Here is a 136363-nt window from a genome sequence, read left to right as displayed (position 1 = left end):
TTAGGAAATGAATGTGATCATATGACTCCAGTGAGGGTAATGTTAGACTATGTGTTTCACCAAGTTTCAGTTTGTATCACTCCCTAAATTAGGCATTCATCTTGTGTTTTATATGGTTTTTCAGATTTAAATTTACATATTTGCTTATATATTTGTATGCTAGAACTATTTTTCAATTTTTTGTCTATGATTATTACTATTAAATTGTAATTTCATCTGTGTGTACAGATTTAACACTAGCAATATTAAAATATATGTGTACAATGTAGAAAGTCTAATAAATCTGAAAGTGTTTTGCAATTCCAACTACATATTTATACACAAGATTTACAATGTACAAAAAAAGACATGTGTTATAGCCAGTCCACAGGTAATGGCACCTAACTACAAGACCAGCACTATAGGTATTAATAAGGTACATAAGTAAATATAACACTCTTTTTAACGAAAAACATCGTCTCACACCCAGAAAAGCTATACAGCACATCCTCTAGAAATCATTCTTAAGGCACTGGAGAAAGGTGAACATATGAATGGAAATTTTCTCGATGTATCAAAGGCATTGGACACATTTGACTACAGAATTCGATTGCATAATCTAGAGTTACTAGAAATAAGATATATGGCTCTGAACTGGTTTAAGTGATTCCTGGAAAACCAGGTGCAATGAGCGGAGATCTCATATACTTTAAAAAGATTTCTTGTTGCACACTTGTCAGATCCGAAATATATTAACATGGCTGTCCCACTGGGAAGTATTGTAGGCGAAAACATTTTTCTTATTTATATTATTGACTTTCCACAGAGTGTCAGACGCAGAGAGAAAATAATGTTTGCTCATGAAACCAAAACATAGTGATCACAGGGCAAACTCCAAAACAGTTGAATGAAAAGTCTAACACACCTATAAAATGGTCTATAAAAAACGAAATCGCTTAAAACGTGTATGTACTTATGATTAAATTAAAAACACCATGATACTAGATGACAAAGTAACAATGATGTGTTGGAATGTGTTATGATACCATATTCGTGGAGTTGAATCAAGACTACCATTTGAAATGGTTATAACATGTAAAGACTTTGGCAAAGAGACTATCAATCATATATTACACTCGACAAATTGTTGCATTAGTGTGTAATATTTCATGCCTCAAAATCATCTATTTTGCATAGATAAAATCAGTGCTCAGTTATTCAACGACGTTTTGGGAAACAAGTGCTGGAAGATACAGATTGTTTTCTAAAAAAGGCTGTATTGATAATACTAAACAGTAGCAGTAGGGCCCATTGTACTAATTTATTCAAGAAGCTAGGAATGGAGTGACCTTCCCATGTGAATACATCATCTAGACTGTATTTTACATAAAAAGTCATCTGTGTACTACATCAGTACATGATCATGAAACTAGATCCATGGTCTACTTATATCTAAACAGGAAAAACGAGTCAAAACAGAGAATAGTGTCTATAGAACAGCCTAAAAGTGTACAGCAACCTGTCATAGAAAATTAAAGGTATAAGTGAACTCCTAAATAAAAGTTGCCAGACTGTAAATGAATATTTAAAATAACTATAGCTAAACACTTAATATTCGTAAATACAATAACATGTTTATTATATTAAAGTTAATGTACTGTAAATGAATATTTAAAATAACTTTACATAGCCACTTAATACTCATAAATATAATATGACACAATTATAAATGTTGTAAAACAAATTATAAGATCTGTAAAAACTGTAATAATCTTTGTATATTTATTTAATAGCAAACAGTGTGTAAACAATTGACAAAATCTATATAATTTGTATTGTTTCATGGATGAATAAGTATCAACCGTCTTCAAAACGACTGTTGCAGGTTGATATATCTTTCTATGACATCTGCCAGTTTACATGATCATAGTTCATGAGCCTGTACCCAGACGTCTACTCAAAAATCTAGTATGTACCTTTCATTTGTATTTTGTTGAGGAGTTCCTTCATAACATAAATAAATGTATAAGGGTCATGAGGTTTCGTTTTGTTTTCCTTTGTTTTTATTTTGTAGTTCGTGCAACTTTGTGCCACCTGCTGTGCCACAGTCCCATAGTTAGAACATTCCAGAATAACAGTCATCACTTATATTTGAATTTGATGGGGATAGGCTACACTCTGACTTTCCGATATCAATGATTTCTGCAAATGCTACTTTTTGGTAACTGCAATACTTATTTGCGATTTGTCACAGTTTAAAATCAAATGTGACAGTTCACTTCACGCTCCAGCAACGTTAAATGCGTTTTATATGCTAAACGGCATATCTGGTCAGGTGAACAGTAAAAAAAAAAAAGAAAAAAAAGTACAACTGAAGTGATAGCTTCTCGTCTGTAAACTGTGCAAACTATTGTAACAGTGTGTCATTGAAGTTACTATAATTTAGGGGCTATAATTAAATGTGAGAGATACTGTGAACAAATAATGAAAATTCCATTCTCCTCTTGTTAAAGTCAACCCACACATTAAAATTTTCATCCATGTAGTTATTGATAAAGCCTTGGTTATGTATTTTTTAGACTGAAGATATCCAAGTGAAAAAGAGGCAAGTACAGGTCTTCCAGTTTAATGTCTATTCTGGAAATAGTTTAAATGCAATACTTGAAGATTCACTCAAAAGTTTAACTTGTATTGTGTTGAAAAAAAAGAGAAAAATCAGCCATATTGCAAATATGCTACTGTTAAACGTTTCACAAAAGTTATGAAGTGGATCCTTTCCCCTTATGTTTTTCATTGTTTAAGCACAATACACAAGTAGGTCAATCTATTACAACAACTTTTACTTAGCATTCACCATTCACATTCGTTGGCTCCACTACTCTCAATCGAATTATCTCCCTTCAACCCAAGCCAGACTTCAGTCTCCACTTCCCAACCTTGCACACTTCAGCCAAAGATATTAATGGTGCTACCAGGTAAAACACAAGCTTTGTACTGTTCATGAGCTTTGCTGCCATACCACCTTCCAGTGTACTGAATATGACTGCAATATGCTCATTCCGGTTAAGTGGATGGTTGTGGATGGTTCACATTGCTAAAAACAGAATGTGAGTGTGGAGACCTCTTCCATTTGCCTTACAAACGAACATGTGATTGCTTTAAAGCCATATCCATGTGGATACATGAGTAGGGGGGGGGGGGACTTAGTTATTGGGAGTTCCAATAAATGTGTTGTGGAGCCCCTTGGAATCTTGAGGTGGAAGTAAAATCTGTATATACTCAGGATTTTTGACAAAGAGCATCATCTGAGGTGAGGAACAGGCTCTATGAGTGATATCGAAGACGTATAGTGCAGGCATCTGCAGGTTGCTGCTCATGTGAGAACCACTGACTTAGGGTCTGAGACTCTTCTCAGTTGTAATTTGCTGTAGGAAGAAAGGGTGAAAACAGCTGACATCGCTTGTTGGGTATAAACGGAGCTTACCATTTTAATTATTGTACACAGTATTGGTCAATGCAGTGCAATGTGGAATCAGGTGGAGTGTCTCAAACAGGGATTATCGTTTCCATGGTGGTCATGCCAGTGGATATTTGGACCTGTACTATGAGGACTGTAGGACTTCATTGATATGTCGCATCAATATACAGTTAAATAAGTTACACAGGTAGCAGAGTACATGTGGAGTGTGCATTTTTTATACTGTAAAAATTTCTGGATCGCTTAATGAATGGTTGACAGTTCATATACAGATAGTGAAACTGGATCGACAACAAAATATAGAGACTTAGAACATCAAGATTCTAGCACTTAGTTGCCAAAGCATTGGTAGAAATGTCATTGAATTCATCACTCATCAGGAAAGCGAATTATAGTCGAAACTGAGGATTCCATGAAGCTTCAAGTAGAAAGTTCTTATACTATTAACGATGCAGGGAGCATATATCTCAAAAATAGGTTAGGTTATTCGAGAAGGGCGTATTCATTTCACTAAACAAAAATTTTATGTCTAGCGAAATTTAAAATTCAGTCTGACTGCTGAATTGTCTTGGTGCAACTAAACAGCGTAAGTCCACTTAAATTACTTCTCAGATGCTTTTACCAGCCACCTGATTCTGCTACGATGACTGCACAATCATTTGAAGAAAGTCTACAGGCTATTGTATACAATTATTATGCAATAGTAGTATGAAGAGATTTTAATCTACTAGGCGATTTGTTATGTAGTACTGAATGTTTTCTTTGCAAAATTGTCTAGAACAATTAGTTTGACACACCATATCAAGCAAGTATTTCAGACCTAGTGGCAACTAACAGATAGGACCTTGTTGATACTGACAGTGACAGTAAGGAAGTAGGGATTAGCCACAACAACATCATTATAGTCACAATGACTGCTGTAGTATGATTTAAAGTACTTGACATTTGACAGCTATATAGTGAGAAGGAGTCCTCCCACCGCCACCCTGCCAGTGGGAGATTAGCACTGTCAGCACCGACTGTATTGCTTCTCCAGCTGTGTAAACCAACTGTGTCTGCCAGTTCTCAAGTAAAAGACTTATCTCTGTGCAAAAGTTGCACCTACTTCAAAGAAAAGCGCAACTCTGGAACTATTAAACTGAAGAGTAGATTTTTAATATGCTTAAAGACAATATAGAGAGATATAAATATACAAATTTCAGAATTTTTACATCGATTTTCTAGGAAATACTGACTTAAAATGTAATGTCCATAACAAATCAAACACTGACGAGACTGCAAAAAAATGCCATTTTCATAAGTTTACAATTAGCAAGTGCAATGTGATACATAACTTTTGATAGTTCCATTGTCAATCAATGTACTTTGAAAATGAATAAAAAAATTATTTCCACTGAGTTCAATAGTTTTCGATAATAAGCACATAAGGCTTGAGACGAAAATTATACCTGGAAAAAAAAATAAAAAAACAAACAGGAATTAAATTAATGATAAATATTTGACATATTAAGAGAGACTATAGAGATCTATACAGTATACGAATTTCTGCATTTTGTGTGATTTTTGTAAGAGATTGAATCTTTAAGGAGATTTTCTGTGACTGAAGAGAGTGGCAGTGCTGTGATGATAGCCATCAGATAACATCACAGCTCATCAGTTGAGGAACAACACATAGACCACAGCACCGTGTCAGGAGCTCACTGGTTGCTACCAGCTACTCTGTTGTCCCAGCCACCTGCAGCCTGCAGCGACACCAGACTAGACACAGATCCAGCGTGCAGTTCTTGGAAGGTATGGATTGGGGGGGGGGGGGAAGATTACAGTTTTTTAATGTTACTCCGTCTCTATCCCAGTTTTAAAATGCCACAGGTAACTACGATTTTAATGCTAATAATGACAACAATAATAACAATAAAATACATGAAATGTTTTGGTGTAATACTAACAATTTTCTTACAGCTGTGTTTAGTGGGATCATTACAATGTAATTTCTAATAAATTGCAATGGAATGGGAAATAGCATTTAAAAAGCGCACAATCGAAAATTTGAGAAGTACATCTGTCATGCAGCTAACTTAAGAACTAAAACAGCAACAGCAGGATAATACTGTAATAGATTATATCATCACAGACTAAGAAAGCAGAAGAAGATTTACAGTTGTTAGAGTAGTAGCCCGTGAGAGCCTTGACAGTGATCATTGTCTGTGGACAGCAGACTTGAAAAATATCTACATACCAAAATCACAGAATAGGAAACCGCCAAAGTCAAGGTATGGGAACTCCAAAAAGTGGATAAGCAAGTTGGTTATCAGAACTGTATAGTAGCTCATACACCTAAAGATTAAGTGAACACTGGGTGGGCTGAATGGACTAGACTATGGGACACTTTGTGAAGGAAATGGTATGTATGAAAACGAAGGAAAAGGAAATATCTTGGTGGAACTAAAGAGTGAGAATAACAATAAGAGAAAGAAATCTTTCACGACAACAAAATGAAAAACTGAAATCTGACATTATTAGAAATGAAGCAAAGATCGCAGATCTGGAACAAATACACTGAAATACGAAATTATAAGTAATAAGAACAGTCGCAGAAGAGAAGACCAAGATTTATCCGCTATTCAACCAGAAACTCTAGGAGAACAGTAGAGGCATTAAGAAACTTCTATATAGCATTATAAGGGATAAAAGGAAACCATGGAATGTCATAAAGGCACTTAAGATGAAAATCTGGTTAAAAAGGAAAATATCATGCGAGAAGTGGTGGAGGACCATTTCAACAAAATACTAAACAGATCAGCGGAAGAACGTGACATAGAACCAGATACTCAAAATTACAGCAAAGAGCCCCGCATCACCTAGACAGAAACAGAGACAGCCTGAAAATCGGTGTCTAAAGGAAAATCTCCATGTGTGGATGAAGTGCATATGAACATGATGAAGTCAGGAGGCGTACAGAGTTTACAATGGCCACACAGATAACTCAGAGCACGTGGAATGATAACTAGGTGCTCGCAGACGGGTGTAAAGGTGTTATAATTCCTCTATTTAAAAAAGGCAGTAGACAGAAACTTATTAATATAGGTTGAAAATTCCACATCATAGAGCGAATATTGAGAACAATAATGGAACCACAGGTGGAAGAGAAGCAGGATGGCCTCAGAAATAACAGATCAACGGTGGATCTAATTTTCAGTATCTGCATGCTGTCGGAACAATACTGGAAGGAACGCAAGAACTTGTTAATTGTGTTCCTAGATTAAGAAAGGCATATGGCAGTTTCAAATAATGCACTGCAAACCATTAGCTGCATCAACACAACTTCATTCCTCTACTGAAAACTTACAGTTGTAAGACACCAATATATATGTCAGTACAATGGTACTTCCCTATAAACTTGCCTCTGTCTTTGTATTTTTCTGTATTTGCCTGTGTATGCTCCATTCTGTTTATTGCATTGTTACAGACCCCCAGTGCTGATGGTTCTGTGAACCAAAACCGGTAAAGAAATAAAGTTGTGTTGGTACAGCTGGTGATCTGCAATGCGTTATTTTAAGTACCTGACAGATTGTTACTTAAAGAAAATTGTGTACTGAGGTGACAAAGGTCATGGGATACCGATATGCACATATAAAGATGGCTGTAATACCACGTACACAAGATATGAAAGGGAAGTGCATTGGCAGAGTGATTCGTGTGAAAAGGTGTCAGGCTTGATTATGGCTGCATGACGGAAATTAATAGACTAGGAATGCAGAATGGTAGTTGGAGATGCATGGGACATTTCATTTCGAAAATCGTTAGGGAATTCAGTATTACGCGATCCACAGTGTTAAGAGTGCGTCGAGAATAACAGGATTACTTGTCACCAGGGACAGTGCAATGTCTGACAGACTCCGTTTAGCTACTGAGAGCACTGGTGTTTGCATTGAGTTGACAGTGCTGAAAGACAAGGAACACTGCGTCAAATAACCACAGAAAGCAACGTGAGACGAACTATGAACATGTCCATTAGACCACTTTGCCGAAATTTGGCATTAACAGGCTACGGCAGCAGACGAGCAACGCAAGTGTCTTTGTTAATAGCACGACATCACTTGCATCACCTTTCCCAGGCTCGTGACCACATCGATTGGACCCTAAGCTACTGGAAGACCGTGGCCTAGTCAGTTGAGTCCCGATTTCTCTTGGTAAGAGCTAATGGTAAGGTTCGAATGTGGCATAGATCCCATGAAGCCATGGATCCAAGTTGTCAACAAGGCACTGTGTGCAAGCTGGTCGTTGCCCCATAATGGTGTTGGCTGTGTTTACATGGAATGGACCAGGTCCTCTGGTCCAACTGAACCAATGATTGACTGGAGATGGTTATGTTCGCATATTTGGAGACCATTTGTAACCAAATGTAGACTTTATGTTGCCAAATAAGGATGGAATTTTTACAGGTGACAATGCCCCAGCTCACTGGGCCACAATTTTTGGCAATTGTTTTGAAGAGCATTCTCAATCATTCGAGTGAATGATTTGGCTACCCAGATTGCCCAACATGAATCCCACTGAACATTTGTGGGACACAATCGAGAGACCAGTTCCTGCGCAAAATCCTGCACCGTCAACACTTTCGAAATTGACTTCTATAGAAGCAGCATGGCTCAAGATTTCTGCAGGGAACTCGCAACAACGTTTTGACTCCATGCAACATCGAGTTGCTGCTCTACGCCAGACAAAAGGAGGTCTGACATGACATTATGAGGTATCCCATGACATTTCTCATTTCAGTGCAATCATATATGTTACAAGGGAAAAGATATGAGAGTACCTAAGAAAACAAAAACTACTTGAAGGACTGATAAGGGGTAAATACAGATGACGTATGATGACTGTATTAGCTGTGCACAAGTTGGAGAGGGACGATCCTTCATGACTTCAGACAAAGAGTGTAATTCAGCAAGGTAATGCGATGTCCACACTATTGTTAATAATCGTTATGCCTGATCTAATAAAGAACATCAAGAAAAGTTCTGGTAAAATTAATGCACTTGTCTTTGCTGATGATATCAGGACCTGGGGTGAATCAGAAGAGGTAGTTCAGACCAGAGTCAACGAGTGGAAACCCCAGGTCCTGGAATACAGTCTCCACACTGACAAAAACAAGGCAGTTGTGATGGCAGTCAACAGAGATTGGCATCCCAGAAGTGTGAAATTAAACCACCTGCCAGAGCGTGTGCACAGTTTTCTTCGGAAGTATATTCTTCAGTGCTAATTTGACTAGGCAAGAGATTAGCAGCAAAAAGGGTTCTGAATACTACCAGCACAGAAGAATCTTTTTATGGGACGATATGAAGACGGGAATAAGGAAAATGAGTGCGATTCAACAGCTATTTTATACCAGTATTTCCCTACAGTATAAAAGCATGCAGTCTCACACAGAGACAGCCATCAAGACTCCAAATATCAGGAATGAAACTCCTTAGATCCACTAACCAGAAGACCACGATGGATATGTTAAGAGATGAGGAGGTGAGGGAGAAAACTACTATCATCACGTCCCTTTTAGACCAAATTAACACATCCAGACTATGGCGATAAGTGGATATACGAGTATGTTCGCGGTTACAATAACAGCAACAATAAATCTGGAAAAAGAAGTGGAAGGAAAACGTCCTATAGGAAGACCCAGAACCTGTTGGATGGATATGATCAATGATGACGGCTGCCAGGAGGTTAGTGGTTGACGTGCTGTGACAGGTTATACATGGTGTCCATAATCAAAGTTTCACTTTCAATAGACTGTAGAAATAGAACCACTGCTCAGAATGACGTCAACTTTGAACAGCATATTACTGACACATGGGGAACCGTTATGAAACAAAACAAAAATTTAACGAACATTTGACAAACAGATGGCACTGTTAGCATCAGAATATGCATACTAACAGATGTGCTGCACATGGCTGTTCTTCAGCTTCTGTTTCAGACACCCAACATGGCTGCCAGTCTGAAGGATCGTAAGCTGCTGTAAAGTTCTTTTACAAGAATTGTGACTGCGCCAGTATTCCTGAAAAAGTTCCAGACACAAATGGTTATGAAAAAGACGCATTTGTCCGTTTCTGCGAAAAGTGTGTACAAAACGATTACAAAATTCGAAAATACAGGTTATTTTGAAGTGCAATGTGGCAAGTGAGAAAAGGAGTTGATTCGACGTTTGTCAAAGACGTTTGGTTTGTGAGGAGCTCAACTGTACTGTCACAGCACCCATACGAATACCCAACTTTTACACAGTTCAATTTTTACAAAATCCTATCCAGCCACTGTCACGAATGTTGATGATGGTGATGAAATCATGACAACACAAACACCGAGTCCCCAGGCAGAGAAAATCCCCAACCCGGTCTGGAATCGAAACCGGGACCCCAGGATCCAGAGGCAGGTCAAAGATGTGCTCACAGCACTGCAGGAGGAGTCGAGCGCTGGTGTGGAAACATGCAGTGCATCGGGAATTGCCCAAACGCAGACATCCCTGCAGGCATGGTACATAAGATCCTACGAAACATCCTGCATTGCTATCCATCCACATTCAGAAGTTGTTTCCTACTGACAGGCCAGAAAGGCAAACGTTCGTTCTGGAATTTATTTCTCGAATGGAATTGGACAATGAGTGCCTATGGAACATTCTGAGGTCAAATGAAACTTGTTTCCAAGGGCACGTCAATATGCAGAATTACAAGATACAGACACATGAAAATCTGCATACATTTCAGTCGATAGCACTTCATCCTGTGAAGGTTACTGTGTGGTGCAGGTTGATGGCATTGTTTATATTAGGGCTGTATTTTTTCGAGTAGCTGAGCCCTGCGGTTCGTGTTACTTGTACCGTCACTGGTAGACGCTATGATAGTGTTTTGCACACCAATGTCATTTGACCCTTTCAACAGTGTGGATGTGTGGGCAGGGTAATTTCGATGTTAGATGGCGCTCCTCCACACATAGCACAACCACTGAAGTGGCTGCTGCACAGGCATTTCGGAAATATTCTTAATCCATGAGACTTCTGATTGTGAGGTTATCTGAAACATTTTGAACATGGTTGTGCTTCAGTAACTGTGCATGCAAAAGCTTCAATGGATTAGAAATAACAGCCGACCATTCGCAAAATCTAGGTTTATTAAACCTTGACCATTATTTCAATGGTTTTAAAACCGTCTCTTTCAGTATGTATCACACCTGTTAGCAAGATTACGACATTGTGAGTAGAACAAAGTTAGTAACTTTACAATAAGCAAAATTACAGGAAATTTTTACAAAAAAGTTTAATCTAGTGTATTCAAGCAGAATCACATTATCTGCAGCCAATGTGGGAGTCGTTGACTCTGTCTAGTGCATGTCACCCACTTAATCATCTTTTAAAATACATTATATAAAATCAGTAGCCATCTGCTGTAGGGCTGTGTCTTACAACTTTTTAAAATATCAAATATTCGATGCTGGATACTTTTTTAGGCAGTGTTCTATAGGGCTGAACGCCTTTTAGTGAATAAATATGAATTTTAAAATAACTTGTTCTACTAATAATAATCTAAAGAAAAGTCTTGTAAATACTATCAAAAATACTGGGGATCACTTGCCAAATTCTGGAATTAGCAAAATTATCTGCAATAACTGTCCCAGTTACTATACTGGACAGACTGTTAGAACAACGAAAGTGAGATATAAAGAATATCCATTGGGAGCCATGTACCAATGAACTCAACTCCACCTTTGAAGAACATTGTTCATTGATGGTCATACTCCGAAGGATTTAGAAGATAAAGCAATCTTACACAAAGAAGTAAAAGGGTGTAAATTTGATTTGTGTTAAGAGTTCGAAATTAAAAATACTTAGAGGAAAACAATAGCTACACTTTAAACAATCAGCTTCAGCTTGCACTTAGCGTTTCCTGGAGGCCTTAAGCCTCTTCTTATGGCCGAGTAGCCTAGTTAAGACTTGGTGCTGGTCTCTATGTAATGTTTGTTTTCCTCAGAATTCTATGTTCATTACGAAGACATCTCCTGATATTTTGCCATCTACAGTTATGTTGTTGTTCAACATTTTAGTAATGAACCATCTTAGACCTATTGCCCTTCCCCCTTTTTTTCATTTTAGTGTGTTTTTATTCTACCAATAACATTGTGAATTCTAGGCATATACACTGTTTAGTGAGGATTCGTTTATTATTTTACTGGCTATCTTATAACACCCTCCTCCCTCTTCTAATATACTTGTTCAAATAGCATGATTTATCAGCATAATGACTCTCCTTAGCTTTACAAACGAGGCTGTACCACCTCTACTAGCCCCCTCTCTTTTCCCAATTTGCATTTGTCTTTTAATATTTGCAATTTCTCTGTTATACTGTGTCCTTTTACAGTAGTCCAGCATGACTGGGGTCAACTGGATATGTCTGGTGTTGGACTTCTTATACGACGATAGTGGTCTTTGAAGCGGTTTTGCTTTGATACTTGTGCTTGTTATGGTTGTCTATTCATGCACAAGTGCATCTGATGCGGTTTGCACTTTTTGAAAAGAGACTTCTCTGTTTACTAGAGACTACAGACTGTTTACAAGTCATATGACTTTAATGACACACATTTACCCCATTTCCTCTCACTCTTTCCAACTATTTATTAATACGCTAATTCTGCTAATAATATGTACCAGTGAAGACACACATGTTGCTCATTGCAGCTACATGCATTAGGGCGCACAAGAGCGCCACCTACCAGATGTCGCTTAAGGCTAGTGCCTCTACTCTTCAGCCAGTCGGAGCATGCCACTAGCTCTGAACGTGACATGTTTACGTTCCATAGGATCTAATACCAGGTTTTTAATTTAAATGTCAGTTTTATACAAATCTTTCCAGTGGCGTACTACATGATGCTTTATCCAACATCAAATATGTGACATTTTAAAAAGTCTTAAGACAAAGCCCTTCAATAGGTGGCTACTAATTTCATATAAATGGTGACCATGTGGATGACATGCACTACTTCCCATATCCTTACAATCCAACACAAAGCCCACAACAGACTCTGCCTCCTGAAACTCCTGTTTGGCCAGGCATGGGGCTGCATCCCTCTACCATCCTTCACACCTACAAATCCTTGATCCAACCCAATCCTTTGTTAGAGCAGCGTTGCTTGTATTTCCGCCCCTCCTAGGTTCTATAAAGCCCTCCAAATCCTAGAACGCCATACACTCCGCCTTGCCTTCCATATCCGCCTTCCATACCCCACCCACATCCTCTACGACCTCATCCCTTTACCTCACCTTCTCCTTCCCCTTTAACACGTCTGCACCCTGTATATTGTCCACCAACTCGATCCCCCCACCGCCTGGTGTCCCCCTTCCTCTCCACCCCTAAACTGTTGCTACGCCATTACCATTGTGTCCCACCCTCTCTCTGTCTCCACACCCTCCACTTCCTTTCCCAACACAACTTCCAGCACCTACCCCTCCCCGATGATGAGCTTCACCCTCACATCTACCCCTCCTACCAACTCTGACCCCACCTTCTCCCTCCCTGCACCTCAGGGCTCCCTCTCCTCCCTCTCCTTTCCGCTGAGTGGCTTTCCCCCACCTACACCCCATCCCTCTCCTGTTCTCCCCTTCAGTGCAGTCCCTCCTGTCATGTCTTCCCTCTTCATCTCCCACCATGCCCATCTCCTGCCCTTTGGTGCACCTCTTGCCCCCTTCTTTTCCTCTTCCTCCCATTCCCCCAGCCCTCCCCCACTGCACCTTCCTCCCCTCTTTCTCCCTCCTCTCCAGCCTCCAGTCCCTCGTCAGGTCCCTGCCAGTAGTTTTTTATTCTTCATGAGTGCTTCGTCATTTCCAGTGGGTTTTTTTTTTAAGTGCCATGCTCTGTGTGATTTTTATCCTATGGCGGACTTTTAACTTGTGTTTGCCTCCAGTGTTTTTTTTAAGTGCTCTTTGATTTGCCAGTTGTGTTCTTTAACTTTATATCAACTTTTTAACTGTCCCCCAGCTCATGTCTCCATCTTAGTGTATGTTTTAACACCCATCATCTCCATTTACTGTGTTTTTTATGTTGGCCTTTTTATCCCCCCTTTTTATGTTAAAAAAAATGGTTCAAATGGCTCTGAGCACTATGAGACTCAACATCTTAGGTCATAAGTCCCCTAGAACATAGAACTACTTAAACCTAACTAACCTAAGGACATCACACACACCCATGCCCGAGACAGGATTCGAACCTGCGACCATAGCAGTCCCGCAGTTCCGGACTGCAGCGCCAGAACCGCACGGTTACCACGGCCGGCCTTTTTTATGTAGTCACCCTTCTGTGAACTGTGACGCTGCCAGTCCTCCCCTGCCCAAATGGAGCAGTGGAATGAAACTACAATAAAGAAAAAAAGGAATGCACTAGACAGAGTCAACGACACCCACGTTGGCTATAGATAGTGTGATTCTACATGATTTTGCTTCACTAAAAATATTTTTGTAAACATTTCCTATAATATTTTTGCTTATTGTATCTTTGTTCCACACATAATGTCGTATTCTCGCTAACAGGCATAATATCTTCTGGAGAAGACGGTTTTACAACCATTGAAACTGCGGTGAAGATTTAATTAACATGGATTCTGCAAGTAGTTGGCTGTTATTTTCAATCCATTGAAATTATCTGAAAGATGTTGTGTTCAGCACTCCCGTCGTGAACATGGTGAATTGAAGGCATGCACTGTGCAACACATTCTGAACGTGATCCCTGAGACACTCTGATCTGTTGTGAAACATGCTGTTCCTAGATTTCAATTTGTGGCAGAAAAAGGTGGACAGCGTGCTGCTATTGTGCTATTCTAGTAACGATTAGAAACCGATGTCGTTTTGCTTTTTATGAGGTTTTTGGCACCAGGACAATTAAAAACCGGTGTCAGTTTGCTTTTTGTGAGGTTTCTGGGCTCAGGGCAATTAAAGAACGATTTTTTCCATCCGATGTAGTACGACCTCACCGTGGTGGAGTGGCTTACCCAACTAACACCACCACAACTGTCGACTTCCGAACTTGTACAATCGTGCACTTTGAGCAGTACAGACAGTGTGATGTGCAACACAAACCATAGCCGACGTATTGCGATTCATCTATCATTTGTAGCTGACCTCATTAACGTTAAAACGTTTACCCGTGTGTGAATAATCTGTTGTTCAAATTTGACGTCATTCTAAGGAGTGGTTCTCTGTCTACAGCGTCTGTAACTGTAACTTTAATTATGGACACACTGAAGGAAGAGGCAAATTAACAGTACATGGGAAACTGGTATGGTACACTGATGATGGCGATGACGATGAATATCAGCAAACTCTCACAGCTTTGACAACGTCATAATTTACAAAATACAAAATCACTAAACAGTATAATTGTGAAGGCAGGTCTGTAGGCTATGACTACATAAGCATATAAATAATGAGAGACTAATTTCTTTCAGCTGTTGAATTTTGGAAATCATTCGTTTAGTCTTTGGAAATCTTCCTACCCCCATGAACCATGGACCTTGCCGTTGGTGAGGAGGCTTGCGTGCTTCAGCGATACAGATGGCCGTACCGTAGGTGCAACCACAACGGAGGGGTATCTGTTGAGAGGCCAGACAGACGTGTGGTTCCTGAAGAGGGGCAGCAGCCTTTTCAGTAGTTGCAGGGGCAACAGTCTGGATGATTGACTGATCTGACCTTGTAACATTAACCAAAACGGCCTTGCTGTGCTGGTACTGTGAACGGCTGAAAGCAAGGGGAAACTATGGCCGTAATTTTTCCCGAGGGAATGCAGGTTACTATATGGTTAAATGATGATGGCGTCCCCCATTCAGATCTCCAGGTGGGGACTACTCAAGAGGACGTCGTTATCAGGAGAAAGAAAACTGGTGTTCTACAGATCGGGCAGGTAGGTTAGAAAATTTAAAAAGGGAAATGGGGAGGTCAAAGTTAGATATAGTGGGAATTAGTGAAGTTCAGTGGCAGGAGGAACAAGACTTTTGGTTTGTGAATACAGGGTTATAAACACAAAATCAAATAGGAGTAATGCAGGAGTAGGTTAAACAATGAATAAAAAATAGGAGTGCGGGAAAGCTACTAACAACAGCGTAGTGAACGCATTATTGTGGCCAAGATAGACACGAAGCCTGTGCCTACTACAGTAGTACAAGTTTATATGACAACTAGCTCCGCAGATGATGAAGACATTGATGAAATGTATGATGAGATAAAAGAAATTATTCAGGTAGTGAAGGGAGACGAAAATTTAATAGTCATAGGTGTTTGGAATTCGAGAGTAGGAAAATGGAGAGAAGGAAACATAGTGGGTGAGTATGGATTGGAAGAGAGAAATGAAAGAGGAAGCCGTCTAGTAGAATTTTGCACAGAGCATAACTTAATCATAGCTAACACTTGGTTCAATAAACATAAAGGAAGAATCCTGGAGATACTAGAAGGTATCAATTAGATTATATAATGGTAAGACAGAGAGTTAGGAACCAGGTTTTAAATTGTAAGACGTTTCCAGGGGCAGATGTGGACTCTGACCACAAGCTATTGGTTATAACCTGTAGATTAAAACTGAAAAAAACTGCAAAAAGGTAGGAATTTAAGGAGATGGGACCTGGATAAACTGACTAAACCAGAGGTTGTACGGAGGTTCTGGGAGAGCATAAGGGAACAATTGACAGGAATGGGGGAAAGAAATACAGTAGAAGAAGAATGGGTAGCTCTGAGGGATGAAGTAGTGAAGGCAGCAGAGGATCAAGTAGGTAAAAATACAAGGGCTACTAGAAATCCTTGGATAACAGAAGAAATATTGAATTTAATTGATGAAAGGAGAAAATATAAAAACGCAGTAAATGAAGCAAGCAAAAAGGAATACAAATGTCTCAAAAATGAGATTGACAGGAAGTGCAAAATGGCTAAGCAAATATAAGGATGTAGAGGCTTATCTCACTAGGGGTAAGATAGATACTGCCTACAAGGAAAAATTAAAGAGACCTTTGGAGAAAAGAGAACCACTTGTATGAATATCAAGAGCTCAGGTGGAAACTCAGTTCTAAGCAAAGAAGGGAAAGCAGAAAGGTGGAAGGAGTATATAAAGGGTCTGTAAAAGAGCGATGGACTTGACGACAATATTATGGAAATGGAAGAGGATGTAGATGAAGATGAAATGGGAGATACGATACTGCGTGAAGAGTTTGACAGAGCTCTGAAGGACCTGAGTCGGAACAAGTCCCCGGGAGTAGACAACATTCCACTGGAACTACTGACGGCCTTGGGAGAGCCAGTCCTTACAAAATTCTACCTTCTGGTGAGCAAGATGTATGAGACAGGCGAAATACCCTCAGACTTCAAGAAGAATATAATAATTCCTATCCCAAAGAAAGCAGGTGTTGACAGATGTGAAAATTACCGAACTTTCAGTTTAATAAGTCACAGCTGCAAAATACTAACGCGAATTCTTTAAAGACGAATGGAAAAAGGAGTATAAGCCGACCTCGGCGAAGATCAGTTTGGATTCCGCAGAAATGTTGGAACACGTGAGGCAATACTGACCCTACGACTTATCTTAGAAAATAGATTAAGAAAAGGCAAATCTACGTTTCTAGCATTTGTAGACTTAGAGAAAGCTTTTGACAATGTTGACTGGAATACTCTCTTTCGAATTCTAAAGGTTGCAGGGGTAAAATACAGGGAGCGAAAGGCTATTTACAATTTGTACAGAAACCAGATGGCAGTTATAAGAGTCGAGGGGCATGAAAGGGAAGCAGTGGTTGGGAAGGGAATGAGACAGTGTTGTAGCCTCTCCCCGATGTTATTCAATCTGTGTATTGAGCAAGCAGTAAAGGAAACAAAAGAATTAAAATCCATGGAGAAGAAATAAAAACTTTGAGGTTCGCCGATGACATTGTAATTCTGTGAGAGACAGCAACGGACTTGGAAGCAGTGGAACGGAATGGAGAGTGTCTTGAAAGGAGGGTATAAGATGAACATCAACAAAGGCAAAATGAGCATAATGGAATGTAGTCGAATTAAGTTGGGTGATGCTGAGGGAATTAGATTAGGAAGTGAGACACTTAAAGTAGTAAATGAGTTTTGCTATTTGGGGAGCAAAATAACTGATGATGGTCGAAGTAGAGAGGATATAAAATGTAGACTGGCAATGGCAAGGAAAGTGTTTCTGAAGAAGAGAAACTTGTTAACATTGAGTATAGATTTAAGTGTCAGGAGGTCGTTTCTGAAAGTATTTGTATGGAGTGTAGCCATGTATGGAAGTGAAACATGGACAATAAATAGTTTGGACAAGAAGAGAATAGAAGCTTTCGAAATGTGTGCTACAGAAGAATGCTGAAGATTATATGGGTAGATCACATAACTAATGAGGAGATATTGAACAGAATTAGGGAGAAGAGGAGTTTGTGGCACAACTTGACTAGAAGAAGGGACCGGTTGGTAGGACATGTTCTGAGGCATCAAGGGATCAGAAATTTAACATTGGAGGGCAGCGTGAATGGCAAAAATCGTAGAGGGAGACCGAGAGATGAATACACTAGGCAGATTTAGAAGGATGTAGGCTGCAGTAGGTACTGGGAGATGAAGAGCTGCATCAAACCAGTCTCAGCACTGAAGACAACAACAACAAAAACAACAACATTGGAACTCTCTTCTCCGAAAATCAACTCCGAAATTTGGAATTCTATATACAAAAAAATTACACATTTTTATTAAAATGTTTATTGGACTTCATGACACCCATAACAACTCTCCCTCCCCCTCCTCCACTTTGTTATTGCAGTTGTACGAGGTGCATTCAAGTTCTAAGGGCTCCGATTTTTTTTTCTAATTAACTACTCACCCGAAATGGGCGTAATCGCCCTGCAGACGTACACATTTTTCACAACGCGGACGCCATGATTCCATGGCAGCGGCGAAGGCTTCTTTAGGAGTCTGTTTTGACCACTGGAAAATCGCTGAGGCAATAGCAGCCCGGCTGGTGAATGTGCGGCCACGGAGAGTGTCTTTCATTGTTGGAAAAAGCCAAAAGTCACTAGGAGCCAGGTCAGGTGAGTAAGGAGCATGAGGAATCACTTCAAAGTTATTATCACGAAGAAACTGTTGCGCAACGTTAGCTCGATGTGCGGGTGCGTTGTCTTGGTGAAATAGCACAGTGCACGTTCTTTTTTGGAGTGCAGGAAGGAATTTGTTCTTCAAAACATTTTCGTAGGTAGCACCTGTTACCGTAGTGCCCTTTGGAACGCAATGGATTACGCCCTCGCTATCCCTAAACATGGACATTATCATTTTTTCAGCACTGGCGGTTACCCGAAATTTTTTTGGTGGCGGTGAATCTGTGTGCTTCCCTTGAGCTGACTGGCGCTTTATTTCTGGATTGAAAAATAGCATCCACGTCACATCGATTGTCACAACTGACGAAAAGAAAGACCCATTTATGCTGTCGTTGTGCGTCAACATTGCTTGGCAACATGCCACACGGGCAGCCATGTGGTCGTCCGTCAGCATTCGTGGCACCCATCTGGATGACACTTTTCGCATTTTCAGGTCGTCATGCAGGATTGTGTGCACAGAACTCACAGAAATGTCAACTCTGGAGGCGATCTGTTCAACAGTCATTCAGCGATCTCCCAAAACTATTCTCTCCACTTTCTCGGTCATGTCGTCAGACCGACTTGTGCACCCCGAGGTTGTTTCGGGTTGTTGTCACACGATGTTCTGCCTTCATTAAACTATCGCACCCATGAACACACTTTCGACACATCCATAACTCCAACTGTCGATGAATTTCAATTGGTTTCACACCACGCAAATTCAGAAAACGAATGATTGCACGCTGTTCAAGTAAGGAAAACATCGCCATTTTAAGTATTTAAAACAGTTCTCATTCTCGCCGTTGGCGGTAAAATTCCATCTGCCGTACAGTGCTGCCATCTCTGGGACATATTGACAATGAACGCGGCCTCATTTTAAAACAATGCGCATGTTTCTATGTCTTTCTAGTCCGGAGAAAAAAAATCGGAGGCCTTAGAATTTGAATGCACCTCGTATGTGACGTGCACAGCACTGCTTCTTGCGAATCAGCCGGCAGGGTGGTAGGTAAGGCATCGGCAGAGCTTAATGTGGGGGCCATGCACAGCAACGGATTTAACATCAAGTGGGAAAACAGGTGCATCCAGGATGACAAACTGTGAATGAATGGCGCCAGTCAGTATGATTAATTCAGGAAACGATAACACCACAGAGATAACAGCAGCAATTAAAAAAGCAATGAACGTATTAAACTGTACAACAAAATCGACAAGTTAAAATTCTAATTTGTTCAACAAAACACATAGTTCATAAAATCAAGAACAAATAAAAAATCGAAGGTAGTGCATCAAAAGCTAACAATCTTAATGATGTTCACTAAAGAGAAACTTTATAGACAGAAAATCTAGCATACTAGAACTGTAGTCATCCAGCAAAGTGCTGAGCAAAGTGGCATAAAAATGATGATGAAAAATGGAAGGTTCAAGAAACGACAACCTAAGAAAAATAGGCCTTTGATGATACTTACAGTATGCCGTAGGACACAGATGTAAAGACATTAAAATACGTGCAGAGTTTTGAAGTTGAATGCATCAACGAAACCTTTGAAAGAGGCTTTAGAGTACGGGGTCCTATGGAAGAAAGGTGGTCCACTAAGGTATTGAAGTGAACCCTGAGGTTAAAACAGCTCTCATGAAGCGCCAAACGTTCAACCTCTAATGTCGTTCAGTGACAGAGATGACTACCTAGAAGCGAAGCCGTGCAGGAACTACCAAGATCTTGGGAATGTAGCAAAATACTGTGATAAACAAGAAGTTATTTGTGGGAACTGTGGGGGGAAAAGGACATGTCAGGAAAGGCTCCATTAAAAACAGGAAAGTGGCAGTGTATGAACAATGGAAAACTAGGGGTAAAAGCTGCATGGGGGACTAGATGAGTGTTATGCTATGTACATCAATCAAACCCTTCTATCAAGGTAGATTTACGAACAGGTTATGGATAAGCGACTCGTAACATTAGAAAGCGATGGGGATTCTAATAACATGATTACTGTAAATTCCGTCTTTATAGAAAATGTAAAATACAATCGAGAAAAAGGAGGTGCGCAGAAAGTGCGAGGAATTTCTGTCACAAAGCGAGCAATAAGTGTCATAGGAAAAAAGCTAACGTTTCACTTGCCAAAGTATAGCTATATGCCCCAATAATAAAGCAGGAAAGAAATTTTTGGCGGAAATTATTAACTGTATGGTATAGCAGAGGAGCAACTAAACTGGATTCCATTTGGTACCTGTGGCGCATTTGAACAGAGGATCAATCTGACAGGCATCAGAAGGAATGGTGTATGATGCAGGTGACTAAGAATTGCTGACAGAAACTGTGCAAGTACATGTAGGATGCGAGAGCATACAACCTGAAAAATGTAATATGCCGCCTGTAAATGTAAAAAAGAGTGTTTGTCAATGCAGGATATGAAAAAATGGTTCAAATGGCACTGAACACTATGTGACTTAACATCTGAGGTCATCAGTCCCTTATAACTTAGAACTACTTAACCTAACTAAACTAAGCGCATCATACACATCCACGCCTGAAGCAGAATTCGAACCTGCGACGGAACGGGCGCGCGGTTCCGGACTGCAGCGCCTAGAACCGCTCGGCCACACAGGCCAGTGCAGGGCATGAATCTGCACCAAAACAATATCGTCTCATCAAACCACAATCAAGTCCAAATCCGAAGGTAGGGCCACCAATGAAATACAGCACCGAAAGCACGTTTATTATTGACTCCAGTGTACAGCCAGAACAAAGCTCATTCCTGGTCGCAGAGTGCAGGTATTTAGGCAGATATCGAATATTCCAGAACGTTGGTATTTACACAAACACTGAATATTCCAGAATATGTAAAGATATTTAATTATATGTATATGGTGTCTCTTATTTCGGACATATCCCACAGAACAGACACCATTGATGACCTCCAGCTGTCTAGAACGGAATTAGAATTACAAGGTTGGAATGTGGGTCTCGCAGGAGGCGTGCGCGAGATAGTCCCTGCTGTGACCCTATCCTCTGTGCCCTCGGGGGCTCAGATGGATAGAGCGGCTGCCATGTAAGCAGGAGATACTGGGTTCGAGTACCTGACAGGGCAAACATTTTCACCTGTCCCTGTTGATATATATCAACGCCCGTTAGCATCTGAAGGTATTAGCGTAATTCTAATTATGTAAAGATAAGATATTTCAAGAACCTTCCAGAACTGATAACTAAGTAACAAATAATTGCTGGTAGTCAGGTTTGAGCTGGCGACCTACAGCATGCCAGTTAGCGGCGCTAACCGCTACGGATCTGAAATTGTTCATCTTAGGGACCAGAGGTAGAGGTTGTTAAGGTAATCCTTACAAATCTTTTAGCATAAAACTACCAATAATTCCACATAAAATGCACTTCGAAAACGGTCACTGTCAAAATACAGAGACAAATAATTTTATCTTTTTCTGTTTTTTACTTTGAGTGTTTCTGATGTGCATTTTACGTAGGATTCGTTTAGACATTTAGATGATAGGACCTTGACTTCCGAACCGCATTGCTGTGATTGTGTGCTAAAATACGAGAGGCACTCCAAAAGAAATGCACACTATTTTCGTAAAAATACAGTTTTCATTCTGCATGTGTGAAAGTTTTACAGTGTGTAGATACATCCTTCCCACTTGTTTTCAAACTTAGTTCAATCTGTTCCTGTGAGTGGCGCCATCACAGCATATCTTCAAGGTGGCTGCTACACTTGACGTTAGTCAGAAGCAACATGCTCTCATAGAATTCCTGTACCGTGAAAACGAGACAATGGGAAACATCCACATAGGTTGAAAAAGGCAGATGGAGATGCTCCTGTCTATCTCTGTACAGTTTGTCGATGGGCAAGCAGGTTATGTGATGAAAGTGGGCACGGCAATATTGAGGATTGTCCTCGCAGTGGCAGGTCTCGTACTGCACACACTTCAGACATTGGGAGGAGAGTTAACGAATTGGTGACTGCTGACAGACGCATCACAGTGAACGAGTTGTCATGCTACGTTGGGGTAGGGGAAAGAAGTGTTTGCAGAACACCGAAAGTTTTGGCGTTATAAAAGGTTTGTGCCAGGTGGGTTCCCAGGATGTTGACAGTGACTCACAAAGAAACAAAAAAAAACGGTATGCAACAAACTCTTGGAACAGTATGAGAATGGTGGAGATGAATTTCTTGGAAGAATTGCGACAGGTGATGAAACATGACTCCATTATTTTTCACTAGAGACCCAAGAGGCTATCAATGGAGTGGCATCATGCAAATTCACCCAAGAAAAAAAATTCAAAACCACACCTTCTGCTGTAAAAGTTGTGGCTACAGTTTTTTTCAATTCTGAAGGACTCTTGCTTGTGGACATCATGCCAAGTGGCCACCATGAATTCTGATGCATATGTGACGACACTGAAGAAACTTCAAGCTCGACTGTCGTGTTCGATCACATTAGAAAAATCAGGATGTTTTGCTGTTGCATAACAATGCACGGCCACATGTCAGTCAAAAAACCATGGAAGCGATCACAAAACTTGGGTGGACAACACTGAAACACCTGCCATACAGTCCTGACCTGGCACAATGTGACTATTATCTTTTTGGGAAACTGAAAGAATCTCTTCGTGGAACAAGGTTTAAAGATGATGACTCCCTTGTGCATGCTGCCAAACAGTGGCTCCAACAGGTTGGTCCAGAATTTTACTGTGCGGGTATACAGGCGCTGGTTACAAGATGGCGTAAGGCAGTTGAGAAGGATATCAATTATGTGGAGAAATGAAAATATTGTTCCTAAAGGATGTATCTGCACACTGTAAGGCTTTTAAACATGTAGAATAAAAGATAGATTTTTAAAAAAAATAGTGTGCATTTCTTTTAGAGTGACCATCGTATTTATAACAACCACTGTGGCTGGAGATTCAGAAGTTCGCATTGGAGCCGACTACAGCACCCACGACCTTCTCTATAGTGGCGCTCTCACATCCTCGTGTTCTGTCATGTTATTATAACCTCTTCCCTACGATGGGTATCGAAGGTAGCGCTTCGGATTGAAGCTTCGAGATCGTCGAGCGAGTTTTCAGTTTCCTAGAACTCACCATAGTAGACTTGTGCCTTTGCACTGCACTATGGCTTCTTAGGGAGGACAAGAACGATATCTCTGTGCCTTTGTATTCTTGATGACGGGTCAAAGGATAAGACAGGGCCTAGAGTAGTGCTTTTGTAACTCTTCCGATGCTTCTACTTCCACACAGATGTAAAAATCCATACCAAGTCCCCTGGGCCGCATCTCTCTGACGAGTGCATGGCGTCCTTGCTCACTCGGTCCTTTCCCTGAGTGTCCAGGGTCTGTAAGTGAGCCAGCTTCCTTGCTTTTTCGGTCCTAGTGTTGTAGTTTTTCACTTAGACACACTGAGTGGCGTTGAAAAGAGAATAAATAGTGTGCTCATTGTCGTATTGGCATCCTAACTGAGTAGCAGAAAGAACAGTGTGAAGTCTGTGCTGTCTTGCCTCACTGTATTGTATGTTAATGTGACAACAGGCAGTATTGTATCCAAATCACTCTGTTCCACATCAGTGTACATCAAGAGCATATGGATTATCGTCTTATCGAAGCGTTCTGTGAGGCCATTCATGTAGGGATGCTAGACAGTTGTCATACTGTGGGTGGTGTCATAATGTGAAATTACTCTGACACTACTCGCGATTGGAAACTTTTCCTCGATAATAGATCGTAATAAGGGGTGCTCTGTACTGGAAAATATTGTCTTCTACAAGGCAATTTTCAATTTCCAGGGGTTTGACATCCGACACAGATTTAGTGACAGCATATTGGATGAGGTAGTAATACTTTTATCCATCGATTCCGATTTAGCGATTCAGGGAACCTCTGCAAGAAGCCCATTCCAGTTCAGTGGAATGGCACTGATGCAGGCGGTATTTTTGGGGAAACTCCTCTCACAAAGAGAACATTTTCAAAATTCACAAACGTTTCATTACAATTATATCTGGTGTCAGTCCTAGATCATTATGCAGAGACCTCTTTAAGAAACATCGTATTCTAACTACTACTTCTCAGTATATATACTCATTGATGTCCTTTGTCATTTCCAATATGTCTCTTTTTACACAAAATAGTGCAAAACATCATTATAATACCAGAACCAAAAACAATCTGTATAAGGACTATAAAAGCTTAATATTAGTACAAAAAGGAGTCAAATACTGGCCCCGGCGGAGGTTCAAGTCCTCTCTTGGGCATGGGTGTGTGTGTGTATTTGTCCTTACGATAATTTAGGTTAAGTAGTGTGTAAGCTTAGGGACTGATGACCGTAACAGTTAAGTCCCACAAGGTTTCACTCACATTTGAAAGACATTTTGAGTTAAATACATGGGTACTCATATATTCAATAACCTACCAGAGTATATCAAAGATCTTGTAAATAATAAAGATCGGTTTCAGAGTGAATTAAAGAACTTCCTGTCAGGCAACTCCTTCTACTCCATCGATGAATATTTTCACAAGTATTATAGCTAATAACTCTGTCTGCATTAGAATTGTACAATATCCATGTATCTAAGGAAAAAAAATCAACCAATTGCCCTGGGTATGCTTCCATAACTGGCATTTTTACAGTGGCTCATATAGTGTCTTATAGCAGTTGGAATCCTTGTGTTTGTGTCCACTTTTGTATCTTTTGTATAACACTGAGATGTCATACTCGTGAATCCATAGGACGCTATTAACGGTGCACTAAAGACTCATTTAAAAGCAAATTTTTTCACTCTAGCACTCCACATCGGCTAAATAAAAATAAATAATATAGTGATTCTATATCGAATTTTGGAGTTAAGCTTCATGCTTGGGCTCTAATAGATTTTGCGTAGATCTGACCAGTGGTACCTGATTCTGTCTACAGTCCTCACGAATCCCAGGCGACAAGATGTTGGAGTATCGTGGAAGTACTTAGGATAGATGGTCCTCAGTGATCTCAGACGATGAACAACCATTTCCACCACATTGCATCACAGTGCCTCTTACACAATTCCCATTAATTAAATGAATTCTCCTTTGGTCGGTTACTCCTTCTTCTATCGTTTTCAAAGGGTGCTGCATCTTCCCTCTGTTTAGCAGCAATGTCATTTAACAGAATGATGACTGAGATTTCACACACACTACATGTGTTGTGCCAAAGTATTGTTTGAAAGACAATCTTTGTGATGGCATCCGCTTTTGTATATCACTGTGATATCTACTCCTGAAGCCTCAGGATGATATTTATGATGTCCTAAAACCTTATTTAAAAGGCATTATTGTCACTCTTGGGCACTATGTCAGTTAAATAAGACAAGATATTAAAGTTATTCTGTATGGAATTTTGGAGTTAGCATTGTACAATGACACTTAAAGGCACTGTAATATAAGTTTGTGATTTCCTTTATTAAATGCTACAGTTCAGCAGAAATTATACTGCCACCAGAAATCTTATTCCTTCCTTATTCAGATCCACTGGGCAAGTGCGTAACAACAATGAAGTTGCGAGAATGTGTATAGACTGTCAGTACTGCGTTAATTTCCCCATTTGTAAAATTAAATAAGCTGCTGTCAAACTATCCATCATCTTCCTCTAATTACTCATATATCTTACCTGTGCATAATATATATTAGAAACATCACACACTTTCATCACATAAATCAACCATTACGTTCTCATAACTACAATGACAAAACCTTCAACTATCAGAAAATCTTGAACATAGAAAGTTAATATAATGTATGCAGTAAAATACATATCATGTTCTCGTGGTTCAGGGCACACATCACTTAGAACAAGAACACACACATCATGTTGCCAGAGTTGCTAGGTACTCAACATACATAATGACATCGTGTTACTATCAGGTTAGCTGTACATTTACCATACAACACCAAATTATTAGCTTTGTATATTGGCTTAAGTACAGTAATAGCATTATTATTACTGTTAAACTTTCACAGATATATCACTTGCATTTTAAGGAAAATGTAGGATTTTTTTGTAAATACACATAAAAGAAATGAACAAGATATTTTAAGAAGGCTATAATTAATTTTATTTACGACTATACAGTTTCTAAATAATTTTCAGAAATCATTATTGCCAGGTGCCAGATAGCCCCAGAGATGCTTCACTCTTTGCAAGAGTTTAACACTTTGTCGTGCCCATTCATGTAGGCATTTCAAATGCTTTGTGTTTTAGTTTTTATCAATACATAAATCAGAAGAGGGAACATTTTCCCACACTCCATACACAATTTCATGCAATGCCTTCGTCGCACTCGTTTTTCTGTGCCCACAAACAGTTGCTGGTAACTACCACTTTTTAGACTTTTTTTGGACTGTGAAATACACACGACAAAATTGTTAACGCGAAAATCAAACTACTGTGATGGTGGTTCAGAATTCAGCCACGAGATGACATTCGAATGACGCTAATTGGTGGCGGGAAAATCCAAGTGGCATCACGAAGTTAAAGTGACTTTAACTTTTGTGACATGGTTAAAATTTGGATAGCTCGAGTGGCACCACAAAAATTTTTGGGTTTTTCCACATGTAACTGCAGTGATGTGACTCGAGTAGCGCTTAGGTGGAGTCACTTTTCTTACATCTGCAAACCTAGTTTCAGTTTTGCACATGCACCATAATAAGACATCTGTCAAAGACTTCCTCCCTTGGTCGAAAATATGCCAAATACTAGAAACGTTCGCTACTTATTAGCGCCCTGTCTGCACTAAGTCACGTGTCAGATCTTCGTAATTGTCTTAGGTGAGGTACTGGACGTCGCCACTTTCAGCAAGGAGTGAAAAAGAATGGTTTCCAGTCAAACGAAGTTGAGTGATTTGATATAAACGTGATCATCTTACATGCAGAGCCGCAGCTGATTTGGTAAGATCATTCCCATGTGGCATAGTTTGCAAAGCGCAGGATTTTAAAGTATATTTTTGACCTTTTACATCTAGCAGTTTTTTCTTCTTCAGTTTAATGTTTTTAATTATCTTTTAAAAGCAATTTATTGTGCAAATTTTAAACATGTTTTTCCGTCTGAAACTCCTTTAATTTTCAACTGAAATAATAGTTAAACTTTCCATTATTTAAACTGATCACTAATGCTATGTATTATACAGCCACAGCTTATATTAGGTTATTCAATGCTGAGTAAATTTGCGCCACGTGTTTATCGTTGGAGTTCTTCCTGAGTTACTTTATGAGGATTCATGTGCTAACTGTCTTGAATACATGGGAACTGCGTTACATACTAGTGGTCCATTTGGATTATGTTTACAACACCTGCTCTAAGCATTTTGGAGAGGAGGAGTGCTTGTGAAAGCGCATTATGCGCTTCTCATGACTAGTACATAGTATTCTACTAAGTCTTTGTATAGATAGTTTGTGTATTTGAAACTTGTGGGAAAGGAATGGTTTAAGAAAATGACCTAGAAAGATAGGCTCCATGCTGTAAGGTGGACTGCTCGCGGCAGAAAACCCACCCACCATGATGCCGTGGCGCCATGTCGTCTATGTCTGCTTTCCGGCCTGTGTCCCAGTGCTTATCCCAACCAGGAACATTTTAGCATACAAGGAGGTAACGCCATCTAATATCATGTCGGACCTCCCTTTACCCGGCGTAGCACAGCAACTCTACATGGCATGAACTCCACAAAACGTTGAGCCCTGCATAAATATTCAACTACACTAACTCTACAGCTCTCCATAATTGCAAAAGTGTTGCAGGTGCAGATTTTGTGCACGAACAGACCTCTCGATTAGGTCACATAAATGTTTGACAGGGTTCGTGTTGCATGGTATGGGTGATCAAATCATTCGCTCGAACTTCCCAGAATGTTCTTCAAACTAACTGAAGACAATTGTGACCTGGTGACACGGTACGTTGCCATCCACAAAAATTCCATCGTTGTTTGGGAACATGAAGTCCATGAATGGCTGCAAATGGTCTCCAAGTGGACAAACGTAACCATTACCACCAGAGGACTCAGTCCATTGCATATAAACACACCCTACACCATTATGAAGCCACCACCAACTTGCGCAGTGCCTTGTTGAAGCTCGAACCCTACCATCAACATTTACCAACTGAAATGAGAACTCATATGACGAGACCACGGTTTTACAGTCACCTAGGATCCAACTGATATGGTCACAAGCCCACGAACGTAATCATTACCACCAGAGGACTCAGTCCACTGCATATAAACACACTCCACACCATTATGAAGCCACCACCAACTTGCACAGTGCCTTGTTGAAACTCGAACCCTACCATCAACATTTAGCAACTGAAATGAGAACTACTCTGACGAGATCACGGTTTTCCGGTCGTCTAGGATCTAACTGATATGGTCACAAGCCCAGGAAATCGGCAACAGGTGGTGTTTGTGTTATTACCAACGGCACTCGCGTCGGTCTTCTGCTGCCATTGCCCATTAGTGCCAAATTTCGCCGTCCTGTCCTAACGGATACGTTCGCCGTACGTCCCACATTGATTTCCGCGGTTATATCACGTAGTGTTGCTTGAGTGTTAGCACTGACAACTCTTTGCAAATGCCTCTGCTCTCGGTAGTTAAGTGAATGCTGTCAGACACTACGTTGTCCATGTGAGAGGTAGTGCTTGAAATCTGCCGTTCTTGGTACACCCTAGACACCGTGGATCTCGGAATATTGAATTCCCTAAAGATTTTCGAAATGGAATGTTCCATTCGTCTAGTTCCAACTACCATTCCGCTTCCAAAGTCTGTTAATTCCCGTCGCGCGGCCATAATCACGTCGGCAACCTTTTCACATGAGTCATCTAAGTACAAATGACAGTTCCGCCAATCCACTGCCCTTTTACAACTTGTGTATGCGATCTACCGGCATCTGTATATGGCACAGGGGTATCCCATGACTTTTATCACCTCAGTGTAAAGAAAATGTGACTTTAGTAGCTGTAACGACACAACAAACCTGCTTTTAGAAGTAGAAGTACTGGTCGTCTGGCTAAGAAGGCAATCGCTGCATCGGCGAATTTGGCAAGTCATCGAGTCGTCAACAACCACTGTGCTGACTTCTGCAGCGAGGCTGCCGCTGCTCTGCCGTCATCTTGAAAGGTCCACCTAACGGGGAGATGGAGAGGTCCAGTCACTAACTGAAGGACCACGCGTCGAATTGAGAGCCTCAGACCCTCAGATCACAACATGTTGGTGATAGTATCAAAGACTGTACAAATACAGACATAGATTACGAGCAACTCACCCCCTGCATTCGCTTGAGAATGCCGGTTTGATGAGGAGCTTCCTGATCTACAGCAGCCACTACCAGTTTCATGGCCATGAATGACAGATCACCACACCTCCGTCCTGCACTAAGCCAGTGCATCTTCCAAGGCATGAGAAATTTGCACAATGTATGTATAATAACTTATGATCTGGTACCTGGCACAAAAGACACTCAGTCATTCAGGGAGGGGACATCTCGCTGCAGCAGACCTGTCATAACTCACAGACACCTACACATTAATCAGAGGAAACCTATGGACTCCTTTGCGGACAAACGTTGCTAACAGTTTAAGTTCCACTTTTCTCTGTAGACCAATCAGCAAAAAGATCCCCACCTCCTCCAATAATTTCGCTTTTATAGCTAGCTTCGTGCTGGGCGACCCCATTTTTAGCCAGGCAACACTCCCAGGTGGAATAAAGACACATAATTATAATTAAGATATCCAACCAAAATAAATCCTGCAGTATTACTAGTTTGGAGCAACGCTATAAGGCTTTTAAACATAGTCGTGCAAGAACACTATGTACAAGATCTGGCAAGACTTCCAGGCAGAATAAGGATATACATAACTAATGGAATATTAATGTGTGACGTCACTATAAGACTCGTAAATAGATGCAGAAGCAATCCAAAGTATATACTTCCTCGCCACACACGAACGAGACTTAGCAATGGACACAGAGCAGCAAAAATAAACCTTTAAAACTGAACACTGTTCTCCAAAGACCAACTAATCTACCACCAAAATGATTCAAATTGCCAGCTACAAATGCACAATGACTGCTGCAGGACACAGGCTGTGCATACCTGATAATAGAATCGCCACTATTTCTTTCCGATTCCTACAATCCACAAAAGGCTCCAGGCGGGTGAGAGGTGTGGTCAGAACATTACTCTTGGCGTAAATGGAACGTCTATTCCTTTAGTCCGCAGAATGCGGACGGTAATTGAGTGTGGAACGGCCTACGCAGCCTGATTAAGGAAAGAATCACCACAGCTCCACAGTTCAGGGACATCTTCAATCGAAAAACAGATTCTCCAAAGACCAACTAACCTACCACTAATGGGAATCAAATTGCGAGCAACACACGAACAACGACTACTGGAAAAAAGGGTGCATATTCTTCATAACAGTACAAGCACCGCCATATTTGTGCCGAAATGAAGTGCGTTTCTATCGACTACCGAGTCATGGCTGCGGGCAGTGACTCCTGCAGGAGTCAGATTTGGAGTACAAGCCAACATAGACATCAGTCACCCATCCTGCTAATCCCAAAGGAAGTTCAATATCATTGGCTCCAAGCGACAGCACGATTAATCACCCTACGTGAAAGATAAATGAAGGGAATCTCCGACTAATGTTGCCTCTTAAGACAGTCACACTGCGGCCAATACGAAACAATATCTGAGCAGCACCCACACTAGCCATGGCACCTGTAATCGACAGACGGTTTTGATAAGGATACCATCGAGTCGCCTGTTGAAGCGCCAGAGGAACCTGTATGAATAAAAGCTTTCTCATGTTATTTTTATTATGTGTCTGTGAGGTGTTGGATTCACCCACACAGTCTGGTCGTTAACAAATGATGCACTGTTTAGTAACAAATACACGCCCTACTTCCATTATTTACAATTATATCATCAGCCTCTTTCTCCAACGGCCATTGTTCGCGTGGTGCTAAATACACTCCTGGAAATAGAAATAAGAACACCGTGAATTCATTGTCCCAGGAAGGGGAAACTTTATTGACACATTCTTGGGGTCAGATAGATCACATGATCACACTGACAGAACCACAGGCACATAGACACAGGCAACAGAGCATGCACAATGTCGGCACTAGTACAGTGTATATCCACCTTTCGCAGCAATGCAGGCTGCTATTCTCCCATGGAGACAATCGTAGAGATGCTGGATGTAGTCCTGTGGAACGGCTTGCCATGCCATTTCCACCTGGCGCCTCAGTTGGACCAGCGTTCGTGCTGGACGTGCAGACCGCGTGAGACGATGCTTCATCCAGTCCCAAACATGCTCAATGGGGGACAGATCCGAAGATCTTGCTGGCCAGGGTAGTTGACTTACACCTTCTAGAGCACGTTGGGTGGCACGGGATACATGTGGATGTGCATTGTCCTGTTGGAACAGCAAGTTCCCTTGCCGGTCTAGGAATGGTAGAACGATGGGTTCGATGACGGTTTGGATGTACCGTGCACTATTCAGTGTCCCCTCGACGATCACCAGAGCTGTACGGCCAGTGTAGGAGATCGCTCCCCACACCATGATGCTGGATGTTGGCCCTGTGTGCCTCGGTTGTATGCAGTCCTGATTGTGGCGCTCACCTGCACGGTGCCAAACACGCATACGACCATCTTTGGCACCAAGGCAGAAGCGACTCTCATCGCTGAAGACGACACGTCTCCATTCGTCCCTCCATTCACGCCTGTCGTGACACCACTGGAGGCGGGCTGCACGATGTTGGGGCGTGAGCGGAAGACGGCCTAACGGTGTGCGGGACCGTAGCCCAGCTTCATGGAGACGGTTGCGAATGATCCTCGCCGATACCCCAGGAGCAACAGTGTCCCTAATTTGCTGGGAAGTGGCGGTGCGGTCCCCTACGTCACTGCGTAGGATCCTACAGTCTTGGCGTGCATCCGTGCTTTGCTGCGGTCCGGTCCCAGGTCGACGGGCACGTGCACCTTCCGCCGACCACTGGCGACAACATCGATGTACTGTGGAGACCTCACGCCCCACGTGTTGAGCAATTCGGCGGTACGTCCACCCGTCCTCCCGCATGCCCACTATATACCCTCGCTCAAAGTCCGTCAACTGCACATACGGTTCACGTCCACGCTGTCGCGGCATGCTACCAGTGTTAAAGACTGCGATGGAGCTCCGTATGCCACGGCAAACTGGCTGACACTGACGGCGGCGATGCACAAATGCTGTGCAGCTAGCGCCATTCGACGGCCAACACCGCGGTTCCTGGTGTGTCCGCTGTGCCGTGCGTGTGATCATTGCTTGTACAGCCCTCTCGCAGTGTCCGGAGCAAGTATGGTGGGTCTGACACACCGGTGTCAATGTGTTCTTTTTTCCATTTCCAGGAGTGTATTTGAACCCCATTGATTGTAGGTTAGTTGGTCTTTGGAGAACCGGTTTATCAACAGACGATGCTCGTGAACTGTGCAGCTATGGCGATTCCTCCCTTTATCAACTTGCACAAGCCATTTTACACTTAGTTGCTGTCTGTATCTGAGTTTGCGAGCTCCTGGACTAGACGTTTCATTTACACCAAGAGTAATGTTCTGACTACACCACCCAGCTGCCTGGAATCTTTTGGGGAGCGTAGGAACCGTGAAGAAATAGTGATTTTACTGCTATTAGGTATGCGCAGTCAGTTTCTTCCAGCAGTCACTGTGCATGTGTAGTTCGCAACTTGAATCATGTTGGTGGTACATTAATTGGTCCTTGGAGAATATGCTTATCGACAGACAGTGTTCAGTCTGAAAGCTGACTTTTTTTTTTAATTGTACAGCAAGCCAGATATCGTAATCTCCGTCATTTGTTGACTTTCTATGTAGGAAAGTTTATTTTTGCTGCACTGTTTCCATTGCTTTGTCTCGCTTACGTGTGGCGAGGACGTGTACTTCTGATTATTTCTGTCCTATTTACAAGTCTTACACTGACGCCACACATTAATACTCCATAAGTTATGTCTCTTCTTATTCTGCCTGGGAGTTCTGACAAATCCTGTAAACAGTCAGTGTTCTTGCACGGCCGTGTTTATGAGTTGCATCACTGCAAAATAAAAATAAAAAAATAGGGTTTATTTTGGTTAGGTATCTTAATTATAATTATGGGTCTTTATTCCACCTGGGAGTGCTGCCTGGCTAAAAAAGCTTTAAAAACGTAATGGTTGGAGGGAGGAGGGGATCTTTTTGCTGATTGGTCTAGACAGAAAAGTAGAGGGGAGGGATGTGCTTAGCCACTTACACTTTTAGGAACGTCTGTCCGCTAAGAAGTCTTCTGATGAGCCTGGAGGTGTCCATGAGTTATGACAGGTTTGCTGTGGCGAGATGTCCCCTTCCTGAGTGATTGAGGGTCTTTTGTGCCAGCTACCAGATCAGAAATGATTACACATACATTGTGAAAATTTCTCTACGATGCCTCGGTAGAAGGTATGATTTAATGTTGATCGGAGATGTGGAGGTGTCTCATTCATGGCCATGGATTCGGTGGTGGCCCATAGCCGCTCGAGATGTTCTACACTGTATCGGTATTCTCCAGTGAATGCATGGGTTGAGTTCCTCGTAATCTATGTGTATATTTTTACTAGTCTTTGATATATCCACCAACGTGTTGGAATCTGTTTACCGTTGTTACCACAGGCAGAGATCCCTCGGTCAGGACTGATATAGCAGCGGTGTCAGCCACAACTTTCTCGTCAATTGCATGGTTGGGTAGTAGTGTGAGCACATTCATACTCCAAGCGTCGGTGTGTCCATCAAGGTGACTGTAACTAAAGTTCCAGTTCAAATTTGAACGAAATATTGCGGAAAAAATGGGAAACATTATGGAAACACTAAAAAGTTTAACGAAAATTGTACCAGAGGGCAGAGTAAGAGGCAGAATATGCAAAGTAAAAGACGTGTGGTACATGTTCCTCAGTTTTCGGCACGATTGTCTCAGTGCAGGAACGTGCACTGTGGATGTACGACAGTAGCTCTGCAGAAATTCCAGACGCTCAAGTGTAAGAAAAACGGTGTTGTTAGATGTCTACCAAGAATCTAGAGAAAATGATTACGAAATTCGAAAAGACAGCTGCTTTTGGAGCGAAATGTGGCATAGTGAGGAAAATAGTCGATCCAACATCAGTAGAAGATTCTTCTTCGTTTTGAAAGAATACACTGTCATTTGATAGTGTATTACTGTATTTATCTTCTAACCACCAGACTTCGGTTTTTTGCCACTATCGAGTACGATACTAAAAGCTCTTAGACTATTAAGATATCTGTTAAGGCTGTCCAAAGCAGATAACCAAGCTCATTGAGAACTTTTTTGCAGAAGTGGCCGCAGCTTCTTAGGAGTGCTCGAGTGTTGGTGTGCTCACATGAACTGTGCCGTACTGGGAACCGCTCGACCTGTAGACACGCAGGCACGGCGTATAAAATTCTATGAAACATCCTGCATTGCTATCCATATAATATTGGCCCCATTAAGGTTGGTTTGGGGTAGGAGACCAGACAGCGTGGTCATCGGATTAGGGAAGGAAGTCGGCCGCGCCCTTTCAGAGGAACCATCCCGGCATTTGCCTAGAGTGATTTAGGGGAATCACGGAAAACCTAAATCAGGATGGCCGGACGCGGGATTGAACCGTCGTCCTTCCGAATGCGAGTCCAGTGTCTAACCATGGCGCCACCTCGCTCGATCCCCCATTAAGGATTTGCTTCATGTTAATCTGCCTGTAAGACAGATGTACGTTCTAGAATTTCTTGCTTGCATAGAAATGGACAATGAATGGGCATGGAACATTCTGTAGACAGAGACAGCCCATTTCCCTCAGTACCCCCTCCCCTTTATGATCAGCGAACAGAACTTCGGCATAATTCTTTCTTAGATGTGTTAAATCTATCTTCATTTCGAATGTGCATCTGTACAATTTACATCTTTGTGACTAAAACGCCGCAGTTTTACATTCCCTTTTTTATATAAATGCATAATTGCCGAAATAAATCCTTTGTTGCTTTTATTGTTATTTATTCCATTATAATTGAAAACAACAATGATTGTCACAATAAAAATAAATAATGGTTGGTAGCGGTTTTCATTTTCGCGTTTGTTTACTTGCCTTTTTTTACAGGATCATAACTCCTCCAAAAGCAACCATGAGTGCTGAAAAACACGATTCCATTATTGTACAAAATTTCTCTTTCTTTCAGTTTCCATTGTTACGTTGTGGACGGTAGTAATATACCGAAATTTAGTATTACTTTTGCAGTAAATTGCAAAATTACGTTAATATTTTCAGATCTGATGTGTCTTCTACTGGCAATAAAATATTTTTGTGCAAAATACGAAAATCACAACACGTTATCGTTTTTAGCTAATGTACTATTGTAATTAAAAAGAAGAATAATGAAAATTCCAAATTTAACCACACGGTAATTTTTCTGCATAATCTGTGTAGAACGTAAGAGAGAATTGAAGGATTTCACCGTATAGTTGAATATTGAAGCCACATAGCTCCTTCCTTATCCGAATCCGAGATATACATTTCAGTTCTGGAAGGGTCACCGGCTGCATTGAAAGCAAGCCTATCAACAACAGCATCCACTAAGCCAACCAGGAGGAGCATATTCTCTTCTTCTTTTATGACGAGCCGTTCTATATCCCGCCAGCGTTCGGCAGTGATATGTGAAAAAACTGCATGCCTTAGTTCCAGTACGTCTTGCAGCTTAACAATCTAGTTACTTTTCGGACCAAATCCCGCAGCTTGGCTCCAGATCAGTTCTGTTGGGTTCATATTGTAATAGTACAATAACAGATACAAAAATGCAGCATTTGTATGATGTGCTCGATGCTGTGAAAATGATTATTTTTCATGTTTCTACGATACTGACGTAGCACTGTGGTATAAAACGATGGACATCGTCCTAATAAAGAGGATTTGGTCTTTCAGTCTTGTCTTAAGAATTAAACTTATATGTTCTTAATGTAAACAACTTTTATGAACAGTCTTTCATAAAACATCGATAATTAAGAATTTGTATTTGAAATGGAATAATTAAGAATTTGTATTTGAAATAGAAACAGGAATTTCGCGCCCAATATGTAATTATAAACAAGAAGACGTGCATTACTCATAAAAATGATGATGAGCTTTATAATTATGAGATGTAGATATTTCAAATCGAACGAGAAACGAAACGTTACTGTGGAGATTCGAACCTACGTACGAATAATCGCAATTGGTTCACATTCTATTATGCTACAGACTACACCAAATATTGAGTGAGAGGTTTCAGTATCGATTGCAAATATACACCACTGGGAAAACTTCAAAACCGATTATCTCCGTAAATATATGAAAACATTAAGAACAGCCTATTTCTTGGAACTTTTTCACCGTATTCCACACATGTATTTCACTATGGAACAGAAAGCAGCCTGTCATTTTCATGTATTAATAGCTCAACAATCATAGCACAACGCTGCAGAGGCTCTGACTGTACACGAATTTTTGGAATAAAAACTGTGTAGCTAAAGCGTGATTAAGAACAACGTTGATGGCAGTTAATACATTTGAATGACTTAAAGTTTCATTTAACATAACTTAGTAAGAATATCTAATAAATAAGTAGGACCTACTTCCAAGAGCGTAACAACACCAGTATACGTGTGCTACGGTTTCTGCCCAATCATCGCGTTTGTGTTTCTTTAAATCAGGTTTATTCTTATGATGATCGGATTATAGTTGTCAGTGTTCTAATTCTGCAACTGATTTTTGCTCCCATGTAAACACAACCGGTTTTCAAACGTGCTTGGGTTGTCAAGTCACGCCTTGTTTTCAGAATGTTCGGTAAATATTAACTTATTTTGCCGTGAAAAGGAAACAGAAATATTAGACTGAGACGAAACTGTCTACCTGTAATATTCCAGTTAAGAGAAACAACTACTGTACTAGTGGTGGGCAGGAAATCGCGTATGTTAGAAATCACAGTGATTGAGAAGTCACAGATATCCTAATAACAACTTTACAAAATCTAGCTGCGATTTCAGTCACAGTTAGCAGTCGCAAGTAGCATTTCACATTAAACGCCGTGAACCATCTGTTGGCCGAATTCCATACTGCTTTCTGCGATTTCAGTGCCAAATCGCAACTAAGAGTGGCAAGTAGCAACTAAAAAGCGCAGCTAGCAGTTTCATCTGTTGAGCAAAGCTCATACTATGCTATTCGCTACCGAGTCAAACTGGGATTTCCGTGACAAATCGCAACTAAGAGTCACAAGTAGCAACTGAAAAGCGCAGTTAACATTCTTTTCCTAGTGCTATCTGTTGAACGACGTACGTACTTCGTTATGAGAGCCTTGTGCCTCACGAGATCGGTGTGCTGTGTGTGCATATGAAGGACTTATTTCATTAGTGGTACAAGTCCATTTTTGTTCATTTTGAGATACGGACGCGTAAAGTTAAATGAGCGCTGAAAAATCTATAGTTGAGATACCAGAAATATTCAAGCATATGGCTTCTTGCTAGAAATGAACCTTTATTAATGATTGTTTGGATCATTAATTTCAGAAGCATTATAGACAGAAAAGTGGAGGTAATGGACTTTTACCACTATTGAAATAAGCCCTTCACATTATATGACGACATGCACATTCAGCATCAGTTATGGTTGGTCAAACACAGCTGTGACTCTGAATGTATTATATTAATAAGAAGCAACATTGCCTTTTTCTCCTGAAAATATCAAGTATCGTAACAAATGTGATTCTGCTTCCAATATGACAATTTTGGTTAATACTCCACATGCCTACAGGACTTTGCAATGTTAACACAGCAGAACTCAGGCATCTGTATAAGTGTAGTGAAATGAAAACAGCATTATTGAGTCATATGAATGGCTCACTTTTATTCCGGCACAGTTCAAGACTCGGGATAAAAGTTTTGCACCTGGTGTTCTACGTAGCAACTTCACACACACGAACTTTTTGCCGACACTACTACCACCTACATAAGTAAGCTATTCCTGTGTTACTTTCAAGTACTGCACTTAAGCTATTCCTGATTTAACTGGAAGATCTGTACTTCCCACTTTCGTATCAACAGCCTCAAAATGCATATTGTAGACTTCGTGATATGTTACAGGTCAGTGTCACACCAAGATTGGGGGGAGGGGGGCGGTATGTCACTCTCCAACTAGAGTTTACCAGTAAATAAGTGGCGGAAAATTACGGGTATAGGACGGCTTAAACATGTGGAAAATGAGATTTTCATTATTCACTCACTGTATTTAACACTTATTATTCCTTTAAAATCGCATAACAATTTCAATAAAACACAGTTTAATCACTCATGTGCACACTCATTTCACAATTATGTCACTTTTAAACTGCAAATTCTCTAAGAGCTGTCTTGAATGTTCACAAGTCTCTCTCAACAGCCTTGATGTGGATAGATACGTACAGCAACCAGTAATCAAGAGTCAGAACTGTGTCTGCAAAATCACAAGGGTTATTAAACAATTTTTGTTGTCACTAATTACAAGCAATATAATTGACAGAGTAGATTGCTAATATTTGCTGTAATGAAAGCCACTCAATGGGGTATATTTCACATTTGCAAGAACGATTTCACTGAAGTAATTAAGTCCATCGAAACACTTAGAAACTAACCTCTCGGCTGACGAAAACGGTCTAAAGACGCAGTGGTAATTTCTCCAGATCTGTTGAGTTATCAATTTACTGAGCGACTGAAATGTAGTTCGGGTACCTGTGAACATAAAAAAATGTAAGAATTCATTTTCTAAGCACGAACTATTATGCTACTGTATGGCTACTTACATATTAATTACACTATTAATATTTTCACAGTTGTTTCTTCAATACATAATTAAAGCCAACGGAAGAACAAACGTAAAACTTACTTACCAATGACAGGTTTGTTGAGATGCAATTTCCTGTGTGGGCAGATGTAACTTTTTCATATGGTGGTAAGTCACAGAAATCGCAGGTGTCACAGAAATCGCAGAAGTCACAGAAATCGCAGAAGTCACAGAAATCGCAGTGGCGGAGGGATACGCGACCTACGTTCCTTAACTGTGACAAATCACAGTTAAGAACAGCAGATACTGAAAAGTAGAATTCACAGAAGCCACTGATATCGCAAAATCGCAGTTTAGCCAATCACTATACTGTACTGACAAAATCAGGAACTCGATCAACTGTTTTCAGACGCCATATTTAAATGGACCAGCAAATCCGCTTCCAATCATAGCATGTAACGACATCGAAAAACGGTTTTTGTTTGTTGGAAGATATGTCGCATGTAAATGTAGTGATTGTTGGGCCATTAAATCATGCAGGTGGTGAATCAATAAAGACATTACTCCTTGTAAAAGAGTGCCTGGAGAAGGTTAACAATTCAACTGTCGCAGTTATTTATCAATTCATTATAGATACTGTGGCCTGAGAAAATTCAGTATGACTATGTATTATTTTTTTTAGTCTTCGTCTCAGTTGCACCACCATACATGTAGAAGATTGGGACAGCTTTAAAAGCTCTTTTCCCAAAAATGTTTCACATGATCTGCGTAGCACATGATGTCAGCAAAGATACAAAGCTTGATTACAGATGTCAACAAATCTATTTCCAGTGTTATTAAGCTATTTATGAAAGCGCCACCAAGATTAAGACATTTTGCCAGATATGTCTCTTCCCCCTCCAGACAGGAACAGCAATTACTATTTTGACAAACCTGTGATTCTACAATATGCCGAACAACATAAAAAAAAGAAAATCATAATGAGATGGAGAACATGGATTTCAGCATAAGTTTACTACACTGCAAATTTCCCAAGTACAAATAATGTGGTCATCGCTCTGGATGATTAAGCATCTTCAATTGCGACAAAGAAACTTCTCAAACTGTCGGAAGTGAGAAATGATTTAACTTTCATTGTGACCACATTTTGTTTTCTGCCACAAGCCATCTGCCAGTTTAAAAAAGGGCAGGCTTTGACCAAGTCACTAAAAACTGCAGATGACGCAGAGCACAAAATGTGGAGAATGTGCCAGGGAAATGGGGTTCGTAAGTGGGGGGAAAAGTATGGACTACTGCTTTCGAAAAATTCTGACCTTGACAACCTTAGAAACATCTCAAAAATTGTACAAGCTGACAATTCTACTGCAGCAGAAATGGACCCTAATACATAGAGGTTGGGCAAACATATGGAAACTTCACAAGAAATGCTTGCTTGAAGATTGATGCAGGTGCTAGCCAAGGCTCAGGTCGCGCTGATGTATTTGACCATTAACAGCACCTGTGCAATGCCTTCAATACGAGGCCCGTTCAAAAAATTCAAAACATTGTTCACAAAATTTTTCTTCACTTATCTTTTATTTATTGCGCAAGGTCCACTTCAAGATACTCTACTCTACAACTGATACACTGCACCCAACGCCATTCCCTCTTCCAGAAGCAGTCTTCGTAGTCCTCTTGCTGGATTCAGATAGTGAAGGGAGACTAAAATTTAATAGTCATGGGTGACTGGAATTCTAGAGTAAGAAAAGGGAGAGAAGGAAACATAGTAGGTGAATACGGATTGGGGCTAAGAAATGAACGAGGAAACCACCTGGTAGAATTTTGCACAGAGCACAACTTAATCATAGATAACACTTGGTTCAAGAATCATAAAAGAAGGTTGTATACATGGAAGAGCCCTGGAGATACTGACAGATTTCAGATAGATTATATAATGGTATGACAGAGATTTAGGAACCAGGTTTTAAATTGTAAGACATTTCCAGGGGCAGATGTGGACTCTGGCCACAATCTAATGGTTATGACCTGTAGATTAAAACTGAAGAAACTGCAAAAAGATGGGAATTTAAGGAGATGGGGCCTGGATAAACTGATTAAACAAGAGGTTGTGCAGGGTTTCAGGGAGAGCACCAGGGAACAATTGACAGGAATGGGGGAAAGAAATACAGTAGAAGAAGAATGGGCAGCTTTGAGGAATGAAATAGTGAAGGCAGCAGAGGATCAAGTAGGTAAAAATACAAGGGCTAGTAGAAATCCTTGGATAACAGAAGAAATATTGAATTTAATTGATGAAAGGAGAAAATATAAAAATGCAGTAAATGAAGCAGGCAAAAAGGAATACAAATGTCTCAAAAATGAGATTGACAGGAAGTGCAAAATGGCTAAGCAGGCATGGCTAGGGGACAAATATAAGGATGTAGAGGCTTATCTCACTAGGGGTAAGATAGATACTGCCTACAGGAAAATGAAAGAGACCTTTGGAGAAAAGAGAACCACTTCTATGAATATCAAGAGCTCAGATGGAAACCCAGTTCTAAGCAAAGAAGGGAAAGCAGAAAGGTGGGAGGAGTATGTAGAGGGTCTATACAAGGGCGATGTACTTGAGGACAATATTATGGAAATGGAAGAGGATGTAGATGAAATGAGAGATACAATACTGCGTGAAGAGTTTGACAGAGCACTAAAGACCTGAGTCGAAACAAGGTCTCGAGAGTAGACAACTTTCCATTAGAACTACTGAAAGACTTGGGAGAGCCAGTCCTTACAAAACTCTACCATATGGTGAGCAAGATGTACGAGACAGGCGAAATACCCTCAGACTTCAAGAAGAATATAATAATTCCTATCCCAAAGAAAGCAGGTGTTGACAGATGTGAAAATTACCGAACTGTCAGTTTAATAAGTCACAGCTGCAAAATACTAACGTGAATTCTCTACAGACGAATGGAAAAACTAGTAGAAGCTGACCTCGGCGAAGATCAGTTTGGATTCCGCAGAAATGTTGGAACACGTGAGGCAATACTGACCATACGACTTTTCTTAGAAGCTAGATTAAGGAAAGACAAACCTACGTTTCTAGCATCTGTAGACTTAGAGAAAGCTTTTGACAATGTTGACTGGAATACTCTCTTTCAAATTCTGAAGATGCCAGGGGTAAAATACAGGGAGCGAAAAGCTATTTACAATTTGTACAGAAAGCAGATGGCAGTTATGAGAGTCGAGGGGCATGAAAGGGAAGCAGTGGTTGGGAAGGGAGTGAGACAGGGTTGTAGCCTATCCCTGATGTTATTCAATCTGTATATTGAGCAAGCAGTAAAGGAAACAAAAGAAAAATTCGGAGTAGGAATTAAAACCCATGGAGAAGAAATAAAAACTTTGACGTTTGCCGATGATATTGTAATTCTGTGAGAGACAGCAAAGGACTTGGAAGAGCAGTGGAACGGAATGTATAGTGTCTTGAAGGGGGGGACATAAGATGAACATCAATAAAAGCAAAACGAGGATAATGGAATGTAGTCGAATTAAGTTGGGTGATGCTGAGGGAATTAGATTGGGAAGAGACACTTAAAGTAGTAAAAGAGTTTTGCTATTTGGGGAGCAAAATAACTGATGATGGTCGAAGTAGAGAGGATATATAATGTAGACTGGCAATGGCAAGGAAAATGTTTCTGAAGAAGAGAAATCTGTTAACATCCAGTATAGATTTCAGTGTCAGGAAGACATTTCTGAAAGTATTTGTATGGAGTGTAGCGATGTATGGAAGTGAAACATGGACGATAAATAGTTTGGACAAGAAGAGAATAGAAGCTTTCGAAATGTGGTACTACAGAAGAATACCCAAGATTAGATGGGTAGATCACATAACTAATGAGGAGGTGTTGAATAGGATTGGGGAGAAGAGAAGTTTGTGGCACAACTTGACTAGAAGAAGGGATCGGTTGGTAGGACATCTTCTGAGGCATCAAGGGCTCACCAATTTAGTATTGGAGGGCAGTGTGGAGGGTAAAAATCATAGAGGGAGACCAAGAGATGAATACACCAAGCAGATTTAGAAGGATGTAGGTTGAAGTAGGTACTGGGAGATGATGAAGCTAACACAGGATAGGGTAGCATGGAGAGCTGCATCAAACCAGTCTCAGGACTGAAGACCACAACAACAACAATTTCAGGTTGGCGGTGGTTCAAATCCAATCTGGTCATTCAGACTTTTTATTTTTCTCTAACCACTTGAGGCAACTGCAGGGATGATTTGTTTGAAAAGGCACAGTGACTGGCTTACTGAGTCTGTGCCTTTCAAATGACATCATTGTATCCTACTATTCCTTGCTTGAACTGCCAGAGCAAGTCCCAATAGCATAATTCCGAATGTTAATTGGTCTGTAAGTATATCTTACTTTGTTTTCCACTGCAATAAGACCCACCAAAATACTTTCATGGCTAGCAGCGACAAGAGAGAATATCTCGTCGTAATTAACAATGGGCTGGTAATTGACACCAAAAAACTTTCATTCTGCATTTGTACAGTTCTAGTTTCAGTACGGAACCAAAACCCAGCCTGCAGTTAAGTTGTTCTTACTTTCTTGTTTTGTTGAAGTAATACACACTTGACAAATTCAGCTGAAATCCCAGGCACTCAGTCGACAAGAAAAATTAATTTCACTCAATGCAATATATAGTCATCCAAGGCACACAGCCAGAACATTTGTGTAAGTCTCTTGAAAAATATTAACTTACCCAGTATGAGGAGCACAGTCTACCACCTTCCACTTCATCAGAAGAATATGTCTGCATGTTACATGGCTGGAATCATTCTTACCATACAAAACACCACTCACCAAACAATAACAGGTTATATACTAGCTGATAGTTGTTACTATGACTGGCAATGCTCAACCACTAAAATAAACTGATATTTGGACAAAACAAAGAATACGAATTTCAAACAATGTAAGTATTCAACTAGGCAGTGTGAATAAGTCTTTATTATTTGTCTCATTATGAGTATTTGTATGGGCATAGAGGTGTTAGGGAGGGGCAGAAGAAAGGATTGTGGCCACAGGAAGGGGAGGAAGATTTGCAAGACCGACATGGTGAGTGAAGAGAACTTTAGGGGAAATGGCTGGGGGAGTCAATGATTTCAAAATGGGGGCTAATACTGTGTGATTCCATCAAAATGCAAAAGGGATGGTTGAGGATGGGGTATTGTGGCAGTTTAGACCAGGGTGATGGCAAATATGTGTGTGAGACAGTTCTCATATGCAAAGTTATGATGAGGAGGTAGTGGGATTTGAATCGAACATGTATTGAAGCAGCAATTGAAGTTATCAGTGCTGCATGTTCAACTACCAAGTGGCTAATCATGTGTGCTGTTGGTGATTAATTGCCAGTTGCCATACCCACAGAGAACACTGCAGTGTAGTTGCAGTACAAGTTGCAAGTAGGACACAATAAATGCATAAAAGTACAGAAATAAAGACATGGGACAGGTCTCACATGTTGGAACCACATGGGAAAAATGTGCAGAGAGGTGTGTGTGCGAATGAGGGAGGGCTGTAGGTCTAAGTTATTGCATGAACTAGGTGGGTCATAAAATTCTATCTATTCTATCTGAGGAGAAGCAGGGGAGGATATCCATGTCAAGGCATGATAAAGGATGTGACAAGTTTTTCATGATATTCGAAAGGGAATACTAGTCAGTGGATGGTATAAGGAAAGAGAGAGTCACAGGTTTAGCATACACAGTTGGAACTTGGAACAGAAAACCATAATAGACTACATTACAATAACTGAAAAAAATCAGAAGATGCCTGACAGGAATGAATGCAATAACAAGTATTAATCTCAACAGATACTACCGACTGTTGGGAGGGACACTGAAAAAATTCAGGCAAAAATCAAGTGCTGGAAACTGAAAGATGAAGAAACCCAAGAGATATACAGAGAGAAGATTAAGAGACAGCTTCCTACAGATGAGAGGAAGAGATTATAATGGACCCTAACCAAGGCAGTAGAAGAAACATGTGGAAGGACATAAACAAAAGTCAGACAAAAAGAAACTTCATGGTGGGACGAGAGAATCGCAGAAACTGTCAAGAAAATAAATATCACATGGGAAGAATGGTTCAAAAACAGAACAGAACATAACACAAACAAACAAAATGACTAAACAGAGCAGCAAGAAAAATGATATCCCTGGTTAAGAGGATGTCTTGGGAAAAATTCACAAAAGAAACAGAAGACAATTTTAAGGATGATACTATACCACACATTACGTAACAGAACAAAGCAAAAAGAGAATACTTCAAAAGTCATCAACAAAGAAGGAAAATCTGTTTGAGAGGGAGTAGTAATTTTGAAATTATGGATAGAATAATTCCAAAACCTATTTTAAGGAAGGGATGAAACAAATACACATGATGAGAAAGGGGGAGACAAAAGAAATATCATTATCACAAAGGAAACAGAAATAGGTCTGCAGATGATGGATGCAGAGAAAGCTGTTTTAGAAATGGAAATGGCAAAGCTTCTGGAGTAGATGACATCACTGTAGACGTGATGAAAGCCACAGGACCTATCGGAATTCAGTGGTTGTATGGAATACAGAGGAGAGTATGGACATATGGACAAAGGCAATTATTGTATCTATCTCTAAGAAAGGTAACAAGGTGCTCTGTGAGATCACAAAGAAATAGCACTACTTTGCCGCTACATGAAGATTTATGAAAAGATAATTTTGCAGACAACCAGGAGTAAGATAGAACTACAATCAAGAAAGAAACAATGAGGATTTCAATCTGGAAGGTCAACTTTAGATGACATATTTGTAGCCAGACAGGTTGTAGAATGAAATGGGAATTTGGGAAAAACATCGCAGTTGCATTCGTAATCATAAAAAAGTCTTATGATCTGTTAGAAGGGAAGAGATATGGTGAGGTCTGAATAGACTGGAACTGTCAAAAGGAATGCAACTGAGAATCAGAAACACACATAAACAATGCCTGAAATATGTTATAATAGATGACAAAAAAAAAAGTGTTTACAATGGACAGAAAGGTTCATCAGGGAAGGATGTTCCGACCAGTGCATTTTAATATAGTTCTGGACATTATCACAAAGAAAGTATGCCAAATGTCAACAGCAGATGATGTGATAATTTGGAAATAAAATGAGCAGAACTTGGAAGAACAACTAAATATCTGGCAAACAATAAATTTAAGATGCAAGCATGGAGATAAAAATGGAGTAATGAAAATCAGCATGAAAATGAAGGATGTTACTTGAAAAGAGAAAGTTATTAAAGAAGTAGATGCTTTCAAGTATATAGGTAGCAAATTAACCAAGAAAGGAAACATCACACACTAAAATTTGGAGAGAATAGAAAATTGTTGAGAATTTTATTATTCTGTATTGGACACAATTAGAAATTGGAGAATATCTGCCAAAGCAAAAATCATGATGCACAAGTAGTATTATCTGCCAATTTTCTTCTATGGAAGATCTGAGCAGAATACAAGCAACAGAGATGTGCTTCCAATGAGGGATCTTAGTAAGATGAGAAGTGACAGGAGAAGGCATGAAATAATATGAAACACCCTGCTGATCAACTATGGAGAGTAACAGGCTTAAATGATATGGCCACATCAGAAAAACGGGACCAGAAAGACTTCTGAGAAGACCCCTAGAACAGACAATCCGGATGAAGACCAACTGGAAGACCATGAAAAAAATGGAGAGACTGGGAAAATGATGATATGAACTGAAAAGGACTGCAATGGGAGGAGATGCTAAATGAGGAGGGAGGAAAGAGAAGCTTGGAAGAGGCTCTGTCAATGGCCTGCACAAGCAGGAATGTTTGAAGAAGAAGAAGAAGAAGAAGAAGAAGAAGAAGAAGACTCATCAGTGTGTGGTGATGAGTTTGTATGAACAAAAGCTACACACTGTAACTGTTTATAGCCTATTTTGGAGGATATTGGCCAGGCCACTGACCAAAGGCTTTTTGTACAAATGAATAAAAATTCCTTTCCCTCTGGATGTTAGACTTATCTTTTAGGCTTCAGCTAGAGAATAACCTGTTCTGAGGATACTGTGTGGAGAGAAAAGGTCTGCATTTTAGAAACTGATTTTACTGTAGATTATCATCTTGTTGTTGTTGATCTTATTGTTGTTGTTGCGTGCACACCAGTGTGGGCACCAGCACACAGGCTCAGTTGGTATGAAGTGCTGTCAGATGCTCTATTACACATTGCAAAAATATAGCATTTAACTTCTTAAAAGCATTAAAATCCTTGGTTCTTTACAAGAACTTACATTAAAATTACTCTTTAAGGCTGCACAGCCTCATCAGCAATGACTGACAGACTACGAAGAGAAACGATTTCTTTTTACCATGACACTTGGAACTGATGATTTTACAAGACTGATTTCATCTGGAAACATTTTTAGGCCACTTGAACACACAAAAAGGTCAGATAATGGTAATTCAGTGAGAAATGTGCTACATGAAGTATATTTTTATGGCATTTAATCAAAAAACAATACACGCTGAAACTTCATTTAATAGGACTTTTTCCACACACTGTACAATATTTAGTACAAAACTGCTCATAAAAATTATGAACACAAACATGCACATCCACAAACACACAAATTAACAGTAATAAAATTCAACAAATGATGGCTGTAAAAGTAAATAACCAAAGTTAATATTGCAGGACTGTACCAAAACGTACAAAGTTTACTAAAAATTGGCATGTGTTACCGATTGCCTGTTCAGCCAGGTACAGCGATACCCAACTGATTGCAATCAATTATGACTCCTGTGTATGACTCAAATGCAATCTTTCACTGCACAAAAATGACTTTCACTTCAGCTACATGAATAATACATGTATCTGTGAGCTCTTTCACATGAAATCTGCACTACAAGGTATGACATACATAAGGGAAAGCACTGTTAAATGGTAATGTCAAAACACACATCAGCAGACAAGATACAGATAAAGAACTCACTCACAACCCCAAAAAAATTATATATGGAAAGGAAAACTTCCAGATAATGCTCCTGGTGGGGCTAAGAGATAAAAGAGTGGAAAAGCAAAATGATGAAAAAATCAGAACACTAACTGGGCAACAGTAACTGAGAGCCATCAGAGAAAGAGACTGCACTGAAAGAAGACAAGGTATGTGACGACAAGAAAGCAGTGGACGAAGACAAGACAGAAGGAAAGAAGCAGAGAAAGAAGAAGAAGTGACAACATTTATTTAGCCAGTTTCCTCTTGAGAACGAAGTCTTTTGCAATGGCACTGTTGTATAAAACATTCTCAAACTTCTTGCTGCAACAATTCAAGGTAAAACTTTCAGATTTTGATGATTACCTCTATCGTTAGGAGCAAATTACTGTCAAAACTGCTGCTGTAGTGGCCTTATATAGCCGTCAGAAGGCTTCTGATTGGTCAGTAATTACATAATGCCGTTGCTGATGGTGGCAACACCTGCATTGGTGGCACCTTTGCATAAATATTGCAATGAATATCTCCAGTTCTTCTCTGCATTGAGACTCTTCCATGCACCACTAAGATTATAGCCACTGTTAAGGTTGAAGATCTTCTGACACATTCTTACTTCTACAGCTTCAGCTTCATTATTACAGAGTCCCAGTATGCAGAGGCCTCAAACAAGACTTTCATTTTGTCATATAGTATTTTATGTTTGTTTGTGAGGCTGCACTCAGCAACTGCAGATCTCTTCTGTCCTCGATTTGTAATACGCCTTTGAGGTCCTTGACAGTGTTCAGAAATGATGTGGATGGAGTGACCTATGTGATTGCATCCACACTCATAAGGTATATTGTAAATCGCAGGGATCCTGAAGCTGAGACTGTCCTTAACAGTGTGTAGCAACTCCTCTATTTTCTTAGAAGGTTGGAAAATACACCTTGTAACTCCTCTTCTCAGGACTCTTCCAACTTTGCTGGATACAGTACCACAGAAAGGAAGGAATGTGATCGGTGCTTCATCATGAGAATATTCAAAATTTTCACGCTTCCTTTGACCAAGACACCCATCTGACTTCCAATGTACCAAAAAATTTAACAATGGCAGCCTTCATTGTTTCTCCATCTCAAAAGTGAACAGTTTGGGTGCACATTGTCCATATGTTCAGAGCTGCTACACTGTGTGGCTGGACCATAAAAGTGTTGTCAAAATAACAAGAAAATTAAGATCAACAAGGAGAGCCAAATTTAATGCACATACTTCAACATGAAAAGAGATCAGTTTTAAGTACATACTATGGTACACAGAGCAAAAACTATTTCTGACAAGGACTACCTGGATTCTGAAATTAGTCATCTGAAGTATGTGTACCGACACAATGGCTATGGGTCACTGATATGAAGTCAGCATTCTCCGAGAAAAGGATACGTGAAAATCTTGAATATTCACATGATGATGCACCAATTGCATTCCTTTCTTTCTGTGGTAATCTATCTAGCAAAATAGGAAGAGCCTTGGAAGACAAGGTACAAGATCTATTTTCTGACCTTCTGAGAAGATAAAGGAGATGCTACAACTTGTTAAGGGTAGTCTCGACCTCAGGGTCTCTGGAATTTACAACATCCGTTGTGAGCGCAGAAGCAATTACATAAATCAGACCATTTGAACGATTTCTGACCACTGTGCAGGTCATCAACGGTACTTTACAAAATTGAGAACTGGAGAAATCTGCAGTTGCTGAGCACAGCCTCACAAACAAACATAAAATACAATTTGACAAAACAAAAGTGTTTCCCAGGCCTTTATATGCTTAGAGTCTGTAATTTTATGGTCTCTAAGTACAGAGGCTGTAGAAATAAAAATGTGAGAGGTCTTCAACCGTGACAGCAGCTATAATCTTAGAGGGGCATGGAAGCGAGCTCTTGATGCAGAAAAGAGCAACAGGTGTTTGTTGCAATGTTTACACTACAGACAGAGTGGTGGTGCTACCAATGCAGAAATGACATTATGTAATTACCAACCAATCAGAAGCCGATTTTGGGCTGTATAAGACTGCCTCAGCAGCTGTTTTGATTGTCAGTTGCTCTTGATGATGCAGGTAATCAATGAAAGCTCGAAGTTTTACCCTGAACTGATGCAGCAAGTCTGAGAATGTTTTAAACATTTTCCTATTGTTAGCACTGAAAAAGACCCTCTGCTTGCACCACATAACAACCTTCTTTTTAAAACCGAAGCAGCTACAGTTTCTGTCAAATTTTGTTTTATTTAAACCACATACCGACTCGGCTTTATGTGCATTACCAGAGATTAAGAAGAACCATGACACGCAAAGTGTCATAGGGTTTTGGCTATTTGTCCTGTCTGTCACTTTTTCTTTTATTCAAAGGTGGTTGTGAAGCTGACACATACAATCTGTTCACATAAAACCAAATGTTACTAAGCCTGACAATTCTTCAGTTTGTTTAGATATCAAGGTCACTAGTCTCCTGCAAAGGCACAAGTGCCCCTCACTTCAAGAATTTTTTTTTTTTTTTTTTTTTTTTTACTAGCATGGATGATACAATATATATTCCCAACACATACTCTTAAGGCAAAGCTAGTGATACAAAAAAAAAATTAACATGTTACACGATGACAAATACAACTGCAAAGATTTTTTTATAGGGTATGGTGAAACAAGTAATACAAAGATACACCAGCAATAGCACTGCTATTCTAAATATGGTATAAACAGTGCTATCATCTGTAGAAATATCTGGTGACAAGGAAACTAGATGCAAAATATTTTCAAGGAAAAGGCTCTCTAAGCCAATGAATTTTCAAATGAATTGTAAATTAAAAAGACATATGATAAACTCTATCATCATCTTCAGCACAGTTTTGTTGATGAGGGGGATGTAATGTTGCACCAGACTACTACATCCACAAGAAATTGTTGGTCTTCCTATTATTCTAGTTCCTACTGTACTATAAACATGATCCAAAGGTAGGATGTAAACATAAACATGACTACCAAACAAAGCCCAAGTATGTTCCCTTTATGGAATGGATGGGAAGACCACAAGTGCCAAGACATAAAAGACAAGACAATAAAAGTCATTCACAATTTACTGACAATAATGTAGCCAAGGGAAAGGTATTAACATCTGTGAGCTCTGAAAGCTTTGAACATACAGAAAATACGATTTTTATGTTATTTTCACAATTATCACACTTAAAATAGCTGTGGCATTTCACAGAACTGAGATGCATAGACTCCAGTAACTTATCTTCCAAATGTGAATTTTTCCCCCAGAATTTGTTTCACACATCTACAACAGACTCCGTTCATTCCTGCTGTTGAATACTATCACCAATTAATGACAAAACATGTATCTAACACCACATAATTGTCTACAGCACACTTGAACATTTAATTTTTAAACTGTTGCTATTGTGGAGGGAAAAACAACTTATATTTCACTTGAGAATAATTATTTTGTGAATCTTAGCACCACTTTTTCAGTAGTAGAAAATATTATTTTGAAAATTATGTACCTCTCTTTTATCTAGCCTAAATAAGCAAATTGAACACAACCTATCATTTCTTATGGTGCATTATAATTAATCTAACCACATCAAATGTCATTAATCATGAAAATCATTTCCCTCAGAATCTTAAACTTTGATAAATGATGACTAATTGTGTCAAAAGAAAATTTACTCTAGAGAATTAAAAAAAAAGTTATGAAACAGATTTGTTGGCATGTACTTTCCTTCCGGAGGCGAAATCAGACAGACAGAGTGGCAAAAACACACACACACACACACACACACACACACACACACACACACACACAAATTCTAGCTTCATTAGTACCTTTGCCAAAGAGAGGAGAGAGGGAGGGATGGATATACTATGGATAGTTAAAAAGGAAGGACAGGTTACTCAGACACCAGAATGAGAGGTACCCACCTGTTGTGACCCACATATCTTTTTCCACTTCCTAAGGATGGAAGTAATAGTTCCAAAACCTATGACAGTGTGTGTGTGTGTGTGTGTGTGTGCACTCGCACATACACACACACACCTATTGGCAGTACTATACATTTTGTCTCCTGAAGGTAAGTACTTGCCAGCAATTTTGTCTAATATTTCTTTTTTAAATAATGACTAATAATACAATAAGACACATTATAAAAGCATGAACAACAGTACGATACTAGTGTAACTAAGATTCAAACAACTGTCCACCTATCCTCCTCTACACACACACACACACACACACACACACACACTCACACTCACACTTCGAAGTAACTTATTTACACAGCCAGTTCTCAAGAGTGCCATGAACTGATTCCTACTTACATACTGTACTGATGACATTGGTTGAAGAATAATGATCATAAGGCAAATAAAGGAAGACTAAATCATTATGTATTACAATACTGGCTTCTTACACTTTTTACCTCCTATATTGAACTTAATACTTTGGAGACCAAGCCCGAGCATAATTTGGGCTGTAACTGTGTTAAAAAGGCTGTGCCTGAGTAGAAATCGGATTGCAATTTTGTCAATGGTCGAACCATCATTCATTTGAAAACTGGACTCATTTTGTGTGAAATGATATACGGATGTCTCGTGACCTGCTCCCTGACTGGTATTGCCTTCTGTCATCAACTGCTGACGCAATATGATCACACTGATGTAATTTCATGCTTCTATTAGTTAGATCTAGCTGTTTGTCATAATACTGCTATAAACATGTTACATTTGCTGAGTGAGCAAGAAATTTTGGAAGCTCAAGAGGAAGAAATTGCTCAATAGCTCACCTCACACTTTTCTTGGGAGGACAATTATACTTTCTGTCATCATGATTTCAAAGTTTGTAACCTATCAAACAACTAAAATAAAAATGAAAAACAAATTTTTAAGTTACGTCAACTGAAGATAAATCAATTATATATGTGCCAGTAATGCATAAAATAACAGCATAAAAATTGCCAATTTCCTAGGCTCAATATTCTTCTAAGCGGCTCTTCTAAGTAACCGGTCTCCAAAGTGTTAGGTTTAAAAAAGTAAAAAAGTTCAAATTGCACGTAGAAACTATTTTTTTTTCACCGACAGTGCAAGAAAATGCAAATAATTCTGCCTTACTGAGCAAGATTCTTGCTATTCAATATTTGTTTTTGTACAATATTTTCAGAAACAGACACATATTATTAATAAGTAACATTACAAAAATTTCAGAACTATGAAACTCATTTCATACAGAATGAAAAATTCTTATACATATGCATAGTAGCTGTTGCTTTTATACACCATACAGTGAAGACTGAAGTAAAAGACCATACATATTTTGATCACATCTCACACATGGAAAGATGAGCAACTCACTTTAGTAAGTAGCTCGTAAAATCCAAACTGTAGATCTCTTCCCACATCTATACAAAAAATATATTTTATTATTTAGTTCACTCCTTCTCCGCAATGTTAATTTTAAGAGGAGAAATGTTGCCACTCACAATATTACCAATCATATGAATGACTAATTTGTAACTGTTAACGAAATTAATGATTTGAATGAAATACTGTTAAATTATTTGCAAGAATTCATTACAGACATTGAATTTCAAATATTAATAAGTTAGCAGCAACGAAACTTTCAGAACTAGGCAAAATAGAATTATACTTTCTTAAAAATGCAGTATTGTGAAATTTGTGGTAACACAATAACCAACAGCAGAATATTTAAAATAGACTAAAGTGTATCGCATAAGAAATTTAAGAATACTATGAAGTCAACTTCCAGTGCCATTTGTACAGACTTGTGAAGATAAATATACAAAATTAGCACGATTATGTGTACAAAATATTATAAAGTTCCTAAATGTTCATCTCTGTGTTTCCACACGTACACAGTCTTTACTGACAACACATATACATGTTACAAATGAAAATGAATGCTAGAATAAATAAAGCAAAAAAGAAATTGAGTTTTAGAAAAAAATATAAATGTTTATTACAGCTCTGTGAAGAAGAAAAATATCTATAATGAGCAGACAATTACAATGTCTGACTTCTATTTAAAATAAATAGTTTACAACAGTGTACATATAATAAGTGCCTTTCTTCTGAGCATGAACAAGCTTTCATTTTGTGTTAAACACAAACACAGTTTGCCAATTAGTTTTTTTTGCACCATCTGTTGACAGAATTATATATGTACTGATTCTGATAGTTTTATCCCTTATTTCACCATTATTATGGACCATTTATCACATCTAATCTGATTCTGTGACAAACAATGTGTGTCCTGTTGGTACCTATACATTCAGAAGGAAATGTGTTCAAATCTGATTCGTTTGTAAAACACAGCTTGGCATTTCCATTATGTTTCACATTTTGCAGAGATTAAATCTAATCACTTGTAAAATGTCTGGCATGCCACATGTTAAAATAAAAATTCTTTGCATGAGATCACATTACAATAATGCAGCATGTGAATATGAACAGAAATTGATACTGTAACCAGAGACTCACAGGGCAATGTACACCCAGACAACGTCATACATGTCAAGTTCTTAATCTTGGAAACTGTGTCAGCTTCCAGCACTCTCAATGTCATGTCCGGAGAGATCTACCACCCTACAGATTTAGGCATTACAGGCATCTGACATCCGCGCAAATAGATCTCACGCGGACTGCGACTTGAGTCAGACGGTGCCAATACTGAAGGAGGCAAGATATTTCCTCTTAATGTCAAGTACATGCAAAAGCTCTGAAAGAGAACCACGATGACTATCAGAAATGCGAGTATTGACAACATTCTTATGTTGTTTAGTTTCTTCTGAGATTGTCACCACAGAATCCAATTCTGGTGCCAGCTGCTGTGTACGCCAATATTCCAGAGCACCTGATAACTCATCAGTTGCCTCACCCAGAAGTCGCACCAGTTGACCGAATGCTATCAGCTGTCTCGTTGGCACTGGTGGTGCTTGCGCCTGCCAACATGTAGAATATAAGTAATTTCCTAGTATCAACTGTGGAACTGTGAATAACAACTGTGTCTGAAATTATGAAATGTTGGGGGGGAAAAAAAGGAGGAGGGGGATGATGTGATGTACATGTAAAGACAAACAAATGATTACAATTTTGGAAAAAAAAACTGGATGACTTATTCAAGAGAAAGAGCTTCACAAACTGAATGAGTCAATAACATGTTAATTGACCTCTGACCCATAGTCCAATGGCGTGTTAGTTTGTCAGAATCCCCAACTAATTGGAGGACCCTGCCCATAATGTTCCAAATGTTCTCAAGTGGGAGGGGGACACCTTGCTGGTCAAGACAGGGTTCAGCAAGCATGAAGGTAATGAGAAGAAACTCCCCATATCTAGGAGGCATTATCTTGCTGAAATGTAAGACCCGGACGGCTTGCCATGGAGGGCAACAAAACGGGGCATCGAATATCGTCGACACACGACTGTGCTGTAATAGTGCCACAAATGACAGCCAAAGGGGTCCTGCTATAAGAATAAATGGCAGAGTCTTTGGCCTGGAATTTCATTGCCTGGAGTAGAATTGCCTTCAGTGGCGAGTCTCGCATCGAACTGAGCTCTGATCACCAGTGAATACATCTTGTCTGGAGCTTGGGATTTTTATGATAGAATGTGCCAACTGGACAGAATTTGGTGCGATATCCCTCAGGCGCACATCCAACAATTTTTATAATCAATACCAAGCTGAATAATTGTTTGCATAAGACGGGAAGTAGACCAGCATATTACGGACTTGTTCAATTTGTGAAGCTCACTCTCTTAAACAAATCATCCAGTTTTTCTGAAACTGCAATCATTTGTTTGCCTGTAGATGTACATCACATCTACTGATTTCCATCCCATTTGGATAACTCCATCATGGTGGTCATATTTTTTTGGTCTTAGTGTGTACATCTCGTTTTTCCTTCAAAAGGGTATCTAGTTAAACAACTGAAAGATATGCTATGGCATAATTTAAATGATTGATTAACTTTATGTGTATTATGAACATTCAAAATAATACACTACTGGTTTATAAACAACAGGAGTGAATCAAATATTATAAGTCAAAGCACACTAGTATTGCTGATGCATCCTACTTTGACCATACAGTGGTCAATGCTGAAAATTCAAATACTACTTCAGCTTTGCAGTGGAGAAGATTAAGTAGAATCTCTGGCACATTCCTTTCTTCCATTTACTGATATAATAGTAGACTCACGGAAAATCTGAGATAGATACTACATACCCCCAATGAGTACAGGTGCAGATGTATGGTGTATGACAGATGAGTTAATCTCACTAGCATCTACTCTTATTTTAGTCTCTCTCTCTCTCTCTCTCTCTCTCTCTCTCTCTCTCTCACACACACACACACACACACACACACACACACACACACACACATACATTCATTATGTGTTCAATGATTGATAGATGATTCAGCTGGGGTGCACTTCTGGAAGAGCGGGTAAAAGGATGTGTGTGTACGGGTTTTAGACATTTTTTATATCTCAGAAGAAGTTTGTCCTAATGTTTAACTGACAACGGTCCTGATCTGTCATCTAAATATTTGTATTTATCCTGGAATTTCCATTCCCAAAATACAGAAGTCACCTGTTAGCAGAATCTGTCAAAAGGAATAACTTGTTTGTTGGCAGCATATTGTTCCTGTAGGAAACAAACAACAAAGAGATTACGCAAAGGCCAAATGTAACCAGAAATAAAATTGCCAATACTTAATCAAATAATACAGCAAAGAATTCACCCAGAAGCTGAAGTCCCAAGAGCCAGATAACTGAAAGCAAGTGCCAGAAGCACAAGTGAAGACAGCTAACAAAATGGCTCGACTAAGAAAACCGAAGAAACATCCATGGTGGACCAGAAAATGAGAGATGGTTTTGAGACAAAGGCAGCTTGTGTGGCAGGAATGGAACTCACAGAAGAATAAAGGTAACTGGATGAAATTCCTTGATGTGAGAAAATACACTGCTAGAACTATCTGTGTAGTAAAATGTGCTTTCCACAAGAACCAACTGCTAAGGATTGAGCAAGACTTCAGTAACAACATTTTAGACTTCTATAAGACTTTATAATGAAATCACACCAAGTATAATCCCTCAAAGTACACTTCAAAGGTCCCGAAAGTAAAGTTTTCTAGAACAATAAGGATAACTGTCCTATACTGGCAAATTATTTTGATTTCACCCTCAATTGTGAGGCTTCTAAATCAAGTTTCTAGTTTGAAAGCAGCACACTCATCCACTCTGATTCATCATCTCCTAGAAGAGAAAATATTAAACAGAGCATACATTTACTACAGCAACATTTGGGGAACTGGGGATCTTCCATGTGCCTAATCCTCTACAATGATTCACCGATTTCACAAGAGAGGTGACTGAATGAGCATAGACAATTATCATGACATTTCTCTTTTCCAAATAACATACAAGATTCTTTCAAAGGCACCTTCACTCTAGGAGGAAAAAAAGGGGGAAGGTTGGACTCTCATTTGGGTAAACACTGAAGACAGTTCCGTAAAGGATGATCATGTGCCAAATACATAATGAATCTTAAATGTTTTCTCTCTCACCTGAAATGAAGAAGTAAGAAATTCGTAGAGACCTCCATAGATTTCAAAAAGGTTTAAGGTTCACTTGACCAAATAGTGGTTCTTTAAATCCTCAAAGTATCTGGCTTCGATAACAAAACAAGTGTTTTTATCTTACAGACTCTTACTGACACTACCTCCAATGTGAAGTTTATGGGCAAGGTCTCAGACGGTTTTGAATTCAAGGTGGACTGGCAAGAAGATGGACTGGCAAGAAGATGGACTGTGGCCTCTACATTTCAATTGGGAATTTGAGAAACTGAGCTAAGACTGGCCAGAAAGGGCTGAGTGGAGTCATGCTTGCTATAGAAACACGAATCAGTCAGCTAGCTTTTGGAGGTAACCTTGCAATTGTTTTTCTGATTCACTGGATACAGTTGCAGAACACAAATCAATGAACTGAAGACGCAAGCAGTGGGAACACCAGGTCTCCAATGAGAAAACTGAATTTATTAGAAATGTCAAGTCACAACCCAAACTACCAGTGGTACACACACACACACACACACACACACACACACACACACAATGTTTATTAGAAATGTCAAGTCACAACCCAAACTACCAGTGGTACACACACACACACACACACACACACACACACACACACACACACACACACACACACACAATGGTGGGGGAGAGATAGGGATGGGGGACAGAGGGGCAGGGGAGATGGGGACATGGGGACAGAGGGGCGGGGGAGAGAGGAAGGGGGATAGAGGGATGGGGACGGGGGGAGAGGGAGGGGGAGGAGGTGGAGATGGAAGGAGAGGAGGAGGGGGGGATGGAGAGAGGGGGGGGGGGGGAGAAAAAGAAAATCGGATAGAGAAATTAGAAATAAGAGGGAGGCAGATCATGTGGAAAATCCTAGACCTTGTCAACAAAAATGGTGAATTCAGGAGATAACACATTAACGCACTCTATAAAAGCATGCAGAAGAGATCACAGAAATCATTCATAGAAGGACAATTGTTTTCTATGGCTACACTGCTCATTTATTTGATTACTACAAGATTGAGCAGTCAAGATATTCCATTAGTTTCTCAATAAGGAAACCAAAGAAGCATAGTTCACTGATGTAGAAAAAAGATCTATAAGAAGTGGTGATAACACTGGAGAATATCCATAGACACATTCAGTGTAAGAACAAACATTAAGTACACTTTGGTTTCCAAAAAATGCCAGAACTAAAAATTGGCAAAACATGGACTGAAGTGACGAAAGAATAGTACAGGAAACAAATGCAGGAATACTAACCTGGAGTTATAACTCAGGTGGAAGGAAAAGGAAAAGTGTAGTTGAAACGATGTAGTCTGGAGATGGCCAGGAAATGTATATATATAACAAAGAGGAAAAATTACCTAGCTTCATTGTGGTAAATCAAATATAGTTTTCAAAACATTGAATCGAAGGAATCTGGCATGGGAAGTTAATGAGCATTGTCTGTTATGACCTATGGCAGTAACATATTTATGAATTTTAAATATTACAACAATTAAAAAGCATTTCTCAATAGGTCTTAGCGAGATGCAAGCTGAAAATTACTGAGAGAGACAAGAAAATAAATGGGTTAGAACACAATTACTGTGAAAGGTACATTATGACAATAATGAAACAGAGGTGGAGGAGGATATGTAGCCATGAAAGTGGATGGTAAATGGGCAGGAAGTTCTTTGTTGGGTCTAAAGAACTGATGAAAGATCAATATGATGAGCTAGTGTAGGTGAGTAGACATCATTACTTGATATGTAGTAGAGGTATAAACATATATTAATGAAGATTGAAATCAGTGAAAAAAGTAAAGAAGAACACTTTATCCGATATGTGTCAAATTGTTACTGCTGCTCATGATGATGATTCACACACAAAGCTTTGTGATATAGCTGGAATTGTTTGTGTTACAAGCAATAACCACATGAACAACAAATCAACCATACACCACAGAACTATTCAGTTCTATGAGCATGGCAGAAACAGGATATCCAGATTATTCAAAATTTGATTGGTCAAGGTAACAATTTGTACTCAAATCTAGTTCATTAAACTTCCTTATGTAACTTCAATGTGACACATATATAAATATTTCAAAAATTAACTACGCTGAATTTCTCTTGGATTAATTTCTTATTTTTAATGTGCTGATTCTTACAACATCTGTATTTCTCATGAAAGTGTTGCTAGCAGATTTTGCTGCTGTGCTTGTTAGATTCCAACCTCTTCCATTACACTTTGCTTGAACTGGTTTTTATCCACAATGTCACATACTTCATTCATTAATTAAACAATTAAGTAAGATCTTTGCAAAATATATCATGATTTTCAATGGCCCAGTAATTACTCATACCACAGCTACATGCAACCTGTATGCGGCAGTATGCATCTCAGTCAGGTCAGTGCCTAAGAACTTGCATGAGGCTTATATAATAAAAGTTTGTTAATATTTTGATTAGACTTTGTTGTGGTTGGTAGAAGGTTTGGACCACCACCATTGCCATTGGAATGACTGTTGTGGGTATAGTGACTTTCATGATGGACTGCACTAGGTCAAATATTGCTGCGTATCTTTCGTTGACAAATTTCTGCAAGAGTATTTTTCTGTGTTGTATGGTGTAGATAAGAATAGTGTCTTGCGCAAAACTTAATAATTTCTTGATGACTTGCACCTACTACTGATTCTTGGACAGCGTTTCAAAAAACTGTGCTCCAAATAACGTTGTAATTCATCTGATGAATTCTGCAACTGGAGTCTTGTTTGGCTTTGTAAGGAGAACATGGCTTTTGTGCTAGTCATCTTACGGAGCTGAGAAGCTGGTCACTGTCCCAACAACAGGACATCAAGGACAATAAATGTGTGAAAAAGTGTGTGTACATTATTAAGTAAATATCATCCACTACTGATTTTCACTTTCGGAACTACAAACTGAGGTGCTACAGAAAAGGCAATCGAGAAGAGACTAGAAATCAGGTGAGTCACCTTAAGAAAGTAAGGAAGATTGGGTTTAACATCCCATCAACATTGAGGTCATTAGAGATGGAGCATAAGCTTGGATTGTATCATGGATGGGGAAGGAAATTGGATGTGCTCTTTGAAAGGAGCCATCCCAGCATCTATCCAGAGTGATTTACAGAAATCACAGAAAAAATTAAATCAGGAAGGCCGAATATGGGTTAGAGCCGTCGTCCTCCCGAATGTGAGTCCAGTGTGCTAACCACTGCACAACCTGGTTTGGTGTGGATCATCTTCCAATATATAACTATGGAAGATGGTAATCCCATCCAACATCAGATTGCTTGTTGCTATCATTAGCCTGTCTAGTAACTGCAATAATGGACCAAAACATTCCTCAAACTTTCAGAGGGATTCTTGTATTTTTAATAACTTATCAGCCCTCTTTCTGCTCTATACAGATAACAGTAAGGTGAGTGATGACTGTCTCTATCACTTAATTTCACATTTGAATAGTTCCTTTTCCATTAACTTTTCATTAAATTGATGACAATTTTTTATCCATACGCTTTCAGTAATACAATTTAGCCTACAATAATCAAAGTTATAACAAAGAAAGAATTACCTGTTGATTTACTGTTGCATCTTTTTTCTTCTTTCCTTTCTTTGGAACAGGTGTAACTAATGGTTTTAGGTGACTATGACAAACTCCACAAAGTAGGACTGCCAGGCTAATAGACTGTAATGCAAGAGGAACATTCTTCATGCATAAATTGCCTTACAAACAAGGTAAGGGAGCAAAGGGAGGTAAATTTGTATGTACATAACATTATGAACACACATTTGATGACAATCATACATATTTATAGCAATAAAAAACAACAGATGTAACATCTAATAAAGTAAATTGACTCCGTAAATGTCTGAAGATGGACTAGTAAGCCAAAAACCAGTTAACAATAAAAGTAATATTGTAGAACAAAAGCAAACTGGTGCTTTTCATTTATTAAATTGACTTTATTTAAATACCATTAAATGATGTAATTGGTTCAGATCACCTATAAAATCTGTACTACTTCTTTCAACCATCTAGTATGCATTACATTATATGTAGAATTTCCAATGAACTGATCAAAAAATTAAACTCAATTGCATATATTAATTGATTCTCCTGTTCCTATAGTGGGCCATGAACACAGTTACAGATATAAATTAATTACATTCCTGTCCTGTTAACTATCAGATGATGTATTGAGTTTCCTCGATACATAAACTGTGTAAATTCGTAATAATACATTTAAATCTCTAAATATCTGGCCAGTAAGCCCATTAGTAACAGGTAAGTCAGTTTGGGTTGAACTTCTTGTAGTATGTTCCTTGTGACTCATGCCACTATCTCAGCTTACTTGAAGAGAGCACTTATATATCTGGTGGGGACAGCACATAAACTGAAGTAGAGGTCCTCAGCAGTGCGACTGACTTTGTCGTTTCCTTACATATATAATGTTGATGGTGCTACTCGTCCTTACTTTGTGCGATTGCAATGAAATGAAAATAATTTACATACCCAAACATGTACATTTTATGACTTTTGACATCCGTTGCATACTGTCTCCACAGTGTTGCAGTTTTAATGGCAGAGCAGTGAAGTTAAGAACCAGAGATGGCAGCCTTTTCTGTTCTCTTTGTGGGTACCATTTGTTCCTGTTCAACTTAAGTTGAATGAATTTTCTCTTAAAGTTGAAAGTTTCCTGTGGGTACACAGCTTCTTTGGAGGAACTCCTGTGTTAGTGAACATCATATGCTCAATTTGTTTGTGCATTGCAATCTCTGTGTTGTACAGTTTGCCTCCACAGCTGAGTGGTCAGCATGGATCAATGCCAATTGAGAGGCCACAGTTTGATTCCTGGCCAGTTTAGAGGTTTTCTCCGTTTGAGGACTGCATGTTGTGTTATCCTCCTCACCATTTCACCTTCATCAACAAGCTAGTCACTAAAGCAGTGCCGAATAAAAAGACTAGCACCAGGCCATCAAAATCCCCAAAAGGGGACTCCTGACTAAAATAAGCCACATGCGTATTTCATTTCTATATTATAAGATTTCACATTTAAAATGTGTGTACAATTTAAGTAAAAACTGTAAACTGTTCCAGTGTCGAACAAAATAACTGTGAAAAACAGCAGCAAACTCATATGTAGAATGAGAAATATAAAGAACCAGCGACACTTAGTTGAAAGAACAGATCAGACACTAGTTCAATTAGCATTCCACCTCAACGTAATTCTTCAGCACATTACATTAGCCGAGTAAGTCCAAGCCTGTTTCTTATATAGTAAACAATGTTTCATGTAATATGGATTACTGTGGAACAAATCTATCTTCTGAACAAAGAAACCTAAATTCTAGGTACATTATGTATCATCTTCATAGAAAGATGTCACACACACACACACACACACACACACACACACACACACGCAGAGAGAGAGAGAGAGAGAGAGAGAGAGAGAGAGAGAGAGAGAGAGAGGGAGCACTTGTGTATACACAATGCCCTTATTGTAAGTAAAGCAACTAATAGGTTATCACTCAGTATGGTTATTCAAATGTTTTAATTTGAAATATTCTAACCTCAATAGTTATGACTGCAGTCTCCAACAAACTGTGACGGTTGCCAAGTTGCTCCATTGCTGAAAGGGATTCTTCAGAACGTATTCTTGAGGAAACTCGCATGGCAGCAGCTTCTGCTAATCCAGCAGCTTTACCACAAAGAAACACTGTCGCTTGACCACTTGCATCATCTCCACGAGATACCGAAGATACTAACCGCAACATCTCCACCAAGAGTTGTATGTACAATGGGCAGCTCAGGTAGCCATGTAAACGTGATGGCAAAGGCGCACTGACCACATCCTGTGCAACAACAACAAATGGCTGATAAAGAGCAGCAAGAATGAGATTTTTTGCTGTGGATTTTCCTCCACTTAGATTTAAAATAATAATATTATCTTTTGCTAAACCATGTATTCCTGGTATTATTCACTGATACTATAGAACATCCATAACTGCCCAGCTGAGATGATCCCGTTTCTGTGCACAATATTTTATACGCTGCTCTAATCACATTTGTCAGGTGATGAGTGTAATGATCTTACAACTGTTTCATTCTGGACTTTTACATGGCACTTGTAAACGAAAATTAAAAAATACACACATAAAAAAAGTTTTGCATCACTCTGGTTCCCAGAACTCCCATACATAGATGTTGAATGTGAATACCGTATCACAGACACAGTCATTTTGACTGTTCAGAGATGTCACTAAACCAGCCCAAAGATGTAAACAACTATGCATGAACAGCACCTATTAGACAGAGGGGGTCTGACAGCCGATCTGTTCCAATCATTCCACCAGGAAGGAGGTACACTGTTTGGGTTGTCTGTAGTTCAACCATGCCTAGAAGGTCAATACCACAGTTCGATTGTGTCCGCATTGTTACTTTGTGCGAGGAAGGGCTCTCAACAAGAAAAGTGTCCAGGTGTCTCGGAGTGAACCAAAGTGATGATGTTCAGACATGGAGGTGATACAGAGAGACAGGAACTGTCGATGACATGCCTCGCTCAGGCTGCCCAAGGGCTACTACTGCAGTGGATTATGACTCAGAGGAACCCTGACAGCAATGCCAACATGTTCAATAATGCTTTTTGGGCAGGCACAGGATGTCATGTTATGATTCAAACTTTGTGTAATAGGCTGCATGATGCACAACTTCACACCCGATGTCTATGGCGAGGTCCACCTTTGCAACCACAACACCAGGCAGTGCGGTAAAAATGGGCCCAACAACATTTTGAATGGACCGCTCAGGATTGGCATCACATTCTCTTCATCAATGTCACATATGCCTTCAACCAGACACGCACTGGATACGTGTTTGGAAGCAACTCTGTCAGGCTGAATGCCTTAAACACACTGTCCAGTGAGTGCAGCAGCAAGATGAAGCTTCCCTCCTGTTTTGGGGTGGCATTATGTGGGGCCAACATACGGCACTGGTAGTCATGGAAGGTGCCGTAATGGCTGTATGATACACAAATACCATCCTCCGAGCGATAGTGCAACCATATGGGCAGCATATTGGCGATGCATTCGTCTTCACGGACGACAATTCACGCCACCATCGAGCACATCTTGTGAATGACACCCTGCAGGATAAAGAAATCACTCGACTAGAGGGGCCAGCATGTTTTCCAGACATGAACCATATTGAACATGCCTGGGGTAGATTGAAAAGGGCTGTTTATGGACAACATGATCCACCAACCACACTGAGGGATCTACATTGAATCGCCACTGAGGAGTGGGACAATTTGGACCAACAGTGCCTTGATGAACTTGTGGATAGTATGCCACAACAAATACAGGCATGCATCAATGCAAGAGAATGTGCTACTAGCTACTAGAGGTACCGACGTGTACAATCTGGACCAACACCTCTGAAGATCTGGCTGTATTATGGTACAACATGCAATGTGGGGTTTTCATGAGCAATAAAAAGGGCAGAAATGATGTTTATGTTGATCTCTACTCCAATTTTCTGTACAGGTTCCGGAGCTCTAGGAACTGAGGTGACGCAAAACTTTTTTTGATCTGTGTGTATTGCTTGATTATTTCTTTCCTTTCTACCCTTTCCCCATCTACAAATCCATAACCACTCCAACTAACAAATCCTTTGTAAAAGTTTGGTGATAACATATTCAGTTGTACTGGAAACATCACAGGAAACTGTTTGTCGAGTTTTCTCACACATGCAGGAAAATAGAAAAATATTTTATTTACAGAAAATAAATCAAATTCTTCTCATCACTCAATAGGAAGTTGTTTATTATATTTCCTCTTAGCTCTTATTATTTTTGCTGTCCTTTAACTTGATTATGCTTACAAGTTGGTGGAATCAAATTTGCCACCTTCATAAATAAAAATTGGAATTCACAGTCTTAGTTATTTGTATGGATAACTGGTTTAAGCTTTCCAGAAATCAGATACAAGTGTTACGCTATTAAGATTGTCAATGTGTAGACTGCTACATGGCAGAAGATACTCATATGGCTGCAAATTCTCTGCATTGCTGCCTTATACAATATGATGGCGGCTCTGAAGTCAAAACCAATTACCTATTCAAATAAAATAAAACGTGACCAGAGGCCATGAATATTATAATTTATTTAGATATCAAGGTAACTGGCCTTATCTAAAAGCCAAAGTGGCTTTATTTTATGACATTACATGTCTCTGGCCAGTCAGGTTTTCGTCAGTTCATTTGAATTTTCTGTTCTTTTCCTAAAGCATAACACGCTATTAAAAAGCCAATATTCTGGTAAGGAGGTTCTTGATAGTTCAGCTGAACCATCAAATCAATAATACGACAACAAATATATAAGTTAAAAAAATGAAACTAATTCAGGCATTCTGAAAGACACCATCATCTTTACACAGCATCCATGCAAAAAACTTAATCTAATTTTAAAAAATCAACTAAAGCCACAGAAACAGTTTTTATATATTGCTTTGTAACAGTCAATAGCAATCAGATTAAATTATATTACTGTTTATCAAATATACCTAATGTGAAGTTATTTAAAATTTGTTTTTACATGACACAAAATGGGGATGTATTATGAATAAAACAGGCTAGAAAAACATCACAAAATTGATAAGTTGTCTCATAAACTTGCATATTGGAGCATCAAAGAATTTTATTTAGTCACACATGCCCTAGTAGTTCATAATGCCCACTCAACAACAGGAAGGTAGACAGTGCATGAAATACTGAAACATATGAAAAGGAACCAAAGGATGTAACATCATCTTACAATCTCTAAAAAAGTCAAAGTGTTCTCTTTTCACAATCCTTTGACAGAGTGGTATACTAGAGCTAATTAAAATGACTCCCAACTGACAACAATCACAAGAAGTGATCAGCTCTGAATTACTATGTATTAGGCTATGATATCATGTTATGCTTTTCATGCATTAGACTTTGTGATAGAGTACCAGAAAAGGATGCCAAAGACAAATGTTCAAATTTTACACATGACCAACAAAGCATTCTCTGGCAGGATAAATTTAGATATGAAGACCCACACAAAAACTAGTAGCTATCCAAATTGTACTTGTACTCATAAATCAGTTGGTACCCAAATTCTACTCATCCTAAGAATCTGCCCTGGTAACAGTTAAGCATTAATTTTTCACACTAACATTTATTGCAATACAACAGTCATTTCTAACTGATAAGCAAAATGAAGTATCTATGACTGGCAGCTTGACAAGGAGCTTACACTGTTGGTAAACAGATTAGAGTCACCTATCTATCTGCTTAGTGACTGCACTGGTCCCAAAATGAATGGTGATATAGAGGAAGATGAAAACTGAACTCCGTCATATGAAATGATCTCACCAAGAAGATTTCATGATATTTAACCTTTTCAATCATTACACAAATTTTGCAAAAATGAACATGTAGCCTCTGTTTTTGAAAAAAAAATCCACAGTCAATGGTTTTACCACAAATTTTACTGTTTTTCTACAGATTGGAAGTAGTTTGGTGGAACTGAAACCGTTTGTAATATTAGTACATTAAAATATATGCAAATCTACAGGAGGACAATAAAATTTGCTGGAAATTGTTCAAATGCTGAAATGACTGATAAGGAGAAAAGCAATTTTGGTTGATTTTCTCTTCCATGATCACCTAATGGAGGAAAAGGAAAATAGGCTTGAAGAGCTATCTGTGGGGTTCTATATAGATTATGCAACTTAATTAGCTCCCTTTTAGCAGCAGTTTATTACAGGAAACAGGTAAAGGCCATTTTTAAGTCCGTTTGTTGGACTGTTTAACACAACTATAGGCTTACATTGCTGACATGAAGCTGTTGTATAATTGTGAAATGCATTTTATGCTGGTTTATTATGACAAAAAATTTCCTCATGATATATATATATGGCAAGTACTAGTATGTTGCTCGAGTATTCTTGCAAAAATAAAGGCTTAGAATTTTAACACTGTGCTGCACAACGTTCCTCTTATAGTTTCTGTCACAAGTTGCACCTTTGTGATGCTCCCATGCTTATTAAATAAACTCCTGAAGAAGTGGCTACTGTAGTTTGGGCCTTCTATATCCTTTATTAATCCTACAAAGCAAGGATTCCAGTGTGACAAGCAGGACTCGAGAACTGGTTGAACAAAGATTTTTCATGGGTACATAACATTCCTTTAGGACTCTTCAAAGAACGTCAGTCCAGAATCTCCTTTTTCAACTAATTTTATATGGCGACGTGAATATTCCACTTGTTTTGAAACACACACAAATTCAAACTTTGTGACCAATTCAGTGTTGAAGCTATGGTTTGTTTGTTTTGTTTTGTTTTAGGGCACAAAAACAACTAGGGTGATATGCGCCCATATCAGAAATGGAGAACACGAGGACAGGATAGGAGTTAAAAACAACTATACATTAGGCCCAAGGAAGGAAGGAAAGACCGCTAAAAACAGGGACTTGGAGAAAGGTTCATAAAAAAAGCCATAGAGAAATGAAGATCCTGAATTAAAGATTAAATTCCTTCGCCGTAAAGTTACGACACAAAGAGCTCGCGTATAGTTCGCTAAAACGGCCAGAGGATGTAAGCGTTAAAAAGGCATTCTGTCCGGAAATGGTAAACAGCCAAAGGTTGAGGGCAATGAGGACAAAGTGGTGGGAAAGCACCACTTAACAAATGGCGATGGCTAAAAAGACAGAGCCCAAACATTGCCTTTCATGGGCACATTATTGTTGCACCTTAAATCACTCTACACACATACAAAATTTGTATTGTTGTCACCAATTCCTGTAATGGTTCAATAACAGTTTACTATACCATAAAGGCTGCTGAAAAGCAGGGAAGATTGTAAGGAAATAGGAGGAGAAGGCTAAACTAGGAATAAAGAAAAAATGATGCTCAAAGGGGAAGAAAATCACTCACTAAAGAAAGAGGTTAGCAACTGAAGAAAAAAGGTTACTCAATAAAAAAAAATGGTGGGAGGGGAGGCATTGGCAAACAAAGATAATGGATCACTAAACAGGTGTGAAGCAGAAGAAGAAGAATTGCTAAGTATGGAAGAAAGGTCACTGAAGGTGGAAAAAAATACCACTGAAGACATTTATGTACTCCACGAGCAGCGACAGTGCTATAATACTCCCTTAAGGTATTCCTCAAGCTACTCTCACATCTGTTGATATATCTCTCTTGAGTAAACAAGTCTGTCTTCTATTTCCTACGAAGTCTTCAATCTAACCATGATGCTAATCTGATATTTTATAAGCCACACTTTGTTTGATGCATGAGAACTCAGAATTGAACCAAATGCTTTTCATTCATTAAGGAATAACACTTCAAACTGTACACTGCATTTACTGCCTTCTGTACTTCATAGAAGAGCATAGTAAGCTGCATGAAACTGCATTATGTTTTAGTTTGGTTTCTACGAAGAACTGATGTTTTCTTTTGAACTGTAAATGTTAGTTTCCATTCTGTAACTTGGGCATTTATTTTCTCTTATTGATGATTTGGTGGTCCAACTTAACTGTCACAAGGATTCATCCAAAATGTTGCTTTGTCACTTCCATTATACTGTTAGGAAATAAACTGAGTAAAAATGTATCTGGTCATATAACAAACAATTTTAAGGAGAGCCATACTGTTTTGTAAATTTTAAGCAAGTACATGCATGTCCATGAACAGCAAAAAGTGATAAGATTTAAGAAACTATATGAAAACAATTTACTATGTGAGGTGGGTGAGATTTATTTTCTGGAACTGAAGTGATCTTTTGTTAAAAAAGTATTTTTTATTGTTACTTGTTGTAACAATGAAAGAGGAAGCCACCTGGTAGAATTTTGCACAGAGCACAACTTAATCATAGCTAACACTTGGTTTAAGAATCATCAATGAAGGTTGTATACATGGAAGAACCCTGGAGATACTAAAAGGTATATAATAATAAATAAATAATAATATTATTCCCTAATATTATTTCATAATTCCATAATAATAATAATAATAATAATAATATATAATGGTATGACAGAGATTTAGGAACCAGGTTTTAAATTGTAAGACATTTCCAGTGGCAGATGTAGACTGACCACAATCTATTGGTTATAAACTGAAGATTAAAACTGAAGAAACTGCAAAACGGTGGAAATTTAAGGAGATGGGACCTGGATAAACTGACTAAACCAGAGGTTGTACAGAGTTTCAGGGAGAGCATAAAGGAACAATTGACAGGAATGGGGCAAAGAAATACAGTAGGAGAAGAATGGGTAGCTTTGAGGGATGAAGTAGTGAAGGCAGCAGAGGATCAAGTAGGTAAAAAGATGAGGGCTGGTAGAAATCCTTGGGTAACAGAAGAGATACTGAATTTAATTGATGAAAGGAGAAAATATAAAAATGCAGTAACTGAAGCAGGCAAAAAGGAATAGAAACGTCTCAAAAATGAGATTGACAGGAAGCGCAAAGAGACCTTTGGAGATAGAGAACAGCAAGAGCTCAGACGGAAACCCAGTTCTAAGCAAAGAAGGGAAAGCAGAAAGGTGGAAGGAGTATATAGAGTGTCTATACAAGAGCGATGGACTTGACGACAATATTATGGAAATGGAAGAGGATGTAGATGAAGATGAAGATGAAATGGGAGATACGATACTGCGTGAAGAGTTTGGCAGAGCACTGAAAGACCTGAGTCGAAACAAGGCCCCCGGAGTAGACAACATTCCATTGGAACTACTGAAGGCCTTGGGAGAGCCAGTCCTGACAAAATTCTACCATCTGGTGAGCAAGATGTACGAAACAGGCGAAATACCCTCAGACTTCAAGAAGAATATAATAATTCCAATCCCAAAGAAAGCAGGTGTTGACTGATGTGAAAACTACCGAACAATCAGTTTAATAAGCCACAGTTGCAAAATACTAACACGAATTCTTTACCGACGAATGGAAAAACTAGTAGAAGCCGACCTTGGAGAAGATCAGTTTGGATTCCGTAGAAACACTGGAACACATGAGGTAATACTGACCTTACGACTTACCTTAGAAGAAAGATTAAGGAAAGGCAAACTTACGTTTTTGGCATTTGTAGACTTAGAGAAAGCTTTTGACAATGTTGACTGGTATACTCTCTTTCAAATTCTAAAGGTAGCAGGGCTAAAATACAGGGAGCGAAAAGCTATTTACAATTTGTACAGAAAGCAGATGGCAGTTATGAGAGTTGAGGGGCATGAAAGGGAAGTAGTGGTTGGGAAGGGAGTAAGACAGTGTTGTAGCCTCTCCCCAATGTTATTCAATCTGTATATTGAGCAAGCAGTAAAGGAAACAGAAGAAAAATTCGGAGTAGGTATTAAAATCCATGGAGAAGAAAAAAAAAAACTTTGAGGTTCGCTGATGACATTGTAATTCTGTCAGAGACAGCAAAGGACTTGGAAGAGCAGTTGAACAGAATGGACAGTGTCTTTAAAGGAGGTTATAAGATGAACATCAAGAAAAGCAAAACAAGTATAATGGAATGTAGTCGAATTAAGTCGGTGATGCTGAGGGAATTAGATTAGGAAATGAGACACTTAAAGTAGTAAAGGAGTTTTGCTATTTGGGGAGCAAAATAACTGATGATGGTCGAAGTAGAGAGGATATAAAATGTAGACTGGCAATGGCAAGGAAAGCATTTCTGAAGAAGAGAAATTTGTTAACATCGAGTATAGATTTAAGTGTCAGGAAATCTTTTCTGAAAGTATTTGTATGGAGTATAGCCATGTATGGAAGTGAAACATGGACAATAAATAGTTTGGACAAGAAGATAATAGAAGCTTTCAAAATGTGGTGCTACAGAAGAATACTGAAGATTAGATGGGTAGATCACATAACTAATGAGGAAGTATTGAATAGGATTGGGGAGAAGAGAAGTTTGTGGCACAACTTGACCAGAAGAAGGGATCGGTTGGTAGGACATGTTCTGAGGCATCAAGGGATCACCAATTTAGTATTGGAGGTCAGCGTGGAGGGTAAAAATCGTAGAGGGATACCAAGAGATGACTACACTAAGCAGATTCAAAAGGATGTAGGTTGCAGTAGGTACTGGGAGATGAAGAAGCTTGTACAGGATAGAGTAGCATGGAGAGCTGCATCAAACCAGTCTCAGGACAAGACCACAACAACAACAACAACAACAACAACAACAACAACTGCAACAACAACTTTGTTTCCTGCAAATATGTGAGAAAAACTGTCTGCACCAACTGTTACTGATCTTTCTGGTATGCTAGATATGGTCTCACTAAAATTTTGCAAATGACTTGTGAATTTTAGTGATATAGTGTTTACAGATGGGGAAGGATAGAAGGAAGAGAAATACGCAGGCAATAAGTTTTTGGATTTTCTACATTTACATCTACATCTATAATCTGCAATACACCTGATGCCATGTGGTGGATAGGTACTCTGTGTATCAACGTCAATTCCCACGTTTCTCGCTCCAGTTGTGGATGGTTTGCAAGAAGAATTATTGCTGGTAAGCCTCCATGGGAGCTTGAATAACTCTAGTAACTCCACGTTCATGATCTTTTCCTGAGCTATACGTAAGAAGAAGCAATACATTGGTTGACCTTCTAGGAATGTACACGATCAGAATTTTAACAGTGATGCAGAATGCCTCTTTTTTAGCATCTGTCACTGTGATAGGTCAAGTATCTCTGTGATGCTTGTACACTTACTCAATGAACCTGTAACCAGTGCTTCATTTGTAACGGTACACACTGATACCCCGTACTGATACCTCTGACAAAGGAAAATCACAACCACAAAATTTGAATTGTGGCATGACAGAACTTTACTTTTTACCAGTATGAATGTTGTGTTCACTCTTAGATGCTCAGAAAAGCATCAAAATAATGTTTTAAGAAGTACAAATTTCCAAGTTCCCCAGAAGGTCCAATACTGGATCTTCTTTTCTTATAAATCAAGTGCTCCCTGTACAGAAATGTGCCCTCTTCTTATGATCTTCCTAACTTCCTCAATCAATCCTATTTGGTACAGAAATCAGACTGACAAGTAATATGAACAATGGTTTTGTACACTATCTCTTTTGTGAGTGGCCTACACTTCCAGTGAGTCTCTTGTCTGGCATGTGCCTCACTTGTGAGAAGTTTTATGTGGTCCTTCTACTTTGTATCACTCTACATGCATACTCCACATATTTTATGGCCATGTCTGCTTTCAGCGAGTTCTGCAATTGAATAATTGAACAATAATGGGTCATTTTATATATTTATGTGCAATGCACTACATTTGTTTATGACAAGGACCGACTACCAATCCCTGCACCATTGTCAATTCTTCGCAGACCTCCATGCATTCTGATACAGTTTACTCATATTGTGAATTCTCTCCGTATAACAGCATCATCCACAAAAATCCTTATGGAACTTCTGACGTTATCCACTAGGGCATTTATATATAATGTGAAGAGTAATGCTCTTATAACACCCATTGGGGTACACACAAAGTTACTTGTACATCTGAAGATTTCTTTCCCTCACAAACGACATGATGTGTTTTGTTTGCTACAGACGCTTCAATCCAATCACACAGCTTGTTTGATATCCTGTACATTATTATTTTGCTCATTAGGTGGTAGCGCAGAAATGTATCGAATGCCTTCTGGAAGTCAGCAGCATGACACCAACCCGGCCCCCAGTACCTAATGGTTTCTGGGTCCTGTAAATGAACAGAGTGAGTTGTGTTTTTACATGATCAATGTTTCAGAACCCATGTTGATTCCTAAAGAGAAGATATCCAATTTACACAAATATCATAGTATGTGTGCACAAAATACATTCCAAAATTCTGCAATAGGCTGACATCAGAGATATATCCCTATGGTTTGTGTGTGTGTGTTTTGTTTTTTTTAAATGCAATGAGGAGGTATTGAATACAATTGGAGAGAATGGGAGTTTGTGGCCCAATTTGACTAGAAGAAGGGATCGGTTGGTAGGACATGTTCTGAGGCACCAAGGGATCACCAATTTAGTATTGGAGGGCAGTGTGGAGGGTAAAAATCATAGAGGGAGATCAAGAGATGAATACACTAAGCAGATTCAGATGGATGTAAGTTGCAGTAGGTACTGGGAGATGAAGAAGCTTGCACAGGATATAGTAGCATGGAGAGCTCCATCAAACCAATCTCAGGACTGAAGAAGACCACCACCACCACCACCACCACCACCACCACAACAACAACAACAACAATGTAGAATTTTATAAGTATCTCATCAAGTCCAGTGGCCCTTCTACTGCTCAGTGATTTTAGTTGCTTTTCAATCCTACAGCCACTTATTTCGATATCTGTAATTTTAATTTGAAGGAGAAGGCACTGGAAAAAGGCGTTTCTGATGGCAGCATCCACTGCAGCATCACATGATAAGCTTGTCCTGGCTGGCTGCCAGCCTTCAATGATACCTGATCTTGAAATCGTTTAGTTGATACAAGCACTTTTGCACATGACAGTGTGTGTTCATACACACAACAGACATTTGGGCATGAATTTCGCTTCCTGCCACACATACTACACCTTGCATTTCTCTTTCCCAGCCCCCACAGAGAAACTGGACACACACAGCACATCGATCTACACTGAACATGTCTAACAGACAAATGTCACAGGGATGAACTTTTACGCTGCTCCTTCCTGATTCCCGAGAGGGCACCTCTATACATTATACACACCTACCTGCATTACAAATGGCTGTACTGTGCTCATTACATAGTCTGTCTCATTTTCATTTGACTGTCTCTTATAATAATATTTTAACTGTCTATAATTTGTTAAATGAGGAATTTGTACACTATTATTTGAAGTAAAATTGTTTTGAGTAATGTAGTACAGAACTATCAAGGGTCTTGAAAAGAGCTCACTTGACTAGCGACTGCTGTTTTTGCTTGCGCCAGTTAGAGTATGTAATGTTATGTTAATAACTTAGTAGGAAATAATATTCATTAATAACTTAGGAAAGTGTAATTAAAAGGAATATTTACATGATACACACAAAATAAGTATACTGACATAGTCAGAATATTTTAAAGTCTGTACAGAATTACATTTTGAATGGTTGGCACACTCTTAGTAACACTTTCGACTATAGAAGTAGCCTGCTGATAGCTATGGAGGGAGCATGCAGAATGGGTATCCCAGTATTTCGGTGTTGGTTCTCGGGTAGATCTTGTGCAGCCTATTAGTCACTTGTGCGATAAATTATTAATGCTGGCTGCAGCTAGATGGCAGATAGTCAATTCGTTGCATCAGTTTGCAATTTCACAAGATGTATTTATTGTGAAATAATATGGATCTTTGAGACTGAATGGTGTTATTGATGAACTGATATTCAGATAGACTTGGGCAAAGTAGTGGAATTTGTTCAGGATAAAGTGTTGGTGCACTGCATGATGGCATTGGCACATATTAAACATGATTTGTATGTGCTCTGAATGAGTAAAAAGTTCTAACCTCTGTAAGGCTACCTTTCGATGTTATATATTAATTTGGGGTAAATAAAACTGAGATTGAATTTTACACCATTGTCTGGGTACATTATAGTCTAAATGGAGTGCTTCTACTAATTCACTTTGTTTATTGTTTATATTTATTTGTAGTAAGCAATTATTAACTGTTCCATAGGCTGGACATTATGATTCAAATGGGTTTCATTCGGGCATAATGCAGTGGTGCACTACCAGCACCTTACACTTGTGCAGTGCTGTTTATTCAGTTTACGGTTGTGTGTTTTCCCTCTGGTGGTTGGTTAGTAACTGATCAATTTTGTTTAATAACTAATTTCACTTTATATTTCTGTCAGAATAAACAGTTGATTGCATGGGGGAATAGAACAATTGTAGCACATAAAGTTGCAATTCTCTGCCACACACTAGAGGGTGGATTACAGAAAAGGGTTGTAGATAACATTATGCAATTAATTAATTTGCTGAAAGAGTATTGGCAGTACTCTTGGGAGGTGATGTTAATCTGTTCCGTATAATCTGTAATTTCTGAGCCCTCACAGGAATATTACAGGCACAAATATTTTCACTCTCATTTGCATGCTGAGGTGGAATTCTTTAACTTAATATTCTGTTAAGCCAGATAAATTATTGGTCTCATTTTGTCCCGTCTCATCTTCTCAACTGGCATGTCCCTCTGATCATGGTGTCCATGTGAACTGCCCTTCCTTTTTAACCTTCCCCAATTTTTCCACCTTTCCTCAAGGAAAGCTACTAATTCTGAAAGCTGGGATAGTGCATATAAAAATATCTATTGGCAATAAGGACTTTTGTCATGAAGGTCAGCACTGGTCAGTAATTTTATCTCATAATTTTAATCATACTATGCAGATATCTGCAGCTTGTATGAGTGTCACTGCTTAGCAGTTCTTTGGAAACATGACTGAGGCAGTATATAATTGACATGTTTTTCAAAGCATTTATGCAGCTGTATTTGGATTTCATCCTCATTGAGCATTCCATATTCTTGTCAAAAACAAACTATCAAGGTTGCAAGCTGATAGAAAGTCTCATTTGCATTGTTGTCTGCACTACCTGAATGTGGTATGCCACCCAACCAAAAATATTACTACAAATACGGGGGTAACCCAAAAGTAAGGTCTCCTATCTATTTATAAGTACAAAGACCTGTTTATTTCTAAAATGGTTTACATCTGTTTACAACTTGAACATTTAGCTATTTTTCGACATAATCACGATTTCTATCGATGCATTTTTGTAGACGCTTTGACAGCTTTTGTATGCCCATGTCATACCAGCTCACTGCCGTGCTGTTCAGAAAGTTATGAACCTCTTCTTTCACCTTGTCGTTGGAGCTGAATCGCTGGGACCACAATTAACGCCGACTGGTACTGTGAGACTCTGAAAAAACTCAAACGGTCCATTCACACCCCGGAGAAGAGGAATGTTGAGCAAGGGCGTACACATTCTCCGTGGCAATGCTCGCCCACATGTCGCTCAGCAAACCATTGCTCTCCTGCAAGAGTTTCAGTGGAACATTATCACCCACCCACACTATAGTCCTGACTTGGCGCCAAGTGACTACCACCTGTTCTCTAGGTTAGAAGAACATTGGACAGAAAGCGATTCAGCTCCAACGACGAGGTGAAAGAAGAGGTTCATGCTTTCTGAACAGCATGGCAGTGGGCTGGTATGACAGGGGCATGTAAAAACACAGCATCTATTAAAATGCATTGACAGAAATGGTGATTATGTCGAAAAATAGTTAAAAGTTCAAGCTGTAAACCATTGTTGAAATAAACAGGTCTATGTACTTATAAAAGAAATAGACCTTACTTTTGGGATTACCCTCATATTTCTTTGGTATCTCTTTCCAATTTCCCTTAACTCACGAGGTGTGGTACCTCAGACCAAGTGAAAATTTTTGAACTTGCTCTCCAAGGCCAGTTGCGGTGGAATGCTTCAATACTCGCCCTACCTTCCTTAAATTGCTAAGCCCACAATGTTTTGTTGTTGATTGCGTTATCGCCTTCTGCATTTATTGCTGACATGTGTCATTGATAGGTGTTGAGTCTCCTAGAATGCACCTCGTGAACTACGTACCTGTTTTCTTTAGTACGGTGCCATACAGCTCAAAATGTGTTGGCACGAATGTGTCATTTTAACTTTCCTGAGTTTGATGAAATTGTTAATCGGTTTATGGAGGAAAGCGTCAGTAATATATATCACGAAATAAACGAAAATGACTATGATTTTACGTTAGCCAGTGATCACAGTTCAGCTATTGAACAATCATTCAAAGGAAAAACTTCTAGAAAGCTGTGATGGGGATCTATCTATTTCTTCAGTGAAACACTTAATCTGTTAAAATTGAATGTGTTGTGAGAGGTGATAAGAAAAATGTAGTTCTCAGCAATGAATGTCAATTTGACAGACTCTTTTTGTACCTATCAGGTGGAATTTTTATGCACAAATTTAAACCCCGGAATTTAGTTTTATTTGGAAATTTATTTGCTACAGAGACTGTATAATTTATCAGAATGTAAAATTCAGTACTCTAACAATCTATTTTTGTGTACCATTTAAAAGAACCATACAAAATTATGTAAAAAGCTGCAGGCTTTGTTTAGCGCAATAAAATAAATTAGAAGCATTGAAACAACACTTAAATAATTGTACAAGTAAATGTTATATAGCATAAATTAAAAATTTCAAATCAGTTTTGCCTTAAATCTCAGTTTAAACATAGGGGGTTCCAGAGACCCCACCTCGTGGTATATGTTACAGGAAAGCCACCTTACAAGTTAAGGGTTAATACTAATCTGGTTTTGTTATGACTGACATCACTCTTGAAGAGTGGGCTTCATTGAACTCTCTTGTCCTTGGAGAACACCATATTATCAAGTTCCATCTATTTCTCAACATATTTTGCGAAAGAGAACACACTGTGAAAGGGTCACAGTCAAAAATCTCTCTTCATACCAACGATTTTGTGTTTGAATGCGTAAATGCTGTCATTGCCCATTCATTTAAAGTAGCCGTAAACCATGGCTGGTGTACACTTCTTAGTTTCTCTAAACTTTACTTTAGACTTTTTTCGTTGACATCTATTGAACGATGTCCAGGCACTAATTCCTCTACTTTGCACTTTTGTTTAAGTTCAAGGACTTCTTCATTGGGACCCATCAAGAGAGATTTTGCTATATCCGCGTCTATTTGCTTCACAATGACTTCACAAATACTTATTCTGGTGATTTGGTAGAGACTTCATTTCTCTTTGCTGTACGTTCCTAGTGGTAGTGTGTAAAGTATTTTGAGCTTCTTTAGTGCTTCTGAAATAGCTTAGTTGAGGCCCAATGACAAGATCAACATGAAGTAAAAAACACATCTGAGATACAAGTCAAACGGAGATGTCCTCCTTTAAGACCTGGAGGAGAACAAGTAAAGTGTTACAGAGTTATTAAACTTTGAAATCACCCACTCTGTACAAAAATAAAATAAATGCATTTGATATTTCACACATTTTGTGTTTTTCTTCTCCCATTCTTTCCATGGTCTGTATTTCACTTCCATATAATGCTTTGCTCAACACAAAGTTTTATACGCTACTTCACTGTTTCATTAATATATGGGACTAAAAAATCTGCTTATGTCTCCACATTTCTGTGAACATGTGGTGTAATCTTGATTCCCAGGTCACTAATCGACTCCTCGCAAAATCTGTTGTTTTTCACCATCTAAAATTCTCTCTCAATCCATATATGCGAGGAAATTTATTTGATTTTTTTCTTATTCTTCCTTCCATTATTACCCTCACTGGAGCCTACCTTTCATCTTTGTCTCCTCTTCCGATCACAGCTGGTGGGTTCCTCTCAGCCTGCAATCTAAATGGCCAGTTATTCCTTTTAAACTTTCCTCAACCTAACCCTCTTTCCTCCTCAAAGAAGGAATGAACAGTTCTGAAAGCTAGGATGGCTTTATTAGCAGTACTACATGTCACCTGCTGAAGATAAGTACTAGCAAGCGGTTTTGTCTGATGATTTATCATTTTATATACATCCTCTCACTGCATTTTTCCTCAGTGCAACTTAGTTTTGTCCACAAACCTAGTCTTAAGCAGTTAATTACTTTCTCTGCAACAATTTTCAATACTACATTAGGGTTCTGTACAATTTGTTTCTTTTGCCATTTTAGATGATTAGTGGGTTTCTATATTCTCCTTCATTTTCAAAATCTTAGTTATCTGTTTAACAATATTTCAATTATTTTATCTCCTTAATTTCCAAAGGCAAAGCACAACATCACAAGCATGCACGATTCATAATTTACATGTTCAAAATATTCCTGTGCTTTTGTTTGCACAAAAATGCTATCTCAATTTTTAGCTTGGTACAGTTACTACATCAAATTTAAACTTGTCTAACTATCAAATTACAATTAATGAAACTTTCCATCCAAAATTCAGCTGGTCCAATTCCATCTTGATCTTAAATTAAGCGAAAAGAGGGCTATCTAGAAAGCAGATTATGTTTCCAACTGCACCAACAATAGACAGAGCTAGTGTGGACATACTGTTGTCTGAGCATTTGTCCATTTGGTCGGTATGCAGTGGTGCCAATGTGAAATTTATCAGAAACTGAGTGAGGTATATGGAAATAAGGAAAGCACTAGCCAAACAAGCACAGTGACTGATGAACTAGTTGCAAAAGTTGGTGAGAAGATTCAAGGAAGCTGTGACAGAACAATACAATGAATAAGGTATTGTCAAATTTTGGAAAATTTTAGAAGAGCAGTTCAAAATAAGCACGGAGGAAAGCTGAGCTCAAAAAATTTGTTATTGCATGACAACACTTGACCACACATGACATATCACACTGGAGAAGTATTTGATGCTTGCAAATGGGAGGTGTTTTCTCAGACACCATTACCCAGATCTTGCACCCAGTGACTTACAATCTGTTTCCAACAATGACAACCTGGCCTGCAACACAGCATTTTGATGGCGGGAAACTGTGGGAGGGTGTGAAGTCTCAAGCAACAGAATTCTACAACATTGGAATTTCAAAACTTGTTCACTGCTTTGATAAGTTCGTAATTTGTGTGGAGACTATGTTACAAAATAGTACTTTAAGGGTTGCTTTAAAATGTATAAAGTATTTTTCTTTTTTTAAAAAAATACCAATACACAAACTACTTTCTGGGTAGCCCTTGTATATTAGCATAAATTGTTTTCTCTCCACAGGAAGCATGAATATATCCTAGACAAGTTGCCAAACTAAACGAAGCAGTAATAAGGCTATGGTTAGCCTTTCACGACAGCTGAAAGGAATACTGCAGTCCTTCAAAATGTACCTCAACAAACTGTATGCCTCTCTGCCCTGCAAGTGATAGCCAACTCTTCTCTATTGCAAATTATTTTACCATTACATACACATTGCATCAATTTTAACATACATGTTGCAGATCATGCATATAAGTTTACGAAGTTGCCACAGCATTCATTGCAGTCATTTCCACTATCTGAAATTTACATAACAATGATAGATCATAAGCACTGCCACAAGAAATGCTGGCAGTGTTTAACAGAAAAATCTATGAAACTGACCATAAGTGTTTTCACTGAGCTCCTGTGTTCCAGTTCTGCTTGCAGCTCCATTAGCTCATCTGTGAGAGAAGATAACAGGGTCCTTGAATCACAGTCCAGTTCTCCATTCATGATGTCAGCATTGTTGTTGCTGTTGCTACCACCAATGTTGTTATTGTTGTTCACATGAGCTTTTTGACTGTTGCTTTTATGGTGAGAATTTCCATGATGACCTTGGCAGCAAACATCAGCAGACTGAGGAACTGTTGAAAATGCAGCACCCAGGCACCGCAAAATCAGACTACGAAATTTTAAGAAAGCCTTTTCATCAGCAAATGTCTGCTGCACAATTTCTGGAGACATCTGCCTGTTACACAGAATAAGAAGCTGTAGCTGCTGGTACACAATGGTGTGACAATAGAAGTATACAACTTATTCAAATACTTTTACAAATAGAATATGTTAAGAAACTAGAAGCATTGGATGCAGAATAAAATTGTAAGTACTCAACACTTATGTAATTGTACTACATGTTTTCAAACTTGAGAATTATCCACATAATGAGCAATGAAACTCTCACTTAACTTAACCATAAAAACTAAGACTGCTACTACAAAATACAAACCTTGAAACAGGCTCCCATGACAGCATCACAGTCAAGTCACGATTATCTTGTAAACTATTCCAATCTATTTTGTCTTTTGCTGGATTTATCTCCATTGCTGTTACAAACTGCAAACAGACACACATGAAAAGCGTAAAGTGTTGGCTATAAGTAAATGGAAAGAATTAATTATAAACATTCATTATGGCCTTCATCTGTTGACTACATTTACGTAATCTGGCACGAGTACTGTGAAAAAACAATAGCAAAATACAGTAATAAACATACTGGATTGGCATAACTGTAATGTCAAAAAAACACACAGACACACACAAATTTCTTGCATTATATGTGAGGATCATTACAAAAGGACTACACATTTCTATTTCAGATGTAGTATGAATAGAAGAATATTTCCATATACACATATCAAAAAAAGTATTGCATCACCTCAGTTCCAAACCACACATTGCATGTCCTCAATACAGCCAGACCTTGAGAGGTTTACATAATAAAATGTACACTTTCACGGCCAGAAACGTCATGTCCATTATAATTGTCCAGGCTGTTATGCTGTGGTCAGTTGATGAATTCTGTGTCAATTCCCAACGTTTCGTCCCCATCTGCGGAGGACATCTTCAAGAGGGTCTGTAGATCGATGGAAGGTCCAACACACCCACTGGCTCACTACTGACTGCACTAAATTCTGTGTCCACGCGCTCCTGCACCGAGGTGTGATGTCACGTGTTTTGAAAACGTCAGTGCAATTGGACACTGTCCGCTGCCGTCGACCGCTGTTGCCATCACCCAGTAGTGGACGGGTGGTACACATCGTCTTCAACACCGATATCCATATACCATTTAATTTCACGCCCTCTTCCTTTCGACTGAAATTATTAGAATGTTTGGCGATTTCGATTGCCTCCCTGTAGAGCCTTTCTTAATATCCGCTTGTAGCCGCTAGTACTTGCGTCTCCTCGAAACGAATATGACGGTTACCTGGCTGGAAAGAATGCTCCCCAACAGCTGATCGTTCCGTTTCTCCTTTTCTACAATTACCCTTGTGCTCTTCCAAAAGTTTTGAAACAGTTCTTTTAGTGGTACCCACTTAAACATCTCCACAGCTGCATGGGATCCTATACACTCCAGCTTTTTCCAATGTTTTGCGAGCGTACTTGGCAGGCTTAAAGTATTCCTGTATTTTCCTGGTGGGCTTGTAAATTATGATAATATTCCGCTTCGTCAAGATCCTCCCTATTCTTTCCATTACATTTTTAACAAACAGGAGGAAAACCTTGGATTTTGCAGTAGTCTGTATGTCACTATGAGTTCTGAGTGGCTGTCTCAGTGCATGTTTTATTTTGGCGGACGAATATCTATTCTTCATTAGTGCATTGTGGAGATGTTCCATCTCAGTGTGGAGCAACTCAGGTTCACAAATATTTCTATCTCTGTCCGCTAACGTCTTGATAACGCCCTGCTTCTGTCAGTCCGTGTGCATGGGTTCGCGGTATACTGAGTGGCCCAAACTACCATTTTCATTTCTAAAGACAAGCACATTGAGGAAATGTAATTTGCCGTCTACCTCCTCCTCCTCCATTGTTAAATTAATTCTTGAGTTTATACTATTCAGATGTTCGTGGAACTGCCTTAGTTCCTCCCTGCTATGTCTCCACAGCACAAACATGTCAACCACGTATTGGAATCGTACTTTTGATTTTTTTGCTGGCAGTACCTAAGGCCTGTTCTTCGAATTTCTCCATAAAGAAGTTAGCAATTACAGGACTTAGGGGACTTCCCACAAACATGCCATCCATTTGTTCATAAAACTGTTCATTCCACTTGAAGTATGTGGTCATCAAACAACACTTGAACAGTTCTGAAATATAGGCAGGAAAAATTCGATCCGGCTGTTCCAATACATCATTAAGTGGAACCAGGGTAAACAGCAATACCACATAGAAGCTGACCAATATGTCCTCCGGCTGGACCACTATGATATTCAATCTGCTGATGAAATGTGTCTAATTCTTTAGATATGAGGCCAAACGGCCCACATGTGGTTTTAACAGTGTACTCAAAAACTAGGCTAATGAGTAGGTGGGCGAACCAATGGCACTTAGTATCAGTCTTTCTTTATGAATTTTGGGCAATCCATAAAGCCTCGGTGGTAGCGCAACCGAACTGCAGAGACCTTTCTGTATACTCTCTTCAATGGAGGACTCTTTTATTAACAGCGACACAATTCTAAGAACGTTGTTAGTGGGGTCCTTATTCAGTTTCATATTTGATTGCGGATCCAGTAGATCAGTAATTTTACTCTGATAGAATTCAAAGGTATGCTGTACACGTCGGTACCTGTAATAGCTAGTAGCATATTCTCTTGTATTGATGCATGCCTGTATTCATCGTGGCATACTATCCACAAGTTCGTCAAGGCACTGTTGGTCTAGATTGTCTTACTCCTCAACAGTGATTCTGTGAAGATCCCACAGTGGTTGGCGGGTCACGTCGTCCATAAACAGCCCTTTTCAATCTATCCCAGGCATGTTTGATAGGGTTCATGTCAGGAGAACATGCTGGCCACTATATTTGAGCGATGTCATTATCCTGAAGGAAGTCATTCACGAGATGTGCATGATAGGGGTTTGAACTGTCGTCCATGAAGACAAATTCCTCGCCAATATGCTGATGATATGGTTGCATTATCATGTATCATGTATACCGTTATGGTACCTTCCATTACCACCAGTGATGTACGTCGGTCCCACAAAATGCCCTCGGTCGATTGTCTGGTTGAAGACATATGTGACACTCATTGATAAAGAGGACATGATGCCAATCCTGAGCGGTCCATTCTGTACCGCGCTGAACGGTGTCATGGTTGCAAAGACGGACCTCGCCATGGACGTCAGGAGTGATGTTGCGCATCATGCAGCCTATTGTGCACAGTTTGAGTCATAACACGACATCCTGTGGCTGCACGACATCATTATTCAACATGGTGGTGTTGCTGTCAGGGTTCCTCGGAACAATAATCCACAGGTAGCGATCATCCACTGCAGTAGTAGCCCTTGGGCGGCCTGAGCGAGGCATGTCATTGACAGTTCCTGTCTCTCTGTTATCTCCTCCAAGTCCGAACAACATCACTTTGGTTCACTGCAGATGCCCGGACACTTCCCTTGTTGAGAGCCTTTCCTGGCACAAAGTAACAATACGGACACAATCTAACCATAGTAGTGACCGTCTAGGCATGGTTGAACTACAGACAAAACGAGTCGTGTACCTCCTTCCTGGTGGAATGACGAACAGGTCGGCTATCAGACCCCCTCTGTCTAATAGGCGCAGCTCATGCATGGTTGTTTACATCTTTGGCTGGGTTTGGGACTGATGACCTCAGAAGTTGTCCCATAGTGCTCAGAGCCATTTGGGTGGGTTTAGTGACCTCTCTGGACAGTCAAAGGGACTGTTTCTGTGATACAATATTCACAGTTAACATGTATCTTCAGAATTCCTGGGAAACGGGGTGATGCAAAACTTTTTTTGATGTGTGTGTATCCCAATTTACTTCAATCAGGTGGCAGAGTTCTGGTGATGTAGGAAATAAATGGTGGGGATATAATCATCAGCAACATGTATCTTCAGAATTTCTGGGAAACGGGGTGATGCAAAACTTTTTTTGATGTGTGTGTATCCCAATTTACTTCATTTCCCTATGCAAGAAGTGTCGCAGCAGTTCATCAAAACAGCTGCCGCACTAAATTTCAATACACCATCAGGTGGCAGAGTTCTGGTGATGTAGGAAATAAATGGTGGGGATATAATCATCAGCAAAGGACGAATAATGTTTGTGGGAATAATGTGACCAGTTATAATACAGCAAGACAGTCAATGGATGCACAGGTTATCTGGTGAAGATAAGCACAGCTGCAGTCAGGATTCTGTGTGTACCAGAATACCACAGACAGCACTAGACGTAACATGTACAACATGATGATATGGTTTGGAAGATAAAAATGACAGTCAAAGAATTGCCAGGTGTACTGAGAATATGTGTAGCAAGTGTGTGATAAGTGGAAAATAGCACGGTTTTTGTTCTTATTTTAGTTTTTAGTTTTGAAAACATTTTATGCAGAAATAAAGCATCTGCTAAACAGCATCATACTACAAGAAACCATGGCAACTCTGAATAAATTTAAAGCCCAGCAATATGAATTTGATCTTATCAGGGGGTACAGGTTTCACTACAGCATGACAATGTGAGGCCCTTACCTGCCAAACTCCTTGATCAACAAAATGGGACTGAAAGTAACACCAACTTGCAGCGTTCTTTTCTAGCTCTGTAAATGTTAGTTCTTTGAAAGGTTCACAGAATCTCTCTGCACGAAGAAGGGGATCATGCCTACTGACAGCTACTAAACGGTTTAAAAATAGAGATTCTGTGAAGTTGTATTTTGACCTAAAACACATATCAATGTCATGCACAAATAGCAAAGCCACACAGAAGAAACAACAAATTTGTGGGAAAAAAAGTCCTTACGCTATTCTTTCGAAATAATAGTTGTAGATGAAATCAATACTACCTGCTTATTGAAAACAGCTTGACATACAAAAATTCTAATTAAATATGTTTCTAGTATTCTTTTATTTTTGTGCTAGGGTGAGGGAAAGTGAACTGCTAACATGGCATCGATACTGAAATTATTAGACACTGGCTTCTAATTCAGTTTTGAAAAATATATAGAACGATATCAAGAGTCTCCTGTGGAGAAGGAACATCCCAGCATATGATAGCTAGGATTCATGAAAACAATACCAATCTCGAGTCAGAACGGCCAAATACCACCATCCCAAATAAGTTTCCTGCATTCTAGTGTTGTGGTGCACTTGGTATTTCTTCAAATAGAGAACAACTGGATTCAGATGAAGTCTGCAGATACATTTCTGACAGGAGGGATCAATAATTATAATAATAATAATTATTATTACTACTATTAAATATACAGATATGTGAGTTAGTAATTCCTACTCACCGCCCTTTATGCAGCATAATAATAGAAATTCTTCTTAGGAATAGTAGGATTTGTCAAGGACGAAGCTTTTCAGTTTGTTTTCAAATTTCACTTTGTAGTCAGACTGGCATTTTATATCACCGGGTAAGTTACCAAAAATTTTAGTTGGGGCACTGTGCACCCCTTCTTGTGCTAAAGACAATCTTAATGTGAAGCAGTAAATGTAGTTTTTCTTGTAGTTTTGTAAGAAGTACATGTCGTCATTCCCTTTGAACTACAGTGAGTTACTTACGACAAACTTCACGCGGGTCTAAATATACTGTGAAGCGCTATGGGAGAGTTTCACTGAGTTCCCTGCTTAGTTTCCCACTAGTTACTGAAGCGAAATTTCAACCCACAGTCTACATATACCACTCCCTCTTTGACTATCCTAGTGCAACATCCTCACTTATCACACACTGCAACATAGATTACACACTTAAAAACAAAATCAAATCACACTTTACATTACACCAAATTTCGTTATTTACGGGCCACAAAATTTAGGCATACAGGTTATTGCTTCAGGTTTATGATATAATGTAAAAAGTCAATTATTTCTACTTACAAGAAGAATTCAGCTCTCACTTAACTGCAGTATCTGTTAATTAACTTACAATGAGGTGACAAAACTCATGGGATAGCAATATGCTCATATACAGTCGGAGTAAAAATTGTGTACACAATGTATAAAAGGCCAGTGCAATGGTGGAGCTATCATTTGTACTCAAGTGATTCATGTGAAAAGGTTTCCGATGTGATTATGACCACACAATAGTAATTAAAGACTTTGAACATGGAATGATAATTGGAGCTAGGCACATGGGACATTCTATTTCAGAATTCAATATTCTGAGCTCCACAGCATCAAGAATGTGCCAAGAATGCCAAATTTCAGGCATTACCTCTCACCGAAGACAACACAGTGGCCAATGGCTTTCACCTAATGAACAACAGCATTGGTGTTTGCATAGTGTTGTCAGTATTAACAGACAAGCAACACTGCATGAAATAACTGCTGAAAGCAATGTGGGACATACGATGAATGTAGTCGTTAGGACTGTGCAGCGAAACTTGGCATCAATGGGCTATGGCAGCAGATGACCAACCCGACTGCCTTTGCAAACAGCATGTCATCGCATGATGTGCCTCTCCTGGGCTCGTGACCACATTGGTTGGACCAACGACAACTGGAAGATCAAGGCCTAATCAGATGAGTTCTGATTTTAGTTGGTACGATCTGACAGTAAGAGCAGAGTGGGGTGCAGGTCCCATAAAGCCTTGGACCCAGGTTGGCAACAATGCTCTGAGAAAACTGGTGGTGGCTCCATAATGGTGTGGGTTGAGTTTACCTGGAGTGGACAGGGTCCTCCATAATGTTCAGCTACTTTGAGACCATTCAAAGCCATTCTTCATGGAGGTCACATTTCCAAACAACAATGGAATTTTTATGGACGACAGTGTGCCACATCAGCGAGCGACAACTATTCATGACAGGTTTGAAGAATATTCAGGACAATTTAAGCAATTTGGCGACCCCGATTGCCTGACATTAATCCTATTGAACGTTTACGAGACATAATTGATACTTAAGTTCGGGCACAAAATCCTGCACAGGCTAGATTTCCGCAATTATGGAGAGCTCTAGGGATAGCATGGTTCAATATTTCTAATATTTCTGCAAGGGACTTCTGAAGACTTGATCAGTCCACGATACACTGAGCTGCTGTACTACACACCAGGGAAAGGGAGGTCAGAGACAATATTACGAGGTATCCCATGACTGTTGTAACCTCAGTGTATTCAAACTTAACATATGCAAACTGTATATAAACAAAGTATTTAATGCAAAAGTTTCTAAATCAAACAGGCTAAGAGTTACATTATTTTCCAGAAATACACACTTCATAATGAATAGACACGATCTGCTTAAATTGCTGGAAGGAAAAAGACAACAATCAAATTGTATTCTCTAGGCTAACTGTGTCAAAATGCAAACAAAAATATGACTACAATTTGACATTTTTTTTTTTGGGGGGGGGGGGGGGTGTTTCTGGAATAAGACAACGAAAACTGATACCTTTAATAAAAAGCTTAGAAATACACTAATACACATATTTGATGAGTAATTTGTACTAAAATAACAGTTATTACTATCGATATAACTTATCTTCACAAGAGTGCAGAAGATCGTATGTGAGCAAAAATGCTTTGTGGACTGGTACTGGAGGCAGAAATTGACAAAAATTATACAAATCTAAGAAAAAACAAAGAAGAAAAGGATAATGTCAACATCCTCCCTGCACACTCTGTTCTTAAAATGTCCTTTGATCCATTACTTCCAATACACTCAAGCCTAAACAATCTTTCACTCTCCTCCTAAGACATTCAGACTGATTTCCAAATTCTCGTACATATCACTATTATATTTGTGTCTGGTGAGGAATTCACCATAGCCATAAATGAGTATATCCTCTCTGACCATCAGTACAACCTCCTCCTCTCAAATAACTGTACATTAAACACCAGAGGATATAATTATTTGCTCTTCTATACTGATCACTATATCTCTCCACAACTTCATTATTTCATAAATATTTGAAGGAAAACAAATTAATTCATATTTTCACTAAATAACACATTTTGTTTTATTATATACTTACAACTGATGTCTGAGCATGTGATCTACAACTCATAAGCTCAAGTAGCTTTTGTTCCACTGACATAATTGCATAGTGAATTGAATTGTTCAGTCGTTCCCTAAACTCAACAAACTCCTCAATCTTTAAGAATGAGCCAAACTTGTAAGAGAAGGTCAAGTGGTCCACACTCTGAAAGAAAACAATGTGTCAGAAAAGGCTAGAGCAGATGATACAATATAGCATTTTAAATGAAGTTAATACTGTTACCAAAAAAGCAGAAAAGTTCTCTTGTAAATAATCAAAACCATTAGTATTATTTTCCCCCATAGTTGCGTAAACAAATATTTGAAAACATTATATAATATGAGACTATATAGACTACATCCATTTGGAAATAACTATGTTATGGTTCGTCACACATTGCTGCACTTTTCATCTTACCCATAACAACCAGAATTCCTTTCACCTTATTCATTACTTAAAATTAGAGCTGGATAAAACTATTAATTACAAGTAATAAATTGTTCTAGCTACAACCAGATAAAAGGTTCCAAAATCCATTATTTGTTTCCATGCAAGCTGAACAGTATGCTGGAACTAGTAACACACACTGACGGAAGAAAATCACAACACCAAAAAATAATTAATGAAGAGTAATGAAATTTCGGGAATACATTTGTCTTGGTAACATATTTAGGTGATTAACATTTGCAAGACCGCAGGTCAATGTAAGCGTGAGATTAGCCATTGCAAGTGTGAAATGTTGGTACATTAATAACTAGTGTAGCCAACCAGAATGTTGAATGCAAGCATGCAAACTTGTATGCTTTGTGTTGTTCAGTTTATTGGATGGAGTTCCATGCCTGTTGCACTTGGTCAGTCAATACAGAGATGGTTAATGCTGTTTGAGGGAGTTATCAACTGATGATGTCCCATATGTTCCCAATCAAAGACAGATCTGGTGATTGAACACATCTAGTCAATATGTTGGCACAGTAGATCATGTCGGTTACAATGTGGGAGAGCATTATCCTATTAGGAAACACCCCTGGAATGCTGTTCATGAATGGTAGCATAACAGGTCGAAGCACCTGCCTGACTTACAAATTTCCAGTTAGGTTGCATGAGAGAATTGTAGGTCCAGTGTGTCTAGCATGCACACAAGTTGGCTGCAGGCCCTCAACTGTCCTCCTCCTAACCTATTCACTGTCATCACTGACACCAAGGCAGAACCAGCTTTCATCAGAAAACACCTCCACCCTGCCTTCCAATAATTCTTACTTGATACCACTGACGTCACAAATGGAAGTGTTACAGGGTCAGTGCAATACATGCTACAGGGCATCTGGCTCAGAGCTGTACTTGATGTAAGTGATATTTAACATATCAGAGAAGGAAAGTTGCTCCTCATCATATAGCGGAGATGCTGAGTCGCGATAGGCACAATAAAAAGATTCACACGATCATAGCTTTCAGCCATTAAGGCCTTTGTCAGCAGTAGACGCCCCCCCCCCCCCCCCCCCCCACACACGCAACTTGCACACATGTCTGCAGTCTCGGAGAGCTGAAACTACACAGCAGTGCAGTTCAGTTCTCTTGAGACTGCAGACGTGCAAGCTGCGTTTGTGTGTGTGTGTGTGTGTGTGTGTGTGTGTGTGTGTGTCCTGCTGACAAAGGCCTTAATGGCCGAAAGTTATGATTGTGTGAATCTTTTTATTGTGCCTATCTCGACTCAGCATCTCCGCTATATGGTGAGTAGCAACTTTACTTCTCTGGTATTGTTACATTCCATCCTGCATTCTCCATTGTTTGATCTGTAACATATTATTGTGTCACTGAGGTGTGAACTGCCACTCAAATTGCTGCTGCTGATGTGGTACAATACACCACAGCCATACCCCAAACACGATGGTCGTCCCTCTTGGTAATACCACATGGCCATCTGGAAACCGGTCTTCTTGCAACTCTACATGCTCACGACCACTGCTGTCAGCAATCATTTACGGTGGCTACATTCCTGCCAAGTATTTCTGCAATATCGTAGAAGAAACACCCTGCTTCTTATAGCCTTATTACAGTGTGTCCTTCATTGGCATGTCTGTTGCAATAAGGGCATTCTTGAATAACAAGTGACCATGTCCAATCTAAAAGGTAACTAATGTTCATGACTGTTACAGTATGCATCGTCATAGTGGTACTATCCTCACCACTCTTATGCAACTGGCGCAAAATTTGAAGAGACATGTTTTTGCCAATATAGAACCATGCCCAGCATATTTTGTTTATTGGTAATGTGATTCTCCCCCCCCCCCCCCCCCCCCCCCACCCTACCCGTCGGTGTAAATGCTCTACTGTGTCAATACTTTTCTAAGTGTCATATTAGATACGTTCCCTGCAGAACTATTAATGAAGCGTGGCTGCAATGTAACAGGTACCTTTTTCCCAAGGAACAAATACATTGCAGGCACGTGATAACACTCTGATGGCAAACAACTTCTGTGTGTAAACAAATTGCAAGATGGAGCTCTGGTGTTGTCTATTACAGTGACAAGGTGTGAATGGTATTGATTTGTTTTAAAATACTGAAATTTTCACGAGAAGAACAACAGCACTGGAACAAATACTTAATTGTTTTCTCATAAATATCCATAACTGCAGCGAATGCCAAAAACTTGCTTTACTGTTGATTAATCCTACTCTATTTAAAAAATTCATAGTGTCTAGCATAGAACGTATTTGCTAAATAATTATGACTTGGTATTAGTACTATTTTAATAGTTAGGTTAGATATTGGCCAACTGTAGTTAAAATAGAACAACAGGCAGCAGTCTTTATTTAATGCATTCCAAATAAGCTGAGGAAAAGAAGAAGGGGAAGGGGGTGGAGGAGGGGGAAGGGAGAGAGGAAGAAAGGGCAGGAAGAATAAGAGAAGGGAAAATAATGGCCCCACATATAGGAGAGAATAAATACAAGTGATAGACTGTTAACACAATCTTCTGATACTCTGACAAACAACACATACAGGGTGAGTCAGGGTTTGAGAGGTGATAGTATAAATGATTCTGAACAAAAAAACATCATATGGACATATGCCCTATTGCGAATGGTTTCCGAGATAGAACATATGTAATAATACTTTGTTACTTATTTTCTGTGTTATTTAAACATCGTTATTGTTCACAACGTACGGCGGAAGTGTAGAGGAAGCTGAGACGCTATCTCATGAACAGTTTGAGGCAAGACACTTCCGTTTCACCAGGTCAGGAAACTACTTCAAATTGGGCTATCTTTTTTTTTCTGTAGGAAACTGAATGCAATTTTGTACTGTGACATGTTTTCGCTGGAGGGTGTGGGTTTTGAGTGACTTGAGAAATGATAGAAAAGTGATATTAGATGCATTCTATCTTGGAAACGATTCGGAACATTGCATTTGCCCACATGGAGTTTTTTTATTCAGAATCACTAAATGACCTTGCGGATAATGTCAGAAGTTCCATGAGGCTTGATGCTGTTGAATATAGAAGTTAAACACTTGAAAACTGGGCTAAAATGAAGGAAGAGGATACACACTTGTGCAGGGATTGGCAGTTGATCCTCAATATATATGGGACATAGTGTGCATAAATATGCAGAAAGACCAGTTACAGCAGAAAAAACAGTGGAAGCAGTCATATCCATAAAATATCTGTGAGTATGTGAACAGAGTGATTTAAAATGGAACAACAACATAAAAGTAATTGCATGTAAGGCAGAAGCCAGTCTCATACTCACTAGAAGAGTCTTCAGGCAGTGATGTCCTCCCATAAAGGAGGTAGCTTACAAAACCATAGTTTGACAAACAGTTTAATACTGTTCATTAGTCTGGAGTCTGTACTAGAGACAACTGATATAGGAAGTAGAGAAGATATAGGGAAGAGTAGCACATTTTGTTACAGATTCTTGTAGTAGTGCAAAAGCCTCATGGAAATGCTCAGCAAACTCCAGTGAGAGAGACTGCAGGAGAGAAGTTCTTCATCATGGTGGGGCTTACTATTAAAATTCTGGGAGTGTATGTTCCTAGAAGACTCAAATAACATATTGCTTTCTCCTGTGTATATTTCGCAAAACAACCACAAAGGTAAAATTACAGATATCTGAGTTAACAGAGAGGCTTACAAGCAATTGTTCTTACCATGAACCATTTGTGACTAGGACAAGAGAAGGGGGAAGTGACAATGGTACACAAAGTATCCTCCGCCACACAATACAAGGTGGCTTGCTGAGTAGATGTGGATGAAGTAAAGTGTAGCACTGTCAAATAATTATAGGTTCAGAATACAAATCCCCTACCCTGATGAACCATGGCACTCGCCGCCAATGGGGTGACTTGCAAGTCTCAGCAGTTATATCTGTTGAGAGACCAGACAAACATGTGGTTCCTGAAGAGGGGCACCATCCTTTTGAGTAGTTGCAGGGGCAATGGTCTGGATGACTGACCAATCTGGCCTAGCAACATAATCAAAATGGTCTTAGTGTTCTGGTACTGTGAATGGTTGGAAGCAAGAGGAAACTACAGGTGTAATTTTCCCCCAGGGCAAGCAGCTCTGCTGTATGATTAAATGATAATGGTGTAAAATATTCCATTTGGATCCCCAGGTGAGGTCTACTAAGGGGATGTAGTCATCAAGAGAAACAAAACTGACGTCTTACAGATCAGAGCATGGGATGTTAGAGCCCTAGGTTAGAAAATTTAAAAAGGGGAAATGGATAGGTTGAAGTTAGATACAGAGGAGATTAGTGAAATTTGGCGGCAGGAGAAACACGACTTCCGGCCAGGTGAATTGACGGTTATGAATACAAAGTCAAACAGGGGTAATGCAGGAGATGGTTTAATAATGAACAGGAAAATAGGAATGCTGGTAAGCTCCTATTAACAGCATAGTGATTACATTATTGTAGCCAAGACAGACACAAAGCCAATACCTACCACACTAATACAAGCTTATACATCAATTAGCTCTGCCGATGCTGAGGAGACTGAAGAAATATATGATCAGATGAAAGAAAAGAAATTATTGAAACATTTAATGGAGACAAAAATTTAATTGTGTTGGTGGACTGTAATTCAATAATAGGAAAAGGAAGAAAAGAAAAAATAGTAGGTGAATACAGACTGCGGGAAAGAAATGAAATAGGAAGCCACCTGCTAGAATTTTGCACCTGAAGACACCAGAAGGTTTCAGACTGATTGTCTAATAGTAAGAAAAAAATTTGGAACTAGATTTTAAATTGTAAGGCACTTCCAGGGGCAGATGTGGACTCTTGACCACAATTTATTGGTTACGAACTGCAGTTTAAAACCGAAGAAATTGCCAAATGTAGTAAATTAAGAAGATGGGACTTAGATAAGTTGAAAGAACCAAAGGTTGTTGAGAGTTCCAGACGGAGCATTTGCCACTGGTTGACTAGAACTGGGGAAGGAATACAGTAGAAGATAAATGGGTAGCTTTAAGAGTTGAAATAGTGAAGGCAGCAGATCAAATAAGTAAAAAGATAAGGTCCAGCAGAAATCTTAAGGTGTTACAGGTGATACTGAATGTAGCTGAGGAAAGAAGAAAAATATAAAAATGCAGGAAATGAAGCAGGCGAAAGGGAATACAAACAGTTAAAAAATGAGACTGACAGGAAGTGCAAAATAACTAAGCAGGAACAGAAAGAGGACATACATAAGGATTTAAAAGTATATTTCACTAGAGGAAAGATAAATACTGCCTACAATAAAATTAAAGAGGTCTTTGAAGAAAAGAGAAACAGCTATATAAATATCAAGAGCTCATATGGAAAACCAACCCTAAGCAAAGAAGACAAAGCAGAAAGGTGGAAGGAGTATACAGAGGGTCTGTACAAGGGATATGAACTTGAAAGCAATATCACAGCAATGAAAGACAATGTAAATAAAGATGACAAAGGAGATATGATACTGTGAGAATAATTTGACAGAGTACTGAAAGACTTAAGTAGAAACAAGGCACTTACAGCCTTGGGAAAGCCAGTCACGATAAAACCATTCCATCTGGTGTGCAAGACAGATGAGACATGTGAAATATTCTCAGACTTGGAGAAGAATGTAATAATTCAAATTCCAAAGAAAGTAAATACTGACAGGTACGAAAATTACCAAACTATCAGTTCAATAAATAATGGTTGCCAATAACTAACAAATTCTTTACATAAGAATGGAAAAACTGGTAGAATCCAACCTAAAGGAAGACCAGTTTGAATTCTGAAGAAACGTTGGAACACAGGAGGCAATACTGACACTATGACTAGAAGATACGTTAAGAAAAGACAAACCTATGTTTATAGCATTTGTAGAGAAAAAGTTTTTGATAATGTTGACTGGACTATGCTCTTTGAAATTCTGATGGCAGCAAGGGTAAAATGCAGAGAGTGAAAGGCTATTTACAACTTGTACAGATACCAGATGGCAGTTATAACAATTGAGGTGCATGACAGAGGGGCAATGGCTGAGAAGGGAGTGAGGCAGGTTGTAGCCTATACTTGACATTATAGATTGAGCAAGCAGTAAAGACAACAAAAGAAAAATTTGTAGTAGGAATTAAAATCCATGAAGAATAAATGAAAACTTTGAGGTTTGCGATGACATTGTAATTCTGTCAGAGACAGCAAAGGATCTGAAAGAGCAGCTGAACAGAATGAACAGTGTCTTGAAAGGAGGATATAAGATGAACATCAACATAAGCAAAACGAAAGTAATGGAATGCAATCAAATTAAATCAGGCGATGCTGAGGGAATAAGATTAGGTAATGAGGCACTAAATGTAGTAAATGAAATTTGCTATTTGAACAGCAAAATAACTGATAATAGCTGAAGTTATGAGTATGTAAAATGTAGACTGCCAATGTCATGAAAAGATTTTCTGAAAATATTTGTTAACATTGGATATAAATTTAAGGAAGTATTTTCTGAAGGTATTTGTCTGGACTGTAGCCATTATGGAAGTGAAACATGAGTGATACACAGTTCAGACAAGAAGAGAAAAGAAGCTTTTGAAATATGGTTCTACAGAAGAATGCTGAAGAACAGATGGGTAGATTATATAACTAATGAGGAGGCACTGAACAGAATTGGGGAGAAAAATTTGAGGTACAACCTGACTAGAAGAAGGGATCAGTTGATAGGACACAGTGTGATACATCAAGAGATCATCAATTTAGTACTGGAGGGAAATGGGGGATGTAAAAATTTTAGAGGAAGATCGAGAAATTACTATAGTAAGCAGATTCAGAAGAATGAAGGTTGCAGTAGTTATTCAGAGATGAGCAGGCTTGCACAGGACAGAGTAGCATGGTAAGCTTCATCAAACCAATCTTCAGACTGAAGACTGCCACAACAACAGAATAAAATCTCGAAGTAATGACTGCAGTTATAAGAAAACTTTTGTCGCCTTTTTTTATGCATACAAGTAATGTTTTGTGAAGATTTTAACTTACATCTTTGTAATTACCACTGAAAAATTTCAGTGTATTTTCATACAGGGTGCTGGCAGCTGTTAACTGACCAGCAGTGTACAGGTGGCTACAGTGTAGATAACCCAGGGAATCCAGCTGCATATGCTTGATATCCAATAGATCATATATTTGCTGTGCAGCTGCTCCTGCACCTAGAAACACAGATGTTAATTAAAGACAAGTAAACACTTGAATTTACAAAAGATTATACTGAGTTCAGAAGTTTTCTTAGTGGAATAATTTTGTGGCACTTATGAAATAATAATGAAATGTTCACAAGGTGTGTATTTTCTGTAAATAAAAGTAATATGTAATTGTTTAAACTGCACTAAATCTAGAATTGGACAGACCAGGATACACACACACACACACACACACACACACACACACACACACACACACAAGCCAGCCTTCCAAAACTCCAGCACGAGTGCACAATTGAGTGACATCAAGTTTTACACCACATGCACAGAAGACACAAATGTAAAATTAGAATACATAGTAAGTGTGCTACAGCCAATAGATTCACCAGATATGAAACATTGGCAAAAAGAAGACATTGGAAGAGGTTTCTCTGTAAGAGTATTACAAAGTTGGCTCCAAGTTATGGTAAACAGTTGCACATAAGCTTCATGAATATGAAAGAATCTGAAGCGAGTGTCTTGTATCAAGTGTGAGCTACTGTGTAAAAATATATTTTTAATAAAAATAAATTTGGTATGTTTTAATGCACCTAACTTAATCATGTCAATATTCTTTTGCAGACAATTTCTTAATGCAAAAGCTAAAATTAGCTGGCACATTATTTTAAATCTGATTTATATATTTACGTTTCCAGTTCCTTACATTTAGCCAGAAGAGACTACTTTAATATTGCTGTATCATACACTTAAAGGAATGCAAGTTTGTTGTAATATTATCAGAACTCACCTAACATATTATAAAGCTTGACTAGCAACAGTTTGACGTGAAAGTTTGATGGGCTTGAGGCAAGGACACACTCCAATAAGTCTAATGCTTCCCTGAGATGAGAGCTGTCGTTTGTCACAGTCCACGCTTCATACAGCACATGTGCAGCCAACAGTGCATATGAATCATTACTCCTAAGAAAAACAATACAAATTCTGCATACAATATGTATACAAACATTTTGAGAATCATACAAAACATTATGACTTCACCTCGGCAAGATACCACAGCTGACATCACTCCTAAAATTACAAAAGTAAATAATTTTTATCAAAGGTAAATTTCTTTTCTCTGCGAACACGATTAGGCTGCAAAATGGAAACAAATCAGAAATTGGGTGACTATAATTTTGTTTATTGATAATATTTTCTAATTGAACAAAGTTCCTGCTAATAATATTATCACTAATGAGAAATTCTAGATTTTAGTGATACCACACCATGCAGAAAATGTCTGCACATACCACCTCTCACAATGAAATTTGAATAGCAATCACTGCCAGCTCTTCTGACAAAAGGAAACAGAGTACAGTTTCCAAAGTGAATTTTCCATTCTGTAGCAGAGCGTGTGCCGATATCTAATATCTTGGCAGATTAAAACTCTATGAAAGAGCAAGACATGAACTTTGGACATTTGCTTTCCATGAGTAAGTGCTCAACTGACTGAGCTACCCAAGTACAACTAATGACCTCTCCTCAAAGTTTTACTTCCGCCAGTACCGCATCTCCTTCCTTTGTAGGAGATGAGGTACTGCCAGAAGTAAAGCTGTGAGGATGGGCCACACGTCATGCCTGGGTTGACAAGAGATAATGGCAGAAATAATGTTGTGAGGATAGGTTATGAGTCATGCTTGGGTACCTCAGTCAGTAGTGGTAGAACACTTGTTCATGAAAGGCAAAGGTCCCGAGTTGGAGTCTCATTATAGCACACTGTTTTAATCTTGCAGGAAGTTTCATGGCACCATTTATTATGCAATAATAAGCCCTCAGAAAAAATTGCATTTATTAGAAATGTAGCTATATGAGGGGCAGTCAACATTTTAATTATCAACTCAAAAAATTAATAAAATTATGTAATTAATTTTTTGTTTGTTTGTAGACACAAATCTATGTTCTTGGTACACACTAAAATCCCAGACAACAGTACCACAGCACACCACTAGAGATGACAAAACAAAATGACAAAGCCCAGTGACATACCGGAGAATTGTGCAATAATTAATTTTCAGCAGAAGCAGAAATGTTCCAGCTTCATCATGCCAATCCAGACACTTCTTTAGTAATTTGTCTGAAGCAGAGTAACACACTTTGATGTAAATAATTCAGTAATTTTACATATCAACAGATACCCCTCATAATGATACAAAAGTTGTACAATTCCACAATGCAACAGTACAACACTATAACATCAGAGCAGCAGTGATTGCAACTGGCAGTCAACACACATTCTCGAATCATAGAATACACCAAGAAACCACTGATCTCATGAACTTATTTAATTTCTTACCCAAATTCAGTCTGCAGACTGCCGGCATTGAAACACTTTCCATGCTCGTAACACCTGAGTAAGTGCGTTACCAATTCTAGTCTTTCACTGTCAGTCAGTTGTGAATGTAGGCCCATAGTACGCACCAACTGTATGCTACTTATATGTTGTTGCATTTGCCGTACCTAAAAATTAAGGTGGTTCTTTTTAAAAAAATCTTTAAAACAAGTGAGACAGCAGTCACTGAGTAACTTAATTTTTAATTGTAACAAATAACATTTTTGTTGCTTTAATTTTTTAAAGTTTGTTTTCGTGCTACTTACTCCAAAACCAAAAGCAACATTTTTCATTTAAGGATTTTATTTATTGAGTGCAGTTGAAAATGGAAAACATTTAAAACAAAGATATTGATAAAAAAATGAGCATTTTCAAAATAATTAACAACAGCCACTCAACCTTGTATCTTTAAAATTATTTTACAAAATTAATTTTTATTTGCATCTCACTATGAATAGGTACACTTACTGAAAAGATGTGAGCCTGTTGTGTAGACATGTAAAAACACTGAAGGTTTTACAATAAACTGAAGGATGAAAGGGAAAGGGAAAATTTGATTTGCTAATGAAACCCACACAAAAGTTGAAAAATCAGCATTGGATGGCATTTTATATAAGTGCGCTGTCATTCTTTACCTTGTAGTCACATCTCATAAAAGAAACATGATACGCAGTGACTTTTAGAGGAAATGAAATAAGTAAAGATAAATGGGTACCGAAGGTATAGAGAAGCAAATGACTTGTGAGCAGTGAGACAACTGGTGAAAGTTATAACTGTGGCTGCACAACTTGTGAGACATGTCTAAAGTCTGGCTCCAGCTGTCAGTGGCTGTGCTCATGTGTGTATGAGTTGTCAACGCAGGTGTTTCACAAAGGCCTTGTTGGCTGAAAGGTAACTTACTGACAGTTTTTTTAGTTGTGCCTTTCTGCGACTCAACATCTACGACGAGAAAGCGTCGGTATGTTGATACAGAAAATAAAAATCACACAAACACACACACAAATTTCAAGCTTTTGAACTCAAGGTTGCTTCATCAGGAAAGAGGGAAGGAGAGGGAAAGACGAAAGGATGTGGGTTTTAAGGGCGAGGGTAAGGAGTCATTCCCATCCCGGGAGTGGAAAGACATACCTTAGAGTGAAAAAAGGACAGGTATACACTCACAATCGCACGCACGCACATGCGCACGATGGTTACAAGGATGGTTTCCGGGGGTAACAGCCTGGGTAAGGATTCCAGGCGTTCGAGAAAGTGCTTGGTGTCTTTGATGGAGGATGGGAGACTGCATGTAATGAATTGAAGGTGTTGATCTATGTAGGCAGAGATACGCTCTGTGGGGGCTTGGTAACCAGCTACAACAGGGCAGCAGGGATGTTTGGGTTTGTGAATTTTAGGAGGTTGATGGAGTCAGGTGAAAGGTTTTGTAGTGGGCCTAAGGTTCTAAGGATTCCTTGAAGCTCCACCTAGACATCAGAAACGAGATTACCTTGGCAAACTTTGTATGTAGTGTTGTCTGAAAGCTGACGCAGTCCCTCAGCCACATACTTCCGCCGATCAAGTACCATGGTCGTGGAACCCTTGTCAGCCAGAAGAATGACGAAGGATCGATCAGCCTTTAGAGGAGGTGGGTCCCGCTGTGACAGAGGATGGAACTGTTCCAGGCAGGGTTCAATTTGGATAGTGTCTTGGGGAGTTGGATCATTAGGAGCAGGATTAGGATTATTTTTCTTCATGGCAAAGTGATATCTCCAGCAGAGACTACGAGTGTAGGACAGTAAATCTTTGACGAGGGTTGTTTGGTTGAATCTGGGAGAAGGGCTGAAGGTGAGGCCTTGGATGGGACAGAGGTTTTGGATTGGGAGAGAAGTTTGGAGGAAAGGTTAACTACTGAATTGGGTTGTTGTGGTTCCAGATTGTGTTGATCAGAATTTTGAGGGTTTGGGGGGAGTGAAGCTGGGAGATTGAGCAGATGGGAAAGACTGGGTCTGTGTGCAATGAGAGGAGGTTGAGGTTTGTTGGAAAGGTTCTGAAGGGTGAGTGAGTTGCCTTTCCGGAGGTGGGAAACCAAGAGATTGAATAGTTTTTTGAGGTGGAGGGTGGCATGCTATACTAATTTGCAGTTGGCCTGTAGGACGATGCTCTGAACAGCCGGTGTGGATGTGGGAGAGGAAGGATTGAGGACTTTGATTAGGGATAGGAGTTGACGGGTGTGTTCATTGGCTGAGTTGATGTGTAGGTGAAGGATTAGGCGTGTGAGGGCTATGGATTGTTCAGTTTGGAACTGGTATAGGTACTGATGGAAATAAGGGTTAAAGCCAGAGATGGGAACTTTAAGTGTGAGGCCTTTGGGGATAATGCCAAATGTCAGACAAGCCTGAGTAAATAAAATATGGGAGGGCAATCTGGCTAGGGTGAAAGCATGTTTGTGGAGGGAATGTATATAAAACTTAATGGCGTCATCGTGGGGATGTGGTGAGGGTGACATGGTATTTAGAAGGTGGAAAGTGTACATGAGGCTGAAATTAAAATAAAAACATATGGGGAGAGATAAAAGTGAACTAGAAAGCAACTGGAGTTCTGGTGTGCAAAAAGTCAAAAAAGTGTTGGCTAAAGCTGAGCTATGTTGGTGAACTTAGGTTGGTAAACAATGATGTGCACAAAGGTTAGGTGGTTGTGAGGCCTCCAAAACACATTAAAGGGTGGAAAAATTCAGGAAAATTTCGAAAAAACTGTGTGTAAATGTATTAAAAGGAGTGGATACATGGTGGCAGATTATGAAAATGAGGCTGACAATTGTCTGATGAAGAAATAATAACATTAAAAGCTGTGGGAAGCTGCTAAAAAATGATCGGTGATGTGGGAAAAATGGGAATGGAAATAAAGAGAAAGTTGTTAGAACTAGCCGAAATGGTTGTTTAATAGTGAAAGGAACTGTTTGTGAACTGAGAACGGTGGATTCTATAGCAGCGGTAGTATTGAAAGCATAACAAAAATTTTTTTGGTTATTGGATGGGAATGACTCCTTACCCTCTCCCTTAAAACCCACATCCTTTTGTCTTTCTCTCTCCTTCCCTCTTTCCTGATGAAGCAACCATGAGTTGCGAAATCTTGAAATATAATTGGAGGGGGGGGGGGGGGCTGAGGGAGGGGGGGTAGTAGTAGTATGATGTTTGACAGATTTTCTATTGACACTCAAAATAGAATGCAAGTATGCAAAATCATCATGTGCTGATGCCAAATGAGCAAAATTCATTTTTAACAATACATGGTGTACTAATACATTCATATTTTTTTACGGTATTCTACAACTGTAATATCAATAGGTAACTGTTGAAATCAGTTAGCTTATACAAATACATTGGTGTAACACTTTGTAGATGAAATGGACTTATCACATAGACTCAGATGTGGTAAAACAGATGATAGGCTTTGGTGTATTGGTAGAATACTCGGAAAATGCAATCATTCTACAAAGGAGATAGCTTATGAATCACTTGTGTGTGAACCATTCTGGAATATTGCTCAAGTTTGTGGCACCCATATCAAACAGGACTAACAGGGGGCACTGAACATATACCAAGAAGGGCAGCACAAATGGTATAAGGTTTGTTTGATCCATGGGAGAATATCACAGAGATGATGATGAAACTGAACTGGAAGACTCTTGAAGATATAGAAACTATCCTGTGAAAGCTTCCTTACAGAGTTGCGAGAAACGACTTGAATTGATGTATCTAGGAATTTACTTGAAGTCCAAATGTATCACTCCTGTAGGGATCATTGTAATTAATCTAATCTTGTTCCAATGTACACAGCTGCATTTAAATAGTTATTCTTCCTCTACTCCATATGTGAATGGAACTGGAACAAGCCCTAATAACTGTATAGTGGGACATACCCTCTGCCATGCACATCACCGTGATGTGCAGAGTATAAATGTACAGGCTAACCGTACTGTTATATGCAGTTCCGAAAGGCACTGCACTAACCAATAGTTTCTTATTTCTCAGCACCTCCATTTAAAAAATGCTGTTTGGTTATTGGTATAGCATGTCAGTGGCCCAGGAAATATATTACTTCTTGCACATTGTTCTTAGTCTTTTTTGGTCATCTTAGAACCACACTAATTTGGATCAGCTTCTTTCCTTTTGATCTTTATTCTCGCCCAATAGTCTTTCATTCATGTACTTTGAAATAATCTTGATTCTCCTGCCCACAATGTTTATGTGCTGGGTCTATTCTGCCCTGGATATCAATGGCATCCATAACTTCCTGTCTGAAAGTTACTCAGCTTGAAACTTCTTTTTCCTTTACTCCCCTGTCTTCTGGATTCCTTTCAACTCCTTGAATCCAGTGTATTTTACTACTCTTGTTGACAAGATACTTCAATATCTTAAGTGTAACCCTTCTTTAGGCAATTCTATGGGTGTCCAAAGAACATAATCCTTTTCTTGATATATGTCCGAGACCTTCTCAAGCTGTACATACAGTTCTTGGTTTGATTGCCTGCTATATTGACAGCCTCCTGTTGCTGAATTCCTAGCATCTTTCCATAAAGCCTTTGTTCTGAAAATTCTAGCCTCTTAAGTAATCCTGTTCTTACAAGTAACAATAACCATCCACAAATTGGTTTCAGGTTATTTTATTTAAAAAGTACCGTCATCGGATTTCAATTTTTACACTTCATCACCACATGGTTTTTCATGCTTCCATCAATACATATTATACATTGGTTTACCTGTTAGTTGCCCTATGATAAGCAATAATTTTCAAATTACAAACATGTAACCAAAATGGTTGCACTGCATATTTGTATTGAAATGTAACTTATGTGAAATGTCCATCTGGCACATTTATATTAGCAGTTTTCTTCCAATGAAATGTGTTCTTAAAGATGTTCGTACTCCTATTTTCATAGTCAAAAATGTTGCACCACATTGAAAGTAGTTTCGTTTGGTCACAAGATGAATTTTCACTGTGTACTATGTTTTGATTTACAGCATACAAAAACAAATACACAGTTTGCAAAGTACATAAATATCGAAGAGGCTACAATGCAAACACAAATTTTTGGGGGATGTAAATTACTGTTATGTTAGACTGAAATAGTGTTTAACATTAAATCTAGGGCACTAATGCACACAGAAATAAAATGTACATGGGATTTTGTGAATCATAGCACTACAAACTCATTTTATACAAAGGATAGTTAAAAAATCTACTCACGAAGCGACAGCAGGGGAACATACACACAAAAGGGATTAATGTTTATAAGCTTTTGGAGCCAGTTGCTCCTTTTTCTTGGTAGAAGAATTGATGGGAAGGAAAAGGGGTAAAGGGAAAGGACTGGAAAGGTTTGGAGAAAGGGGTACAGTTCACAAAAGTCACCCAGAACCCTGAGTCAGTGGAGACTTACCAGGTGGGATGAAAAGGAATGACTGATTGTTGGGAATTGCACTGGACGAGATTTGAAAACTTGAGAGCTTAAAGGTGGAAGACAGGTAAATATTCAAGACAAAGATTAATACTAAAACATTTTGCATGAGTTAATAAGAGTGAAGAGCTAAGTGCATTGTATGTAACAGAGGTGGGAGGGGGGACAGCGAAAAATAGACAGGTCAGAAAATGAAAGACGTAGGAAACTAAAATGGAGTGAAGAAATAAGTAGTTACTGTGAAGAAATGCCAAGACGGAAGGAATTAACATAAATTAAGGCCAGGTTGATGGCAAGAACCAAGGGTACATTGTAATACTAGTTCCCACCTACGGAGTTTTGAAAAACTGGTGTCGAGGGGAAAAATCCAAATGGTGCATGTGGTGAAACAAGCACCGAGGTCATGACTGTCATGTTGTACAGCGTGGTCTGCAAAAGGATATTGTGTGTTGCCTGTAAACATGCTCATTCATCCTGATTGGTATCTGGGTGTAGTCACACCACTGTAAAAGGCTGCACAGTGTTTAAAAGAACAGCTGATATGTGATGTGTAGGTTCACAGGTGGCTCTCCCTTTGAGAGTAGTTGTTTTTCCAGTTACAGGGCTTGAATAGGTGGTGATATGAGGGCATATAGGGCAAGTCTTGCAGTGGGGCTGGTCACCGGGGTAGGAGCTATAGAGTAGGGACATGGGTGTAAAAGGAGCATAGGGTCTGACAAGGATATTGTGTAGATTAGGAGATGACAAAAAGCTAGTCTAGGTGTGGTGGGCAAAATCTCTGAAAGAATGGGTCTCATTGCAGGGCATGGTGTTAGAAAGGTGTAGCCTTGTTGAAGTAGATGATTAATACATTCAAGACCAGGATAATACTGGATGACAAGTGGCATGCTCCAAAGTTGTCTTTTGGTGGGCAGCAGTATGAGGATTGGATATGATGGCCCGGGAATTCTACTATTGAACTAGGCTGGGATGTAAACACTGTTTGGCCTTTTGTGTTGGCATTACCACCACAGAGTTCTCGGTAAGAATGAATGGGTATAGGCAGAGGGCATATACAGGCAACACACAATATCCTGTGACACAGCATGCTGTACAACATGACATTCATGACTTCAGTGCATGTTTCAACACATGCACCATCTGGTTTTTACCCCAAGACATTTTTCATAACTTCACTGGTGGGAACCAGCAATACAACATGTCCTTGGTTCTCGCCACCCACTTGGTCTTAATTTATGTTAATTCCTTCTGTCTCAGCATTTCTTCACTGTAACTACTACTTTCTTCATTCTATTTTAGTTTCTTACATTTTTCATTTTCTGATCTGTCTATTTTTCGCCGTCTCCCCTCTCACCTCTGTTACCTACAATGTATTTAGCTCTTCACTCTTATTAACTCATGCACGATGTTTTAGTACTAATCTTTGTCTTGCATATTTACTCTGCCTTCCACCTTTAAGATCTCAGGTTTTCAAATCTCGTCCAGTGCAGTTCCCAACAATCAGTCTTTCCTTCTCATGCCGCCTATTAAGTCTCTTCTGACCTGGGTTGCTGGGCTATTTTTCTGAACAATATCTATTTTCCCAAACCCCTCCAGTCCTTTTCCTTCACCCCTCCTCCTTCCCCTTCAACTCTTCTTCCAGAAGAAGGAGCCACTGGCTCCGAAAGCTTATAAAACTTGACCCCTTTTGTGCGTGTCTTCCCCTGTCGTTCCTTGGTGAGCAGACTTGTTATCTTTCTAGTTACATTACGCTGTCAACAACTGATCATTTTCCGTGTTATCTGTTACAACAACAGAGATACAAGTGTGGGCAAGAAGTGTGTTAATCCTTACACTCTATATGAACATCAATGATGATAAAACATTAGAATTTATTCACATTTAGCGCCATAAATAATACTGTCTATTGTAGGTACATACAGTATTATGAGACTTGTTACTGGATACACAGATAGGTGTACAATTATTATATTTGAGCACAGAAGTACTTTCTAGAATTTTTCAGAAAGATTTGTTACCAAATACAGTCTGCTAATTAAGGATGTTACCCAGGGGAAGTGTTTATGTGTATGTATTTCTATTTCCTCTAATATATTCATAGTGGCGCTTTTTTCTGCTGAATGTAGTATTTTCATATTGCTTTCAGTGTGTTTCAGTGACTGGTTTTCTTCTCCAATGCAGGCTGATTTACTGCAGGAGGCCTTGAAAAGATTTAAATTGTGGATCACTTTTTGCTGTAATTTATTGTTAGTAAAGAAGCTGATACTAATATTCTTCTTCTTAAATAAGTTTGAAATTTATTATGATATACTGCTCTGCTGTGGAGCTGTGGCTTTTGTTTTTATTTTGTTGTGGAGTTTTTCTATTATTATAGGATCATAATCATTATTGTGGGCAACTGTTTTAATTATACCGATTTCATTTTGTTGATCTGTATGATTCATAGGTACTGTTTGCATTCGGTGTTCCATAGCTCTGAACTATGACATAGCTGGGATGGCATGAGGAGTTGTCAATGCTGACATCTGTGGTGGTGGGTTTCTTGTAGTTACTAAATTGATGGTTATGGTTGAATGTTACAGATTTTAAGATTAAGAAAATTTATTCTCTTATTTGTTTCATGCTGAACTATGAATTTAATATTTTTATGCTTTTTGCTGAGGTCTGTTGCCAATATATCCATCAAAGATAAAGATTGTACCATCAACAAACCTTTTGGTTGTAATTTGTTGAGAAATATTTTTGTTCTATGTGGCTGACGTAAATTTCTCCTAATATCCCAGCTAAGCTACTTTCCACTGCCAAACCATTATATTGTAGGTAAAGCTGTGTATTTGCTTCTGTGTACTATAAATCAAAACATGTGCTGAACATAAAAAAAAAAAAATTGTGACTGAAGGAAAGTGGTTTACAATGCAGTGCATCATTTTTGAAAAACAAACTTCCGTGAGAATGTATTTAAGTGCAAGAAAACTGTTAAGACAAATGTGCCAGATGGACATTTCACATAAGTTGCATTCCAACACAAATATGTAGCACAGCCATTTTTATTACACATTTATAAATTATAAATTATTGTTTATCCTGGGGCACTTAACAGGAAACCAATGTACAATAAGTACTGATGAAAGAATGAAAAAACTGTGTGATGATGAATTGTAAAAAATTTAAAACTTGTAACAGTACTTTTTGAACAATGAAACCAATTCGTGGCTGGTTGCTGGACACCATCAACAATTTATTTTATATAACAGCCATGGTCTCCTACCATGTCTACATATGACAAAATTTCATTCTTTTTATTGTATATGTACATAGGAAGTTAGCAAGATAAATTTATCTTGTTTGTTTGTGAACTCTTAGATCCTTTTCCCATCAGAGCAGTTTTTATCCTTTCTCCAAGGCATTTAAATGTCCCTACCTTCTGAATTTTTCCTCCAAATGTTTTCCACATAAAAGGTGTCTTGATGTTTGTCATATACTGTCTCCTCAACAGCGACCTGGAAACATGCTTTAGCCGCTGGTGGTTGGTTTTGTTCATTTAGTTGTGCCATTGTTTTCTGTTCTTCCTGATTTGATTCAGTATCTCTTCATTAGTTATCAGATCTACTCACTATCTCCAGCATTCTTCTGTAGCGACATATTTCAAAAGCTTCTACTCTCCTCCTTTCCTTACTGTTGACTGTGTATATTCAAGTTACAGATGAATACCTTCACAAAATACTTCCTGACATTTAAATTCATATTTGATGTTTACATATTTATCCTCTTGAAAAATGCTTTTCTTGCTACTGTAAGTCAGCATGCTAAATCCTTTACCTCTGTCACTGCCACACCCTTGGTAATGGAAAGTTCTAGTAGGATGCAATAAATCAGGTGTAAAAGTAACAACTCCTGCAACACTAGAGATTCTGAGATGTTGCAAGGCGTGTAAGAAGACTGCAAACTTCACTAGCTATCAAACAATGGAAAATACAGGGTGGAATGCAACAATACAAGAGACGTGTGCAAGTTGCATTTGTGTGTGTGTGTGTGTGTGTGTGTGTGTACTGCTGACAAAGGCCTTAATGGACGAAAGCTATAACTGTGTGAATCTTTTTGTTGTGCCTATCGCGACTCAGCATCTCCACTGTGTGGCGAGTAGCAACTTGCTTTTTTCCCACATACACAAATGATTCTTCCCCAAGTCGTCATCACTTATTTTGTTGCCCAAGTAGTAAAACATATCTACCACTTTTTGGCTCATTTTCTAATCTAACTTGTTCATCATTGACTGATTTATTTTCATAAATTCCATTACCCTGAATAATGAAGCAGATAATTAAATAGTCAAAAGAACAACCTCTAGGTTCACAACAACAGACTTAGGCAAGGACAATAATACACAATACACACTTATCTTCTGAGATAAGTTTTAGGGTCAACATTGCCTCATGTGTTCCTACATTTCCCTGAAAGCCAAAACTCATCTCCCTCAGGATCGGCTTCTACCAGCCTTTTGATTCTTCTACAAACAATGCTTGCTACTAATTTGCAACCATAACATACTTCACTTGTCTGGCAAATCTTGAATATCAGGTGGAATTGTTTTGTGATGGATGGCTCTCCGAAAAAGTTCAATAACTCTGAGGAAACATTGTCAACTCCACAGGCCTTGTTTCTTTTAATAAGGATATATTGTAACATTCTATTACCTTGTGTCACTGACAAACCCAATAGGGTATAAAACAAATGACTAAATAACAAACAGGGATGGTATGGGCACTCTAGAGACCTGGAGTTGAGAAATCAGAGCTGGTGATGTAGTTTTAACAAGGTAGTTACAGTTTTAATGTCTTCATGAAAAAGAGTGTATGAACTGGTCATTAACTATTTTTTGCTTCTGGTATTAATGAGGTTATATTGATGAGTGTATGTGATGAGCTTTCTGCTTTCTATAAAATTTATGTCACCCTCAAGACTGACTGCATAATATTTAGGAAACCACGAGAAAAACTTTACCTGTGGAAAATGTGCTGCTGAATGTTATGTTCACCATTAGCCTACTGAACGAACTATATAAAGCATCAGGCTTTGGAATCAAACAGGATGACTGTATGGCATACAACATTCTGACTGTTCTTTCTGTCAAAGTCTCCAATAAGTATTCTGGCAAACTACCCATGTATTGTTTTTCAATAACTTTAAACATCAGTTTTTCTCTCTTATTCTCTTTGTGTATGTATCAGTACCAATTTATCTTATTGATTAGATGGAAGATACTATTTAATTTATCATAACACAATTTAATCTCTCACTCTTACAGTTTCTCCCTGTTCAGTTATTTCTCCTTTTAAAAAAAATAAGTGAACAGTTTAATGACCAGTCAATGTTGGAGTAGAGTAGTGACATATGCAAATGAACAGTCGTAGAATTTGCCTCAAGTGATTTAGGAAAATTACATGATACAATGTGGGTTATCAGGTGAGGATATGAACCTTGTCTCCCACCACCCCCTGCTATAAATGAGAGTCTTGTGTCTTAATCATTGCCCCACCTCACATCATTCAGCGTCTCCCTCCAGTTTCAATTACATGAAAAGATCACTATGAATTTTTGCAATAAATACTAATTTTACAATTTTTTAAAAAACATTCTCCATATCGATCTTCAGCAACTGGAAATGATATTGTAACACGAGTTTTTCCACATCTCCTTAGTGAATCTTCTAAAATTCTTTCCACTAGAGATATGTTCCTTCAGCATGTTATTTATATGAGAAAACAATAATGAATGATCAGCTGCCACCCAGGTTGTACTTTTAACTAGTCACACATAATCAACATTGTGCACACTCTGCAAAAACAAGAGACAGAAAAAATAATTAAAAAAAAAAAAAAACCACCACCACAATGAGACACTGTGCAAAAGCTAAAATCAGCATCATGCACCTAATCCGGCATGGCTGGCCTGGCTCACAGCATTTCAGCATCTCAGTGGAATTACGAAGAATGAAGGAGGCTAGTAAAATTCTATTTTCAATCAGCCTCAGAAACTACCAACAACATGGAATTTGGTAAACAAAGGTCCACATTATACAAAATGCATTTTCCTTCCTGTCGCATTATATTTCATTGAACTAAATTATCATCATTGTTCCATAAACTACAAGTATTTTATGATTAAATTTTGCTGGAGATTCAGAAACAGTTGTATTACAAGCTACTGCAGTGCAATTCATTTAGTTACGGCACTTCCTGATGTATTTTGGTTGTCACGTGTACATAAACAAAATGTTCACATGTAACTTGAGAAACACAAGGTACTGAAGAGCACTAACTAGTGGTGTGTGTGTGTGTGTGTGTGTGTGGTGGGGATGGGTGGGTGAATGCGCGTGCGCACTACGAAGGTCATACAGACCGAACACTAATTTGTGACAGTCTTATTGTTGGGCCTATCTCAGCATCTCTGCTATATGGTGACACGCAACTTTCCTTTTAATAATATTGTTACATTCCATCCTGGATTTTCTATTGTTTGAAAATGCATATGAATATGAAAATACTCTTAACAGGTACACACAGCATCACCATTAACAAAGTATTCAATACATATTGTTTTACTAGAATTAACAGTACCTCAACAGATGATTATAAATGCTCTTGTTGCCTATAAAAAAACTAAGGTTTTATGGGTCAGAACATGCTTACGTAAAAAATCTTACATCTTTTAATATGCATCATTTCTTTCCCCATGTATATCATCCCAGTGTCACCTGCACTCAAAACTCTACAGAAGTACTGTGTGTGTGTGTGTGTGTGTGTGTGTGTGTGTGTGTGTGTGTGTGTGTGTGTGTGTGTCACATTTTCACACCAAATACACATCTCAAAAAGAATATTTCATAATAATAAGTTATCTGGCATATTTTTTGCTTGTGGAGAGCAACAACATTATCATTTACAAAACAGCTATAAACTGGGTTACCACTGAAGTGAGAATTATTTGTTCTATTAAACTGTGTATTCTGCAACCAATCTACGCAGCACATAACTTGGTATCATTTTGCTCAGGTGACAAACCAAAAGAGCCAGCTCATGTAAGTATATAGCCACAAACAAAAATGAAAGTAATGATCAAGTTAGCGTATGTTTATTAATTAATAAATATATACAAAACAAATGCAGTAATGTGAACAATTACGGCTGTCAAGTAAGTCATTACATATTGAAGGAACATACCGTTGCTGGCATTTCTCTACCCTGCAGTCCAACAGTCTGTTCCACTTGAGATACGAATTCCTGGTGGCGATCCTCGGGCAGCAGGGAAACAAATCTCTTCAAGTCAGACACACAACAAGGTTTATCGCTAAAATTCCTGAAGTACGCCATCATCAAGTCCACAATGTCACCTATTCAAAAATTCCAAACTGAGTGATGCTAACAGTGTCAAACACAAGGATACACAATATTCAATACTTTTATTAAAATTTAAAATAAGTAAGATGAAAATAGAACATATAAAGATCGATTAACTTTCCTCTATTAACAATGTAATGCTCCTATGAAACTATGTTTCTTTTTTTTAATTATAGCAATAACATATTTTAAGTTTTAATCTTCACATCAGTGTCACCTCTGCTTAGTCAAATGTCTTTTTTACAAATGATCATACAGACAAGATTCTGTATTCGTACTACCAGCAGGAAAGGTGCTAAGAGAAATTGATAAGCTACAAAGTTTGAAGAAATAAAATGAGCAAGAAATGTAACAGACAAATAAATAAATGGGAGAAAGAGATTTGGGATACATATACTGGAATCGCTGCTGTTAAATCATGCTCATAACTAATTATGTTGTAATAAATGTATTGAATGTAATTACATGCAGAAGTAGTTGGATATTTTTTCTCTCAGCGCAATCCGTGATACAATCATTGTGGATGAAACATTAATACAGTTGATAATGAACACACACAAAAACAGTTCATAGGCTGTTATTTTAAAAAAGGTATAAACTATTTTACATGCAACCTGTAAATGATTGCATATACCGTAAATCCTCGCTAATTTGAAATTTGTGACAGCTCAGACTGGTCTTTTGTCGTGAACTAAAATATGGCCTCACTGTTCCAGAAATAATTTCTGCCAACTGTAAAATGTTGCAAGCGTCATCTCTCTTCTAGTTCACTTCACATGTGGCCAATAATAAGTAATGTGTCTAGCATCATCAGTCATGAGCACCCAACAAAATCAAAGCCTACTCAGTTCACTTGCTCAAGCTCACACAATGACTTATGTAAAATCCCATGTTTGTGATAGCTTTAAAGTGTATGGGAGTGTCATTCAGTACAATACAGACACCAATATGAGTGTTAGGAGTATACACATATCATTAAGTTTAGAAGATAAAATGAGATTTCTTGATAAAATTCAAGCTGGGTTTTTGTACAGAGTGTAATGAGAAGAGTTTGGATTTGCTAAGCCGACTTTTGATAATATAAAAAAACATTGCAATAAAACTTTGTACAAGGCCTTAAAGCAACATGAAATAACTGGTAAATGAAAACTGACGACTGCATCAAAACTGACCACCATCATTGGCACTCTGTACACTTCGTACAAACAAAACACTTTTGGAGTTCCTGGAAGTGGAGTCGAGCTCCAGCCTGCAGCAGAAAGAGGAGGTGGTAAACTTGGCCAAACAGGTTTCCAGCTCAGTACTAGATATCTATTCAGATTCCATAATCAGCATAATATCTTCAATAGAATAATGTGTGTGAAAAGTTTTAAGTTACAAATGCACCAGATGGACAATTCACATAAGTTGCATTCCAACACAAATATGTAGTGCAACCATTTAGGTTACACATTTGTAATTTGTTGGTCTTTGGTTTGTGGGGGTTGAAGGGACCAGATTACTTGTAATTTGTAAATTACTGTTTATCCTAGGAAATCACACAGGAAACCAACACATAATCTGAATTGATGGAAGCACGAAAAAACCATCTGCTGATAAATTGTATAAAAATTTTAAAATTAGTAATGGTACTTTTTAAATATAATCACCTAAAACCGATCTATGCCTGGTTGCTGTACACCGCCAATAGTTTACAAGTAAGTTCCTTCTTTAACCTATTGTCATCAAATATTGTTGATGACAATACTGCCATGGTGTCAGGTAGGTGTACCTCTTTAGCTGCAGTGGAGCATATCAGATCCAGATGACTTCAGCAAAGAACTGGTGAAGTATGTACCATTTTACAGTAAAAGTAGTATACAAATTTCCAGCACAGTGCAGGCATTAATTTTCGAATACGTCAGTAGTGTGTATATCAAAATGTACTATGGCTTTGTTAAATTCTCTTTATCATTATTCTGATATTTTACATTGATTGTTTTTAAATTACACTGTACAACATTTAAAATAATACTGCAATACTTCTAGTTTCCTTTTTATCATTATACACATTGTATATTATATTTCTCATTACACCTTCTGATAAACAATTTAGAAAACATTTCTGTAATTCAGTCTTTCAATAATTTGGACTGAAACTCCCTCGAGTTAGTGAGGTTTCACTTAATGTAGCTGCATTTGAGGACTTCATACAGGACTGTTTTAATATTCGATTCCTAACATCTGGATGTGAAACTGAAATAACAAAATATCGAAGTTTCCGAATTACAGACGGTATTGGAATAAAGAGGAATTCAATTGTTTAGGCTTAGAACACCTTCAGCATTTCTCATACAGATTACGATTTAGTACTGTCTAATAAGATTACCAGCTATTAAGGTGATCATCTGCACTTAATTTGATGTATGGTTGTCAGTTGGCTTTTCTTAAACTAAAAATAAACCTTTTTATTGGTGGAAAACAGTTACATACAGCATGTGGCAACTAAAGTCCTAACACCACTCAGTATCAAGCAACCGTTTCAGATAGTGGCATGGTTTTCAGCTAATATTGGTACACTCACAGGAGAATATTTTGCAGTACAGTTAATACTGTAATGTTTACACTATCAAAATACAGAAGTAATAATAGCTCTTTTCATTGGATCAACATACATTTCTTGGCAGCATTTGACAGCCTGTGGAAAAATCAGCATAGTGATACTACAGGTCAGTGTTTGCAATGGAACTTTTCATGAAAAAGAGCCTGAAAATTAGCTTAGTGTGATGCCAGAGACAATATCAACTCTGTTCCCTTATATACACAGTGTAATGAGATGTCAGACTTGGATTTTGCATGTAACACTTCAGGGTTTTAAACAAAAGCTCTACATGTAAACATTTAGAGGTAATACATGTCACAGCACTCACCTTTTCACTGGAGATGAATACTGTAAGTGAATTCTTCAATAGGAAAAAAGAATACTAGCTGCTATTTCACCTTATTAGATAAAATGTTTTGAATGATAAATGTATTGAAAGATCATCTGCCTTCTGCATACAATCATTTGCAAAATACTTCGTTTAGTAACCCCGCTGGGCATGCACGGGATGATACATACATATTGATATGCATAATGTCCCACGCATCCTGCAAGGATGCCTACGGCAGGAATGCAGGCACTATTGCAAGCCAGTCAAGTGAGCTTCCATAATGGGCAAATATGAGACTGCTCAGCGGCGGCCTCTTCGAGTTTGCAGTACTCTGACTCACCTCTATCTCTATGGAACCTGCAACACTGACTGTTTACTGAGTATAGTGCAACAAATCATGAGCTTGTGGTTTCCACCACTGCTTACCTATATGGAACTTCGAGTACGAAATTTGAGTTATGCGATTAACTCACGCTTTGACCTTACTCTACTACTATGGATCTCAAAATAATTTCTGTTTTTGGCTCAGATGACACTTTCTCCAAGAACTATTACTGTTTGATTCCAGGACTAACTGACAATTTAGAATGTTGTTACAGACTTTATTTTATGTTAATTAAAAGTTATGTCCCATAATGTTGCTTACAGCATTGCTGGTGATGCGGTCGCAGTTATAGTTCGCCAAGCATTACCACAGACACCAGTTTGCTTAAGCTTTGGCAGCAACAGTATTTAGACCTGATCAAACACTTAACTAATTCAAAATACTCAACTAGTTCACAGAAACAATGGCAACAACAGCTAACCTGGCAACAACAACTGCATCAGGAATTACTCAAATATTAAACTAGTGCTACACAACAACAGCCAAACTACAGGAGGAGGAGGAGGAAGAGGAGGAGGAGGAGAAGCTGCAGCAGACACTGCCAACCATTTCAGCCTTTAGGGAGGTTCAAGAATAGTTGGAAGTATTGTATTTACCTGTTTACAACATGAGGTTTTCCCCTAAATTTGTCAGTCGAAAAATACAGAGTTGTCTTATATTCACGGGTTAAGCTATTGCTGCTGAGGTGAATGTTTTTACACTGTGTAATAGATTAATATAGGGCTCATCTTACATTTGCAGATGAAGCTTTGGCTACTTAAGTTTTGTACAAATTTGTTCTGAAAATTCCAAAGGGCAAGACATATCAAACAATACTTGCGTTTGAATAGGCTCAAGATTTGCAGATATGGCAAAGTGCTCAAAACAGTATCAATCTTGCTCGAACAATCATGTGACATTTCTCTTCTGGTGGCAGCACAAGGCATATGCGAGAAACTATGAACTAGCCACTACAACAATCTAATGCTCTGCTTAAAAATCAACAATTTTGTGAAACACAGGAGGAAATAACATTAAACTCTATCAACTTACACACTATTGTTGTATCTGAACTGGTTTGCAACAAGAGTTCTCGTATATGTATGGATACCATACACATACATTTTAAGTAAAGCCACCCTCCAAAGGTGAAAACCTTGTTCTTCAAAAACCATTATTTGACTCTGAACTCAAGTCACTATTTTATTGGTTTATGTGAAACTAATGATTTACCAAGTGGGTTGCAAATGAGAAATTTGGTCACTGTACACGTATTAGAATACTGGAGAGAATTGTTACCAATTTTTAATCATGTTTAGAACAAGATGATGACTTTCAGATGAAGCAAGAAGGAAAATAATCCAGAATGAAATAAATCTTACTGCACTATTTGTAATTATCGAGAAGAATAAATAACAGCGGAAAGACCCATTTGGATTTAGTGCAAACAGAAGTCACTAGATTGCTGGATGAGTGAAACTTTGATATTTGGATTGAACAGATAATACCATCTTTTATTTATGTATTAGTTGCTGTTGTTACATATGACCTTCACTCTAAGAGCATATTGTCGCCCATGTTTGACTGTTGCTCAAGCACAGCACTTTGGGATGTTAGAGGGGGAACAGTGACCCAGCTTTGGCTGAGAGCTATGGTGTGTGTGGTGAGGGGAGAGTTGAGCAGGGAAAAATTTCGTCATGCAGCCAACCACAGGAATGTATACTGTGTACTTTTTTAAACATCTACCATCTTTAAACTGCAGTTTTCCTGAGTCCATTTGTATTCAGAATCAAACTGATTTTAAAACTGTTCTAATAATCAATGATAGCATACGTCTGTTTTGAATAATACCATACACTTCCCCGCATGGACCTTGCCATTGGTGGCGAGGCTTGCATGCCTCAGTGATACATATAGCCATATAAAACATGCAACCACAATTGTAGGAAGGGGGGGGGTGGAAATCTGTTATGTACAGGTCCTTTTCAATGGTTGCAGGGGCAACAGTCTTGATGATAGACTGATCTGGCCTTGTAACATCAACCAAAACGGCCTAACTGTGCTGGTAATGTGAATGGTTGAAAGCACAAGGAAACTGCAGCTGTAATATTTCCTCTACTGTACAGTTATATGATGATGGCATCCTCTTGGGTAAAATATTCCGCATGTAAAATAGTCCCCCATTGAGATCTCCAGGTGGGGACTATTGCAGATGACGTCGTGATCGGGAGGAACAGAACTGGTATTCTACGAATCAGAGTGTGGAATGTCAGACACCTTAATCAGGCATATGGGTTAGGAAACTTAAAAGGTAAATGGATATGTTAAAATCAGATATAGTGGAAATTAGTGAAGTTTGGTGTCAGGAAGAACAGGAGCGATAAGGTGAATACAGAGATATAAATATAAAAGCAAATAAGGGTAATGCAGGAGTTTGTTTAATAATGAGGAAATAGGAAGGCGTATAAGCTGCTATGAACACCATAATGAAAGCATCAATGTAGCCAAGATAGCCACGACACCCACACCCACCACAGTAGTACAAGTTTATATGCCAACTAGCTTCGCAGATGAGGAAATGTATAATGAGATAAAAGAAATTATTCAGATAGTTCAGGAAAACTAAAATTTAGCAGTCATGGGGGACTGGAAATCAATAGTAGGAAAAAGGAAGAGAAGGACAAGTAGTGGGTGACTGTGAACTGGGGCACAAGAATGAAAGAGGAAGCTGCCTGGTAGAATTTTGCACAAAGCATAATTTAATCACAGCTAACACTTAGTTTAAGAATCACGAAAGAAGGCTGTATAAGTGCAAGAGGCCTCGAGACACTGGAAGGTTTCAGATAGATCATATAATGGTAAGACAGATATAGAAATCAGGTTTTAAATTGTAAGACATTTCCATAGGCAGATGGGGACTGACCACAATTTATTGGTTACGATGAGATAAAAGAAATTATTCAGGTAGTGAAGGGAGATGAAAATTTAATAGTCATGGGTGACTGGAATTCGACAGTAGGAAAAGGAAGAGAAGGAAACATAGTAGGTGAATATGGATTGGGGCTAAGAAATGAAAGAGGAAGCTGCCTGGTAGAATTTTGCACAGAGCATAACTTAATCATAGCTAACACTTGGTTCAAGAATCATGAAAGAGGGTTGTATACATGGAAGAAGCCTGGAGATACTAAAAGGTATCAGATAGATTATATAATAAGACAGAGATTTAGGAATCAGGTTTTAAATTGTAAGACATTTCCAGGGGCAGATATGGACTCTTACCACAATCTATTGGTTATGAACTGTAGATTAAAACTGAAGAAACTGCAAAAAGGTGGGAATTTAAGATGGGGCCTGGATAAAAGAACCAGTGTTTGTACAGAGTTTCAGGGAGAGCATAAGGGAACAATTGACAGGAATGGGGGGAAGAAATACAGTAGAAGAAGAAGAAGAATGAGTAGCTATGAGGGATGAAGTAGTGAAGGCAGCAGATGATCAAGTAAGTAAAAAGACGAGGGCCAGTAGAAATCCTTGGGTAACAGAAGAAATACTGAATTTAACTGATGAAAGGAGAAAGCATAAAAATGCAGTAAATGAAGCAGGCAAAAAGGTATACAAACGTCTCAAAAATGAGATCGACAGGAAGTGCAAAATGGCTAAACAGGGATGGCTAGAGGACAAATATAAGGAAGTAGAGGCTTATCTCACTAGGGTTAAGATAGATACTGCTTACAGGAATATTAAAGAGACCTCTGGAGAAAAGAGAGCCACTTGTATGAATATCAAGAGATCAGATGGAAACCCAGTTCTAAGCAAAGAAGGGATAGCAGAAAGGTGGAAGGAGTATATAGGGGGTCTATACAAGGGTGAAGTACTTGAGGACAATATTATGGAAATGGAAGAGGATGTAGATGAAGATGAAATGGGAGATACGATACTGCGTGAACAGTTTGACAGAGCACTGAAAGACCTGAGTCGAAACAAGGTCCCGGGAGTATTCCATTAGAACTACTGACGACCTTGGGGAAACCAGTCCTGACAAAACTCTACCATATGGTGAGCAAGATGTACGAGACAGGCGAAATACCCTCAGACTTCAAGAAGAATATAATAATTCCAATCACAAAGTAAGCAGGTGTTGACAGATGTGAATTCTTTACAGACGAATGGAAAAACTGGTAGAACCCGACCTCGGAGAAAGATCAGTTTGGATTCCGTAGAAATGTTGGAACATGTGAGGCAATACTGACCTTACGACTTATCTTAGAAGGAAGATTAAGGAAAGGCAAACCTACATTTCTAGCATTTGTAGACTTAGAGAAATGCTTTTGACAATGTTGACTGGTATACTCTCTTTCAAATTCTAAAGGTAGCAGGGGTAAAATAAAGGGAGCGAAAAGCTATTTACAATTTGTACAGAAAGCAGATGGCAGTTATGAGAGTCGAGGGGCATGAAAGGGAAGCAGTGGTTGGGAAGGGAGTGAGACAGGGTTGTAGCCTCTCCCCAATGTTATTCAATCTGTATATTGAGCAAGCAGTAAAGGAAACAGAAAAAAAATTCGGAGTAGGTATTAAAATCCATGGAGAAGAAAAAAAAAACTGTTGAGGTTCGCTGATGACATTGTAATTCTGTCAGAGACAGCAAAGGACTTGGAAGAGCAGTTGAACAGAATGGACAGTGTCTTGAAAGGAGGATATAAGATGAACATCAACAAAAGCAAAACGAGGATAATGGAATGTAGTCGAATTAAGTCGGTGATGCTGAGGGAATTAGATTAGGAAATGAGACACTTAAAGCAGTAAACGAGTTTTGCTATTTGGGGTGCAAAATAACTGATGATGGTCAAAGTAGAGAGGATATATAATGTAGACTGGCAATGGCAAGGAAAGCATTTCTGAAGAAGAGAAATTTGTTGACATCGAGTATAGATCTAAATATCAAAAGTCATTTCTGAAAGTATTCGTATGGAGTGTAGCCATGTATGGAAGTGAAACGTGGACGATAAATAGTTTAGACAAGAAGAAAATAGATGCTTTTAAAATGTGGTGCTACAGAAGAATGCTGAAGATTATATGGTTAGATCGCATAACTAATGATGAAGTATTGAATAGAATTGGGGAGAAGAGGAGGTTGTGGCACAACTTGACTAGAAGAAGGGTTCGGTTGGTAGGACATGTTCTGAGGCATCAAGGGATCAGCAATTTAATATTGGAGGGCAGCGTGGAGGGTAAAAATCGCAGAGGGAGACCAAGAGATGAATACACTAAGCAGATTCAGAAGGGTGTAGGCTGCAGCAGGTACTGGGATATGAAGAAGCTTGCACAGGATAGAGTAGCATGGAGAGCTGCATCAAACCAGTCTCAGGACTGAAGACCACAACAACAACAACAACAACAACAACAACATCAACATCAACATCAACAACATGAACCGTGGATTAAAACTGAAAAAAACTGCAAAAAGGTGGAAATTTAAAGACATGGGACCCAGATAAACTGAAGGAGCGTTAGGGAACGATTGACAGGCGTAGGGGAAAAGAATACAGTAGAAGAAGAATGAGTGGCTCTGAGAGATGAAATAGTGAAGGCAGCATAGGATCAAGTAAATAAAAATACAGGGGTTAGTAGAAATTCTTTGGTAATACATGAGATGTTGAATTTAATCGATGAAAGGACAAAATATAAAAATGCAATAAATGGAGCAGGAGAAAGGGAATAAAAATATCTAAAAAATGAGATCGACAGAGATGCACAAAATGGCTAAGCAGGGATGTCTAGACGACAAATGTAAGAATGTAGAAGCATGTATCACTAGGGGTAAGATAGATACTGCCTACAGGAAAATCAGAGAGACCTTTGGAGAAAACAGAACCACCTGTATGAACATCATGAGTTCAGATGGAAAACCAGTCCTAACCAAAGAAGGGAAAGCAGAAAGGTGGAATGAGTATACACAGTACTTGAGGGCAATATTTTGGAAATGGATGAGGACGTAGAGTAAGATGAGAAGGGAGATGATATGCTGTGAGAATGACAGAGCACTTAAAGATCTATGTCAAAACAAGGCCCCAGGAGTAGACAACATTCCATTAGAACTATTGATAGCCTTGGGAGAGCCAGCTATGACAACACTCTTCCCATCTGGAGAGCAAGATGTAGGAGACAGGTGTAAGACCCTCACACTTCAAGAAGAATGTAATAATCCCCATTCCAAACAAAGCAGGTGCTGACATGTGAAAATTACCGAACTGTCAGTTTAATAATTTAAGGTTGCAAAATACTAACACAAATCCTTTACAGAAGAATGGAAAAACTCATAGGAGCTGACCTTGGGGAAAATCAGTTTGGATTGTGGACAAATGTAGGAACACACGAGGCAATACTGACACTAAGACTTCTCATAGAAGATAGGTTAAGGGAAGCCAAACCTAAGTTTACAGCATTTGTGGATTTAGAGAAAGCTTTAGGCAATGTTGATTGGAATACTATTTCAAATTCGCAAGATGGCGAGGGTAAAATACAGGGAGCAAAAGGCTATTTACAATTTGTACAAAACCACATAGCAGTTATAATAAGAGTCGAGCTGCACAAAAGGGAAACAGTGGTTGAGAAGGGAGTGAGACCGGGTTGTAGCCTATCCCTGATGTTATTAAGCCTGTATACTGAGCACGTAGTAAAGGAAACAAAAGAAAAATATGGAGTAGGAATTAAGGTCCAGGGAGAATGTATAAAAACTAAGGTTTGCCAATGGCACTGTAATTCTGTCAGAGACAACAAAGCTCTTGGAAGGGCAGCTAAATGGAATGGACAGTATCTAGAAAGGAGGATATATATGATGAACATCGACAAAAGAACAGTGAGGATAATGGAATGTAGTCGAATTAAACCAGGTCATGCTGAGGAATTAGATTTGCAAATGAGACACTTAAGAGTAGCAGATGAGCTGCAATTCGGGCAGAAAATAACTGATGACGGTTGAAGTAAAGTGGATATAAAATGCAGATCGGCGATGGCAAGAAAAGTAGTTCTGAAGAAGAGAAATTTTTTAACATCCAGCATAGATTTAAGAGTGGGGAAGTCTTTTTAGGAAAGTATTTGTAGGAGTATAACCATGTATGGAAGTGAAACATGGGCGATAAACAGTTTAAACAAGAAGAGAATAGAAGCTTTTGAAATGTGGGACTACAGAAGAATGCTGAAGATTAGATGGGTGGATTACATTTCTAATGAGGAGGTAGTGAGTACAATTGGGGAGAAGAGAAATTGGTGGTACAACCTGACTAAAAGGAGGGATCTGTTGGTAGGACACATTCTGAGGCATCAAGGGATCACCAGTTTAGCAATGGAGGGAAGTGCGGGGGAGGGAGGGGGGGGGGGGGAGGAGAGGTAAAAATTGTAGACAGTGGCCAAAAGATGAATACAGTAAGCAGATTCAGGGGGACGTAGATTGCAGTAGTTACTTGATGAAGATGCTCACACAGGATAGAGTAACACGGAGAGCTACATCAAACCAGTCTTTGAACTGAAGATGATGACAACAAAAACAACAGCATAAGTCTCTTAAGAGTCTGTATAAGTACCAGAAGCATACTTATGCAGCAATGTTGTTGACATTCACTGTGAGGTATGATGGAAGTGACTGGGGGTGTGTCAGCCGGTGGTTCTACACAGCCAATTGGACAGCAGTGGTCAGACAATATTTTTTGGAACCAAGAGAAATTGTAACATTCTCATGTGAGGATGGAAGTGAAATACGCTGTGTTCTCAGGTTCCACTGTAACCACAACCTCAGAAAATGCAACATATCTGTAAGAACCAGTCAAATATTTGTGGCAATGGAGATATAAGTCTAACAACTATCCTGGACAATGATGATTAAAAATAGTGAAACTACAGGAGGAAGACAAGTAACCAAAAAACATAGTGAAGATAAAAATTAATGTTAAGCATCTGTTTTCATTTATTTTGTTTCTTCTTGTATTATCAAACTGTAGACAATCAATAACAGAATAGGTGTAATGTAAACATTTTAGATAGAGCCCTAAGATGAATAAAAGTTTGTAATTTTGATTAGTCAGAGTATTTTAAAACATAAATTCTTTCAAGGAGCCTCTTAAAAAAAGTGGAGACCATCTTATATCCAAGGTCATCTTATACTAGAGTAAATAAGGTATGTCAAAAACGCCTCATTCTGCATTTTCAGGCAAGTCAGATTAAATGTCTGGATTGACAATAACCCTTTTTCCTCAGTTAAGTTAATTGGGTCAAAAGTTTGCTTTGTTGTCTGATGTATCAGTGTTACAGCTAGCCGGCATATTTTCCTTACTGTCTCAACATTTTTCCAAGAAAAATTTACATAGTAGCAACTAAGTTAGGATACTTACAACACCCAACGTCAGTTTAAGCATCGTGTTTTGTGGATTTGCAGGAGTCAAACTGAAAATGTAAATTCATATTTGAAAGTATCAATCATGTGTGGAAAATAGTCTGCTTATGTCCAGATAACGAGGTCTATATGCAGGCTTTAAGCCTTTCCAATTTTTCTGATCACTGCATTCTCTCCAACCTTATTATTGTCCAACATCAGAGACATAGTGGCAAATCATGTCAGACGTAGTTAGACAGTGGATCTGAAAGGGTTAAAACAGTCAAGCCCCTCCTTGGATGGAGTGCTGTGAACTGTGTCTGCATTTGATGCATCTCAATTGGTGCAACAGACCTTATCGACAGACACTGACATTTCACATGTGACCTAGAACTGTTACGATTCAGAGCAGCGAATTTTTATCATAGGCTCTAAAGTGGTAAACACATTCCATCCAGCAACAGCCACCCAGTCATGTTTTCACAGTCCTGGGCTAGTGCCGGGCATTGCTTGTGACAGTACACACTGTTTCCACAATTTTTTCCTCTGTCTGAACCTGGGAAACAGTGGTTGAGAAGGGAGTGAGACTGGGTTGTAGCCTAGATGAATCAGATGACATTCAGTCTTACAATGCCTTACAGCCAGCAGTTAGTTCAAGATGTTTTTCCCCAGGCTGCTGTAAATGCACCTTGGTGTGACCAGCTTCTTCTACGGGTCCTGCAATATATATCCTGGCTGGCTGGTCACCCAAGCTCTCAAGGGGCAGATCCACTTTTTCCATTGGTAGCATTAACTTCCAAGTTCAGCAAGGTGTGGGTCTCTGAAGATAAGGAATGGTGCCAATTGGTGGTACCATTATCCCTGCAACGTCGCATGCTTCAGCTCACTTGGGAATTTCCAGTATGAAGCAACTGGCACACATGTCTACTGGCCTTGTTTGGATGACAACGTTTCACGGGTGGTGCGAGTGTGTGCCATTGGCCAGGCAGACCAAACAGACCCAGTCCACTCACCCTCACCATGATCAGTGCCAACGCAGCCTGGGACCAAGTTCGTGTAGACCTCAGGGCTCCTTTCTTGGAATCCATATCGTTAATTGTCCTAGATTCCTTCCACCAATTACCATGTGTCATCCACCTCCAGCAGAAAACAAAGGCAGCCATGATAGGAGCATTGGAGCGAATCTTTCCAATAAAAGATGTGTCCTTTACACTGCTGATTGACAACAATTCCCAAATCACAGAAGCTAATTTCAAAAGCTTTTGCAACTACAGCCCAATTAACTAAATATCTTATCACAACCACTTCCCGTACAGCCTCAAATGGGCTGTAGAACTTGAAACATTAAGTCTTAGGGTCGGCAAAATTGACTTCAGAACTAAACTTCATCCTAGTTTTTTGAATGTTCATACCTGTCAATAGTCAAAGTTGGATTGAAGTTCCTTCAAGGGCACTGTCAAAGGACACTTCTGGACTTTCCATCCCAAAACACGGAGCTGACAAACCCATCATTCCATGTGGATGCTTAATTAGGGATATGCACATTTGGGACAACTCTTGGACAGAACAGCAAGGCAGCCAGGTATACTGGCAGCTACAACACATGGAATGCTGTTCCAGCACTGCAACCAACTCCAGTTGCAGCACGCTAGTCAGTGGTCTTCCTCATCAGGCAGCCCACCATTGTCACCACCTCGTAGTTCTCTCCACTCTGGAGTTACAGAGGATGGCTGCCTGGCCCTTCCTTTCCACAAGCTGTGGGACATGCCCCGTCATCAACAGATCCTCAGAGTCATGCAGGGACACCTCATCTCCCACATATCTTCAGTCATAAGCCAGAAGTCCTTTCTCCACAGTGTCGCTGGCAGCCCCAGATGTCTCCGAGGAGAGTCCTGACAAGATGTCACCCGACCATGGGCTGCTTCTGCTGTGTTCTCCCTCGCACTGGCCTGGCAGGTACCAAGCATGCATGTCAGTGGCTTGATGTGGGAGGAGTTTAATAAAGCCACTGGATGTGCAAATAGATGGTACAGACATGTCAATAAGTGTAATATCAGCAAAGGTGCCTATGACAGAAAAGCAGCTTCTGTCACAGGCTGGTCACATGAACTTCCATAGTTGACAAATATAAGACCATCCAGTGGCGGTCTCTTCTGAGTTTGGTATCTCATCTCGTCTCTACATGTGGACTCTGCAATACTATGAGTAATTACTGTGTGTCCTCGTAAACCCTCGATTCTTTAAAGAATCGAGCTCCCATGAATAAAATAGCTTGAAACATTTGATAACTTTATAAATGATTTATTGTATTAAATATTTGATTTTAAGCATGTAAGCGAGAAAAAGTTTAGAAAAGGTTTGAAATTATGCATAAAGTTTGTTGGAAGTTGTGAAGTCCTCTCCTTTTCAAATACTGCACGAATGTACTCTGGATATTTGAGTACCACCAGTTACACTGTCTCAAGACAAGCAAACAATTTCTAACAGTAATACTTGTCTTATTGTGTTAAACTTTTTAACATAAGATTATGAGAATATGGTGCCATTTTAAATTTGGACAATAATTATGTAAAATATTGAAAATCAAATTTTGATGCCCCTGGAAGCCATTAGATAGGCAAGCTACAACTGGTACCAGGTTCTGGGTTAGTCCACTCAGTAAAACTGGTAATGCTACCAATGATGAACTTGTGGTTTCCACTATTGGCTGCCAATAAGGAACATCGGATGTGAAATAAATTATCTGGCTGAGTCATACTTGAGTCTTATTATACTATTCTGGAATGATATCAGAATAATTTATTTGTGGCATAGACAGATATTTCTCCAAGAATTACTACTGTTTGGTTCAAGGATTAACTGATAATTTTTGCTGTTGTTACAAGAGTTATTTTATGTACAACAAATTATCTGACCTGAAGTGAGGGTTACAGCCTTTGCCTCAGTATCATTAGGGGTGTTATCACTTTGGTGACTAATGTTGTATACATATAGACAGAGCACCACCCACCAACCAAAAATAAAAATAATGTAATACTCATTATCCCTTATAATTGTGCTATGTCACCTACCTAACAGAGCCTCAGGATGGTCACCTCGCTCTGCCATAAGTCGATACATTTCCAAACGTGCAAGGTAAGGGCCCCGTAACCGACGTGGTAGTTTTGTTTCGTTGTCTCGAACAAGACGTGCAAGGAAGTCCCGAACTGCTTCTGGCGTGGAATCTGCACCTGGTATCCCTTCACTGGGGTCTGCTTGGCCCGAATCAATTAGTTTCAATGCTGATGATAAGTACTCAGTAATGTACGACCACCTGTCCATACTGCCAACACAAAAAGATACAATGAATTACAGTTGGCATGTGACAATATATAAGTTTATAAACAAGGTATTAAATGGTGTTCAAAACATTTTTGTGTGTGTGAAGCAGATAGTTTAGAATGCTGCACAATGTCTTTCATTTGCTATTTTTGTACAGGTATAATGAAAATACTAAATTACAATAATTTCATTTAAAACAATTCTTATACTTCAACAGCTATCAGGACACACATAAGAAAATTTAAAGAACATACGCAAATATATCTACACATAGTTTTGTATCTACATTTGAAACTCAGGTGTAACTCATACACTACGTAATAACCAAACATCACTTTCCAATGTCGAAAATTTGAAAAACTTTTAATGAATTTGGTTAATGGTTTAATACTGATTATAATTATGACTGTTCTATTCCTTTAATGGTAGACAATATATATCGAGACAGAATGGCGAAATTCCAAGTACTACAAACCGAAATACGTGAACATAGAAAAATACTATTCCTAGCTTTTGGAACCTTTACACTCCTTCCTCAGGAAGGAAACAGCACCTGGTTGGGAATGTTGGAAAGGAGGTGCAGGTCATTCAGATGGAAGGTAAAAAAGAGACTGAAGGTGCACAATCCCACTCAGATCTTAATGCCTGAATACCAGAATAGTAGTTAGACTGATTGTTGCACTCAAAAGGGTGAGCCTATCCCAATGCCAATGCAACTGCAGGGTCTTAAATCTACAGATATTTTTCTACAGGGCAACATAAAATATGTTGGTGTGTAAAAAACCAGCACAAACTGACAAACTGCTTGGTGCAGTTCTAGCTTCTTGTTTCAAGGAGCAACAAACAGAGACATCAAAGAATCTGAATAAGTTGTGGGTGCCACTGTAATGCACATGCTACTGGCCTGTAGTGGATCTGGGTGGAAACTGTTATCAATATCCCTTTTCTTTAACTTCCCAGGCCTGCCAACTAGTTACAGTTCTACGGTTAAGGACTATCCCCCTTATACTGTCCTTGAATCACACTATGTTAGGTGCTGGTTTATGACACAGATGCGATTCTTGATGACTACAATTGTATACCTAAATATTGTATTGTATCACTTCCACCAACTTAAAAATTTCAGATAGGAAATTGTAGATAACACTGCCATTTGCAGCTGATACAGTATGTACTAAAACTTACTCTTCCTTCAGCATTAGCTTGAAAAGGAGATTGGCCTGTCGCCAACGCTTCAACTTCATGAGGAGAGTTGCTTTCTTGTACGGGACATGCACATATGACACCAGTTTTTCACCTAGTGGGCCAGTCACAACATCAAGTGCTTCACTGTATTTTCCCTGCAAACAATTGTCAAAGTTTTCAAATCTTTCAGATATGATCAATAACTGATACAATACACTGAACTTTATTAACTGCACACAGGCACTTTATAGCTCAGAAAATTCTACATAAGTTATACTTGTGTTCTTTCATCACTACAAATTTGCTAACAGTTTGAATCTTCCATTCTGCAGGTGAGTGTGCAATTTCTGAAGGATTAAAACTGTGTGCTGGACCAGGACTCAAAAACCAATACCTCGTCTTTCTTGGGCAATGTTCTTACTAATCAAGCTATTCAGGGATGAATCTCGGTCATCCCCACCACTTCGCTTCTGTCAGTACCTCTTATGGGTTCAAGTCCTGTTCTGGTACTCAGTTTTAACCTGATACAGAATTTCATAAATGACTTATGCCTATTAAGACTAGGACTTTGCACACAGTATTAAATGCTATCCACAATGAAAATTCAAAATGTCTCAACAAGGTTTTTTTCTTTTTTTACCTCTCTGGAAAACACACACACACACACACACACACACACACACACACACACACACACCAGAAATTTAAAGTATATAAGAAACGGCAATAAATAAATTGTAGTTGTCAGTACACACTAATACTCTGTATGAGAATCAACCAACAACCAACCACAGTTAACAAGAAAGAGAATTAAAATGAAAAAAGGTCATAGGACGAGTATATGCTGCTCTCCTTAAAGAGTTAATGGATCATCATCTCAGTTTTTATATCTTTATAAATAAAATGAGTCACAACTTTAATAAATGAATAATATTATTAAAATTTTTGGAGACAGGTCAGAACATTAAATTACATGACAAACTTTAATATTAGTCTGGTCCTAAGGAAAGCTGACCTATATCTAAAGGTAGTGGCAGTGCGTCTTCCGGGAAATGTACCAACTGATACATACAGTTTGTACAAGATGCTTTTGGCTAGATGCGACCCAATACTCAAAAAGTAAAATGACTGATAGAACACAAAAAAACATGTTTTATTTTGCTTCTCTATTTTTAGTGTAGGTTGTGGTGACTGTAGAGTACCCCAAAGTCTAAGTAGAGTTGAAAGGTAAGAATTTGGCTGCAGTTTCGCCAAGACAATGAACATGATGTTACGGGAAGAATATTACTTGTTACAGGGCAAATTTTGCAGTTACAAATTTGCTGCAGTTTCGTATAATCATATTAGTACTACAATGGTGATATTATCACATTCATTCAACCACTTCGCTTAACCCCTTGTCATCAGCTATACCATATCTTTCTTTGTGGAATACTGTACAGTAAATACAATGATTTCAAGCAGCAGATATCACTTCTGATCTATAGTAGTAATTAACAGGTCAATGCCCTGAAAATATTCAAAGACTTATGCTTAAGTTCTACTCTGTAACTGATAATTATTTATACCACATACAGCTCACCTGCATTTCCAGAATCATAAGATACAACTGAACTTCTTGTTCTGCCTCAATTTTATCTTCATTCACAAATTTTTCAACCATTCTCTCAGCTAATGGTAAAACAATGCTCTTTGATAGTTTGTCATCTGCCTTGTATGCCTAAAAAAGAAAATAAATAAAACTTTGGAAGTACTTCCAGGTAGGCCTGTAATAGGGTGTAAAATTTACTACACAGTCTTTAGCACACCAGTTCACATTGTGGGACTAAGATTTGAAATATATTATGTCACTGTAATGTCATTGTAAGGAGAAAAATAATTTGTAAGCGAGAGTAATATTACATTTCCAGATGACCTCTGAAACACTAAATCACTGAATGGTAAATATAGTGTGGCTAAACCGCTAAGAACTAACAGTTCCAAAGAGCAATTACTGCAATGCCACAAAATATGTATACAAATGGCACTACCATATATCAACATTAAGAGTGTCTTTACTATAAATTACAGGCAGTCTCTTTCCAAGTAAAAAACAGAAGCCCATGTCAACAAAACAAAAAAGAATAACAACAATCCAATGATAGAATATAGCATGATGAATAAGCATCAAGGCAGCTTTGAAGCTGTGATGCTCCATAGTGTATTATAACAGCTGGTGAAAGACTTATCCAACAAGACTTGAAGACACATAAAGAAACATTATTAGGTAACAAATGTTAATACCAATTAAAGAATTCTGCTGATTGTAATTTAATGTGTTGTTCATAAAATGAACATGTAAATTTGTATTTTGAAAGTAACTGATAGAATTATACTTTTAAAATACAATGATTTATACTTGTTAATAAGTGCCAAAGATCTCTGCACTTATTAACATCAGCTTTAAAAAAATGTAGCCCAACATGTTTACTGATGTACTGTACAACATATCATCATACATATATAATTAATAATAAGTTTTTCTTCATATGGTTCAACTTCATCATTTTATATTATTTTTGCACGAACAAAATGCAGTATGTAATTTCAAACTGATTAAAGAAAGGCAGAAATAGTTTAAAATAACTGAATATTAACAAAATATAAGCAGGGCTTAAGGCCACCATACCTGCATCACCACACTCATAACAGCCCAAAAGTAATATGGGTTCTTCGGTTTCAATTTGTAAAGCATAAGGGCAGTTTGGTGTTGTCTTTTGTAATCGGCAACACGTACATATGCCATGAAGAGATGTGTAAGCAGCTCTTCGTTGGTAGGGTCTTTCTTTGTAGCTGCTTCGTAAATTTCGCATATTCTCTCCGCTGTAAGAGTTCGGCAATTGTTATAAAATACTTAATTACAGTCACATAATTTCCTGTTGAAACACTGATAGTCAACAGAAACTAATCTGAAATATGTCTATCAGAAAATAATTAAGTTAATTTCTAGCCCCAGAATCTTACATTAAAAACACTGACACTAGTAAATAATAATACTTAGTTACTGTAAAGTGCAGTATAACTGATAGCTGCAGTTTGTCACACAGAAACACAGTAAGAAACAAATGCATACGCCTGTGAATTTCTCGGTAACATATTGTCATAGCCTGTAGAGTAGAGTCGTCGCATGGAACTTCTGCCCGAACTGCCTCCAGAAGCTCGATGCATTCTTCTTTTTTGCCCATACGCAGAAGGGCAAGTGCTTTCAGTACCTGCAATGACGAGTCTATTTAGCATCAACAAAAAATTTAGTAGGCATCTTCATTACTTCCATGTAACATAAGAAAAGTATGTAACTATTTCCTGACTTCACCTTTGCACATTGAAAATTTGGCTGCTTCTTCAGAACTTTGTCTGCTTCCTGCAGTGCCTTCTTACTATTGCCAATGTCTAGCCAATCTGTAAAAGGAAATAACAATTGTGTATATGGCAACATTTCCTACCGCCAACTTCTATGTTAAGTTGTGAAAACATTAAACGCATATATCCTCTGATATTATAATACGACTAGAGACAAATATTTAAACTGCGTATATGATTATGACTTCGTACTTTACTATTATTTAGAGGCAGTAGATTCATTATTTTCAGATATGAAAATTTATGTTTACATTCTGTGTCTAGTGATATCACACGATTATTTTCTACAGATGAACCACGATACAAAACTAACATTATCCACCAAAAAACTGGGTGATATTTATATCAATGGGTAGCGATGCGACATTTATAAATGTCTTCGTACATTACCATATATTGGACGAAGTCTTCGTTCACCAACACTACTATCCACATGGGTTTTAGCAGCCATATTTATTAACAAGTTACTACACAAACAACTTCGAACAACTGACGCTAGATAGCAGAAGTTTCGTAATCGGTTGGTTAGAGCGCTTATCTTAAATGTACAAACAACCCAGTCAAAATTTCAATTTGCTCTTTTACTAATCCTGTGCCACGCACTGTGCACTTTTCACGCTAAGTGTCATCTGAGGCATCGGATTACATCTGAAAAATGTTCCGAAATTTCTGGAGTATTTTGCTGATATTGAAAACTTTACTGAACATCCGGCACCTCTGTACACATAAGCGAGAAATATAACAACAATAAATTACAATAAAAACTTCTGTCTCACCATATATCATAGCACCTTGATACGGGACTTAAAAAAAGAGAAAAGGGTTCTATGAACGGTAACAAACTCTATAATATTTGAAACACATTAAAATTCAACGAATCATAGACGGCGAAATAATTATATAAAAAGGAAAAGCTACGACTGAACAAGAATGAGGAGGTATGGAACGTGCCTGACCTTTCCAAATGAACTATAATCCTTGAGGATCTCCTCATTGCGGGTCTATGGAACAAAAAGTTTATCACCTTCGAGACATCTCTTTAAGGAGTTGGGCTTCCTGAGAACTACTTCACAGTACATTAATTCCCTCATGTAGTTGGTTGTAAATAATCACTACAGTTCAATAGGAACAGTTATCTACATAATTACAACTCCAGAATGAAAAATTATATTCATCACTCTATATTAAGGTTGTCATTAGCACAAAAAGGGGTGCACAATGCCGCAACTAAAAGTTTTGATCACTTACACAGTGATATAAAATGTCTGACAGACAACAGAGTAAAATTTGGAAACAAACTGAGAAAGTTTCTTATTCCGTAGAAGAATTTCTATTGTGGTAATGTATAAAAGGTATAAACACGAATAAAAGCAACTTAGAAGTATATATAGAAATAACAATAGGCACAAATTAATTTGCGATGTGACTGTAAAATGACTCGTCCCACTTAATTACGATTTACCGTGCAAAATGGTCCAAGGAACATGTAACTAACTAACTAATTAACTTTCTACTTTATTTATATTGCATAGAGCGAACAAAGACTTTTGCAAACGTCGTTGTTCTTTTACAGTATTTTGAGAATTTCCAGAAGAAAAGTTTCATTCTGCAGCTGAGTGTGCGCTGATACGGAACTTCCTGGCAGATTAAAACTGTGTGCCGCACCGAGACTCGAACTAGCGGCTTTGCCTTTCGCGGGCAAGTGCTCTACCGTCCTTCTTTTTTGTTTTTTTTGTTTAATTCTGTTCGTTATTGTTCGTTGTGTTGGGTCGGAGCGAACGTCACATGACTCGCGTTGTGAGTTCGTTATTAACCACTTCACTCAGTTTCTTTACTACAGAAAGTAGCCAACTCTCTGGACGAAAACGCTGAGCTACCGTGCCGGCTGTCTCGTCTGAGCTAACCAAGCACGACTCATAGCTTCATTTCCTCCAGGACCTCGTCTTCTTTCATTTTGAGAGTTTCTTTCAAAATACGAATATGTGAGATCACAGCCGGCCTTGGTGGCCGAGCGGTTAAGCCGGCACGGTAGCTCAGCGTGTTCGGTCAGAGGGTTACCAGCCCTCTGTAATAAAAAAAAACTGAGTTAACAGATCAAACACGAACTTAAACGGATGTCTTACGACGTCTGCCCCGAGCACCTACAACGAACGAAAACGAACAAAATGAGAATTAAAAAAAAAAAAAGAAAGAAAAAGAAGCGGTTCTAGGCGCTCAGTCCGGAACCGCGCGACTCCTACGGTCACAGGTTCAAATCCTGCCTCGGGCATGGATGTGTGTGATGTCCTTAGGTTAGTTAGGTTTAGGCAGTTCTAAGTTCTAGGGAAATGATGATCACAGATGTTAAGTCCCATAGTGCTCAAAGCCATTTGAACCCTTTTTGTGAGATCACATGTTTTCAACTGAAAATTCAGAACGTATACAAATTTCTTTATCAGGAATAATTTAAGTTTCCTTTCAAAGTTATTTCCATCATGCGCAAGTAAGTCTCTTGGCAGTTTTTTACTCCATCTATTGAATAGGATTGGGGAGAAGAGAAGTTTGTGGCACAACTTGACTAGAAGAAGGGATCGGGTGGTAGGACATGTTTTGAGGCATCAAGGGATCACAAATTTAGCATTGGAGGGCAGCGTGGAGGGTAAAAATCGTAGAGGGAGACCGAGAGATGAGTACACTAAGCAGATTCAGAAGGATATAGGTTGCAGTAGGTACTGGGAGATGAAGCAGCTTGCACAGGATAGAGTAGCATGGAGAGCTGCATCAAACCAGTCTCAGGACTGAAGACAACAACAACAACATGTGACCACTGATGTGTGGGCTGTGGTCTGTTATTTTTAGATTAATTCTTTGCCTAAAAAATCTTTTTGATGATGTAAAGAAATAAAATTACCTTATATAAACACTAGGAATATACTGTAAGGTACGGATGTTGCACAAAAACCAGTCTACAAGAATCATGATTACCTAAACCTTGCGTTATTCTAATTGCCTTCTTCTGCAGCAATATTAATCTGTTGACATCTGTATCTGCAGCCCTGCCCCATAATTCAGTGCCATCGTTTAGTAATGTTCCACAGTAAACTGTTTTGATAGCAGTATTTGTAACTCTTTTTGCTAGGTGACTGAGTACGTGTAATCCACTACTAATCTACCCTAATATAAATTTAACATGATTGGACCATCGCAAGTTTTCTCTAAGTATAGTCTCACGCCGATGATGTTGCACTCAACATCGATGTTTTAGGGGTTCCGTACCTGAATAGATAAAAACGGAACCATTGCACATTAAATGTATTCGCAGTTGCGAATATGGACAAACATCAGCTGTAGAATGGAGTTACGACAGTGAAAATTTGTGTGCGAGTGGGATTCTAACCAGAATTTCCTGCTTATCGAGTGCGGTCGTCTGAACATTTGACTACTCTTGCACAACTCCGGGCTATCCCCAAACATCCATACGTCGTCAACCATGCAGCTACAATCGATACTCGTACATTCTTTATGTTTTTTCTCGTACAGGTGAGGAAGCGATGTAACGCTTAGATGTTGAATTAGACCTTTAAAAAAAGTCGTAAAATTCATCCAACGATAAACAAAATTTTCATTTTTTCACAAAAATCTTATTTTAAACGCCTGTAGAAACAAGGCACACCGGCAACTTCTGCGTTGCCATTATTTTAACACTAAACACGATGAAACTAGATTGCGAATACATTTAATGTGTTTCCTAACGGCTGTAATCGCCGTCGTGTCTGTTCCTCTGGACATGGATGCAAGTCCAAAGGAACTTGAGGTCGTAATTTAGAATAACGCAGGCACTCCTATGTCGTATCGTATCGGAACACCACTGTAGGTCAGGATAACTTTGTTGTCCATCTGTCTGTAGTCTAACAGTCCGGCTTCTAAGACCCTTTTTCTCAGGAACAGTTCGCGATCTCAACTTGAAATTTGCGTCACATACACTACTGGCCATTAAAATTGCTACACCACGAAGATGACGTGCTACAGACGCGAAATTTAACCGACAGGAAGCAGATGCTGTGATATGCAAATGATTAGCTTTTCAGAGCATTCACACAAGGTTGGCGTCGGTGGCGACATCTACAACGTGCTGACATGAGTAAAGTTTCCAACCGATTTCTCATACACAAACAGCAGTTGACCGGCGTTGCCTCGTGTAAGGAGGATAAATGCGTACCATCACGTTTCCGACTTTGATAAAGGTCGGATTGTAGCGGTTTATCGTATCGCGACATTGCTGCTCGCGTTGGTCGAGATCCAACGACTGCTGGCAGAATATGGAATGGGTGGGTTCAGGAGGGTAATACGTAACGCCGTGCTGAATCCCAATGACCTCGTATCACTATCAGTCGAGATGTCAGGCATCTTATCCGCATGGCTGTAACGGATCGTGCAGCAACGTCTCGATCCCTGAGGCAACAGATGGGGACTTTTGCAAGACAACAACCATCTGCACGAACAGTG

At 38.9% G+C, this 136363-nt stretch overlaps 1 protein-coding gene and 1 long non-coding RNA gene across 3 annotated transcripts; both read right to left on the bottom strand.

The window, feature by feature from the left end:
* Nucleotides 1–38911: 38911 nt before the first annotated feature.
* On the bottom strand, nt 38912–39659 carry LOC126284354 (uncharacterized). Its single transcript, XR_007551470.1, has 3 exons — nt 39545–39659; nt 39290–39386; nt 38912–39111 (listed from the first exon to the last, which is right to left on the bottom strand). It is a non-coding gene; the product is annotated as an uncharacterized LOC126284354 (long non-coding RNA).
* An 8283-nt stretch (nt 39660–47942) lies between these two features.
* Nucleotides 47943–132627, bottom strand: LOC126284352 (N-alpha-acetyltransferase 25, NatB auxiliary subunit). Of its 2 annotated transcripts, none has more exons than XM_049983217.1 (17): nt 132269–132627; nt 131832–131917; nt 131592–131730; nt 131148–131341; nt 130062–130199; nt 128480–128634; nt 127045–127295; nt 112159–112328; nt 99475–99638; nt 97930–98102; nt 96982–97151; nt 89509–89676; nt 81816–81922; nt 81212–81557; nt 63643–63924; nt 61640–61753; nt 47943–55419 (listed from the first exon to the last, which is right to left on the bottom strand). In XM_049983217.1, exons 1-17 carry the CDS (start codon nt 132327–132329, stop codon nt 55132–55134), a joined length of 3006 nt encoding a protein of 1001 aa, XP_049839174.1. In that variant the 5' UTR covers nt 132330–132627; the 3' UTR covers nt 47943–55131. The 2 variants fall into 2 exon arrangements, with proteins under 2 accessions (XP_049839174.1, XP_049839175.1); XM_049983218.1 differs by having other exon boundaries at nt 132264–132289.
* Between the last annotated feature and the right edge of the window lie 3736 nt (nt 132628–136363).

Source organism: Schistocerca gregaria, chromosome 8 (assembly GCF_023897955.1).
Source record: "Schistocerca gregaria isolate iqSchGreg1 chromosome 8, iqSchGreg1.2, whole genome shotgun sequence".
In the NCBI taxonomy this organism is placed as follows: Eukaryota; Metazoa; Arthropoda; class Insecta; order Orthoptera; family Acrididae; genus Schistocerca; species Schistocerca gregaria.
Note: the sequence above shows the minus strand (reverse complement) of the source record. Positions and strands in the feature narration are given on the sequence as shown.

Excerpts from the sequence above, each read along its gene's own strand:
- LOC126284352 (XM_049983217.1), bottom strand. The coding sequence starts at position 132,329 with ATGGCTGCTAAAACCCATGTGGATAGTAGTGTTGGTGAACGAAGACTT. Across the intron at positions 131,731-131,831 it reads CAAATTTTCAATGTGCAAAG|GTACTGAAAGCACTTGCCCT; the intron begins GTGAAGTCAGGA and ends TCGTCATTGCAG. Across the intron at positions 55,420-61,639 it reads ATGCAACAGTAAATCAACAG|GCGCAAGCACCACCAGTGCC; the intron begins GTAATTCTTTCT and ends ACATGTTGGCAG.